The 144179-nt window shown below is 40.1% G+C and overlaps 2 protein-coding genes and 1 pseudogene across 3 annotated transcripts; 1 reads left to right on the forward strand and 2 right to left on the reverse strand.

Annotated features, from left to right (window-relative positions):
• Positions 1-4191: 4191 nt before the first annotated feature.
• adamts2 (ADAM metallopeptidase with thrombospondin type 1 motif, 2) lies at positions 4192-93627 on the reverse strand. 2 transcript variants are annotated; one of them, XM_017720281.2, is made up of 23 exons: positions 93434-93627; positions 88754-89145; positions 61953-62124; positions 41836-42038; positions 35006-35089; positions 34117-34273; positions 30510-30615; positions 29231-29374; positions 27544-27676; positions 26816-26845; positions 26209-26322; positions 25175-25320; positions 23547-23722; positions 20517-20650; positions 16674-16797; positions 15237-15317; positions 14718-14881; positions 13754-13913; positions 13533-13665; positions 13207-13414; positions 12616-12745; positions 11435-11509; positions 4192-6510 (listed from the first exon to the last, which is right to left on the reverse strand). In XM_017720281.2, the coding sequence occupies exons 1-23, from the start codon at positions 93516-93518 to the stop codon at positions 5630-5632; spliced, it is 4032 nt and encodes a 1343-aa protein (XP_017575770.2). In that variant the 5' UTR covers positions 93519-93627; the 3' UTR covers positions 4192-5629. The 2 variants fall into 2 exon arrangements, with proteins under 2 accessions (XP_017575770.2, XP_017575771.2); XM_017720282.2 differs by lacking the exon at positions 26816-26845.
• Positions 48729-48845, forward strand: LOC119265477 (annotated as a pseudogene).
• Positions 93628-124560: 30933 nt separating the features above from the next.
• cnot6a (CCR4-NOT transcription complex, subunit 6a) lies at positions 124561-136200 on the reverse strand. The gene is made up of 12 exons (XM_017720280.2): positions 136079-136200; positions 134365-134486; positions 133937-134123; positions 133095-133180; positions 132166-132267; positions 131776-131844; positions 131303-131460; positions 129734-129888; positions 129425-129579; positions 129055-129288; positions 128749-128951; positions 124561-126738 (listed from the first exon to the last, which is right to left on the reverse strand). Exons 2-12 carry the CDS (start codon positions 134474-134476, stop codon positions 126526-126528), a joined length of 1674 nt encoding a protein of 557 aa, XP_017575769.1. The 5' UTR covers positions 134477-134486; positions 136079-136200; the 3' UTR covers positions 124561-126525.
• Between the last annotated feature and the right edge of the window lie 7979 nt (positions 136201-144179).

The following is a 144179-nucleotide window of genomic DNA, read 5'->3' on the forward strand; positions in this document are numbered from 1 at the left end:
CAGATTATTTCAGCTTCCGGAATATAACAAAAACAGCACCACCTTCCAGATGATCAGTAAAGTATGTGTCAGGCATTTTTCTCGTGTTCACTGTTATTAAAAGAGACGTAGCTTTTGCACAAGTTGTGGTACTTTATTTTCCAGCTGTTGTTGGACATAGCTATTGATTACCTAAGTTGACTTTTCTTTCTCTGATAGCTTGTTTGCTTCCCAGCTCGTGTCTCTCGTCTTGATGCTCATGCACAGTCATGCAATATGACTCACCTCCGGCAGTTGCAACGCTCTTGAAGATGTATGTTGGAATCGTTCTTCTCTATGTTTACATAAACAGAGTGCTTCTTCCCCTGGTCAGAGCTATGTAGCTAAGCCAGGCTGCCAGCAGATGAACTGTGTGAATATCTCCTATTGAAGTGGAAACATGGGACAACAACATAACATATAAGGAGGGTAGACACTTCTAACCACTAGTTAAATGCAAAGCCCACCCTCAAAAAATCTAGTTAGTCTAAAAATCTATTAGTCTAATAATTCTATTTTATTGCTAGTGCCGTTCTCACTGCAGGTTTGTTTTAAGGAGTTCTGTGGAGTTTTTCCCATCACTTCACGGAGGCAGATATGCTTAAAGATGATCGTATTAGATGAGAGGCGTGTCAATCATGATTTTGCAAACATTCCATTGCGTAACGCAGTGAAGTCCATGCGAAATCAGTAGGCTAGTCCACTAGCAAGCTAAAACATTGATTTAGCAAAGTGAAAAGCCCTTTTTACCAGAAAAAAAGAAAATCCCTCACACAGAATACCTTCTCCAAAGAAAGCAGTCAAATCATTAGGAAGTTTTCCAAAGCTTTTAAAGGAAAAAAAAAAATCTCAGAGATCCCTAGCGAGTTCAAAACCTTTAGACAACCACACCCGTCAGCGGATTTCAGCAAATTGTATGGACTGTCACGTGACTATGGTTGCAGAAGAACTACTGCAGTTTCTGCAAAACAGGCTTCTGTGCATTCCATATCCATTACACCGAGATCAGGAGGATCTATTTTATTCATTGTGTAGCAGCTTAGCCCTGTGCTAGCCTGTCTGATTCATCAGCTAATTGTCATGACCTTGAGAACTGAAAACTCGGAACCGTTTAGAACATGAGGTTGTACTTAAGATGATGTAAGATGATGAGAAACTTAGATGATCTAATTTAAGCCACATCCATGTGACAATTATCATTGCTGGAATGAGTTGCCTTGACATTTACATATTAAGCACTATAAAAGCCAGGCAGAACTCTTAATTTAGAAGCTTAATTTAGAATTGTTTTTTTCTAATTTAGCAGTTGCTATGAAACTAAAGTCTGTAGCCAGATGCAGTTGATACAGCCTTATTCACTCTGACCAGGAGATCTGGTCTGTCCAAGCAGATAAGAAATCTAGTATATGTGTGTCATTAGGATGCAGACAGGTAAACATCAGTAGAGTCAGTAGTGGTTGTAGCCACAGCCCATAAATATTGGGCCATCTGTTCCAACAGAAACACAGATATAGGCAGTGCAATACAGTAAAGTAAATGATCAGGATGGACAGAGTATGAATGATCCACATTTGTCAGTCCTTTTACTTCAACATGTCGATCACTGGTGAAGATCAGTAAGGTAAAATGTACAGAGCCCACAGTACATGATAAAGAACTAGGCCACAGTGTTATTGCTATGAGGCTCACATCTGCTAGGCTTCAGTCAGATGGTGGTGAAGGGCACTGGAACTGTGAGAGCTGCAGATTGGAGACCTTGAGCTGCTATTGGCAACAGAAATAGGGCTCACACTGCCACACTGATAGAAGACTGCCATCTGTTGTTTATCGCATGTAGCACCGGGGTATGAGGTGTTTTCCTTTCCATTAGACAACACTGCCATCTTATGGCAGGATGGTGGAACAAGCTGTATAAAATTGTGCTGTTGTTCAGGGACCAAGGCCAACCTTATTTCTTAGTGTTTTCAAATGTATTGAATCATTTGTGGACTGTTGACAATCACTTAATATTCCAGTCACATCCAAGCTAGCCAGACTGGTCGAACAGTTTCCAGCCTAAATTAAAACAATAACTAAAAAAAAAAAAAAAAACACCCCAAAAATATATTAAACCCTAAGAATAAAGCAGAGCATTTACAAACATAGCCTCAGTAATAAACAATTCTATAGTTAAGCTACACTTATGGTCTCGATCACCCTATTGGGATTAATTGTCATCTATCATTCACTGTGTCACAAACAAGCTGAAACTGAACGCACATCCACCCTGCAGGTGAATGTGGCAACGCCCACTTCTCAACATGAGCTGTGATGAATAATGGGGTCTGAGGAAAAGTGGGCTATTCTAATTTCAGCTGTAAGATTAAGCAATGTATCCTATTCATTATTGACAGCCCAGTCAAAAGATCCACTTCTGATTGGAAGTGTTTTTCATAACCTTGAAGAAATTGTGATCTATTCAATCTCTTATGCTTGAAATATACTATACATATAGTGCAGGTCATGCATTGGCTTTATTTCCAAAATATAATTTTCAAGCAGTTTCCAGCAGCCAACAAGGTCTAGGCACTGTATCTACTTTGGTCCTGTAGTACAGTGTTCCAAATTACTCCTCGTGAAGCTGCTTGAGAGAACGCCAAGAGTGCATAAAGTTAGCAACAAGGCAAAAACAGCCAAGGTTTAGGAATCTAAATATAAGATCATTTTATTGCTCATAGTTTGATTCCTTCACTTATATTCACAAATAAGCAAAAAAGCTAACTGGCTTGTATTTTAGTTAGAGAACACCCATCATATATATATATATATATATATATATATATATATATATCCAAAAGTATTCTCTCACCCATTCAAATCATTGAATCCAGGTGTTCCAATCACTTCCATGGCCACAGGTGTATAAAACCAAGCCCCTAGTCCTGCAGACTGCTTCTACAGACATTAGTGAAAGAATGGGTCGCTCTCAGGAGCTCAGTGAATTCCAGCATGGTACCGTGATAGGATGCCACCTATGCAACAAGTCCAGTCGTGAAATTTCCTCACTACTAAATATTCCACAGTCAGCTGTCAGTGGTATTATAACAAAGTGGAAGCGATGGGGAACGACAGAAGCTCTGACAAGAAGTGGTAGGCCATGTAAAATGACAGAGAGGGGTCAGCAGATGCTGAGGCACATAGTGCGCAGAGGTCGCCAACTTTCTGCAGAGTCAATCGCTACAGACCTCCAAACTTCATGTGGCCTTCAGATTAGCTCAAGAACAGTGTGCAGAGAACTTCATGGAATGGGTTTCCATGGCCGAGCAGCTGCATCCTTACATCACAAAGCGTAATGCAGTTCAATGCAGTGGTTTAAAAATGCCACCACTGGAATCCTGAGCAGTGGAGACGTGTTCTCTGGAGTCCGATGGATGAGTCTGGGTACTTGTCTGACTGCATTGCGCCAAGTGTAAAGTTTGGTCGAGGGGGGATTATCGTGTGGAGTTGTTTTTCAGGAGTTGGGCTCAGCCCCTTAGTTCCAGTAAAAGGAACTCTTAATGCTTCAGCAGACCAAGAGATTTTGGACAAGTTCATGCTCCCAACTTTGTGGAAACAGTTTAGGGATAGCCCCTTCCTGTTCCAACATGACTGCACACCAGCGCACAAACCAAGGTCCATAAAGACATGACTGAGCGAATTTGGTGTGGAAGAACTTGCCTGGCCTGCACAGAGTCCTGACCTCAACCCGATAGAACACCTTTCAGATGAATTAGAGTGGAGACTGTGAGACAGACCTTCTCATCCAACATCAGTGTCTGACCTCACAAATGCGCTTCTGGAAGAATGGTCAAAAATTCCCATGAACACACTCCTAAACCTTGTGGAAAGCCTTTCCAGAAGAGTTGAAGCTGTTATAACTGCAAAGGGTGGGCCGACATCGTATTAAACCCTATGGATTAAGACTGTCACTCTAGTTCATATGCGTGTGAAGCCAGACGAGCAAATACTTTTGGAGATACAGTGTATATATATGTATATATATATGTGTGTGTGTGTGTGTGTGTGTGTGTCCACCAAAGCACATTTTTCCCATAAAGTTTAACCAGAAGCAGCCCAATGTGGTGGAAAAAGGCCCAATCTGGCAAGACTGTCTGGCTCTGAGAGTATCCTTCAAAAAAAGCTGGAAGGCAGTGATGCTTGACTTCACTTGCAGTTTTATTAAAATAATAAATGAAAGAATGCATATACCCACAGCATTCTTACATTTCGTCTTCAAGAGAATGAATGGCTTTAGACAGTGTGGACATCATGTCATAGTACCAGATGCTGATGGTGCTACAGGCGGCACACTGCTGCACATGCACTGGCTTCCATATAAGCTCGAAGCGGACTCATAAAACACTACTGTTTGACCAAAGGCACTTCAATAAATATAAAAAATAAAATTCTGATTCACATATACAACATTGACGAGGAGGTTCTTATTGTGCAGGTACTGAATGACAAATGCTAAAGCGTAGAATAGATGCAATACAATGAATACGAATGTGAACGCGAGGGATTTATATGGCGTTAAAAGACGACTCGAAAACTTGGCGAAAAAAGTTTTCATCGAAGAGATCTGTATCTGAAATATGAGATGAGTTTTGGCAAATCAAGCTCAAGTTGCAGGGACCTAGTCAACAGTTCCACAGGGAGAAAGAGTGGGTGGTTTATAATGAAGCACCAGCATCAAAACAACCTTAATATATATGAAAAAGACGACAAGTCTGTGATTCATAACATGAAAAAAAGGTCTCATGAGACCCTTAATGAATAGATACAACCATGAACCAACCATCAAGATACAAAAAAGATGTATATTTTTAAATGATGAAAATTATTGCCAATCCAGATTCACTACCAACAGTACGTTTCTGACTGTCATTTCCATATATATTAGTGCTGATATGAGGCTTATGTTTAGAATAGTGGAATGATTCTTTAAAGCAGAGAGGCTGCCAACACCTCCAACTTCAAATCAGTGGTTGGAAAAATCTGCCACAGACAAAACCACAAAACGTCTCTCAAGGTTAGATGTCTGATGTAAATCAACAATGGAAAATATTTAACAACGTGAGCTGAAGGAAAGTAGACCGTTCATATTTGTCAGCTTGCTTAATAATTCTACTGTTTGAAATGATCCTTAGAAGAAAATATTTAGATTTTTAATCTAGATGTATTGCTCCACTTAGTTGGACACCCACTGAAAGATGTACAAGTACAATTTCCATATGAGAGAAACAATAAATCTGCTTTAAAAATGATCCCTTTAAATGGCCACATCAGAGATGAAAGTGAAATTTGTACTTCATAAGCTTCCCTGATATCCTCTTATCTTAATCAACTGAAAAGCCTTTTTCCACTGTAAATGCATTTCTGTGAGTACATTTATTTCAGGACAGAGAGCGCTGGGACGGCTAAAAAAGAAACGTAAAGCTTTGATATAGAAACGAAGGCTAATAAGCAGATAAATGTTCAAAGACTTCCGGGCATGTCTCAGCATTGTGGAGGTGGATTTTACCAAAGATGTTAGAATACATCTGAGAGATTGAAGTGTTTTCCATGAGACAGGAAGAAAAGCGAAAATTGATCAGTCTCCAGGTTTTCTTTTCAGTCTTCTTAGAAGAAAGTCTTGCCTCATTTTCTCAGCAAGGAGCTCCTGAATCCTTTTATTGTGTGTTTTCTCTTGGAAGAGCACCCGCTTTCTGGATATAAAGTGGTTCTGGGCGACTTCATTAACATCCACAACCTTGTAGGACACATCAATGGAGTTATTTTCCTTCCTGTCCTCTGATCTGTGAAGGCTTACTATAGCTGGTGGGCTCGTTATAATAAACCTAGATTGCACTGCTGTTGTAACAGCTGGTGTTGTAACCGTTGGTGTTGTAACTGGAGGCATTGTAACTGTTTGAGTTGTAACTAATTTTTCAGCACCTACATATCTGGGTGTGGTTGAGGATTGAACAACAGTTGACGAGAAATCCTCAAACCAAGTAGTGGACCCTGAGACCTCGTTGCTTGTGATCACTGTCCATGACTCAGAGCTGTCTTCCTCGTCGAATGCTGTGCTTGGGCCATCGGTTTCCTCCAGGAAGGCACTGGTGGTGATGGGAAATGTAGTTCCTCTCCTCAGAGTGAGGGGGTTCAGAGTGGTGGTGTATCTCCAAGGCGTGGGGGTGCTTGTAGGTGATCCTTGCTTGCTGAGTGAAGATTTGATGGTGGTGTAGTAGCTGTGGGTGATGGGAACCTGGCGGAGGGTGTAGGGCTGTGTGACATTCCTAACCATAGGAATGATCGTGCCTGGAGCCACTGAAATGTAGGTCCAGGGCTTTGAGGTCAGGTTGAGGCTTGAGGTGTTGTTGCCCTCACTGCAGGACTTGCAGCACATCTGCCTGTAGCCAGAGTTGGAGCAGTACATGCTCAGCACCTCCATTCGACAGATGACTGACTTATCTCCTTTACAGCGTGTCCCTAGAACACAAAGAAATACACTGAGAGCCAGTTTCCCACATCCAGATTAAACTAATCCTACATTATAAGGCCTATTCAGTTGTGAATCATTGAAAAATAGCGCTTTCAATGATGAATCATCATTGGCGTCATCAATTACGTGGGAATGCACCAATATAAGAATTGTGGACCAATGCGTGGATATTATATCCAAAATACTGATGAAATACTGAACATTTTTAACATTAAATACTATATATAGCCTATATTATTCATTATTATTATATATTATTATATTATATATTATTATTATTATAGTCTTAGACCAACTGTGATGATTCTTTGTCCCTTCTTTAAAATTTATTCAGAATCACTAAGTCATCTTAATTATAAACCAAACAACATACATCCATTTTTATTATTACATGAAAACTGTAATATTAACTTCCTGATCTGTCCTCAGAGATTGTCTGAATTTTGGAACCAATGAACAATAACCGAAAAATAATACTGAGTTAAGCTGCCATAGAAACGATCAATTAGAACCTCAACTGGCAGCGAACAGATTTTATTTAAACGTATAGACAAATGACTGTTTTATTATGTTTAAAGGTACTGATATTCAATAATGATAGAAAGAAAATTGTAGGAAAAGAGACCCAGAAGGGACTCAAGTACTACAGCACTACAGGCTGGGAAAGCTGGGAAAACGCTGAACCCTGTTAACATATCTAAAATATAGAAACTGGGACTACATCTGTTTGGACTAGCATTATGAACACGTAACACTTATTTCTGCCGGGTTGCAGACGTGATATTATGAATAAAATCCAGATATTTTTTATGGGTGTATACATTCATTGTAGCTCTGTATTCCCTAAACATTCGGCTTTTCCAGAGCACAATGACCAGATCATCAAACATCAGTTTAAGATATCAGTCAAATCACTGATATAATTCCAATGTCTTTGTGCATTCCTACAGTTAAGTCTAGGCTTAATCTGTTTCCAGGAAACTGTCCAATAGATTGAAGCTCTGCTATTACGTAACAGCATAACAGCATCAAAACAACCTTAATATGTGAAAAAGGGACAAAGAATTGAGTTTCATCAGGAAAAAAGCAAGAAGAATAAGAAATATAAGAAAGCTGAAAGGTAAAAAAATGAAAGGAAAGCGACCCAGCAGAAGAAATACCACAACATCTTCTCATTATCGTTTTTCCAGTACTCACTGTCCACTGCCGAGGAGCATTTAAATCAGTATCAGAGTCCAACTTTACTCAACCTTTTATTCCTTAATCCTCGTAGACACAGCTGACAAGAAGCCATATAAATAACACTCACTTCTCGCCAGATATACACCATGTACTACACGACACGTTGACTGTTTTTTCTTCATAGGACAATATAAACTGTTTTAAATGTTATGTCATTCACAGTTTGGTAAACACTTTGGTTAAACACATTGTTCTTCTTGAGACCGTCCTATCCATCATAAGCATAACAAAACAAGCAATTCTGAGGAATGTAAACAAGACAACACCACTGCAAAAAAAAAAAGAAAAAGGGAAAAAAAAAAAAAACAAATAAAAAAAACACAATGGCACATCCTAAGCTGCATCTGAACAATTGTACCATGTAGTTGGAGCTACAGAAATGAGAGGTGCTACAGATCTGGGACAGTATGTTACAAGGTTCTCAGGCAAATAGAACTGACTTGGCATCAGCTCCCCCTGACCAGATAACAGACGGGCCAAAGCCCATACTGCAGAAGACATGTTGACCTCCATGAAGCTGGGATCCCATGTGATCATAAATAAAAGTACTGCTGTTTGTTTGTGCTGGTTTGTGCCATAGAAATCATTGTGCTGTCACTATTTTTGAGAAATGAAACAATACATTTTATTACCTGTAACGTCACCCATCAATGTCGAAATCACAAAAAACAACAACACCGTTTTGTTGCGATTTGGCTGCTGATGGGGGCTGAGTGACATCACTCAGTAAAATGGTATTGCTCAGTAACTTCCAAATTAAAATGGCACACATGTTTATTTTAAGCGCACAAACCAGCAAAACATAGTACAAACTAATCAGACTGTTCTGGCTAGATTTAGATATTAATAGGGGGCTGAGTGATGTCACTGATCCAAGTATAACTTTATAACTTGTTAATTTAGATAAACATTTCATTGAATAGCAAAAATGCAGCAGAAATTAATGAGAATGTTTTTTATGCAATTTAAATATTGATGAATGACATCACAGGTAATAAAATATGTTTAATTTCTTAAAAGTAGTATTTGTGCACTCTTACAAAAGATGGCTCTTTAAGGGTTCTTCAGTAAAGAAATTGGTTCTACACAGAACCAAAAACGCTCAAAGATTCTTTGCATTATGAACGGGTTCTTCAAATTGATGGAGAATGTGCTGTAAACAGTTCCATAGAGTACATTTTTGAAAAGGTTTCTGTATAGCACCAAATATAGATCTTCTATTGTTACAATGTCAAGCTTGACACAACTGAAGAACACTTTTTGGTGCTGTACAGAACCACCTACAGCACATACTCCATTAAGACGAACAACTCTTTCAAAATGCAAAGAACTTTTTAATCACGCAAAGGGTCCTTTGAGTGTTCATGGTTTATAGAACCATTTTCTTTAAGAACCCTTGAAGAACTATTATTCCATTTCTGATCATATGTAGTGACAGCTGCACACAGATTGTTACTGCAGTGAAATAATGACTGAAGTAGTAAAGATGGCAACGAGAGTAAGAGCAGAATACAAAAGTACAAGGTCAAAAAAATTTAGTTCTGAGTTTTCTGTAGAACTGCTGGGGACATCCAGCATCTATCAGCATAGGAACTGAAGTTTGTCTGGTTCTGTTTCTCTTTGTTTTGTCTAAAATAGAAAGCTAAAGCTCAAAAACAAGAGGTGAGACCAACAGCAAAGTCGGCGAGAAGCTGAACCAATGACCCATATTTGTCAAACCTCTCAGAACATGAAAGTTGATCTAGGGTCAGATTTTTACAGAACACTGAATATGGGTACCTATACTGATGAGACCTGATCTTAGATCAGTGTACTCACTCTGTGATGCTTAATAAATATGGGCCATTGTGAATGGAAAGGAGTAAAAGTAACTAGTTACTACCCACCTCCACCAGATAATGACATTCATTAGGCTGTGAAGGGAAGAAACTGATCCTAGATCAGTGCTATTAGTCTGAGAAGTTTCACACATAAATTAAAGTAAAGCCATCGACATTTAACGCTATATAGACTACAGTCGGCAATGCTGACTTTAGAAAGGAGTGTAGTCAAGAGTACATGGGGATAAACACCATTGAAAAACGTTTATCCCTGAATTGACCAATTTGGACCACAACAGTCACAGGAGGTCTATAAAGAACTGTCGTTAGCCATGTGGCTAACACCGCGCTAACTGCGAGGTGCTACTGACATACTGATAGTGTGTAGTAAAACAGTCGTAAAGCTACATAGGTGATGCTCTTGTATTGCCAGGTGTGTTTCTAAGCTGTGTGACGAGGCCTCTGTGGCCTGAGCCTTGACATTCTTGACCTTTCTTGCCCTGGGATACTGAATAGCAGCTGTCAAATAAAGAAATAAGAATTATCACCTCCAGACATTACCAAATAAGAGCTTTTTTTTTTAAACATCATCAACTCTTTTACCCTGAATAAGCCTCATTTCAATCTATAGTATCTTCTTAAAGTTATGTCACAAAATATATAGACATTAAGTACAATATAATCTTGTTATTAATGGCGTAAGACTAAAGTGATAACAGTCATTATAACATTATTGAATATATTTAACATCTGATATATACATGTACATATATAAACTCTGACTGTGTAGTATATAAAAGATTAATGTGCCATCCATAAGTTAAAGAATCTTGCATGTATTACAGGGCCACTATCAAGATGATAAGAGGGCGTAATCAAACTGAAAGAGCTGATGACATGCAGCCAGTGATTCCTTTAGCTGTAAACATCCGTTGTGGTCTTGGTTAAAATCCTTTTCTTCTAGCTGCCCCTTTTCTAGCAACCATGGACACACCCTGAAGAAACAGTGTCATTCCCGTGTCTCAGAAATCCAGGATAAGGCAAAGTTTCTTGATATTAATTAAAAAATGTTTTTGTTAAAGTAACCATGTAGAAGCATGAGGTATTTGATCATCTTGTAGACAAACGTCCAACATGGAGACCAGACAGAATGAAGAAAAGCAGACGTTTTCTTGGATGGTGTGTAAAATGGACTTCTTAAAGCACTGCCTCAGTTCCACTTGTATATATGTTGCCCAAAAGGCTTTCATCATTATTCAAGTAAATATGTACAAAAATACAGGATGTAACAGTCAACAACGGCCAGGCCTCCTGAGCCATACCTTATTTTCTGTGTAATATAGTGTTTATACTCATATACTGTATGTTTATATTACAATACAAATAATCAACACAAATGTCTCCTTCCTCTTGATCATAAAGGACCAACACCTTCAAAACAAATGACTTTTATTTCATCCTATACCTCTAGCATAAGCCTTCTCTGTACATCACACTTTAGTGACCAACCCACAATGCAGCTCTTTTAAACCGTGCCCCTACCTTCATCACTGCCCATTACCCCTTTCGTCCTGATCCTTAACAAGGAGCTCTACCACCCCATTGCCCTGATACTGAGCCAGCACAGGCTGCAAGAGGAGGAGAGGCAGATAAAAACAGCCCCCTAGACCCCCCTCAGAAGAGAGAGGAGAGAGAGAAGCAGCTGGGCTTCAGAGAGCAAGCGAGGGCAGCAGTTAGGGCAGAGTGTAGCACAGCCACAGAGCTAGAGAAAGAGCCAGCAGCCAGGCCAGAGCAGCCTGAGTGGGAAAGCAGAACGTGGCTGGCTGGCAGCTGGACAGAGGGCGAGTACTTGAGGATATCTTGGGGGCCGGGAACTCGGGGTCTGCCCTGGAGAGCCACTGGATCAGGAAATTCCCCTTATCACCTGGAGGAAGAAGGATTAGATATCTAAGAAGGAGGGATTATCATATGCAGGAGAGGATAAGCATTGTGAAATGTGAGATCTTGAGGTTAAGCTTTAAATGTCTGAAGTTATGATCGCATTGCTGTGCTATTTTGATGTATTGCTTACCAAATTGGAGGTAGACTTCAGGCGAAGTAACGACCAAAAACATGCGTGACCAAAAAAAGTGGAAGCATATGGTTCTAGCAAAAACAGGCTAACATTCTAGCATGAATAACATGAGGCTGCACTTATTGTCGAATGAACATATTCAGAGCACGCACATATTCGGAACAAAATGAAATCAAAATTAAATCAGCCTTGCTGAAAAACCAGCGTTGCTTATTATTGATGGGTTTATTCGAAATAAAGATATAAATTCACTGATGTGTGAAGTACATTCTTACTCATTTGGTAGTTTGTGATGAAAACCAAATCAAAATGTTTGAACTTTGTTCAATTATATTTTTACCATGTCAATTAATGTAACAACAGCATTAAGAAAACACATTATTAACAGAAAAAAGAGATTAACCAGCAGAAATAGTGTTATTTTTTGTGCTGATCTTGAAGTATAATTATATCGTTCTGTAAAGAATTGCATTTACATTTGATTTACATTCCATACCAACAGGTGTGAGTCTGCAGTTGTGACAATTGTGAGTCAAGAAGTGGCTAAACATGATAATTTTTCTCTATCTTCCAAATTAAACTGCATAAACAATGACGTTTTAGCATTCAAATCATAAAAAAACATCTTTGTATATCCACAAACTGAAATGTGGTACTGGTTAAAAGTTTAGAATATGCACAGAGACATCGCTGTAGTGAGGCTGACAACCATCAACTAACCTATTGCACTGTAGCTAAATGTCACGAGTGAATGGTTGAAGATGTAAAATGATGATATGTTAATAGATTTCACCTTTACATGGAAAAATCTGTTATTCCATGCCTTTTTGGATGTAAAACATGCAGCCATGTAAATTTTGTCAAGGTGATAGCATATGCTAAAAAATGTGATAAGATTATTACTATAAATGAGTTATAAGGTGGTGAGCAGATGGAAGATGTCCAGTGATACTCACCGGAACATGGCATTAGCTGACATTTCCTGATGTTCTCTGGTTTAGTGTCCAGACAGACACCAATAGCATTATCGGGAGTGCTGCACATAACCTGCCGCTCCTGAGTTCCGTTTCCACAAGTGACAGAGCACTGCAACCACACACAGTAATTAAAGTTAGCAAAAGCATGCTTTCTTTGTAGGACATGAATTGACAAGCCACCTGAGTCACACTGATACACATTGCATTTATATGTGAAATATAAACATATACCCCTCTGAAGGTCTAGTGCTATGTTATTGGGCAAAAATCTGAACTGCAAGCTAGCTCACCCTATAAAATAACAAAACCAACATTTGCTGGGTTTGCTAGTAGGCTTACTACTTTTCATGGCAAATCATTGGCAAATATCTGTTTTACACTTTCTAAGTATGTCAATATGTTAGCGTTACAGCATATAAAACAAAAAAAAGTTCTATTTACACCTTTTTGGTTTAATTGCACTATAACACTGCTCACTGCTTATGCAGGCTGTGTGAGCAATGTGCACAGTAAATTGTAAAGCTATGTTCAAGATATGTGGCTAGACAATATGCTATAGGTGGAGCTCACTTGGGACCAGGGTCCAGTTCTCCACTGGGCAGGACAGAGTTGCCGATTGCAGCTGCGGCGGCCCTCAGGTCGGTCATCGTTGCAGTATTTGGAGTTGATGGTTTTCTGTGTGCCGTCCGGCTGAGGCCTCACACAGCGCACAGGCCGAGTTTGAGTGCCCGTCTTACCGCATGACTTACTGCACTCCTCCCATTCTCCTGTCACCCAACTGCAGAACACACACACACCATCTATGCCACAACAAATCTGATGACACCCTTTGGTTTAAGCAATGGCTTGCTTTTTCAGTAAACTCTAGGTTTCCAAACTACCACTGCACTGCTTACACTGGCTCAGAGCACTGCTTCTGGTTGCAGGCTCGGCTGATGGCGCGGGGTTTGGCAATGTTGGCACAGAGTGTGCGGTGCACCATCTTACCATCTGACTTTCTGCGGCAGCCAAAGCGCGTGTACTGCTTCCCTGCAACACAGGAAAATATACCACCACATAAGCTATGGTCAACCACCAATGGTCACAGCACAGGGCCATGATTTGAGCGTAAGCGTACCTCCACCACATGGCTTGGAGCAGTGGGACCATTTCTTCAGAGCCCACTCGAAGTAGACTGTGTCGTCTTGCGGTAAGCTGTTCTCCATAGACGATGCAGGGTCTTCTGGCAAGATATACTTGTAGGACAGAGTGACTTTGGATGTGCTGTGAGATTGGACCTGGAGATGAAAAGACAACAGCAAATAACATTTCATAAATGAATATACTCTTTGGTCAGAACTGGTCAGAACTGAAATGAACATTGGACACAAGCATATTTTTACATTAAAGAAAATATAGAGATTAAATATCTAATTTTAGAAAAAATGAAAACATGTAAACAAAATGTAAACGAATTAACACAATTTTATCTCTTAACCCAAATGTAGTCGATCAGCCCAAACATGTTTTTCTCGAGAGCTACATGGCTAATGTATCTAAAAAGTAATGGAAGCTTCCAGTTACCAAGTTAGAGCTGTATTATGTTCAAATATTTTATGTTCAAAAATATATTATATTAAAATATTTTCCTCAAACCACTTCAAGTTCAAGTAAGCTCAAACAGACCTGCTCATCTCAAATGAACCTGCTTACTAAATGACATAGCTCAAGCTATAAATGCTCCTTGTCGCTGTCTCTGACTGTAAGCAAAATGCACATTTGCCACCTGAGGATGTGATACAGATAATAATAAAATCTGGAAAGATATTTCCATGGAACAAGCACTGGAAAATCATATCTGTTCTTCAGCTCAACCTTTGATGATTTGTGAGACCAAGGATCAGATTATTCACTGTTCATAAGTTAGAACTCCTGAATCCTTTTTCCAGCTCTCAGTCCCCATCCTGCTATTCTGTCCTGTTACTGATACAGAGCACAAGTACCACCCACAGTCAAACTGTTCTGATTTTCCATTGGTAATGAAGTCAAGGTAAGAAAATGAAAATTTTCCATCTGGACTGTGGCATGCTTATTCTCATTACCATGATGAGGACTCCGTATCCCAGTGGCCCTGTGGTCTGGACTGTCTCCATATCATCATCGTTGCTATACTCCCACAGTACGCCTTTCTCGATGACTGTTCTTGACTCAGGAAACTCACCCTCGTCGTTCAGGAACAGGTGGTCTGTGGCCTGGTTCTTCACCGCTAATGGGAAAAGTGTCAACTTTAGGATGACCACAACTCTCACAAGATATAACTCATGTTTACAAGAAATCAAACAAGGAGAAGCAAAGATCAGTCTTGGATAAGCTGTTACTGGAGAGGCTGGAGTAAAGGAGATAAATCAGCATGCTGGGAAGTGTTACTTCCCAGAGGTTCAAATGTTTCATGGGCAGTGAGGCGGTGAGCTGAAACCTTTGAAGTTCTCAGTGCCAAGAGGAGCCCAGACTGCTCCATCAACAACAAGCATTTGGTGGCCAAACACTTGCGCTTGAGTTATGAGCAGTAGATATTTTTTGTAACCATTGATACAGGCATTCAATCAGATTAAGGTCCTTACCCAGAATGTGTGGGGTTCCTTTAAACTCTCGAATAAAAACATGCCTTGCTCCTCGGGGAATTTCCAGGATCTTCAGGAAACCTGTGGGAATATTTTAGACAATGATTAAGAAACTACTTATGGAAGAAAAATAAAGTGAGTGTTTTGATGTACCAAATATGGAAGTGCACTGCAAAACTTAGAGGTAGTTTTTCCAAGATACAGATCTAGCTAAGGAAATTGGAACTATAGTGATAAAGGGGTTGCACCATTGAAAATCTTTATTAGCTTCAGACTTTGGATTCTGCATTTGTTTAAGAAACCAGTTCCAAAGTCATTACCTATGGTTCCATCCAAAACAAGTAAAATACATTTTAAAAAGCTTGATGACGTAAGCTATTGAAATGGAAACTGTCTGTAATATTTTATGAATGTTGACAAAATGTTAGCGGAAAGGTTGCTGATTGAAACCTGACATGTGAAAACCTACAATTTTTAGAGAATAAGAACACATTTATGCATAAATTTTGTATCATGTGACAGATTTCCCTCATGCGCCTCTTACATGTAACACAACATGTAACAGAAACTGCATAGCAGGGAGGTGTGGCTGGACTGAGTAGCAGAGGAGAGCACTTTTAAAAGGAATAAAGCCACATTTCAGCTCTTACAGAAAGAGATAAATGGAAAGTGCTCAAACAGCTCGATATGGCAGAGAAACGTTATCTCTCTTGTAATGGTTCCAATGAAGGAAAAATGTCATCAGGGGGTTATAGGGAAGTCAGGGAGGCCAAAGGTACAAGTACATATGCAGCATATATGAAATTAAAGATGGAAACTTCATTTTTTACTGACAAACCGAAAGCTATGTAATAACAGTTTTTTTTGCAGGAAATGGTATAATTATGTGAAGTATTTTAACACAAAAGTGAGACTGATGGAAACAAACTGCTGGGCAGCAAAAATCCCCCCCAAAATAACATTTTATTGCTTTATCAACTTAAACTGAATTAGTTTAGATCTCAAGCTTTTTAGAACTCCTGAGTGGCATAACTGTCTAAATCAGTGGGAGATGGTGAGTTTGATCTGCAGCAATGCCCCAGCCGTCTGTGGCTGGGTGTCCAAGAAAACATAACTGGCCTCTCTATCTCTTGGTATAATCAGTCTGCAAGCCAACACAGGCATCTGTTAGCTAACATAATTGGCAGTGATCTCCTCCAAGTGTGTTGAGCTGTCCAATAATAGTATTAGCACAAGTTCATAAAGACACCTTCCCAACTTGGTAGCATCGTGTGATGGGGTAGACCTAGCTAACTAACTTCTTTTGCATCTAATAAATAGGACAATAACTATGGTGCATTATCTAGCTTCAATAAGTGGGCACTAAAAGTAAACAATTGCTTATCACATCAACACACATTCATATAGTCATAGTAAGGAACAAAGCGCAGTGTTCACCTAGTTTCTTGGCACTTCGAGTGAAGTTTCCTTTGACGATCTTGCAGGTGGAGTTATCCCCTCCACATACGCCACACTTATCGTCCTCGAGCTCTGAGGCAATCACGTTATCACAGCCCACTTTCTACACACACAACAGTGGCAATGAGCTCACTCATAGTGAACGACATGTAATAATAATAATAATAATAATAATAATAATAATCTTTATTTATAGAACACATTTCATACTAGTTGCAGCTCTAAGTGATTTATAGACAAGTGACAACACTTAACAGTAACAGAAGAAACTATGATTATTCAATTAAATTCATATAATCATCAATAAGGCAGACAGATCAAACTGAAAAGATGAACACACAAAAAAGACATTTTTAAATTAAATGCTTAAAGAGATACACTTTTAAATGTTTCTTAAAAGTGAGCACTGAGCTTGACTGCCTGATAAATAGTGGAATTGAGTTCCACAGTTTAGAAGCATAATAACTGAAAGAGGCTTCTCCACATTTTCTTCACATTTGTATGGAAGGTGTTTGCAGAATTCCAGTATCTGCAGATCTAAGATAATGGGCTGAACATGAACAGACAGACATTCTGTGATGTAAGCGGTCCATTTAGAGCCTTAGTATTATAGAAGGCTATGCTAAACATGCAGTTCTTTCAAAACAGGGTGACATGAGCTCTCTTTTTTGTTTCTGTTAGAACTCGTTTTATAAAGCATTTCCATGCTGTCTGTGGAGAAGTTTGGCTGGGTTCCAAAAAATGACTGAGGCAAGAAGATGGAGGAAATTAACTGCAGATCAGTATGCAGTCATAGACTTTGTGAAGGTTCAGGTTTGGGTCAATCTCATTAGTGCTTTGTGTGTGTCCATTATTATCATCACTCAACTCCTGGAAATCCCATGTGATAACACACGCATGGCGATATTATATATTTTCACTTGGAACTCCTTAAAGCACATAGAGAAGTGTACAATTTGGTGAAATGTGGAAGATCTTTTACATTTTTGACACATATTTGTCAGTGTTTGACATCAAAACAAATAGAATAAGCAAAAAAGTGCAGACTTGAACTAACAATACTTAATGTGAATGTAAACATGATAAATTAAGAACTACGTAATTACTATGTAATAATGGTATAAGTACTATAGTACTACTACTACTACATGATAATTATTATGGTTAAATAGCATAACACAGAGACAGTAATAACTCTAGGCTTCTAAGAGTTAATAAGCAAAAACACAAAATCTACCCAGCCCTCCTCTAGGTAGGTTTTGCTGCCCCACCTATGGATGTTGCTTGGCTACAGTGTATCCTACACATGCACTCACCATCACAACACATTCCTGAATGCTTTAGCTTTTATTTTCTGTTATTCAACTTTTATTCATATCCAGATCTTTATTATTATTATTATTATTATTATAAATCTCTAATGTCATCAGAAAGGTTAACAGGCTAACATGCTGACCCTAACTACAAAAGCAAAATTACACAGGCAACACTCAACTAACTAGAAAAATGACACTGACTGTTCAACTGTCACTTCATTAAAATATCAATTAAAAACAGTGAAAGGCTTCCACTGAGGTATGATGAGTCTGCTGTCTGTGTAGGCAACTGTCTAATTTGCTTATATGGTAAAGTTGCCTTGTATCTCTGCTACCTTAGGACGTCTTTCCATTCTTGTGGGGAAACACACACAACTGTAAGCAAAAGTTTGGGCACTCCTAGCCAAATGAAATTAATTAGGTTGATTTTTTTAAGTAAAAAGACATAAACACATGCACTGTAGCAAAGTAACTTTTGTTTGCAAATGTTTGTACGATTACTTCACACTTGATTACCGTAAAAATAGAGAAAACAGTAATTGTGGCATGTGTAAAAGTTTGGAAACCAACCAATTGTTTATTAAACATTTAAACAGTTTGCTGCAGAGGTTGTGTGTTTCTCTAACACATTTCTAGCATACTAACTGAAAATGTGTTTATTAATTGTGATGTGCAAAAGTTTGGACACCCTATTAACTCAGTACCAGCTCCTCTGACAGACATTACAGCTTGCAAACACTTTTTGTAGCCAGCTAAGAGTTCCTTTGCTGTTTTTTTATTTTTATTTTCACCCTCTCTTCCTTGCAGAGCCCTTTCAGTTCTGCAATATTCTTGGGGCATCTTGCAGGTTTAAAATCTTCTCACATATGTTTAAGTTATGGAACTGTCAGGGGGCATTCCAAGAGCTTCGGCTTACGTTTCTTGAAGTAGTTTTTGATGGAATTTCTTAAATGTATCATAATTGCTTCCAGAATTTGCTAATACATCTTCCCTGTGCAATGTCTCCTGTGCCCCTCTCTACCATCCAACCCCAATGCACAATAGATCAACCCCCATGCTTAACTGTTGGCAAGGTGTTCTTTTCATCAAATGCTGCTCCTTTCTTATTTACTTCTTTCTCTTTATTCCTTTGGTGATAGTAGTTAAAGATCTCCATTTTTACCGCAATAGCACTTGTTTCCGAAATGCATGTCACATGTAGATGATTTTTGCAGACTTCAGACATTGACTTTGTTGTTGCTTAAGGTTTCTTTCTGATGACTAAGCAGCTCATGTTTGTGCAAGCAACCCAGCATAATGATGCACCACCACTTCTATGCCAGGTAAACCTTACTGCAGATCCTTTGCTGACATATGGGGGTTTTGCTTTGCGTTTCTGGCCAGCACATGACTTCCTCTTAATGCCTTTTCTTGACATATTGGTCAGAGGAAATTGCAAGCTGCAAGCATTTTGATATCGTTTTATAGCCTTCCTCTGTTTTGTAGGCATCAGTTAGCACCATTTGCAGATGCTCAGTCAGATGATTAGAGCAGCACATGGTAGTGGAGTGTTAGCACAAGGTTTGATGAATCAGCATTTCTTTTATAATCTAGAACTGTCATCAGCTGACAATTCCTACTGACATTTTATTTTCCGTCTTTTCTTGTCTAACCAGTATATTTAACCTGATGAGTTAAATCCTTTCTGAGACGTTACAACATGAAAGGTGTCTGAACGTTTGCACATCACTATTACTACTATACCTTTTCTGATTTTAAATAATCAAATATAAAGTAAATCTAGATTCGCAAAAAAAAATGTTGTTTTTTTTTAAACAGTTTGCTGCAGAGGTTGTATTTTCTTCTTTTCACTTAAGAAATCAAGAAAATATGTCATTTAGCCAGGGGTGTCCACACTATTACATATTATAGTGCACTTTATTTATTTTTATCTAGCCTGATTTGACCTGGAACATTCTTTTAGAAAGGCCACCTTAGCAGAAAGCAAGCAGCCACAGGATACAGAGCAGAGTGGTCCAGCAGCGGAGCTGGAGCATATGCGCTAGCTGCCCATTTGTGCAAATAAATGTGAAACTTGGCACAGCCGGATGGAAAAGGCTCATCCTCATGAATACAACAGAGGAAAGAGAAACCGAGAGAGAACCAGAGAGCAAAGCCCAGGATAACCAGCTGAGTTTTATCCGATTACACTTGACATTATTTGTTTGATTGGATAAAGGAATAGTTCAGTGAAAAATTGAATACACACAATTTTCCCCTTACCCCAAATGTACTCGATCAGCCAAGACATGTTTAGTGTCCAAATTTTGCCATGAGGTGAACAAGTAATGAAAGCTTACACCAAAAATGTGATGATTTAGGCATGTAGTTTGCACAATGTTAATTCAAGGGTTATAAGCTAGGGGTTACATAGACTAGTTGACTAATAAATCCACTAAATGGTGCTGTGGGCAGCAGGTCTATTATTTCAAAGAGGAAGCACTCCAGCGACAGACCCCCTTCTTACCTCACACTCTCCACGCACACACACACTGTGAGGGTCCTTATAGGAGCAGCGTGTGCCGTCATGCACCATCCTCTTCATGGACACCACGTCGCCCGTCTCTTTAGACTGGCAGTGCAGCTGGCATCTCTCCTCAGCTATCAGCCCCCACACAAAAACACAGAGAAGAAAGGACCTTAAAATACGGTGAAGTATCTTGTAGTTTAGCCAAGTAACTGTGGACAAAAATATAATATAATGATATTCTTGAACTTTTCATGTTATACAATGTCACAACATTTATTTTTTCTGACAACTGAAATGTCAGAACAGGCAAAAAAGAGCCAGTACTGCCACAATCGAAAAATAATTACAGATGACTTTTATTTACCATTCTACATACACATACTGAAAAACAATCCTTTTATTTGGAAAAGTCATTGAAATGGCAATGTAGAACAGAGTAGGGGTTAACTGGTGGAACGTAGTACAAATGCAGACTCAGCAAAGTATCCCAGCAGACCAAACCATGTTCTTGAAAACAATTCTATAGCAACCCTGATTGACGTATGTAAAAAAGCGGCCTGTTTTAATAACACACATACCGATCGACCAGTGCGCCTTTTTTGGAGAGAGTTCAAAACTAATGTGTCTCATATGTCCAGAGTGAGGGGTGCTGACAAATAAAACAAACGAAAGCTCAACCAGAGTGACTGTGCATTCCCAGAAGAGTGTGGAATCACATTAATAATAACTTTAATTATGTTTATGTTTAATTATGTTCTACATTTATTTTTTTTAATAATTTAATTTACCTTATGAAGTTTTTTTTGTTTTTTTCTTATCTTTTTTATTCTTTTTGCAAAATATAGCCAATAACCAATTAATTTAAGAATACTCATATATTATAAAATTATTATAAAAAGTGTGTTCAAAATAATGTAGTTTATCAAAATACATTTGGTACGTTTTACTTTATGCTATTGGGGGCCTAGACTAATCATTTATGGTTAAGCATTTAAAGGTAACCATTGTAGCCATTCTCTTATGTTAAGTCTGTTTATCCAGACTTTTGTAAGCAAGACAGCTGATGTAATTAATCAATTTGCAAATTTTAAGCACCCCTGGAATATGACATAAATCTAATGTAAACTGTAACTAATTATGCTTATATAACTATGTAATACAAATTGTAGGGAGACAACGTCACTCTTTGTCCACATACAATGGTCAGCAGACTCTAAAGAAAGATAATGACATCTTGTCCAGATTTCAAACAAGACACCAAATTAGCCTCATCTATATGAAGTCTATAGAGATGAAATTAGAAACCCTATTAAACTCAAATATACCACAAAATAGGCCATCTGAAAGAAAAATCATGACTATATTGAAGAAAATGACCTATGCCCCCATTTTCAGCAGTATCTGTGCAGTGAGAACAGCAGTGAGCAGCAGGAGTGAAAGGGTGTAAGCTATCCATGGGCTAATTGAAGTCCATCTAATGTAAGAGCAATATGTTTCTGGTGGAAAATTGGAGATGTCATTGCTGCATAATTGAATTTCCATGTGACTCTGCTCCCAAACACTGCAGCCCAGCATTCAGCTAATGCTTCCTATGTTCTCAAAGCTGGAGCCAAACGTTTTTCCAAGGTTCTACTCACTAGCTCCGCAAATCAGCTCCAAACCAATCACCCTCTCCTAAACTGGATTAACACTGACTCCACCAAATCAAACAATTATTAAAGTAATTACGCCATTGCCAGAGGGACAGAAAATCCAAGCACACATGGTCTCTATTCCAGCCATTTGTAGTGCTAGAACAGCAAAATATTGTTTTTTTTTCCTGCCAGAGTTCTCCTGCTTCTTTCCTCTTCTGGAATTCAGCTTCCATTGCCTTTGCCATTGCCCATATTATGTAACAAAGCAGTTATTACGGCTCAGTGTAAAAAAACTCACAGGAGGCCTCAAAGCGGATGCAGGAGGGAGCTGTAGCACCAGACCAGAATTTAAACCAAAAAGAGCCAACTGAGGTTGAAAATAACAGCTGTTGTGTGTGCCCCGAAAACCAGATACCTTAAACTGCGCTCTGACTTCTAGACTGCTGAGAACATATTCTCCAGAAAGGCATTCCAGTGCTGGAAAAAGACTGAAACCTGAAATGCTTCCAGCTGCAAAACTATTTCAAAAATAAAACTCATGATTTGTTTCTCAGCCCATACAGTACAATAAAAATATAAGAAGGTGCTGTAAATATGTCAACAGCAGACAAACAGCAAGCAGACTTCACTTCAGATCTACAGAAAGACATTCCATGGAGTTTATCTTATGTAGCAGTATCAGGCACAGCCTTATACTCCACTGATCTTCCATTTAAAATGCAACAGATCACACAGTACCATAGTCAAAATACAGTACTGTCAGAGACCACAGTTTCATTTATTTAACTTCCAAAAGAAAACAACAACAAAAAAACCCAAAAGACAGAAAACACAAAATAAAATTACACAGAAGCACCAACAACTTTCAGTCTTTCAGAGAAATCTGCAGGGATATTTCTCCACACCTACAAAGTTCAGTCTTAGAATTTGCATTTTCTGCTTCTCATGATCCAAGTAATCAAAAGACATTCACTGATGTTGAGATCTGGTCTCTGGAGTGGTCAGTCCATTGCTCTGAAAACACCAGCAGCTTATTTGTTTGTTTTGTTTTCTTTCGGCTTACTTTCTTTCAGATCTGAATTAATAGTAGAGCTTTTTATACTGTTTATCTGATGGTGACAGTATTGGTGCCTTCCCAGAACTTGCATCGTTGTTAGGATTCCCATTTTCTCTATATCTTTTAGTCAGTTTTTTAAATTCCAGTTTTGGCACTTTATTTTCTTTGACTTTCCCCTTATTCTACTTAAAGGCTTGATGGCAATTAAATAAATGAAGGATGGGTTAAAAAAACTTTTTATATGACAATATGCTAGCAATTTAATAGGCAGCGTATTACTTCAGAATGCAGTGTAATGTAAGGAAAACATATGAGTTCATTTGTATAATGACTCACGTTCAGGATGCTCATATGGCAGCCAGTGGTGCTTGGCCCCCTGGTGCTCGAAATGTGGGTCCCACATCTTGCACTGCTCCTCTCTGAAGTCTGCTTGGGCCTTGGCACACTCGTCAGTGTTACATAGCTGGAACTCATAGTTGTTTCCATAGCAGGTGCGCCCACCGTTGGCAGGGCTGAACAAGTGAAGGGTAAATTTTAAAACAGGTCAGGAAGAGGTAACATGTACAAAGTGCCCGGCTGTCAAAGAGGCTGTAATGTAAATAGGTGCTGCTCACTAGCAACCACTGACCCGGCAATGTTTTTAAGGTTTCAGTCTGTTAACTTCTGATCCTTCGTATCTTCATCACAACTATTACAATAAGTCACAATACACATTGAGTAGTAAGCTTAAACTGCTCCAAACTGCTTCACCTAGCTTTCAATAATATCTTTAATTAATGGGTCTGTTTACTTTCAACTTTGCATTAACTCAACATATTACAATAGAAAGCTGTTTTGCTAGTTTAGAGATGTAGAAATTGTTGGTTACATCTACCCTGGCCACCCAAGCTACACGTTGGGTTGGTGATAGCAGTTGGTACATTAAAACTAAACTAGTAAGGTTGGAGCTACTCCATTCTCTCTAACTTTAATTATTATTATTGTTAGCCTTTTGATCAAGTCTTACTGCGTCATACCTCTTACCAACAGTCTAATCCAAATTTCCCCCTATTTCAGTCACAATGATATGACAATATGACAATATTTAGCATTACCGCAATACATTACATAACAATGTGAGCAGTATGGGAAATGTTGAATAAAAAGTTTTTATAGTATTTTCTCAAATGTGGCAATAACAGGATTTGTGACCTACAGAAGATTTAATACTGTGATACATGTAGCGTATATTGTGAAAATGACTTAAATTATCGTGATATATGTTACCATATAATCCATTCCTAGTCAAAACGCACAATGAATAGATCAACTTTGGTAGCTTAAATACCTCTAAATTTAAAAATTAACAAGATGTCAATTTTGGTTACATTCACATTCAATTGTACTGTATGTAGCAATTGCAAGCTATCAACACCTGCCCACAGTGCGGCATTAAAACATGCTCATTTACTAAAAATATTCCTAAAAGCTTGGTGTAGCTTAGCTACACTTAGGTACTAATTGGGGCGGTTTACTCTACACTATTCATTATGTAGGTGTAGTAACTAGCAGGTTCTACATTTCTAAACTAGTAGTTTGAAGCTAAAACCTAAACATATTCAAAGTCAATAATATTTAATGTAACTGCTCGCTTCTATCTTCTATCAAAAGTATGACCTCATGTCTCTTTAGGCTGTTTATTTTGTTATTAAGATTTATTATTCCATAACTACTATGAATTATTCTGTAACTACTACCAAACAAATTTATATTTTTGTAGTTGTGAGAGTGAGGAATCAAACTATGGTTCCTTTTTCTAGCCCTTAGGTTTAAGTGGGACACCAACTTCCCAAACTTTCCTCTATTTTAGTTACAAAACACAGGGTTTAGTGTAGAGTAAGCTGCGCCAACAAATCCTGAGTGCTTCTTTGTGCAGGCTGAGTGCAAAAGCAGGTGACAGTATGGAAGAGTCCATTAAGGCTCACATGGGGTTGTCACATTGGCGGGTGCGGAAGCGGACACCTCCTCCGCAGGTGCGCGAGCAGGAGCCAAAATCAGTCCACTGGCCCCAGTGGCCATCCTGCCTCAGAATGTCTGGTGACAGCTTGATACAGTGACCCTTAAAGCAGTGCTGCAGGAGCAAGACAGAACGAGAGAGAGAGAGAGAGAGAGAGAGAGAGATGTACACTCCTATCTCTTATTGATGCGTAAGTATTGTAAGCATATGTGGCTACAAATACTGATTGTCAAAAGTGTGGGGACAAGCTGCCTTTCGAAACAGTAATGTTAGACTATCACTGATACTTTTCAGTTATGTAAGAAATATACCTGCAAATGTTTAGTTAAAGAGAAATTCCACTGATTTTTCATGAAGTCTGCATATGTCAATCATTATGATGTCTTCAAACTCATTCAGAATGGTTTGATGTCAAATGCGTTGTTCTAGAGAATCATAAGCAGGTGTTGTTCATAACGGAGGTGATATGAACCAGTGTCTGAAGAGTTTGATGCCTCTATAAACCACCTCGCAGAAAGGTATTATATGAAATGGTTATGAGTAAACTGCCTGATTACAGGGACATTATTTTAGCAGGTTCTGGCTTGAATCATAATTTTTCAGTAACTCTCGGTTATTTATATACTTACTTTGAATATATTTTGTAAGATAAAGTATCATCAAGGGGTCTTTCTTGGTATGAAGAGCCTAAATAATGATCTAACAGCTTTCTAATGGTTTTGAGTACTGATAAATGCTGACATCCCATCAAGGGATAAATATGGAGTATGGCTCTGTTCTGAAAATAGTGCTTTTGTCAGTTGATTCTTTACTTTTTGCAGTTTTTGGAAGGAACAAATACAGACTGCTATTCAATATATTAGGTTACTTTAAACTGACAAAGAACACTTGACAATGCTTTGAAAAGCTAGGTGTCCCCAGACATTTAACGGGCAGTAGAAAAAGTATAGCTGAAGAACAAGAACTTCAGTGGGTTTTATATTTTATTGCTGTGATTTGTACCTTTCCTGTGGCACATTTGGTGCCGTCAATTGGAGGGCCTTTCTTGGTCTTGCAGAAGAAAGGGTTCTCCGGGTGGCTGCACCACAGCTGCTTGCAGGGGTCGTAGGTGCTGTACTAAAAGAAACAGTCATGCTCGCATTCACACATGGCAGCTCACAGAGGCCAAGGCTACAGTATCACTAGTAAAGAAGAAAACAGAAATTTCCATGCAAACTGAAGGCAAGGCAAGTTTACACCCACGTTTCACATTCACTCACAGGGGGAGGAGGAGGATTACCTTCAGCCGGCTGAATAACTGACTGTTTGAAAACGACAATTAACCTTTATGAAAGGCTAGTAAGAAGTGACTTTGTCACTTTTTGAATTCCTGTGCTTGTGTACATGTTACTGAAGTACTGAAGAATGGTGGACAGAGGGGTGTAATGCTGTATGCTAACATAACAATATATGGCTATTTCAGTTGATACATATAAAGCACAGTTATTTCACATGGAGAACATAGAAAGAGTCAAAGGAATGATCATGAATACCAGAAAACATGACGAGTACTAGAAGAAGGTGCCGTACACATGAGGGACACCTCTCTGATCAAAGGCTGACCCCTTACCTGCTTCGCTGAGCGTGCCACCTTTTGCAGCTATGAAGACAGTTCGATAAGACAGTGAAGTCAAGTGTTCCAAAATCTCCACTTTACCAAGAAGCCTCAAACGAATGCTTCACTCAAAAAGTGCTAAAATTACTAACAATGAATCAGTCACACAAACAAAATAAAGCCAGAAATGATTCAAACAGCCATTCATTGTTAGCAATAGCAATTTTAGGTGAAGTATTCCTTTCAGGCAAACTCCACTTTTAGACTGGATTCAGTAATGAGCTGTGGAACATACTGCAGTAATACAGTTCCAGTCAAATGTTTAGACACATATACTCATGGACGTTTTCACATTTTAGAATGATGAAGAGCTGCCTGGGAAGCTTTTCCAACAACAAAATTGTTTTGAGGGATATAATTTGACCAGGTGTGCCCAAACATTTGCATACAATTAGTTTATTTATTTATTTTTTAGGGAAATGATTGAATACATAACCAACAACTTCTCTATTTATATTTATCTTACAAATAATGCATAAGCCTTTACATCAAACTGTATTTATGATTAGAAACTTGCTTTTGACTGCAACTGTACATCCATGCCACTATACAGCATAACTGCACGGTATGAGTGAATGATAAAAGGTGGTTATGACAAAATGAGATGGGGAGAGTTCAGTGTCTTAAAGTATGCAGATCAGTGTGTTCTGGCTGTTGGTCCCAGTGTGATGTGTTTCACTCACCGCCGTGCACATCATGTAGCCCATGCCAAAATCAAAGCGGCACTGCTCATTCATGGAGTAATGCAGGCCTGGCAGCTGTGGCAGAGACGGCCACTCATGGTCAAAGGGGTCATCACGAAGACAGTCGTAGGTGCTGCAGGAAAGATACCTTTAATTTGGGCTTTATAATGGATGAACAGGCCCCCAGGGTTTTACATGCTGTATCTGCCTTTAACAATAACAAAATGAATGTCTCATCCATGATACATTCACAAAACATGTCATCTGCGATACATGCAAATATTCATTAAATTAATCTTTAATTCGTTTACCTCTGCTATCAGAGGAGTTATGGGAGATTATTGCATCTTCATGTTGGCCAAAGTAAAATGTATAACCACGTAGAATCTGAGATTTCTGTGTGACACCATGTTTTCTACCACTGTATGAAAGATGCATGAGGCTTCCTTCATTGTGAGATGGACTAAGATGCTTTTAATGCAAACTTGCAAATATTTAAAGCACAATTCAAATAGGTCCTTATTATTGATTTAAAGATAAAACATGACTGATGTATAACTTATAAATCTGCCTGTTCAAAAAGACTGTTTGTGAGAACTAAATAAAATTGGTCAAGTTTTGTTAGATCACATTCTTTTCAACATATCAATAACAGAAAACGTAGATTAAACAGCAGAAAAAAACAAAAGCCACATTTTTGTTAACCGTTTTGCTAACCATATTTTCACATTAAATGTTTTCTTATTGTCAGAGATTCCCCAGTGTTCCCCAATGTGTGCCTGTTTCTGCCTCTGCATCAATGCTGTGTGTTTTTCTGCCATGTGCATCTGTGTATTTTTGTTTTGGTCCTTGTCTCTGCCCCGTTCCCACATTCCCATCAGTGTTCCCACCTGTGTGTGTTTTTACTTTCTCCTCCTTCTCCCAATCACCATTGTGTAATTTCCTTTTCTAGTCTTGCATATAGCCTGTGTTTGATTTCCCCTTTGTTAGTTTTGTGTAAGAGTCATGTAGTATGTTCTTCTGTATCCTCCTCAGTGTTTGTGCTTACATCCAGCCTTATCACTTGCCAAACATGACACTCACTAGTAGCGAGAATTCTAAATATTCAGTTGATACCACATTTATGCTTGTAAGTAAAAACTATTTTAATTATAATTCTGAATTTTGCTTTACAGAAAGAAATGTTATTTCCATTTCTGCCATGTTTTTGCCATTTTTTGACATGAAAAATTGTATAAAAATTGAAAAAAGATATAAGAACATTACAGTACAGAATAACAATAAAATATAAATGCATGTAACTGTGAAATTAAGAAATTATGTAATTACATTTAAATACATAGCTTCACTGTACAGCAGCACACCATTAATAACTTTAGACATCAATAATGCAATTCAAGAAAGTCAATAATTTACTCAAAGTCAAAGCGCTTGCTTTCTGGTCAAACTTTCTTTCATAAATCCTCATAAGAGAAGGTGATAAGTCTTTTTTATTGCCGTTTTCTCTATCCCCACCCATGTACTCAGACACGCCACCTGCTTTGTGGCTTCATAAAACTTAATAGTTACTTTGTAAAACTCCACTTAAGCTTTGACCATAATGCTGACACCTGGGAATTTTGCTCAGAGCTGTAAACTAATGGCAGTGCAGTGTGAACTTGGTGGGGGTGAAAGGAGGTCGGCTTACTTGAGATATCTACTGAGCTCCTGATGGCTGCAGCGGGACCAATGGAAGCGGTGGAAAGCCGCCTGCACAAGTGGAGCCATGATGCTGCCCATCGGGACCTCGTCACCACATTCGTTGCCCTGGCCATCGTGCTCCATCCCTAACCTGACCATTATACAACACACATAAATATGCATAGTTTGTACATGTTTACATACTCAACACACCTTTGCTCAGATTAAATTAAAGTAACAAAAAGCTTGATGAAAAATCGAATCCCAATTTTCTAAAAAACCTTTGCCTCAAACTAGATTGAGTGATCTCAAAAATGGGCAAAACTTCATTGGATAACGTCTGTTTGAGATGTGGAAATCTGAGGTAAAAGCATGAAAAATTTGTCATACAGTTTGCACAGTGGTAATTGCAAGGTGTAAGCTACATCAGCCTCATAGCTGCAATTTAAAACTAAAAAGTAGACTTCAGGAAACAAACTAAAGATAACAGGTATCAATATCAGGCTGATATCAGCAAAAAAAAACTGAAAAAATAAAACGAACCTGATCGAGAAAAAGCAAAGTGAAGTAAAGCAAATCACGCAGGGGTTCAACATAATCTTTTTCCCCCCACTTATCCAGTTGGGCAAGTTTGGATATGTAAGAGAAAGAAGTATCAAGTATGTAGTTCACCAAATCGATTGTCCACAGAAAAGTCAAAGCTTCAGTTTACCTGAACAAGCAAGTCATTTTAAATACTACTGACTTAGCATTTTACTTGTCCCAGGCAATCTTGCAATCGCTGGTTAAACTTACTTATAACATCAGTAACCATCTGATAATGTCACATGATAAGTGTAAGGGAGGAGTTGTAAGTCTGAGCATAGAATATAAACATTATATAAAAAAATTATGCTAAATAAATTTCATATTTTATCAGCTGATAATCAACGTTTAGAATTAGTATTGAAATAGAGGAAGTGGTATTGAATCACCTCTATGCAAAACATGTCTTGGCTGATTGTCTACACGTGGCGTCAGGAGAAAACTGTTTGCACTTAATTTTTTACTTTAAATTTACTAGGAGATGTTGATGGTTTACCACAGACTGATCTGCATGCTTTATATAATACTTGCATATTTGCAGAAATATTTGTATCTCCTGGAGCTTTCCTGAACTCACAAGCATAAAACGTTCTATCTGAAGCGGCATGCTGTTATGTTGTCTGCAGCTTCATGGTAAAAAGAATGGCTTTAAAGTGTGAGTTATATGTGTGGGTGGTCGGCTGGGATTTAGCATTTCTCACACATGTCCTGTCTCATGAGCCACCACAAAGGCAGAGGAGAAACCATCCTCATGATTCAGAGTGCAGCTCCTCACAGGATGACACATGCCAGTCACTGGAGCGTAACCTATACATACATACACGCAGACACAGACAACACAAACGCACAAAACAGACAAAACAATGGGAGAGAAAAAACCCAAAAACAGAGAGTGAGGAAAGTATTCACTACATACAGCTGTATACAGAAGTCTGAACAAACCCAGTTAAGTGAGAATAACTTGGAGAACTCATTTCATCTGTTAACATTCCAGGTTTATTTAATACAAAGGCTTATTATGAGCCTTATTATGTTTCCGGGGTCAACATTTCTGATTTGGGAAGTTCTGTGTAAAATTATTTCTGGTTTTGAGTTTTCATTCATTTCCATCTGATGATGAGCTCAGAAAGAAATGATTAATCATGATAAAAAGGAGCAAGGAGCCGACATTCAAAGTAATTTGAAACAGCACATATGTGTGCAACGCTCATTTTAACCCATCGGACATCTACGTTACACAGAAGGGAAAAACATGGGTGAAAAGGGGCCGCAGCACCATGTCGTCTCAGCTGGAGTCAACAAGCAAGGGAGTATGTGTATAGCAGACAGAGGGCTCGCCTCGGAGACTCTACTAATGAGGAGGATAGAGGATAGAGGAGGAAGAACAAGTCTATATATATATATATATGGTGGCTATGCAATTTGAGTTTGTCTCGGTGGCCGAGAGGGTCACCTCAATGTGAATTAAAATTGCAGAAAGGAAAACTCTGACTGTTGTGTGTGCTTATGTACCAAACAACAGGTCGGAGTAGTCAGCCTTCTTGGAGCAAGTGGGCGGGGTTCTGGAAAGGGTCCTGCAGACTCCATAGTCTTACTGGGAGACTTCAATGCTCATGTTGGCAGTGACTGGGAGACCTGAAGAGGCGTGACTGGGAAGAACGGCCTGCCTGATCTAAACCCAAATGGTGAATTGTTATTGGACTTCTGTGCCAGGCATGGATTGTCCATAACGAACACCAAGTTCGAACACAAGGATGTTCATAAGTGTACATGGTACCAGAGCTCCTTGGTCAATGATCGACTTTGTTGTTGTTTCATCTGACTTGGGATCATCATATGTTCTGGACACTCGGGTGAAGAGAGGTGCTGAGCTGTCAACTGATCACCATCTGGTGGTGAGTTAGATCAGATGCCAAGGAAGACTGATGGTCAGGCCTGGTAGGCCCAAGTGAATAGTGAGGGTGTTCTGGGAACAACTGTCGGAAGCCCCTCTTCTGACTTATTTTAACTCCCACCTCCGGCAGAGCTTTTCTCGTGTCCCAGAGGAGGTAGGGGATATGGAGTCTGAATGGATACTGTTCAAATCCTTCATCGTGGAAGCTGCCAGGTGTAGCTGTGGCCAAAAGCTTGTGGGAGACTGTCGGGTTGGTAACCCAAGAACCCCTTGGTGGAAACCAGTGGTGAGGGAGGCCATCAAGCTGAAGAAAGAGGCCTTTAGGGACTGGATGGCCCGAAGGACTCCTGACTAGACAGGTACCGACAGGCAAAAAAGGTGGCAGCCGTAACTGTGGCAGAAGCAAAATCCAGGGCATGGGAGGAGTTTGGTGACGCCATGGAAAAAAACTTTCGGTTGGCTTCAAGGAGGTTCTGGACAACTGTCCGGTGACTCAGGAGTGGTCGGTGTGGCTGCACCCAAGCTATATTCAGCAGGGGTTGAGAAACTCTGACTTCAAGTGAGGATATTGTCGGTTGGTGGAAGGAGCACTTTGAAGAACTCCTTAATCCAGCCTCCCTAGGAAAGTCTATCCCAAGGTGCTGGAAAGGAGACTTCGACCGATTGCTGAACCTCAGATTGAGGAGGAACAATGCGGATTACATCTCAGCCATGGAACAACAGACCAGCTTTTCACCCTCTCATGGATTGTTGAGGGGGTATGGGAGTTTGCCAACCCAGTCACTGTACTCCCAGAGTGAGAGCTGTGTTCGTATACTCGGCATTAATTCGGACCCTTTCAGTGTTAGTGTTAGACTCCAGCAGGGTTGTGCCCTGTCTCCTCTCCTGTTCGTGATTTTCATGGACAGGGTATCAAGGCATAGTTGGGTTGGGATAGTGTAGTGGGTAACACCTCTGCCTTCTATACTGTAGACTGGGGTTCAATCCTCACCTGGGTAAACTCCCTGCACTATACCAATAAGAGTCCTTGGGCAAGACTCCTAACACTGCCTTGGCCTCCCTGTGTAAAATGATGAAACTGTAAGTCGCTCTGGATAAGAGCGTCAGCCAAATGCTGTAAATGCATAGCTGAAGTCAGGAGGGCATTATGTGTGAAGACCAGAGGATGGCATCTCTGCTATTTGCAGACAATGTTGCTCTTTTGGCTGGATCACATGGATGCCTACAGTGCTCACTCGAGCAGTTTGCAGCGGATTGTGAAGCGGTTGGTATGCAGATCAGCACCTTCAAATCTGAGTCCATGGTCTTAGCATGGAAAAGGATGGCATGCCCACTCCAGGTAAGGGGAAAGGACTTGCCCCAGGTGGAGGAGTTTAAGTATCTCAGGGTCTTGTTCACGAGTGATGGGAAGAGGGATCGTGAGATCGGCCGCAGGCTGGGACAGGCAGCAGCAGTAATGCGGTCATTGCACTGGACTGTAGTCATGAAGAGGGAGCTGGGCCATAAGGCGAAGCTCTCTGTTTACCGGTCAGCCTACATCCCGACCCTTACCTATGGTCATGAGCTGTGGGTAATGACCGAAAGAATGAGATCATGAATACAAGTGGCGGAAATGAGCTTTCTTTACAGAGTGGCGGGCTATACTCTATTCGATAGGGTGAGGAGCTCAGACATCCGGGAGGAGCTCAGAGTAGAGCTGCTACTCCTCCGCATTGAGAGGAGGTGGTTCGGGCATTTAATCCGGATGCCCCCTGGACACTGTTTATTTACTTCTTAAACAGACACATATTTAAAGATCTCTAAATGCTGAAACTACCTAACATTACTCATCTGTCTCTGACATTAAGTAAGGTAGCTAGCATTAACTAGCTAACTACAACACTGGGAACCAGCTAAAGATTTACCTTCATAATCAAAAACAAACAGCTTAAAAAAGAATTTATATCCCTTATTGAGTTTTACATGTTTGGTGCTTGATAGCTCTTCCACAATTCTGACCACATTGCCCTGCCTAAAGCATGGGAGTTCAGCCAAAGATGATGAATAATGAAATGCAGCCGTATTCATAGCAGAGTGGCGCAGAAGCTGGAAACAGGTTTACACATAACCTCCACTAGAACTTGACCCCTCCTCTGTGCGTGAAAAAGGCCTATTGAGTAACCACAGGGACTTCAATGCAAACTAATGGAGCCCTTCATAGGTTATAAAAGTGTATAACAAAACTTTGATGTCTGACCTGATGTTTTTTACTTTTTTACACATTTTTACCCTTGATATTGTATGAACATTGCATTGACCAATAGAAATGGTTCAAAATGACCTGGAATGATAACAAGGTACAAGGTTTTATATAATAGTAACAATATGCTTATTATACTGTTAGACTGTGTGTTCTATATTAAGCAGTGCTGTACCCTGCATGCCAGTAGGCCCAAACTCTCGTCTTGTGAGGAAGATAGCATGATCGTGGTACTCTGCATCATTCTCGTCCTCTTTCTGCTGCAGGAAGGCCCATCGACAAACATTCTCCAGACTCTGAGAAGGGTTGCCCAGCTCAATCAGACCTATAGACTTACAAAACAAGAGATGAAAACAAATATAACCTAGATTAGAACCAGAGCATTACATTCACAGTTACCTCCTTTAACGACAGACATAGAGCTGGGCAATATGACAATATACATCGTTACAGTGATAACCTATGTCACAGCACAATATAACATGCTTTTTGTGAGCATATTGTGGATATCGTCAGTACTGAGAATGCTAACCAACTGCATGTTTCATTATAAAGAGTGCAAAATTAGTGCCATTTAACTGGATTTAGTGCAACACAGAATGCAAAATATTTTTGATAGTATTTTTCAAAATGTAGCAGTACTAGTTCTTTTTTCTCTGTTACAATTGATCAGATGTGTGACAAAATAAACACTGCATCATATTGTTTAACATGAACATTTTTGAAGTATTGCAATAGTATATTTTTGCCATATTGCTCACCCCTATGCAGATATTACTGACAACAACCTCACAAGAATTTTGTAGGAATAATGAGCCTATTTAGTTAGATTTCATGCAAATGAAGGGGTAAGAATGGCTATAACTGTAAAACAAGTCAACTCTTCTCCAGTTGACTTGTGCACTTGAGCAAATCCTTATATGCAACTGCTGAGCTTGATAGTGGCCTGTGATGTATGTCACTTTCTTATTTACATCTAAAACCGTTCTTCACTACAGGGAATGACTGCACTTGTATTGTGAAGATACTGTAAAAAGCTGACCATATTTTTAAAGTGGTGTTACCTTGGGAGAGCAAAGCATCATGATTCGCACCAATACTACGTTGATATGAGCGCCCAGTGAACCATCCTGATAGATCTCATTCACCTGTGGGCAAAGATATAGACAGCCTTAGTTTAGCAAAAGTCACATATTTCTCTCCCTTTCCAAGCAAAGCTGATTAGCTAGGAATTGCAATGGAGCTACAAGGCTAGGGAATGTTAAAAAACTTCTGCAGCACTGCTGTGTCTGATCCATTCATACCAGTGCAACACACTATGTTAAGTAGAGCTGATAAACTGGACAATGAATCTAGATACAAGGAGTGGTTTTAATGTTATGGCTGATTGGTGTATATGCATGTTCTCAGCAAAGCCATTTTAGATGGTGCTAGTATTGGCATTGATACTGATGCGCAATGACAAAACTATGGTGTAATTTTATATTATAATTATTTTTCACTCATAGCTTATTGAAACGAGAAATTCTGTTGATAGTGCAGAATTGAAACATACAATCTATACCACATTTGCGTTTGCATTACGACTGACCCCTCCCAGACATCCATATGCTTGTGTTTACTCCCCAGTCGTCTATGTGCTTCCTTGTTTTGAATTCTTTGTCATGCCCCCTTGTTTTCTTGAGTCCACCCCTGATTGGTTTCACCTGTTTTCCACCTGTGTCGTGTTTTCTGTCATTATCCCTGTTTGTATTTAAGCCCTGTGTTTGCCCCTATGTTTATTGGTCTTTGCATTATTTGTACTGTTCGAAGTGTATTGTTTGGATTTGGTGTTTGTTTCGTGATGTCCATCCCTCGTGCTCTCCATGTTGGCTCTCTGACCATGGACTGTTGTACCGTTTCGACCCTGATTGTGGATTTGCCCCAAATAATTCTTGCTTTTCTCAGGATGTGCATACACCTCATCGCTCCCTAATGTTACAGAAAGACCAAGGACGCAGCGAGAAAGCAAGGCTCCGGCATGTGGTTGTTCCGTTGGGACGAAACCCCAGCTGTTTCTGTTCAGCTCGAGTTAACTATGTCTCAACGCCACCAAGCCGGAAACAGCAAATCCCCTGGCGCTGAGGGTACATGAGCGTCTCGTCGTTCCTGTAAAAAGGCGATGGACCATCCCATCTTCTATATTGACGATGAGAGCTCAGGTAAGTGCCTTGGGTCTGCCCGTCTTGAGCAACGCTGCAGGGAGGAGCGACCTGTAGGGCAAGACGAGGCTAGACAGAGGGAACATTCAGAAAACCCTTGCTGGGCACTCGGCTCGCTCCTCATCCTCCCTTTCGGCCTTTGTTTCGTCCTCCGTCTGTTTCTGTGCCAGTGCCTTTGGTTCCTATTCCACGTTCTCCTGTGTCTGCTCCTGTTTCTGTGTCTGTGCCCTTGGCTTCTGTTCCCGTTCCTGCTTCTATTCCCATTTCTGTGCCTGTTCCGTCTTCTGTTCTTCCCGTGTCCCATGTCCTGTCCCTGCTCGTTTCGCCCCGGCTCCTGTCCCTGTTTAGTTTGGTTCTGTACCTGTTTTTGGTCCCTTGTGTCTGTTGCATGCCTTTGGGGGGCGGGGTGGGGTACTGTCACGATTGGCCCCTCCCAGACATCCATGTGCTTGTGTTTACTCCCCAGTCGTCCACGTGCTTCCTTGTTTTGAATTCTTTGTCATGCCCCCTTGTTTACTTGAGTCCACCCCTGATTGGTTTCACCTGTTTTCCACCTGTGTCGTGTTTTCTGTCATTATCCCTGTTTGTATTTAAGCCCTGTGTTTGCCCCTATGTTTATTGGTCTTTGCATTTTTTGTACTGTTCGAAGTGCATTGTTTGGATTCAGTGTTTGTTTCGTGATGTCCGTCCCTCGTGCTCTCCATGTTGGCTCTCTGACCCTGGACCATGGACGTGTTCGACCCTGATTGTGAATTTGCCCCAAATAATTGCTCACTTTTTCCAACCGTGCGTTCGCCTCATCGCTCCCCAACGTTACAGTTGTGAGTAGAAGATGAGACAGATCTTCAATCTGAAAAAGTTACGTTGTGCCTTTTGATGTAGAGAAAGAAACTGTGCCTGTTATAGTAAGACATAAAATTAAATAGAAAATCATCAGACAATTAAAATAATGAACTGTTTTGTGCAGTTAATCACAATTAATTACATCTGTCATATTTGCCTAACTGCGACCCTATCTGGACTAAGCGCTTAACAATGACAATGATGATGATGATATTTGCCCAAATTTAAGATTTTTATAAACTATGATAAAAGCAGCAGAATTTGTTTAGCTATATCAGTGAACAACTAATGGCTAAAGACTTTACCCCAAGAAACTGGCTGTTCCTTCTGTGCATTTCTAATGTTCACACCATAAGAACTTGGACTAACCTTAACTCAGACTGTGACTGAATACATTGCAGGAGATGAGGGAATGCCTGACTGATCCAACCAGGTAAAAGGAATTATGTTTTGCAAAGTTTGTGTGTTGTGTTATCTGGCTTTTTGTGGTACAACATTGTAACCAATACCTTAGGAAGAATTTCAACCAGTATATCATAAGCTACTAGTGCCTTCACATGGGAATACTGCTGATTTTGCAATGAGCATTTTTTCACTACTGCATGGCTCAAATATGAAATAATCCCACACCACTGATATGTTCCTTGCTTCAAATTAAGCTCCATCTACTGGCATGCATGTAGTGCACAGGTGCATCAGAAATTGCTTCAAGGTATCATGCCAGTATTGAACAATGGTGCTAGTATTGGCATTGATACTGATGCGCTATTGGCGCAAAACTAGATTACATTTAGTGAAAGAGGCATAATGGGACAAAGCATGAGAAGTCTCTACGTATGATAACCAATTTGAAAACATACATATAATTACAACTCCCCTGTAACAGGCCAACAGGCAGCACCCCTCTTGGGGTCTCAAGACAGCCATCTGTGCACAGTCCTCTGTGAACGTTTGCCTGTAGGAGAGATACCATTTCTGTCCCGCTCACACCTGACCCTGTCTCATTCCCCATTTACATAGCCCATGATGGGGAGGAAACCTGAGAAGGGAGCAGGACCTCTGCCAAAATGCCTGGTGTGTGTGTGCATGGGTGTGTATGTGAGAGAAAACTAACTGAAGCCCTATGAACACACACACAAACACATACACACACATAGACTGACAGATGGATGGCAGTTCAACCAGAGGCTGTTTAAGAATCCGAGTGCAAGCTGAAAGAGGGGAAAAAAGAGACAGACTGACAGAAGAAAGAAGGAAAAAAAGAGAAGATTGCAGAGTATAATAATGCAACACGGTGCATCTGTGTCCCTGAGAATCAAGCTGAGGTTAACTGACACCCTCCTTGGAGCTATATAGGAGCAATTAATTCACCTACGTAACAGTGATGGCAAATAGTAGCCTTTTTAGATTAAATTAGGCAGCTATAGGTAGACAGTTGAGTTGAGGCGGCACAATATATTGTTAATCATAATTGTGCCATCAGCCATTGCAATAGTGATACATGCGAAGATTGTGAGATGGAAATGAGCTTCTAACTAATCACTGAATGTTTTCTTTTGCGCAGTAACCATTCTGACGGATCACAAATGTTACGTGGATGGTGAGATGAATCAAGGCGTTCGCATAATCCAACAAACAACATTGTTGTCACAAGAAAACTAACACTTTACTTGATCTCTGCTACACAACATTGACACAACAATGTAAATAACACGTCATGGCAGAATTTCTAAGAGAAAGTAAGTTAACAAATCTTCTAGAGAGAACCAACATAAACACAGCATTTTTCTGCCAATTTTAGTTCTGTTTATTTGCTGGGGTAGAAAAAAAGAAATATAATAAAATATAAATAAATAATTCACAGATAAAATATAAAATGCTCCACAACTTTTGCACAGGACAAAATTTAAGATTATTTCCCCAATATGTTAAATTTGCAGATAAACAGTACACAGGCAAATTCTCTGTATGTGTTATTGTTATTTTCACTTCAAAAAACACATCATTTGCATACAACAATGACCAAAAGATGATTTTTACATGCTACATGTTTCACTGAGTTTACGTGGTCTGCTGTTTTGTGACTGAACTGTTGTTGCTTTTGGATGCAATTTCATAATTAGCACTTACAGTTGACCAGGGCAGATCTAGCAGGGCAGAAATCTTACAAGCTTGATTTGTGGCAAAGGTGATATCCTATGAAAGTACCATGTTTAAAGTCACTGAGCTCATCAGTATGACACATTTTACCACCAGCGCTTGTCGGTGGAGAACTGTGTGCTTGAATTTATACACCTGTTAGCAGTGGCTGTCCTAAAACACCTGAACTCAATGATCGGGGGTATGGAGGGGTGTCCACATACTTTTGGCTTTACAGCATATACTGTAATCTCAATATCGAGTAATACAATCATAAATACGTAATTTATCCATATTGTGCCATCTTAACCAGAATATTGAACTACTTCCCTCTAAGCACTCCCATTACATTGCTAGATTAATTTCCGTGTGAACTTTGAATAAATTTATTCAATATTTGGGAATACCCGGGTTTTATCTGAGTGAATGTTCGACTCATATTCGTTAATATTTATCAGAAAAAAATACTGCAATATGACTCTTCAGCAATATTGCTCAGCTCTACTGCAAATTGGACTAAATTAGTCAGCTGAATGCTATAATTAGTGCTAGCCCTCATTAGAGCAAACAGAGAGGTATTGGGTTGCAACTGTGGCGATTAGAGCTTGATGATGAGTCTAATAAGCAGGAGGATCACTCTTTCCTGTTTATCACCTTAGTTACTCACTCATTAAAGTTGCCTGGCAACCTTGAGAACGAGATGAGATGTCCATGAGAAAACCCTGCTGACCTCCGTCTGGACCATAAGGCCATCCATTACTGGCCTGCTATTGTCTCTCTCTCTCTCTTTTATACACACACACACACACACACACACACACACACACACACACGCACGCACACACACTCACACACACATACCCTGCAGGCCGTGTAACAGCTTCTTAACTTAACACATAAGTGAAAATTATCAGCAACGTTCCACACTCCCTCTCATTATTGCTGATTCTTCCTCTGTTCGTCCTCTCACGCTGTCTGTCTCTGACGTGGACACACACACACAGTGTTAACAACCAGAGCATAGGCCCCTCATTAGAGCAGGTCTGTGACTGGCCCTCTGCTGGACCCTGCCCGTGTTCTATTAGTCCAGTTCCCAGCGTGCTGCCGAGCAGGTAAGCTAATTGACGAGCGGGAGGCCAAAGTGCCAGAAAATCATTAGGATCAAATTAATAATGCACCAAGGTCTTCCACCGGAGCTTGTCTTCTGCTAGGCAACCAAACAGCAGCACAAACAAAAATGAGGCATGCGCGCCCCAGACGAGATAAAGAATGGACTGAGAAGGAAGGATGGGGAACAAGAAGGAAGACTGAAAAGGGGACTAAATGTACACATTTAAAAATCAAGTAGATCTGCAGGTAACCAAAAGTGTTTCCTCTGTGACTTTCCTCCATAGAATCCCTTTTAGGACCTTTATTTTTAAGACTGTAGGGTTTTTGGATGGAGAGATTGCAGGAAATAAACAAAAATCAAAGAAAAATGAGGCATGATTAGCAGAGACGATTCTCATGATGGACTGAGAAGAAAGGTAGAACCGAAGAACACAAAGATTAGTAAAAAGGGCTAAATGTCAGGTTTTTGGAGGTGGACAGGGCTGATGGGGTGAATGCAGAATGATCTGAACAGGACTTGAGCTTCTGCAAAGCTACAAAAAAAAAAAAATAAGGTTTTACCACAACAGCCTGGAAATGTAGACTGCTTCCTAGTTTAACTGAATGCATGGATAGTTCATCACAAGTCCAGTCTTGCCCATAGATCCAAAGGCACATCAATCCTTCAGGTGAAAAACCTTGTTAGGGACGCGGATGGAATTTCCACTTTGTGAGCAGCTGTCAGGGAGATGGATGGATATTTGACAACATTCTCTCTCATAGAGCTGTGAAAAAACACTGTCACACTCCAGCTGATCCCCCACATTTACCTCAGGTTACACAGAGGCCAAGTTCAATGCTAGATGTCAATCTTGAAATCCTATAACATCATGTGGTAGATTAAAGAGCATAAGATGTTGTAGCTAGTTTTCAATTGCTACAGTAGCTTGTTAAAACTTGCCCTGGGAGTCTTCTAGACCAGCAGGTGTGAAAGATAATTCTAGAACTCCTGCCCTGATATATTCCCTTCCAGAGTGAAATTCAGAGGTGGCAGAAAACAGCAAGTCATGAAGATGAAGAATATTGCTTGAAAACAGATCTGAGAAGAGGAACTTTGAGCCTATTGACACTTGTCATTTCAGGGATCCAGGATGTCCAGATCCATAGTCCACATACACCTTTTTACAAAAACGAAAAAAATCTGATTTGCATCAAAGCTGCAACACACATCAGAGCTACATACAAATCCAAGAAACTGTCTTCCAGAACTTTCTGAGACAATCCTGTGCCAGAATTTTGTTTTATGCAGTTATGCATTTCATAAGAACTAAAAGGAAGGAAACTTGCTTATGAAGCAAAAGGTGACAGTATACAGTTGCTTTTTTTTCATCTATGATTGATTTTCACTAAAAACGTAGTTCCGTCTCAGAGGAGTACAGATACATTTACACATAGCTCAGCTGTACCTCAAATCACCTCTTGAAGTTGTCAGAATGATCTGATATTTCTTTGTTGCATTTACACTATTTTAACAATCAGTTAACAATCCATGAGGTAGCTCAAAGTAAACAGGCTCAGGAACACAAAGCGTTTTTCTACATGTGGAGGTTTGGAGTACTTACTATGTTCATAAGTGTCAGCAGGTATTTCTGGATGTGCTCTCGGCCATGGAACTGAACCACTGAGCAGTCAACTCCCAGGAGCACTTCAATGTTGAAGATCTCGTCTTGGTGTGATTGTCTTTTGGAACGTCTGCTGCTGTTCACTTTCTGTTCAAACCCTCTGGAGAGAGCCTCCAATCCAGCCAGGCCACCCAGCGCTGAAACTGCAGAAACAACATTCACCATCTGAAACCATAACCTGGAATTTATGTATGAGGTAACATTCACATTACACATTACTTGGTTGAAGGTCTGCTGTGACAACGCAAAATATTAAAAAAATCAGATCTGAGCATCTTTATTAGGTGATATACCTAAAGAAAAATGAAATGGAAATTCATTTTATATATCACACCATCCACATATCACTGTCATCATCGTCCACTGTTGGCTAATGATGACATATTCCGTGTACTTGGGTCCTCAAATGTCAGAAGTCTGTTAAGGAGCTTGGAATGTTTGTCCAAACCCAGGTCAGGTTTAGATCATGTTGGAGTTCTCACAGGCCTTTCACGCTTAACAGATTTAACACTGCATTTCTCTTGCTAAAGCTTTCACCTTACCTTTTTCTTCCTAACTTTCACTAAAACATTTTTAATCTGGTACGCTGGAACCACTAACTCGCGTTTTTAACAGAATTATTAGCGTGGTGGGCCACGTGTCCTAGGCATATGAGAAAATAAAACAAAAAAAGAAACAGCCAATCAGATCAGGACAGTACAGCTCAGAGCACGAAATTTACTATTTATTTGTTTGGTGACTTTTATGCTATGTTTTCAATGTATCATACAGTCCTTTGCAAATACTTAGAACCCCTGGTCAAATTAGATGTGAAAATAAGACTCTTTTACACACCTACACATCTTTTATACGACTGTATGAAACATCCTATATGATGGAATAAAGCTTCAGCATTAAACAGGTGAATGCTCACATCAGAATAGTTTATCCAGACTAAAAAACATTTTATGTTTGAAAGCACTGTTTGATGAAAACATTCATTAGAATAGAATGGACTGCTGATTATATCATATTTTTATGACTTTTTAAAATACTGTAGTGTTGGTATCAAGGAAAACATAGTGGGGGGCATGATTCCACCACGAGAAGTGCTCTTTATTAAACTCCAGGACAGAATAACTCAGGAGGAGGTCACTAGCTATACACCCTTACGATGACCACCAACCAACACTAACCAAACTGACTCTCTGACACAGAACAACATAATAGATATCTTTAACTGATGTACAACAACAAAAACAACATTTAAGTCCCTATTCCAGAAGGCGCGCACTTCCCAAGAGACTCACAAGTGTCTAGCGGGCAGCAGGTCGCTACCATACACGATGCACTATTTTTGTCACTAATGTGCAATTTAACCAGCATTATCATTAGAAATATTAGGCTGAGGCTTTCAGAATTTTCTTGAGCTTGGGTCAGTTTTGGACTTCTGCTGCTGGGCTGTGTTCTGACACATTTGTTTCAGGCTCTGGCCAGGTTTAGACTCAAAATGTGAGGGTCAGCTGGTCAGAACGTTATCAGCCTACATCTTTAAATCAGGACAACTTAAAGCTCTGGTCTGTTTACACTAAATGGCGACAATGGAAACCACCAAGGGAGAAAGATCCGAGCAAAATATAACATTTATATAACAGGGTAACAGGTTGTGAAATGTGAACATAGCTTAAGAATGGTATTATATTCTATAGCAGCCATAAGTATACCTACAATCAAGTCAACTGTCACATGACCTGTATTTCACGAATGAGCAAAGCTATGGAATCAGAGAGCAAAGAAAAACAAGCTAATTTTGTACGTCAAATGTGTTAGACACAGTCTGTCAACTCCAAACACAAAGACCTTTGTAAGTCTCTTTTGTAATCTTGACCTCTGATGTTGCTGATATCTGATACAAACACAAACACTGTGTTGACACAGAAAAGCGTTCACATTCAGACACATTAGCACTGAGACATGGTGCTCAAAAAAGGGAAAAAGTACAAAAAAACAGATGGCAGACCGAGACACGGCGACGGTATCAGTTCACTGATATGACTGGCTGTGGACCAGCTACACGATATGTACTGAAGTCACTGATGAATGTGGGAGTGTATGAGAGAACCAGCTGTGATGCGGTTACCTGAGAGAGCTCACACAGGCTGAAACTCATTTAGCCCTGTTGTGAGAACTGAAAATAGTGGTTAAAAAAACCAAGGCATGCTGATGAAAGACGTTAAAAGACCTTACTGCATTTACAAGCTGTTGAACAACAGTTGAAAGACAAGCAGTTACAAGTGACACAAAATACCCATCATGAGATACACCACAGACTCAAGAGCACCGTACATTATGGAAAAAAAAAATCACAGGAATGCAAATACTGATATTATATAACCAATATGATCTACTAGTTGAAATGATACAACTAATATAATCTGATTTTGCAATATACAGTAATGTGCAAAAGTCAGAGACCCACCTCATCCCTCATTGATTTAATTTACAGTCAAAATGGCTATTAAGTAAAAGTTACTCATTTTTAGGAGATGTTTTAGATTTACCACATTCCACTTACACAAAGGACGGGAAACTCAAAGGAATAAAATGATTAAAAGATACAGAGAAGTACAGAAAACGGGACTCGCGGCAGACCACCAAATCTGTCTCCATCAGAGACACAGTACTTAAAGCTTTCATTCTGCTTCAGATCTGAAAAAGCCCTTAGGTGTTTCTGTTCACCTTCCACTGTAAGAAGGCAGCTCAATGTTAAGTGCAGCTGTCAAGAGGCTGTTATTGAGAAAAGTAAACAGACAAAAAAAGAAGAAAATTTATAGAACAAAGAAGCTGCTTGTGTTCACAGAACAATGGATTGACTACCCCGCAGCCCAGACCTCAACATTACTTAATATGGTTGGGATTAATTAATATGATCTTGGCGGTGTGTAAAAAGATTTGTTTGAAAGACTGTAAGCAAGTCTTCCAAAAAGAATGGAAGTTGGATTAAAGGGTGTAAAATTAAATACTGACATCATATGTAGTTATTAAGGTTATTATTCAGTGTAGTTTCTCTGTTAAACATATGTCCTGCGTTATTCCTGACACTGAAAAACAATAACTGGTACTGAATGGTCATTTTGGCAAGAAATGAAGTAAACAAAAGGTGGCCTGGTACGGGTCTGCTCAACCTCCAAGACAAGGAGACTGTATTAACAAGACAGTAAACAATATGATAATCAGGCTACCAACTCATGAATAAAAACGCAGTCAATGGAAAAGGCTATTTGGAAACTTTCTTAGATGAATCAGCACTCGGACTTTCACAATCTCTTCTCATACGTTTCTAAATCAGCTAGCTTATTAGCATATATGCTCAGAGTGCTTGTTTAGCCTAATTTAGACAAATGTTCAGACCTCTTCTGTAAGATTGCTTAAATGCTGTTAGGCTCATTTTGACAAATCTACAGTACCTCTGAAGTATAGGACATTTGGGGTCGTTTATGTAAATGTAGCCCATAAATGTGATTAAGAGTGAGATGATCTTCACTAATAACGCTAACTTAGGAAAAGGCAAGGCCCCATGATGCATGACAAAGGGCCTCAGCTCTGATATGATTTTGCTCCTATTTCAGCTCCATGGGTTCAGCAATAGATCAACCTCTTGCAACCTCTGATCAGTCTGATGTTGAAACAGTGTGGTTCAAATCAGGTCATCTCTTCCAGACAACACTGCTCTCAAGAATCTGTCAGCAAAGCAGCCTGGTTTCACATAAACAACTGGTTTGTTTCTTGAGTGGAATTGCCACAAAAAACACAGCGAAACCATGATTTAAGTATTAAAGGGAATAAGTGCAGTGTAAGCAGTGGGAACCCCACAGACAAAACAGGGCTTTTCCAGGTTACATGTCTCTATAATAGACATGAGTCATTTCTTTGCCTCTTTTTGAACTCTGAGCACTGGTAGAGCACTGGTAGATCTAAGAGAGCAAAAAGCAAAACCAGAACATCCCCTTATGACTCACTTTTTGTAGCTATAATCCTAATAATGGTCAAGGTATGAGTATTATGCTCAACTACAAAACCTCAAAACATCAGCAACAACAGGCCATCATGAATTTTAGCTTTGCTTCTAGTTCAGGGCAAAGACCATGAATCAAGGTATTCTCCAGGGCTTAAAAGCTTAAAGCCAAGACTTTAAACACCTGATGAAGTCAGCAGTTTATTGGCCCAGGCCTGCAAACTACAGGGAATACACAGCACAATAAGCGCTCCAATAGCAAGCCCCTGCATGCTAATGCGTCATGGCAATTGTGTGACCAATTCTGATATATGCTGAGTCTAAATAGCTCATAATCCTTAACTTATTTGCAATAAATAATCACCAAAATACTCTCTTTGGACACATTCTGAATTTGCCATCTATCCTCTTCAATCTCCATATCATAAACCATGGAAATCAGATTACAATCCAGGCAACCTGACCCTGATGCCACAATCTCAGGTTCCATCAAGTTTACGACCAGCTTCTACTACCATCAAATGTCCAGTTTAGCACACTCCTACTACACAATCACTGCCACAGTCAACCAGGTATCACAATATCAGCAGACGTCCACTTAAACACCACAGTCATCATATTTCAAGGGTAAAAGGCTTCAATGTACCAGTGTGTACCTGGCCAAAGCCTAAAAATAGAAAGCTACAGAAGGGCCATGTGTTTGTAGGTGCTGTGCTGAAAAAGGGGATGTGGCTCTTACTGTGTGAGTGTCATTAGAAGGCTTAGCTCATAAAGCAAGGGTTTCCAGTGCCACTGCAAGGCCCGACAGACCAGGGCTGATCACAACTAGAGTGCTTTACTACAAACCTGATCGATGGTATGGTGTTTGTCCACAGTTACACTGATCGAAAGTTGCTGACATTGCCACATGTCCTCCAGTCCAGCTTGTAAATGTTCAGGAATAATGCAAGATAAGCAACGTATCTGAGAGCTAATAGTGCAGTATGGCACAATACAAAACCAGAACTATGTATGGCTTGGTTGTGTCCCAGTTTCTGTGTCCCATCATATAAGGGTTCCCATCCACTTAGGAGGAGTTCTGTGACAGTTGCTGACCAATTAATGGTCTCATCATCTCTAGCGTCATCCAGGGGTCTCTGTTCAAGCACTCAAACATGCATTCTGACTAATCTGACTATTCAAGTACCCATATGAGTTAGTGAATGTATATTCTGATAACTATAGAAGGAAAAAAACCCTAACAAGCGTTTTACATGATAGCGCTGGTGTTAACAGTTTTAAAAAAATCAGCAGAATAAAAATGTTGCAGCATACAGACGAATACATTTGAAAACATGTCTGGAAAAATAGGCAAGGGAAAGTGGTAGGTATTTATGTCAAACAAGTTATTGAGGTTTATTCTCGATGAGGAGCAAATTTCTAGACCTAGGTACATAACCCATAGCAGGGGTATACGGTTTTATTTGCAAAGACTCTGTGTGGCTGTGGGTTTCCATTTCAATCAAGCAGGGGAACACCTTCTTCTGCTTGTTTAACCCCTCAGCAAGTTTTATTAAATCCTTCTATGACCTAAAAATAACCCCTTTAGTTTGCATTAAAGCCCCTGTAGTTACCGATTAATAAGCCTTTGTAGGAAAGAAACCTGGAATGTTAAGGGGTTAACCCTCAAAACTCCAAGACTTATTACATACTAGGGCTTATTATTCAGTAACTACAGGGACTTCAATGCAAACTGGCTGATCTATTCTTAGGTTATAGAAGTGTGTAATAAAATTTTGGGCCATGGACATCTAAGGGGTTAATCAGTTAGTCTCAGCCTTTGAACATCTAATCATGTGTGTTCTTGCTTTGTTAGAATGAAAACCTGCAGTCATACCGGTCCTTTGTTCATAAGACTGGACATCACTGACCTATAGTTAGTCTATTAGTGAAAATGCCACGCCAGCCACGCTACTTCTGACTTCTCCGTCAACAGCATTTCCTTGGCAACACACAGAAGTTCAGGCATTCAACTTGCAGTAGCAAAGTGTATTATATTATGCATAATATTATTACATCATGAGCACATAATACCAGCAAACCTGTCACATTTTACAGTCCTGCTAAAACAAAAACATAGGCCGTATATTTATATATTTACAAATATAGACCCAAACACCCAAACTTTGACTTCAGTATTCAAATTTTGGCACTCTGAATGGTTAACTGAGAACCCATAGCAGAAAAAACAAAGACAAAAAAACAAAGCATACACAACAAGAAGCAAACTATGCATATACAGACAGCCCAGAGGTCTCCAGGCAACACACATGGCTTTTAGAGTGGTCCAGCAAGATTACTGGCCAGATGGACGCACAGACACTGGCTTTAGGAGTCAAAACAAAATGCATAACTTGGCATTTTCAGCAGGGCTGGCAGATGTGACTGTTCAAGCAACAGCCTCTGAAAATAAACATGGAATAAATCTAAAAAAAATATGAACTGATGTTGGGTGTACAAACACAAGGGAAAAGCCATGAGGAGAGCATCAAATTACAGTCATAGTGAGACATACAACAGCTGAGTGCAGAAAGAGATTTATGTCTTGAAATCTACACTACAACAAATACCACTGCAAGACATCAGCACTGCATCCATTCTCCATGTGCTCCTTTGGCTTATATCAGCCATAAACAATGGTGTTCTATGCTAAGAAGCAAAGTTTATCAACACAACTCCCAACGTTAAAGGGCTCTTTGACAAAATTGCTGGTGGTATCGCTGATCACTACCACAGCTGCACTCTAAGAACAGCTTGTAAGAGCTGATCTATAATGGGGATGAACTAGAGGCCAGCTTTCGCTTATGGCCATACCACTGAGAACGCCTGATCTCATCCAATCTTGGAAGCTAAACAGGGTTGGGCCTGGCTAGTACTTGGATGGCAGGCTGCCTGGGAATACCAGGTGCTGCAAACTTTTCAGCTCAGCTATTAATTTAATAATCAATTGTAAAGAGCTTGAAAAGCTACTTCTGTCAAGGTTTGAAGAAGAAAACATCAATTAAAAAACTAAACAAAAATCTAATTAAATGATTTATAGAGTGAATAGGATCTATAATAGGGTTGTATTGGGTCAGCTTTCGTTTACAGCCAGACCGCTCTGAGAACGCCTGATCTTATCCAATCTCGGAAGCTAAGCAGGGTCAGGCCTGGTTAGTGCTTAGATGGGAGACTGCCTAGGAATACCTATCTATAATGGGGCTGTATTGGAGGCCAGCTTTTGCTTATGGCCATATCACTCTGAGAACGCCCGATCTTGGAAGCTAAGCAAGGTCGGGCCTGGTTAGTACTTGGATGGGAGACCGTGTGGGAATACCAGGTGCTGAAAAGTGAGGTAGGGAGGACTAGCATTACCTATAATCATGCTAGAAGCTGATGCTATGCTCTTCATCATTGTTAGGATTTTCTGACAATTAGTATTCCTTTAACAAGGCTATGATTGCTTCCAGAATCCTGCATATAATTCAACTTTTTATTAACAAAAACTGCCTGTGTTTCTGAACAACATAGGAAAGCAGCACTAGGATAATGAAAAACATCAAAATGTATTTTCACATAAAAGACAACAAATATAGATAAAAGCATCAAACCAAAACACAATATTTTTGTATTTTGACATGTCATTTTGTCATCTGTTATGAAATTTTTGTATTTCAACTACATGCATCAGAAATACTGCTTATCCGTGAGGCAATTTAGTCTATAAACTACATACATAGCGTCATCTTGCAGGTGCAAGTTTAGCTGTTTCTGAAATTGTGATTAACCCAATCGGACTGGTAGTCTCATCGGAGATCCATTTTGAGAATTTGCAGATGGCCCCTTGAACTTTAAATCTGCTGCCAGAGGAGTTACGACACGCCCATATCTGCCATAGAGAAAGCGTATAGAAAAGAAGCTTCTCTACCATGTTTTCTATCACTGTATAAAAGAAACACAAGACTTTCCTTATTGTTGTACATAGTGTGATTTTTTTTGAGTGCAACCTTATTCAGAGCGCAATTTGGATTAGTAATATATTATTTTGCTTATTCAGAGTAATGACAAAGCACATCTTTTGTTTTCTTGTTCATAAAAAAGCAGGTGGTGAGACTTTTGTGAGAATTTCCAGCTTTTATAGATCACACTATTTACACATTAAAAAAAACAAAATGCAACAACAGCACTTAGAAATCAGGTTATAAACAGAACAGCAGAAATAACCACATTTGCATCAGCCTTAAAGTGTTAACTATGAGTCTTATTATTACCTCAGCATCATGTTAAATGAGGCACTTCACAGTTAAGGAGAATAAGTCGAATGACTAAGTCATGGTATTTAATGAGCTATATCACACGCTTCCTTTCTTTTGAGCTTTGTTCTTTTAAGTCAGCATCTTTTCCCCTTCATCAAAAATAACAGCACTGGTAGAGAAAAAAAAGCTTATTGTGTCTGTATCTAGCCCATAGGGGTCCGTCAGTGGGGGTCTGAGTGGTAAACAATTGTGGATCTTATGCACATGGTTTCAAAGGTTCTACCCACAGTCAAAACGGTGGCAAGACAGAAAAAAATGGAACGTGAAAGAACAAGAATCCAAATATCAGTCCTAGTACTTGACAAAAATGACATGGTTGCACTGAGCTAAAGACTTTAATTCTCGTTTTACGTCTAACCAGAGCAGCGAAGAGCCGTATCTCTCTCCAGTCCAGGTTTTGTTCAAAGTTGTAGTAAAATACCTAATAGTAAATTCTGTATTAATGTGTTTTGAAATTCATCTCAAGCAAGTCACCTTCCTCTTTATGCACTCCTGTCCAAACTGATCAAAATTTGCACTTTATGGTGACTCAACAGAAAGACAGCATGTGCATAAATTGCTGATTTGGGTGCGCTAATAAACATAGCCGAAAACATGAAAAGATAATTCAGTTTTTCATTGGAGAAATTTACCAGTGAACTAGGTTAGGAGTCATGTTAGAACCCACTACTAACCAGTGTTGAGGCAGTTGCTCAAAATAAGTAATGCATAACATGGTACCAATCACTTCTCTCAAACTGTACTGAGATGACTTTACTCATTACTTTCTAGACAAACTAATCCCACCACTCATTACTTCACTTTTACATTACTCTCTGAAACCCACACACATACGTATAAAGATCATTTTTAATTTCAAAGCATTTCATTTATTTAGTTTTCGAAAGATGTGCAAATAATGCAGTTCACATTAAGCCAGTAGCTGTAATGTGATTACAAGAATTTAATCACATTATTTGCTTTGTAACAGGAAAAAGTCACATTACTCTAACACATTACTACGTGCTGCATTACATTACAGTGTTGGGTTAAAAAAAGAGTTGCAATATTTCACAGCATGCAAACAGTAAAAGAAACCAGTAACTGTCTTTAAAGTCAGCAGATATTATGAATATTCGGTGTGCCAGAGACACAAAGTTTTCTTATGGAAGCATCAACGTGAATGTACATAAGAGCAAGTTTCAAAATGATGCACATTGTGCTTCTCCATCAGCCAATAAACAATCTGACCTCATTTTCATAGCTGCCTCCTAACATTCTCCACGAGCACCATCCCACCACCAGAACCACACCTCACACAGACATCCCCCCCCATTGCTCTCAGTCAAAACACAGGTCCAAAAAATGAGCTTAATCACTGTCTTTTCCACACAGCACAGTAATTACAGTACAGAACTGCAGCCTAGCTCCCGAAACAGTTAGACCAACAGCAGTGGAAACAACAGCGCTGATCACCACTGAAGGAGCAAGCGGCAGGCCGCCATCTGCATAAGCCATTCTATATAGGAGTGTGTTACAGCGAGGGCTGAAGGGAAGGTGGATACGGAGCAGAGAGGCAGCACTGGAGGAAGTGAATTCTCATCCAAAACACTGGGCCAGGCCAAAGGCTATTAGTCAGTGGAACAACTGGAATGTTGTTATTTCAGGGCAGAGAGATATTTGAATGAAAAACATGTGTCACCCACACCCACATTAACACAGGAATCGCCATCATTTCAAGTATTTTGCTTCTGGACACAAGTATATGATTTTTCAGTACTTATTGTCATAACATATTTGACTAAGTATAATAATGTGCATGATATTTCTGATAAACATATACGGCAAAGTAATACGATTTTTGAAACCTCCAGCTAATCTGCTAAGCAACTAGTTTGATTATTTTGCTAAGCATAGGCCCATCACAATTATGGCATTGTCCCAAAGCAAGCATCTAAGCTGACCATGTTTTTTTTTTCCCCAAGTTGTCGGATGTCACAAAATCACATATATGATCATGTTGCAACAAGTAGAAAGTGAATTGGCTGTGTGTTTATCACTTCGATTGAGGCAACTGCAAATAAATAAAAGAAAAAGGCACAAAGTTCCTGAGACATGTCATCTTCTGTCTTTTGAAAACCAAAAAGTTCCAACTTCTCACTAGTGCTATAACACCTTTAGAGGGCAGCAGTGAGAACTCAGTTTTTTTTTAGCTCATGCTGTGTATATGTATATATTTACATAATATGTGTATGATGTACATATGTATATTGCCGCCGTTGGAACAAAACCTTGCATCTCCATTTTTGTCGTTTTTCAGTTTTTGACATAATTTGAAAACACCTGTGTCTGTGTGTAAATTCCATGATGAATGGACCAAATGTAAAGACCTAAAATTACTTGGAAAAAAGTCTGATTCCACTGACTTACATTAAAAGTAGAGGATGTTTTTTCCTTCTCCTGTAAAGTTATCATTTTGGAGATAACAGCAATATAATGTATTCAGGCTTGTACTTTTAATACTTGCATACAGTCAACAAAAAAAAAATTAAATAAATTCTTAATTACAGTTAATCGTATAGCAATTAATCGTCTTCTAAAATGTTATGATTGTGACAAGTCTAGCTTTGGGCTGCAAATCTGCACTTTTCAGTGTTTATGTTATTTTTCTACAATGTACTATTTGTGTTTGTATCATCTCATCATTAGACAATATTTCCTTCTGATACACTCAGCCAAATGGACTTGCATTGCAGGCACAGTGCAAAATGTGCCTTGAAGCCACCATAATATGCACCTACAATGCACCTCAAACACACAACTGCTTAGCACACAATTTACTTACTAGCACACAGGCCTATTAACTGCTTGAGACAAAAGAGAAAAGGAAAGTTCAGTGATGTTAAATGTAGGCTTTTTTTAAATGTCCTATTGGTTCTGTTAAGTATAGCCTGAAGTGTAGCCACAAGTGTGTTTAATGATTAATCTATGTAGTTATGTAAAAAATGTGAGCTACCAACTTTATGTTGACTGTTGTTTATACTATGGATATGAACTTCAAGCTAACCCCAGTCAGGCCAAATATCGCCACTGTCCAAAAAACTAAGTATCTCCAAAGTGGTAACTTCATAGGAGAACATTCTTAGAATGGTTAAACATTCTTTACTTTTGATGTCAGTGTAAAGAGTTTTTTCTTTGGTCAATTCCTATTGGTCCATTTTGTGCTGTGGACAAATGATGCAAATAAAAAAATGTAGATCCTTTTATTAGACAGCGGTGATATGTTTGTTAACCTGGGCTAATAATACGTGGTAAATGTACGCAATCAGACTACATTACATTACTTAACATATCTGTTCATTTTTTTATTTAATAAAGCCTGAAGCAGTGCACAGGTAACACAGTGCTGCTTTTGTTTTCATGGACTGTGATTTTACGTTTGTTGGTTAGTGATAAATACCACTACCAACAGTTGGTTATAAGTGAAACGAATTAGCCCAAATGCACACCCTAATTGCTCTCTAATGACATGATTTTATTACTGTATTTAGCTGTCTAAGTGATAGAATTACTAAAATGTCCCATGGTTTATTTATAGGGCAGGTTTGCTTACAACAAGGCTTTTTTTTTTGATGGTGCTTTTAATGTCCCAATATGATCTAGCTCTGAACATTCTGCTGCATTAGATATTCTGAGGCGTGTGTATGTGTGTATGGGAGGGTTAAGGCTGAGATGTCAGGGTGACTGAGGCACGGAGAGACATATACATATGCAGAAGAGCCACTCTGCTCAAACTCAAGGTGACAAGGCAGGCAAAAATTAGACTAATATTTTAAGCACCAGCCCAGCTGTGCACGGTCACCAACTTCATATTTAACCACAGTTCTCCTCTGTTTTTATTTTAATCTACACTATGGGTACAAGACCCAAATACCTAATATAGGATATCAGATGCGAAAGTTCAACAGATACAAAAGGCTGGATTCTCTATTGAATTTACTGCTCAATAAAATGCTAAAAAGGGACGCTACGAGAGAAAAACAGAAGCAGAAGTACTTATGATTCAGTGCCGCAGAGGCCAGACCCTCTGTCTCAGGTTTCAGGCCTGGTGGAAAAAAGAATTTTGTTGTGTGTGATTTTGCAAGTCATCAAAAAAACTATCCTTCATTGAGATCTTTTAAGGTTCACAGCGCACAGAATGCTTAATGGTGATTTAAGAAGGGTTTCAAGAAGGCAGTAAATTTTGCAAAATTATACATAATCATACAATCTGTGTCAGCATTCAACCTTTTTTTCCCCCTCAAATAATTAAATATAATTCAGTTATGGCTGCAAGTGCTTCCAAGTGTCAAAGAGTGACTCACGGTCGCGGCTGTAAACAGTACACTGGAAAATAAATACTCAACAAACAGCTCAGACAGAGAAACCTAAACATAGACAAAGCCAGTCTCTCTGGTTTGCCTTTAGTTTAGCTTATAATGGCTGCGTGGAGGCAGAACACAAAAGGCATTCTTAAAGCTTGACTTGTCACTGTTCTCTCGGCTTCATTCTTCCTCTGCACAAGTTTTACAGTAACTCCGAGTTTTGCCCTTTTCGTGTCTGCCAAGTGGAGCTTAAAATCCCATCAAGTCTGCCACGTAGACACAGGCTGCCTGAGTCCAGGCTTGGCTACAACATGTCTCTGCTGGATTTCAACATGAGCTTCAGCCTTTATACACACAACACACACACACAGCCAAGTCTGCCTTCATGGAAGCACATACATACACCGGCATTCAAAAGTTTGGAATCACTGTTCTGCATAACATACAGTGCTGGAGGAGTTACTCAAAAAAGTAATCCATTACAAATTATTGATAACTTTGCTCAAACTGTAATGGGAAGAATTTACTTATTATTCATTACTTTAGCTCTATGTTGCGTTCTAAACCTCATACATATCTATACCAGCTGTACAAACAAAAACCCAGTAGACCTCTCATTTATTTATTAACAAAGAAATAGTTATCATTTAAAAGTCACTTATCATTAAAAGTCATTATCATTACTGTCGTTATAACTCCCTTTGAACAAGACACAGACAGTTATGCCGATTATTATGATTGTGATTATTATCAGAAAAAAGTATAAAACATACCTTTTCTACAGGAGATAACACAGAAACCACAACAACCACACAGAATATCATTGTTTCAGTATTTATTGTATCCACGTTTTGCCCTCATTACAGCGTCTACACCAGGGGTCAGCTCTTTTACTGCCCTGTTGCGGCTCCACAGCAGAATTAGATTTCTAGGTAAAAAATAAAATAAAATAAATCCTTTGTAGTAAAATAAAACTCAGCTGCTCATTCTAACACAGTTCTAACCATAAATGGTCTTAAACGCTGGTGTTAATGTAGCCTTAATGTGTTAATTCAACAGCCTTTAACCTGGAAGGTTGGTGCACAGTCTGCTGGTTACCATAGCAGCGCAAAAAACAATCTTGCCTAGCTAGTAGCTAACAAAAAGGCAAAGAGAAAGATTTAAGACCAACATCAATAATCTAATGACGAACAGATTTCTAAATACTCCATCTGACCTCCTGATACGTTTAATCTGCCACGAGACACTGTCAAACACTAAAAAGTCACAAGCTAAAGTCCACTTCTCATTCGAATTTTCCTGTTCCACCTTAATTGGAGCCTGCAGTTATATTTTGGCACCTTAGGCACCATTTAAGGTGGAGAGGGAAAATTCAAACAAGAAGCTGGAGAATGAGAAGCTGACTTCAGCTTCATAAAAAGTCAAATGTTGAGAGACATTTTACAAGAAACTGTTCTACTATTGTGGAAAAGTTTCCTGCCAGAGATGTGAGAAAAGGGACTAGCTAACTAACAGTTGAGCTAAAGCTCAAAACAGAACAAAGTACGTATTTGTTTTCTTTTATATTTTTTAGTCTATAAGTACATTAGCATGTACTGAGACATATTTGCAGCCAAGATGGTTAAATGGACATAAAATTTTGTGGCTGCCAAGGTGGTTTGATTTTTATTGAAAGGACAAAATGGCTCTTCTTAACATTTGAGTTGCTGACCCCTGGTTAATACTCTTCAGAAGTTTTTCAAGGAAGTCTGCAGGGATATTTTTCTATGCCTCCAAAATTCAGTCTTAGAAGCAGGTTGCATTTTTTCTGCGTCGTACAATCCAAGCAGTCCCAAATTCAGTGACGTTGAGGTCTGGGCTCAAGGATGGACAGTCAATTCTTTGTTTGACATGATTTTTTTTTCTTTTTTCTTTACAGCTGCACATCCTTTAAGAACCAGAGTGTTGAGCATCCTCACAGTAGAAGGATGGACTGAAAAAACGGTTTTCTTCAGATCAGATTAAGATTGCAGCTTAATATTCACCTCTCTCTTAAAGATGAAAGCTTTAATACTGCTTATCTAATTGAGACCATTTTGGTGGTCTACCAGGTCTTGCTAAACAACTTTTTTTACTTTGACTTTCCTCTTTCTTATGTAAGAAATTTATATTAAATTTAATCTTATCAGAAATATCTTCTGAAAATATAATTTGCAGTTAATGGATGTTTGACTGGAAATTAAATAAAAGAAACTTGGTCTTTGCATAGTACACACATACCAAAACAGACACATATGCCTGCACGCACACACGCCAGCCAATGTTTCTGCACACGTCTTTACTGCACACAGCCAGTTGTTTTGTTATTGTTAGTTTTGGGCAATGTTATCTTTACTCTGCTAGGTTACAGATGTTGCAGTACACAAAACTATAATGCCACGCATGCACTGCTGTACATTCAGTAACTCTGCAGGGTCTGGGTCTATGATAACTGCACCCAAAATCTATTCAATGGAATCGTTACGTTTATATTAGCTTCTAAAACAACATACATTGATCCAAGGTAAATCTGAGATGCCACTGTGTCCCACTTCAAAGAGCAGGTGTGAACAATTACTCTAAAAGAAGCCCTCTGGGAGCAAAGATATGGCTCTAATTAAACAGCTATACACATCCTAAAAGCAAAACTCTATCAATGTTTAGCACAAATATACCACATAGTTTGAGATAAACTCAAAATAAAGCTTTCCTAACTGGTCAATGTCATTATATTATACACCATGTTTCCAGTTTATTAGTTATCTAACATTTAACTCCAGCAACATTGCTATGTATGGCTGTGCCATAACCATACTGGTATCTTTGCTGTGCTGGGAATTTCACATCATCCAAATAACATTTGATCAGCAGTGGTCCTAGGGTGGGCTTTCTGTTAATAGATGGGGTCAGTAATAGAGCTAAAGTCAGCAATTGTCTGCCTATAAAGTGCACCATAATAACGTCCTCAGAGCAAAGAATGTAATTCATCTGCCAATTGATTACTTGACTCACTTTGGTTTTTTTTTTTTATTGAAAACATTTGGTGCATAATGAAATGGAAAACACAACAAAGGAGAGCCCAACCTGTTGAGCAGCTGAAATCCTATGTTAAGCAAAAATGGGAAAATATTTCACTTTCAAAACTACAGCAGTCGGTCTCCTCTGTTCCCAAATGCTTATAGATTGTTGTTAAATAGATAGGAGATGCAACACAGGGGTAAACATGCCCTGTCCCAACTTTTTCTAAATGCATTACTGACATCAAATTCAAAACGGGCATATACTTTTCAAAAAACTATGTAAATACTCAGTTTCAACATCTGGTATGTTGTCATACTATTTTCAATAAAATAGAAATAACTGCAGACATGATTTGTACATTATTGCTTTCTGTTTTTATGTATATTTTGCACAGCATCCTAACTTTTTTGGAAATTGGGTTGTGAAAAGTGCTATAACAGCAAATTAGAATTGAGATTAAATAAACCTCTTTGATTAGCATATCTGATAAAATGGCCATTAATTGTAGGTACAAAATAGATGTATTTGGGGTGGAAATGGGCCGGAATGCACTACCTCATTTGAGTAGTATAAGTCAGGACAGAACGGCATTCCGGCTCAGGTCATTTCACAGTGCAAGCTTTCTCACTTACCTTAAGGCCAAAGACGATGACTGTCAAATATTGACAGCCCTTAGCTCTTTTCCTATTGGACAGGCTTGATTTTTAGCTAAAGTTCCCTGGCTAAATTGAGAAATCCTACTTTGTGAAATATGCCCCTGGTGTTCAATCAAAGCATTAATGATAATGATAATACCAAAGCTGTTTTATATGGAACAATCAGTTAAATCACTGTTGCTGGCAACATGCAGAAAAGGTATTTGTTCTTTCAGCTTTCACAAAAAAGGTCATCGACCCCTGATGTAAGGTAGTAATGTTAAGTTTCCATTAAAACCTTTCAGCTCTTAAAACACCTTAGTATTTCTCAAGAAATGCATTAGATTAAAGAATTTATTGGTTGAATATAAAAGAAACATGCATTTTAAGACGTGTTTCTGGCAACAACAAAAACAACAACAACTTGGCGCTCCCCCACTAAAACCTGCCCATTTCCACCCCATGTGTTTCTAATAAACTGACAACATTTATACGATATACCATTTTTTTGTGGAATGTATCTTCTGTAAATGTACAGAACTGCTCAACCAGTGAAGATAATTCACCATCAAACAAGTATGTACAGGTTCTTGAAACAATACTCTTGTAGGTGTATCTTGGGTGACTCAGTGTATATCATGTGTCTGTGTGTGCTTGATGTGGAATAACCCAGCCAGTGACACACACTTCAATAGACCTTCTTTCATTATTCATGATCCTTCGAAGTCCAACGACCCAAAAGGACTGGAGGCAAATGTGAAGTGACTTCAATGCAAACAGAGTCTACCTGTGTCCCCCCGGCTGAACCCAGCAGGCCAGAGGCTGAGTGACATGTGAAACCCTCTTAGAGAAGTTTATGACTTCATCCAGCCTGCCCTCCATTCACACCACTCCCACACAGTGCACCAGGGAGAGGGAGAAAGAAAAGAGGGAGAAAGAGGAAAAAGTGAAAGAGAGCAGGGAGGGATCAGAGAGTGCATATATAGAAAAGCTCAGAAGTTAAGTGCGAAAGCCCCAGACACCAGAGACCTGTGCTAAACTGGACCACGTTTCAAGGTCCTGATCCATTCTCAAAAAATCATGAAGATCAAGATTACCTGGTATTATATAGGAATATAGGTTATATAGCTTATATAGGAAATCAAACTCAATTGTTGCTGATATAACTATGAACTTGCCTGATTGTTAACAGATGTGAGCATCTAAACAAGTAAAATAGATTTGACAGAGATTTAAAAAAAGATTTAAAAAAGATTATTTAAAAAAGATAAAAAAAACAAAAAAAAAAAAAAAAAACAGTGTGCAGCCAAAGACAGTATGCAGTCGCTGACAAGGTGCTTCAAGGATAAGGTCTCAAAAGTACAAAAATGAATTTCCAAGGCAGTCTTCTGTAAATTAAAGGTCTTTTTAGCACATTTCCTTATTTTCTAGAAGAATTTCTTAGATATTAATTTTTGTACAAATTAAGAAACAGTTGAAATTCCAGGAGACTTTAGTGTATGAAAATGTTTCACAAGGTTTACAATGTAAAACTCTGCACCTATGACTGTAAACGCATTGCCAAACACAGGTATTCCTTCTAATGTACTTTGTGGATTCCCAACACTAGCCATCTAAGTAACACTACACAGCAGCAAGGTGGCTTCTTGGGCCAGTCGTCGAATCAGTGTTACATTACAGTTATGAGGATTTTTGGGCCAGCCACCTACACCGCAACTTTGAGGCTTCTCAGGCTGGCCACTTAAGCAACACATTGCAGTTATGAGGCTTAATGAGCTGGCCACCTGAGCAACATTACACTGCAGTTATGAGGCTTCTTTGGGCCGGCCACCTGAGTGATGTTACACTGTAGTTATGAGGCTTCTTGGGCCAGCCACCTGAGTGATGTTACACTGGAGTTATGAGGCTTCTTGGGCCAGCCACCTGAGTGATGTTACACTGGAGTTATGAGGCTTCTTGGAACGGCCACCTGAGTGATGTTACACTGTAGTTATGAGGCTTCTTGGGCCAGCCACCTGAGTAATGTTACACTGTAGTTATGAGGCTTCTTGGGCCAGCCACCTGAGTGATGTTACACTGGAGTTATGAGGCTTCTTGGAACGGCCACCTGAGTGATGTTACACTGTAGTTATGAGGCTTCTTGGGCCAGCCACCTGAGTGATGTTACACTGTAGTTATGAGGCTTCTTGGAACGCCCACCTGAGTGATGTTACACTGCAGTTATGAGGCTTCTTGGGCCAGCCACCTGAGTGATGTTACACTGTAGTTATGAGGCTTCTTGGGCCAGCCACCTGAGTGATGTTACACTGGAGTTATGAGGCTTCTTGGGCCAGCCACCTGAGTGATGTTACACTGTAGTTATGAGGCTTCTTGGAATGGCAACCTGAGTAATGTTACACTGTAGTTATGAGGCTTCTTTGGGCCGGCCACCTGAGCGATGTTACACTGCAGTTATGAGGCTTCTTGGGCCAGCCACCTGAGTGATGTTACACTGTAGTTATGAGGCTTCTTGGGCCAGCCACCTGAGTGATGTTACACTGCAGTTATGAGGCTTCTTGGGCCAGCCACCTGAGTGATGTTACACTGTAGTTATGAGGCTTCTTGGAATGGCCACCTGAGTAATGTTACACTGTAGTTATGAGGCTTCTTTGGGCCGGCCACCTGAGCGATGTTACATTGCAGTTATGAAGCTTCTTGGGCCGGCCACCTGAGCGATGTTACACTATAGTAATGAGGTTTCTTGGACTGGCTGCCTGAGGGATGCTCCACTGTAGTTATGAGGCTTCCCAGGCCAGCTATCTGGTAGATAGAAAAACTTCACAGACCACACAGACGGCTGACCCAAGAAGCCTCATAACTGCAGTTTAATGTTTGTTTATTGTTATTTTTGTTTCTATTGTTTCTGTTGTAAAGCATCCTTGTAAAGTATTTACTTGTATTCTCTGTGGCTCAGATCATGCTCCTCAACCAGTATGATATAAAGAGTTTATGTGGCAATGCTGACTGTTGGCTGTAAATTCTTGAGTTAATCACAATGCTAATGACTCCTTGCATTGACTTAAGATCATCCAAATGATTGCATATGGAACCTATTTTGCAATGCGTAAATTTCGTAGCCACTCCCATCTCTGCACTGAGGTTTCTTATCTTTGCAAATGGATCATAAATAGTACAGACGTTAATGTGGTAAAATTACATTACCCCATTACCCCAAAACTATACATATACAACCTCGTTTCCAGAAGAGCTGTGATGCTGTGAAAAAAACATGTACATAAAAACAGAAAGCAATGATGTGCAAATCATTTACACTTAATTATTTATACTTAACAACGTATCAAATGTTGAAACGGAGAATTTGGAAAAATATATCCCCATTTTGAATTTGATGCCAACAACACATTCCAAAAAGTGTTACATCACCTCTTCTTTTAAAAACGCGTTGTAGGTGTTTGAGAATAGCTGTTGTTATGAGAGTGAAATGTTTTCTTGTTCTTGGTTGATACTGGAATTCAGCTGCTATTCACTGGCCTTTAGCCAACATAGGAAATGTTTGGAAGAAGCTCCATACAGTGGCCTACATCAAGCTATTAGCCATGTTAAGGAGGTATAACCAATAATAACATGATTTCCATCCGTCAGTGTAGCACTAGGCATCAGGATGCAAGTGGAAGGCTGCTGTGTGGACAAGTACAGGAGTAGCAGTGCTGACCTCTGGGGGGAAAATCATCCGTGTGACTGATGGCCGGCTTCTTTATGGCGGAGGAGCGGTAGAGGATGTGATGTCGTCCGTCTCCTCCCTCCTCCTCTCCTGTCATGTCGCCTCCTCCTCTCTCCAGCGGCTCGATAAAGAACTCCTCCTGACCTGCGCGGATCATCCCCGCCTGACAGAGTGAGAGCAAGGGAGTGAGGGAGTGAGAAAGAGAAGAAAAAAAAGAGAGAGAGAGAGAGAGAGAGAGAGAGAGAGAGAGAGAGAGAGAGAGAGAGAGAGAGAGAGAGAGAGAGAGAGAGCAGGACCAGAGGAAGCAGAGAGAGAGGAAGAGAGAGAAAGCAAGACAGACAAACAGAGAACAGAAGGGTAAAAAGAGAAGAATGAACATTTCATTCACGGACAGGTACAAAAGCTTGCACGTCAAGTCCATTAAGCAAAGCGGCTCCAGGAGCTATTTCTGTATTCTCACTATATCATATTTTCAGCGGCTTTAGAAGAAACCCTCGGGCAACCTGATCTCTTGATCGATCCATCCTCCGTCTCCACCTAAATCATGTGCAGAGACAGCAGCCCTCATTAAAAAATACCCAGTGACCCTGCCGGCCGTGGCCAAAAACAGAAGCACGCTCATATTCCCCAAGAACCTGCCATTTTGTACCCAGAGCCAAAGGTAACCTCCTTATGTTTACACAATTTAACAGAATGAGTGGTCAAAAGAGATCAGAGGCGAAATAGAGAAATGGGAAATTCCCAGTGTAAAACTAGATCAATGCGAAAAATGTGTCTTCTGACTGAACTCCACTGGCAGGCTGATACGCTTGACAGTTCCCTGTTCAGTTCTCACTACGTCTGGTTAAAGGTTGTCTGTTTGAATGACAGGGTGCGCTCCAGTGCCTGAGGCACCGTGTGCATAATAAGCAGAAAGAGAGAGAGCAAACGGGGGTGGGAGGGGTTGCGGGACTGATCGATCGAAGGTGAGAGGCGGGACCCATCACGGTACCTACAACTTTACCTACAGCAGGAACCAAAAAATCAGGGTCTTTCCCCCACGCTTATGTTGCAAATAAGCCATAGGCCCAAATGAGGGTACCAATCCATGGCCTCATTAGTATCGTGCTATATTGTGCTATAATACTGGGGAATTATTTAATTCACTAAATTAATTAATGAATCCTTACACTTTCTCATCAAAATGTGTTAGCATTCACCAGGGACATAAACAAATTATAAGCTTAAGTGAGGCGGACCTTTTCATTCTTCTTATTTATTACTGCAGATGTTTGTGTAACCTTGGAAAATATAAAAACCCAACTTGGCTACAAATGTAATTCTTGGTCCGTATTGCAGTAACACACAACAGTTAACACTAAGCATTTTCTATACAACAAGCAATACATAGTACACGTGTTAGGGTCTTTGTTTTAAACTCTACAGTGCTGCCATTTCTTTACAGCCATGTTTTGTCAGATGGTAAAGACAGTCTAAAAAGCTTTGTTTACTGTTTGCTGTTCATTTTAGATAACATTCCTCTGTTTTTTAACAACAGAGCATTTTTGGGGCTGATGAAGTGATCTAAAGTGTTCATTAGAAATGACTAAAAACGAGCGCATCACTAGAAACAAGTGCATTGGTGTAAACTGTAGAGCCCTTGAAACCTCTCTGGAAGTCCAGACGTATGCAATAGTGCCCTAAACAGTAAAAAGTAGCTTTGCCCTGATTTCTGGCTAGCACTGAGGGAAAAGTGGCTGTGGCCCCACCCCATATTCCACCTAAAAACATAGCCCCACTCACATCTTCTTGCATCTATTCCAGCATCCTGTTTGACAGGTTAAATTCACTTGAATCGTGATGATTTAAGCTCCGCCCCTCAGCTGAGAGCCTTGGCAATGTCCGCTGAGCTATATGTTTAGCTTAGCCTCCCAGGACAAATTACACAAAAAGCTGTCCCTATATCCTCCCTCTCTCCCACATCCCCGGGGGGTTAATTACGGAAGAAATCGACACCGCCATACCCAGGGGTAGCCATCCCACTCAGTCACAGCTTCCTAGAAAGTGCTGACAGAAAAGCCAGGCACACACTTCTGCATTCTGTGGAAAATCTTGCAAATTCAAAGCTCTCAAGTCCTCTATACAGCGGCATGTTTGTAAAGGGCTGAAGCATTCTTATCAAATAGTCTACTTTAGTCATCAATGGATTTTTTTTGTGCTCACTGGGATCAAAATGTTGTAATTCCATTTAAAAACATCAATTTGTACATCAATTTGAGAATCTCAGCAGTTATTTATATTGTGCAGACATTCAAGGATGAATGGCCAGTAAAAAGGTCCACAGAATGGATTAATTTACATGTGCAGCCTTCTAGGCCTTCAAAAAAGGCCTAATGATGATTTCTGTGAATTAAAAAAAATGCATGCCTGTAATTTTCAGTTCATTTTTATAAAAAAAAAAAAAAAATCATTCTCCTCGGACTTAGTTAGGCAAAGCCAAGCTATCGCATGTTGGTCACATGGTTAGATCTTCAGGAGTTACACATTAGGCCTTACACATTAGATGAACTACCAACATAATTAGGAACCAGATACATTTTGATTCACTAAGGGTGGAACCAGAGGAGTCTAAAATAGCATCTCCTATGCCTTCTGGAAATCCTGTATATGTCACTGACTGTGAACACGAGCCATATCCTAACCAGGTTTCAGTCAGTTGTTAGAAATGGCAAACAGCAGCAGCAGCTCTATGACAGGGCTCTTTCTCACGGAGTCAAAGAAAACTGCTTTATAGAACATTCTACTTAAATTAGTTCCAACAACAAAAATAAAAAAAAATAATAAATACTGCAATGCTATGATCTATTTTACACCCAAGGAATGAACCGAGATAGATATAAACTAAATATATACAAAATCAACTACCAGTACCTTCTACTATGATGTCCCAAACTCTAACCGCTAAATGTAACTGGAGAAAATTGCTCTTTTTTTGCCAGCATTTTTAAATACCTTTTTGATGTGTGGCTATAGATAGATGTAGATTTAGAACTTAATGTTTAATTAAAAAAAAAACTTGATCAAAACGCATTTGTGAATTAATTTTTTTTAATGAAAGTCACACAGTTTTGGAAGTGCAATGATTGTTTTGGTAGTGATAAAACAGAATGTTTAATCACATATTTTCATAATACATCTCTTAAAAACAGTCCCTCAAGGGTTTTTTAGTAAAGAAAATGAACCATGAACACCCAAAGAACCCTTTGCATGATTACAACGTTCTTTGTATGCTGAAAGTAGTTCTTTAGACGGATGTAGAATGTGCTGTAGATGGTTCTATATAGACGCTTTTTAGAAAGGGTTTTACATATCACTAAAAAGGATTCTGCTATTGTTATGATACTATCTTGTTACAATACAAAAACCCTTTTTGGTGCTAAATAGGACATTTTTCAAAAAGAATGTGTAGGGTCCTTGAAAGCAAAATGATTGTAGTTTTTGTATAAAAGTCAGCTAAAAGTCCAAAATGTGAACTGATTTGGTAGAATAATCCATATACAAGGTCAGGTACTAACGCTAAGGCTCATGTCAGGTGTAAGCTCCAAACAAGATAACAGAATTTGGATTCAAGCTTAATCTAGAATGACCAAAACCATGTTTGTATACACTACTTTCACTCTAAAAAAATAAACTTACCTTAAATCTCACAGGGGTGCTAAAAGAAATTAGCATTATTTTCGATGTATTTTGTAAAGATGCACCACAATGTCAGAATCACAGCGGTATCGACAGAAATGTACATAAAACTAAATACTGGCATTGGACAGACATTTTAATCAATATTTCCAATCAATATTTGATAAACAACTTGTTGCACATTTTATAAATGTTTATGTATGTGTATGTACATTGCCAGATGTATATAAAAAATATGGGATAGCTGCCCATAATTCCCTAGTGCATAGTTAATGTTTGACATTTATGGCCAGAACTAAAGGCCAATGTATTGATAAAACTTGGTTTGGCAATATTCCGTTCTCTCTCCAAAGTTACACCAAATGGAATTTAACAAGATATTATAAACTTAAAATGTTTTATCATGTTTCACTGATCAAATTAAAATACATTGTGTGATACCAGTACTGGTATATCAGTACACTTAGCATGGCATACTGCTCGCTTTTAACATTTTCTTTCATAATACATTGTTTATTGAACAGGAAATATGTTTGGCTTTCTTCTGTTGTATCTTAATCTTTTGTGTCAAAACTCAATGAAATTATGTTGGGGGGGGGGGGGGGGGGGGGAGAGATACTTCTAGCTGGTCCTTTACTCGAACCATAACCCCAATCACATGTTAACACAGCAGTTAGTAGTAGTAGTAAACTGCAATGACACATAACTATTTTTTTCAGCACGCAGTCAAGCAGCCGATTGAAAATCCTATAATCTAAGTAGGTTTTTTGCAATGATTGCACAAATAAAATAAAAAACAAGCGCTTAAGATGGCTAATCTCTTCCATTTGGACTGCTTGGAGCAAATTCTGTCTGAAATCTAGCCCTATTAAAAAAAAGACTAATGGAAAAATATTCATCTGTTGGCTTCCAGAGTCCTTATAAAAAAGATCACGAAAGAATGGGATCATTAGTAAAAAGTTCCGTTTGTTGCACATTAGCAGCATGAAGAAACACAATGTAGGCTATCCATCAGAACAAGTTGAGCCTGCTGCTCCATCCAAAACACCAGGAATCTGGTCCAAATCCTCTTTATCAGAGAGACTGCTATTTAGCAAGCTCCGCTCAGTCAAAGAGTCACTTCCTGCCAACACTGAGGTGGGGGAGAGCGCATGAGAGAAGTCAGATGGATCTCTGACTCTGTTTGTGTGGGGGTATGTGTGTACGTGCATGTGTGTGTTGAAGATGGACAGAACAGCTCTGGGTAAAGACGGAGCCAACACAGAGACTGCCCCATCGTTATCCTTCTGGACACCTGCCACTTTCTCTGCCTCTAACAAGGAAGCCACAACAACTGTCCCTGCTACTGTGAGTCTGTGAGTGTGTATGTATGTATATATCTCTCAGTCTGTAGCGTTGGTGAAATGTCATCTAGCTTCCTTTGTATTGAAGATTCTAATGGTGATGTCAGCAGCTCCTTCCACGCTGCCTCAAGGTGTTTCACCCGAAAGTCTGGAAGCAGAGCGTTCCTCATTTGAGCTGAAGGCTCAAAATGCTTCTGTGAGTCACTTCTCAAAGAGCTGCTCAACTTAGGGATCAGGTCATCGCAACATTAGGTTATGACAGGATAATAAACAAGTCAAAACACTAGGATTGCATCATGGCACTATGTATGATTTTTTTGTTAAAACTGAAAGTAGCAGCATTGCTGTGACAGGAGAAAAAACCTATAAACAAAACTAAAATATAGTGTGTGCGCTGTTGCGAGTCACACTGTAAAGCCATAAAAAAAATATTTGAAAGTTAGAGGTGTGGGGTCGGATTTTGCAAAAGTTCTTTGGGCTATGTCATACATCTACTTATTTTCACGCACAGGCTCAAAAAAAACAAAAAAACAATCTGCCTCAATGCCCAGGTATCAAAAGCTAAATCACTGATAAATATACAATGACAAAGGCATATTATTCACTTCCATCCTCAGAAGATGCACCAGTCAGAAGTTGGAACTTTCGTTATTTGCATAAGACTCTAAGTATCTTGGTAAACGTGTTTCTGCCTTCTCTTATTTACTTGCATTTGCCTTAACCCAACAGATGAAAACACACCCAGTTCATATTCTGTCCTCAGTGATGTAAACATACGGCCGTGAAAGCTAGCAACTGTGCAAACTAACTGTGGTCAGTTTAATGCAGTAATTCTGATAGACCTACAGTGAAGTTCTGATAAAGAAGTACAATGATTTCAAATCATAATCCAAAGGCACACCAATGGACACGCTGATGCTCACACAACCGCAGGCGCAGTGTAAAATGTGCCTTTGCTTCAACCACAATATCCACTCACAATGCGTCTGAATTTCAAGCGCTAACAGCGGCATAGACTGGTTTGAGTTCCCAGGTCGAGGACACTGAGAAAGATGAAGACAGGAGAGAAACAGAGAGTAAGTGTCAGAGGGAAGGAGAGAAGGGGCTGTGAGTGAGAGGTGGAGTGGAGTGGGGGAGGAGCGAGAGATATGGAAGGAGAATTGCAGAATGGAGATCTCGGGAAAGTGCTGAGTCCTTTCCTGACAAGAGTCCTCTTACCTAACACATTAGGCTCTTTAAGGTCCGCTGTTTGAAAGATGAAGCTGACCTGATACTTCCAACTGATAAAACAGGGATTTATATAATGTACGTATATAATAATAAATCTAGGTGGGCAATTTTTAATATACACCTAGTGAAAGCATTCTCAAAAAGACATGGTATGTCATGGTATGTCATGGTATGTACTGATGAAGAGTGGAGTTATACACATGTGTATGGTGATACAGGGCTGTGGTCTTTAGAAAAATAGCTAAATACCACAGCTTGTATATTTAATACTAGCAATGTTAAAATAGTGGTAAATGTGGGGGAAAAAATGGCTTCTTGTATTTAAAAAAAAATATTTTAGAACACACCTTTAACTCAAAACAATCATAAAACAATGTGGCCAGGCAGTAGTATACAAAAAACTGTGCTAATTGTGGCCCGTCCACCTATTATTTTTTCTTCATAAGACTAAAAAGCGTTTAATAACCTTTAATCAAATTGCAGTCATACCTCACACTGTGTGTAAACGCAGCAAACGTTTACGTCTCAAATGAAACACATTTGTTTTGCGACCAGCAAGATTATTCAATTTGTGCCTTTGTCTTTAATCTAAAATGTCTGTCCGAACAGTCAGACATAAAAAATATAGGGGACTTTTGGCATCAGTCCAACTCACTTATATCAGTTGCACCTTAATGGGAATAAACAATATGTTTATGATTTAATTATCCATGTTTAAGGCACAGATACGATAAAACGTGAATATATTTCATCACTAGCTTGATACTAACATAATAATAAACCTCCATAAGGAAGACATGCTAGTGGACCTCAGCACTACTGCAGAGGTGCGTAGCAATTAAACAAATGTTAAAAAAAGAAACTAAGGAAAGGGTTTCCACATTATGTGTTGCAAAATAATGACCCACAAGGCAATGATTATACAGAAAATCATCATTAACATCTTGGCCCTCTATTGCCTCATTACCCTCATGAGGATTTGCGATTTGTCAGCCAGCAGCCAATAAACATTCACATCAACATTAAAGTTTAGTGAATTCCAGTATTAGCACAACAGAATGATCATTGGAGACTGTTGAACGCATGTGGTCATCAGGAGTGGGAATTGCCTGGCAGAGTATTGTTCATTTGGGATTGTTGCCTGTTCAGACTAATGTTGGATACAGGCCACATCGAAAGATAATGTTAACAGTCAAACAGAAAATCGCAGTAAATCACAATCAAGCTTGCAGGCTTGCAGTGTGAACATATCCTAAATGCTGTAGTGTCCAATAAAAGTTTTGAACATGGCCAATTTTAGTCATTTTCGAACACACAAGTATATTTCCACAACATTTCACCTGCTGAACACCAGACATTAGTGTTGATGATTTGGAACTGTAACCACAGCAACAACTTGGCACAAGTTATTATGTCGTCACGTGTCACTAGTTGGTGTTTTTCCATCTGGTCGACAGGCAACAATGTCTTGACTCGGACAGTCCAGGCCTCGATGTGACTGGCCAAATGAAGCACAGGTGGAATCACAATACACCCTTCTTGTCACTAAGTAACAACGAGGAGACTTAGCAACTACCAACATAGCAACAATTTGCTTCAAGCATGGAACGTCCTGCTGACTTTGACTAGATTCTCTTTGGTCCATCTTCACTAGGAGCAGAAACAAGCCTGTTGCTTTTATTAGGACAACAGTTTTTCCAAGGATATTTTTATGATCCGTTTAAAAAATTTACTATAGCGTTTGTCTCATGCTGTTAAGGTCATTGCGCTTGATAGCTTCAGCAGGTTTAAAATCCAGTTCAGCCATAGTGAAGTGTAGGTGATCCAGCTAAGCTAAGCATTCTCTCTGGTAAAATAACATATTAAGGACCAGTTTCATACTGCTGTGGACCTCTGGATTCCAGATGAGGACGTTTTTTCCATATTTCTCCATGATTGGGATTTAGAGCACGGAGCAAGAATGCTACGTTAAAACAAACTGTTTAAGGCCTCGTGGGGATTGATTGGATAGCACTGATGTTTTACTGTGTTGGCTGGAAAAGCATAGCCAGTTACTGAATTCTTCTGGGTTGGTTTGTCTATTTCTACATTACAAGTCTTCCTCAAACCACATCTTACAGCTACAGTAATATCAAGTTCAACACCAAGCATGTGGAAATAATTGTAGTGTTTTCCATATCAATATGAGTTTTATTATATTTTAATTATCTAATATACTTGTGATTTGTGGCTGTAAATTATGTCACTGTTTTATTGCTCTTACCATAAAACAAATGAATGACGTCAAAAGCGAATAACTGTGAAACCTCAGACTATTCTTTTTTTGCCTGCACGTGGGTCATGCCAGGCTTGGTTCATGTTACTGCTTGGGTGAATATTGTCAGCGTTCCATCAAATGACATTACTAGAGGATTACTGAATCCTGGATGAAGACGGGCCTTGATCTTGAGAAACATGAGCGTGCCTGAGTTGACACAGGCCCGGCGGATAGAGGTGTGGAGAGCATCCATCTTCAGTGTACTATCGGCCTTTCTGCAGGCTTATCCCTAGCTCTAGGCCTGGAGAATGGTGAGCTATGGGCCAAAGCAGCTGCTTCAAATCAGGCTGTCCAAAACACAGCCACAACCCACTCCACAAATCCCCATTCCTCTCTCCAAACAACAGATAGAGAGAAAGGGAATGTGATAAGCTTTGGGATGAGCTACATCGTCAGCTCAAAATGCTTGAAGCAGAATGAAGAGCTGCCAATTCTGTTACGTTAAATAAGAGACACCTGCCGTCAGCTGGCGCTGTGCTGAGTGATTGGGGTGGGATAAGGGAACATATACCCACCCAGACAGAGTGATACCAACTATACTTTCTGATAGATGGCTGTGGAATCACAGGGCTTTGAACTTGCGATTTCTAGAAGATAGGACCAATACTTGAAGGGCTGCAATTCGGGATGGGCGATATGGCGAAAATCATTGTTGGAACAGACAAAATGTAGTGTCACATATAAAAACTTTAAAAACTTTTAATAATAATAATAACACATTTTTCCTACGTTTCACAAAATTGCAAAGTACTAAATCCAATAAACAGGCCTAACTATGCTCACTTTGTATCAAAACATGCAGTTTATCAGTGTTCTTTAGATACTGATGATATCCATGATATGCTCACAAAACTATATTGTGACAACTTATCAAAATAACAATAAAATATCAATATACTTGCTACCCCCACAACTGATACATTTTCTGGTCATCTTCATAACCTAACACAACATCTACCAACATGAAATACACAAACACACACACACACACACTATATTGCCGAAAGTATTCACTCGTCTGCCTTCACACACATATGATCTTGAGTGCCATCCCAATCTTAATCCATAGGGTTTAATACGATGTCAGCCCACCCTTTGAAGCTATAACAGCTTCAACTCTTCTGGGAAGGCTTTCCAAAAGGTTTAGGAGTGTGTTTACGGAAATTTTCGACCATTCTTCCAGAAACACATTTGTGAGGTCAGACACTGATGTTGGACAAGAAGGCCTGGCTCACAGTCTCTGCTCTAATACATTGAGGTCAGGACTCGGGGCAGGTCAGTCAAGTTCTTCTACACTAAACTCGTTCATTCATGCCTTTATGGACCTTGCTTTGTGCACTGGTGCGCAGTCATGTTGGAACAGGAAGGGGCCATCCCAAAACTGTTCCCACAAAGTTGGGAACATGAAATTGTCCAAAATCTCTTGGTGCTGAAGCATTAAGAGTTCCTTTCAATGGAACTAAGGGGCCAAGCCCAACTCCTGAAAAACAACCCCACACCATAATCCCCCCTCCACCAAACTTTGGCACAATACAATCAGACAATTACCGTTCTCCTGGCAAACGGCAAACCCAAACTTCTCCATCGGATTGCCAGACGGAGAAGTGTGATTCATCAATTCAGAGAACACATCTCTATCTGCTCTAGAGTAGTGGTGGTGCTTTACACCACTGCATTCGATGCCTTGCAATGCGTTTGGTGATGTAAGGCTTGAATGCAGCTGCTCGGCCATGGAAACCCATTCCATGAAGTTCCCTACACGCTGTTCCTGAGCTAATTTGAAGGCCACATGAAGTTTGGAGCTCTGCAGCGACTGGCTGCAGAAAGATGGTGACCTCTGCACACTATGTGCCTCAGCTTCCGCAGCCCCTGCTCTGTCATTTTACATGGACTACCACTTTGTGGCTGAGCTGCTGTCATTCCCAATCACTTCTACTTTGTTATAATACCACTTACAGTTAACTGTGGAATATTTAGTAGCGAGGAAATTTCACGACTGGACTTGTTGCACAAGCGGCATCCTATCATGGTACCATCCTGGAATTCACTGAGCTCCTGAGAGAGGCCCATTCTTTCACTAATGTTTGTAGAAGCAGTCTGCATGCCTAGGAGCTTAGTTTTATACATCTGTGGCCAAGGAAGTGATTGGAATACCTGAATTCAATTATTTGAATGGGTGAGAGATTACTTTTGGGAACACACACACACACACACACACACACACACACACACACACACATATATATATATATATATATATATATATACTGCTCAAAAAATAAAGGGAACACTCAAATAACACATCCTAGATCTGAATGAATGAAATATTCTCATTGGATACTTTGTTCTGTACAAAGTTGAATGTGCTGACAACAAAATCACACAAAAATCATCAATGGAAATCAAATTTATTAACCAATGGAGGCCTGGATTTGGAGTCTCACACAAAGTGAAAGTGGAAAAACACACTACAGGCCAACTTTGATGTAATGTCCTTAAAACATGTCAAAATGAGGCTCGGTATTGTGTGTGGCCTCCACGTGCCTGTATGACCTCCCTACAACGCCTGGGCATGCTCCTGATGAGGTGACGGATGGTCTCCTGAGGGATCTCCTCCCAGACCTGGACTTAAAGCATCTGCCAACTCCTGGACAGTCTGTGGTGCAATGTGGCATTGGTGGATGGAGCGAGACATGATGTCCCAGATGTGCTCAATCGGATTCATCTCGGTACCTAATGGCAGTCAGGCTACCTCTGGTGAGCACATGGAGTGCAGCCCTCCAAAGAAATGCTACCCCATACCATTACTGACCCACTGCCAAACTGGTCATGCTGAAGGATGTTGCAGGCAGCAGATTGCTCTCCACGGTGTCTCCAGACTCTGTCACGTCTGTCACATGGGCTCAGTGTGAACCTGCTTTCATCTGTGAAGAGCACAGGGCGCCAGTGGTGAATTTGCCAATCCTGGTGCTCTCTGGCAAATGGCAAGCGTCCTGCATGGTGTTCGGCTGTGAGCACAACCCCCATCTGTGGACGTCGGGCCCTCATACCATCCTCATGGAGTTGGTTTCTAACCGTTTGTGCAGACACATGCACATTTGTGGCCTGCTGGAGGTCATTTTGCAGGGCTCCGACAGTGCTCCTCCTGTTCCTCCTTGCACAAAGGCAGACGTTGCGGTCCTGCTGCTGGGTTGTTGCCCTAATACGGCCTCCTCCACGTCTCCTGGTGTACTGGCCTGTCTCCTGGTAGTGCCTCCAGCCTCTGGACACTACGCTGACAGACACAGCAAACCTTCCTGCCACAGCTCGCATTGATGTGCCATTGAAAGTGACCAAAACATGAGCCAGAAAGCATCAGTACTGAGAAGTGGTCTGTGGTCCCCACCTGCAGAACCACTCCTTTATTGAGTGTGTCTTGCTAATTGCCAATAATTTCCACCTGTTGTCTATTCCATTTGCACAACAGCTGTGACATTGATTGTCAATCAGTGTTGCTTCCTAAGTGGACAGTTTGATTTCACAGAGGTTTGATTTACTTGGAGTTATATTGTGTTGTTTAAGTGTTCCTTTTATTTTTTTGAGCATGTTACTTTTTTTTTGTAATTTTTGAGCATTACTTAAATACTTAAAGTCTAACTTTAAATATTGCTGGAGCAGCATGTTAGCCTGTTAACTGTCTGCCAAACTAGTTGTTGAACTAAACCATGTTACATCAGCAATGTGTGATAACTTTTTGGGCCTTTTTTAATTATATACACTAAAACTAAAACTACTAACAAATGCCATCACTGCTGACCTACGTCCATGTTTCATTCTACACAAGCCTTTTTTTAAAACCCAGGAAAATAAACAAAGACTGAATTTAATCAATACAACCCCTTCAGGCCAGCTCTTGTGGAGCTCTCGTCTCACTAGCAGGTTGTGCGACATGGATATGGTCATCATTTCTCTTCATTGAACTTTTGTCGAAAAAATGGTGACAATATTAAAATCATGTCTACATTCGTGCTTGAAAAGCGAGGAATGGTCAAAAAGAAAAGCAAAAAGCCTGAAGAAGGAAAATTTAGTGAGAAATTGATAAAAGTTGCGTTCCATTTAGTGTACACGCACACATGCACGTGCATACTGAAAGTGGATCATCAGGTCAGACCTCACACACAGTGGTTTCTGTCACAAGTCTGGACAAACCGCTGTGGTTGACTATATGGAAAACTGCATGCTTAGAGATGGAACTGTTCCACCCAGTCTCCGCCATCGATACTCCTAACTCAGCCTCTCCATTTCATTTTCATTTATCTCCCTCAGTGCCTTCAATTCTTCACTCCTTAAGATTCCGACCCTAACTCACCATCCTCCAGCACTCAGAACTCAGAACTTTCTAGACAAAGTTCACATTTGAGCCAAAACTTTTCCTGAAGATGGTCCTCCTTTCTTTCAACTGTTATCTGAAAGCTATGATCTCATGTTACAATCTTTTCCTCCTCTCAGCAGCTGCCTGAGTTTTATAACTTTTTCTCTCTCTTTTTCCATCAAAAAAAGGCGTTCAGACTTCTAGACGTGCTCCAAGTTCCAAGAGACAGAAGACAAGGAATGGCAAACAGAAGGGGTGCTAAGAACAACTGTAGTGGGAGGTGTTGAGTGACATTCCCTCATGTTTTGAGGTTCAAAAGATTTAGCAGTGACAGTCCACTGCTTTCTTGTACGTCCTCTTGGGACCTGGAGAGTAAATTGCTTGTGTCTTTGAGTCCAAAGAGACTCTTAACACCCCGACTAAGCTAATTTACTAGAGCGGAAATCCAGACGAGAGCGTCAATATGTCACTTTCAAACGGTAACATAACACATTCTGTTAGACTGGGCCTTGGGCCAATGATAGAGAGTGAAAGAAAGATAGAGAGAGGGAGCGAGAGAGAGAGAGAGAGAGAGAAAGAGAGAGAGAGAGACAAGAATCTGAGGGAGTGCCATAGACATAGTGAGAGAGTAACAGAAGAACAAGAACTTAGATGGACTATTCAGATGTTTATATCTTAACTTCATCTCATTGTTTTTGGATATTTATTTGATGACATATTAATATGCATAGTGCTGGGAGCCGCTCGCTGTTAAGAATTTCCATACATGGTAGGGTTTTGTTTGGCAAGAAACTCAAACCAAACTGAACTGAGAATTGGTGCTCAGTAATTTTGCACAAAGTACTGTACAATGAGACAATGTAATCCATGGAAAATCATGCTTTTCCAAGGTACCTGGGAGTCTTTGGAAGCCTTAAAACTTAACACAGAACAAAGTGAGACTGGACAATATTTCACTTTAAGCCATGCTGGAAATATTTTGAAAGTAAACAAAATTTGCCTTAATTAATAACATGCAATACATGTTACACTGTGTGTAAGATTTGAATCATTATCATGTGAATGGCAACAAAAAACTGACAATAACCCATTAGTCTATGATGATCTAAAGCGTGAGGGGCCAGAGAGCAGATACTACTTCTTCATTTATTTATGTATGTAGTCATTGTTCATATTCAAGGGCTATTCGTTCATCTAACATTTACATCTGCAGTGGATTGTCCCAACTACTTGGGTAAAACTCAAGCCTTGTGGTCTAAGGACCCCCCACAGCCTTTGGCAGTCAGAGGCCCCTGGGCATTGGCCCCAATGGTCCAGGCAATAATCCATCCCTGATGTAATTTGTAAACTTTTAGTCTAAATGAAGGCCAGTCTTTAACCATGTCACAATTTTGATGGACCAATGTGTTTTTAATATATTGCAACGCAACTGCAATATGTATGAATTTAATATTCAACCATATAGGTTCTGTATGGCTATTACATTATCTATATGCATCTGTATCAGGCCAATATTAGCCGAAAATGCTGGACTAGATATTTGAGGGGAAAAAAAATAATTCTTTAACAAATCTATCCTGAAATAGCACAAGCTCACATTGTGTGATGTGATGTTAGCTGTGTAATTCTTCCTGTGTGGTAGCAGATCTCACTTTTTCTCATGAGAAATATCTGAGCAGCAGCAGACTTAAGCAGAAGTCTTCTTTATCTTTCTGTCTGATCTTATTGTTGTCTAGAACAAACTGCAGAGATATCAAGGAGAGCTCTTTTTTGATTGTTTCTTTCCTATGGGCCTAAAATAACACAGGCCAATATTTAACCGTGTCACAATATTACTGCTCTTGGAACAAACACTTGCATCCCCACTTTTGTGTTCTGCTGACATCATATATCATGTACACAGTGACGTCATGCAATTTTTGTTTTTATTCTTTGATAATTTACAATAAACATACAATAAACAAAGTGAGAGACAACAAGGCAATATTAACACATAGCCAACACGTCAACCCACTGCTCTCGTACTAGAAAAACTTTGTGGAAATGAGCAGAGCAGCAACAAATCAGATTGCTGATATGTTGTGCAGATTGTATTATGGCCATAGTCAAGCTACATGCTGAAGATGCAATGAGTACCAGACAGGAGGTATAATACTTGGGAAAAAATGGTTGGACATTATTATATTAATAGATAGATTTCAAGTTTAAAGTACACCATTATTCAATGATGGGTCTCTGCACACACTTGCTTATATCTGCTTATGTTTTAGCAATATGCTCCCAAGGCAACCAACAGTTAAGGGGAGTGAGGGAGGCAATTTAGCTCGAGGTAATAAAAATGCAGATTTAAACAGCGCAGATTTTGAAAATATATCAATAAAACATAAAATAATAATGAAAACAGCACCCCAAAACATCACCCTAATTATTTTTAGCAGTTACAGTCAAACAATTAGGAAAATTCGACAGGGGTGGAACCACATTTACAAAGGCGGTGAGGCAAAACTTGTTTCTGAGAGAAAAAAAAAAGGATCAATGAGCACTGAAATACAATTAGTTACAATTACAATTAGCTTTTTATACAAGAACAATAAGAGTGTAAAGAGTAAAACTGTAAAAAGTGAAAAAGGGCAGGTTATACAGATAATACAGCACCACCAGTGAACCGATCCAGGGTTCACTTAAAAGTGAGTTTTTACGCACCACAGTTAGCCTGAGCCAAAGAAAAGGTTTGATAGACACCAAACAGGCGTGAAAGCAACCTTCCTTTGGCAAGGCAGCAGGAAATATTCAAACTGACATTTAGTAAATTCCCACTGTGTAGTAACATAGACTGTGGCCAAGCCCATTAGTTAGTGTGTCGACATTAAACTTTTTACCAGATCAGTGACCTGCAGCTCCTTTCACTGCTGAGAGGAGCTGCATGACAACACAAACTCCTGTAGTTTTCAGATTTTCAGAAATTTCCACCCTCCTGGCTGAGAGGGAGATTTTGATGGATTCTGTCACTGGGTTTGATTGAGTGTTCATGCCTATAAGTTAGCAGTTTGTGCAGTTTCAAGAGAGAGGAGATTTTTTCTGATATAAGCGTCCTGAACTGAATCAAAAAGTAGTGGGTCGCCACCCCAGTACTGTGAAAAGTGATGGGTCGAATGCCCACTCGTCCCTGCAGTTTTGGCAGCCCTGAATCTGGGGGTGCTGAAGCTACTTCTGCACCCAAACCTCCAGAATTCCAGCAAACAGTCAAACAGAAAAGTCCCAGCAACTTACTTTGAAAGTTTAGAAAAGTTCTTCCTGTCTCCTGTAAAGTTACTTTTTGGGGGGTTTTGCTGTTACAGCAATGATATATTGCACTGCAAAGGCAAATCACAACTGCAATTTAACTGTTTTGTTCATATCATGCAACTCTAGTGCTCAGAGACCAGGAAGCACCTGCATTTTTTTCCAAGACAAATGGATGCCGTCTCTTTCTTGTGATAATAATCTTAGGAATTTCAGTACTGGCCATCCCAGAGTGAGCTCCACTCGGTCCAGGGTGAGGGAGGGAGGGAGGGGGGGACGAACTCCTCCCATTCTTTTTACTAAGATCCTCATGTGTTTGTGTTGCCCTAAAATCCTGCCGTCGTCCCTCCTCAGGAAGGAGAGGAGTGTATTCAAGGTATCAGGAGACTGATGCAGTGCAGGCCCCTCGCCCACTCTCCCTCTCCCTGTCTCTCTCTCTCTCGCTGCAGCTGCCACGTCACATGACCCTCAGGCTGGGGTTTCACAACATGCCCTGTAGAGGCCGAGCCAGAGGCTGAGCTAGCGATCATCCTTCACTGTGGGAGTTTTCCCACAATGCCTTTTATTCAGCGCTCATACAGATATTTGTACTGAATGAGTGAATTTTGTCCTCTTACCGAAACAACCGAAAACAGTCCCGATTCCCTGCCACCTCGTTCCGACGGCTATTTGAATGTGTTTTAGGTTTCCTCCCCCGTTGCTCTACGCTTCAGAGAGTGTCAGTGGTGAAAAAGTTAATGACATCATCAAAGGCGCTCCGAAGAGGCTCCCTGGCGACAGGTGCCAGGAGATTTTTGGAAACACCCCCACCTGACTAACGCTCCCCTTTCATCCGCCACTGCTGAAGAGCCATGCACACACACTTGCACACATCACAGAGTGCACGCCAAGGGCTCAATGCTTAGCTTTGCAGACGGTCCAAAACTGATTTTTTTAAGCAGAGATTCATGCCAAAAGTCATTAGAGGCATGGCACAAGAGCACGGAGCCACCCTAGCCCCGAGCTAGCAGTGAAGCACCATTAACATTAATAGAGCAAAAATTTAACCCTTACAAGTAGCAGTTATAGCTGCCGAGGAGCAAAGCATGGTGCAATTTTTCATAAATAATTCTTTACTCAAAGCTCATTCAAACATATTCAAACATTGAATAAACAAGTTAATTTCCTGGAATAAAATAAATAAGAATAGAAGGCAAAAGTGCAAGATGTATTACATAGTGCACATGTGTTTGACAAACACGTGTTATTATGGCTCTGATAATTACCAGTTCATTTACAACCTGATCTTGTCTTTATATATGTAGTGTGGTTCTTACTTTCTGACTGAATTGTGTGGGAGGGGATTTTCTAATGTGGTTCAGTCACTCCGATGAAACTGCGGAATTTCCCGACTCCACAACTGACTAAAGGCTCAAACTGAAAGCTACGCTGCAAAGAATGGTCTCTCGGCCAGTGACATTGTCTTAAATGTAAGCAGTATATCTAATATGTCTCAGAGAAGGCGACGGTGTTTCTGGATTCTGTTTATATATGGTTTCTCCTTTGCATGGTAGAGTTTTTACGTTGCATTTGTGTATACAGTGATGAACTGATTGTTCCTGAGCCCATGCAGTGATTTCCACTACAGAATCATGTCTGTTTTTAATGCAGTGCCACCCAAGGGCCCCAAAATCATAGCTAGTCAATATTGTTTTGGCCTTGTCCCTTGCATGCAGGGACTTCTCGAGATTCTCTAAATCTTCTAGTAAAATGTTGTACTGTAAATGATGAAATCCTATAGTCCTTTGTTATTTTAGACTGAGAAATGTTCTTGATTTAATTCACTTTTTGCTCATGTAGTCTTTCATAGAGTGGTTAACTCCTCCCCATTACTTCTGTAAGACTCCGCCTCTCTGGGATGCTCTTTTTATACCCAATCATGTTTCAAGCATTACACAACTTTACATGCCTTTTGTTGCCCCTGTCCCAACTGGTTTGAAACATGTTACTGGCATCAAATTCAAAATATTTTATATACTATATAAAACACTAAAACTGCTGTTTCAGCATTTTACATGTTGTCTTTTTACTATTTTCAATTAAACATGGGGTTTTAAAGATGTGCATAGATGAGATTGCTCTAACGCTCTGTACTGCAGGCAGACATTATGCCTGTACAAAAAGCCACCTCTATAGTATAGTGTCACACCACTGTCAAGTTTTAGACTAAGAAATGACTCCAATCTTGGGAAATGTGTCTTCTCCCGCATCTGCTTTACTGTAAGGAATCATCCAAAAATTTCCAGACAGCAAAGAATATACCCCTACATCCACATGCATTGTCCACATGGTTGCCTGAATAAGAGGACATTTTTGTCATTTCTCGACTATTAAAGGAATGTAAAGAGGTTGTGCAAGCTCTCAGGTGCAGACTTGAACTTGTTGATGCAGAATGTGAATTGAATGTTCATAATTTGTTATGTATCTATGAAACTAATTATGTAGGGCTAACCTGAATTTACACTGCATACTTAACTTTACTGTGTTGTATTCAACTCTCTATTTAGCATTCAGAACCATCATCTTTCTTTTAGCCACAGAAATTGTAGCATGAAATTATTTCATCAGCAAAGATCTTCAGACAGAACAGTTACTGTTAATATATGGACAATGTCAAAAATAATACTCAAAAATTATAGCTGGTTTAGTTATTCACATCATGGGTGCCAGGCAAACAAGCCACCTCAGCTCAGAGCACAACAAACTACATCCATTTTGATTTCAGGATTACAATTATGCCACTTTGAAAGGTTAAATGAGCACTGAACTTAGAACTCCACTCACAACGTTTTCGATACCACTGTATCCTTTAGACCAAAGATTGGGACAAAGCGAAGAAAGACCTCAGCTCTAAAAAGAAGCTCTTCATTCCTTTTTAATGAACAACTTTCCAGATGTTTGAATTTCTTCCTATGCAGAGCCACCGATGGACCTCTATCAAACACTGAAGGAAAACAGCTGATCAAACATCGGCAGGGGATTTTAATTTGTAAAATGAGTCGTCTCCACGGCAATCTGCACATGACAGGCACCAGGAGGAATGCACAGAGAACGCATTGGATGTGAGTTTCTCACATCCAAAACTTGGCACACACAAAGCTCATGGCTAGAAGAACTGGAATGAGCGACGTATGTTGAGCAGCTTCCTGCAAGGATGAAAAACCTGCACATACATATATGTCTTTTCAAGCAGTGACCACAGCTTGTGCCCCTACTGAACAACTGAAATACACACTAGGCATTTCATCCATGTTAGGGATATTACAGTGCCATACAGGCATTTGTGGATATGTTTTTCAACTGTTGTAAGGCGAGTATCTGCTAATATTATTTTAATTCTTTATTGTGTGGCCCTCTGGGAACTAATGGCCCTGGGAGGGCAGCGTGGACTGCTGGGAGTGAAAATCCCAATGTACCTGCACCTGCAGCCTACAAAGTGGTGTGTCCACTTTTCACAGCTGATGGTCAATAATGGATTGATTTGTCACCAGAAGCAGTGCAAAAGAACATGAGGCAAAGCCAAACGGTGCTCCTGACTAAGCATGTCCCTAAACTTTGGCCACTGAAAATCTTCAACTAATAAAAATGATCAAAAATGGCACTTGAAAAGGGAACAAAGATTTAATAGTACTACAATTAATTAACAAATAATTTAAAAAGGAATGAAAATTATTAAAACCATTTAAAAATATCGGCCATCTGGCTGGTTTCTCTGAGGGACATTTGACAAGGGATTCATAATGTCAAGCATCATGAGGGGATGCAAGACCCAAGAAATTCTCCACAAATGGTTTGTTACCACTAGAAAGGATGACGTCCTGCTCAATATGCAAAATAAAGCAAAATAAAAAGCAGAAACAAACAAATGCCATAATTAGCCACATTTTCTGAAATGTTGGAATTGCTTTGGATCATGTTGTTGAGAACATTGGATTCCATGGCACATACTGTAGCCTACATGCTGTCATTATTACAGGAAATTTATTTTTGTTAATACTGAATCGAGAGTAAAATGAATGAAATAAATGGTATCTGTGTTATGAGTCTCTGTAAAGTCTTAAATCACATTGGTTTTTGTGGGAGTTTTTCTTTATTACGCACACAACCCATGATACAAAATGTTCTTAAGCATTTCGTGTACACATTTCCACCAGAGAGGTCTCCAAATCCCCAACACTCACATAGTGCAGCTATGCATGCAAGTTGGAGTTTTTCTGGATTTTGGTTTCTGTTTCAGCCACTTCTTTCAGTCACAGTGGCTCTCTGCTAAAATTTAATGAAGAACACTGCATTAATTAAAATGTTTTGTTCAGCCCTCCATCTTCAATGTTTCTGCTAAATACATTTTTTTTTTTTTTATTCTGGACTAGACCTTTTATTCCACTCACGTGTTCAATCATTGAGATTCCATTCAGAGTTCATTTTCCAGTCCACTTTTCCACTCAGAGATATCCTAACATCAGTGGTAAAGTGTACAATGAGGAGCTTCCTATTCGAGCAAGCACTATAGAATGAAACAGAAGCGCATACATGCAGTCTCTTCTGTGTAGGAGGCGTATCCGTGTTAGCTCAAAGTTCCCCTACAGAAAAGTAGCTATAGTGGCGGCAACAGCTTGTGCCCCTGCTGGAGAAGCGAGGCACACACTTGCCGTGCTGCCTCCCACTCACTTCTCACTTAGCGGGGCTTCGGGCCTCCCAGCATGCATCTGCCCTCCCCAGCTCCCTCCGTGACAGGCTCTGGCGCTAGAGCTAGCCCCACTGCCACTGACAGAGCTGGAGACGAGTGGTGGGTGTATTCTGCAGAGGTTTGCAGGCTAAAGAAGCATACACTGCCAAAGGAGATGCAGTGCTGTTGAGAGGCACCATAAGGATTGTTGAAAAGAAAATAACTGCAGAGTGAAAGGCAAAGCTCACTGATTCTTTTACCTCTGATTTGATGGATATATGACACTGGCTAGTCAATGCAATACATGTCGTACTCAGTCACTGCACATTGTAGATACACTACATAGAGTACCAGGCTATTATAAGTTGACAGATGAAACCTAGCTTTGTTATTTTGTAGCATACAGATGAAATTACGTAAGAGTTATGTATGTGTGTGTCTATTAAATATGCATGAGACAGAAGATGCAATAACTCTGAGGTTGCACATGTTTTAAACATTTTTGTTCAGGAACAAAGGCGATTCACAATATCAGATGATTGACATGAAGCTTAATAAGAAAAGCGAAATCTGAGGGTACTTTCGTAAATTAATACACTGTATATATAAAGCCTTGAGTGTGTTTTAAAACACGCATTAAAATACTCATACGTGCAGACACACATGACACTGGTATTGCCATCTGGCACGCTATCAAGGTACTGCTGATATAGTTAACACAAAGTCTTCAAAATGATATACCAGGCAATTGCTTGCGCTTTGCATACTAAGCCAATGTGAGCCACAAATATGCAGTTGTAACACAAGAAGAGCCTTAACAGCCAGTGTGTAATTAAGATAAAGTCTGTACAACTCTGTGTAATGGGATACAGCATCATAATAAGGCTTTTCTTTTAATAGGTCAACAGTGGCCAGAAAAAGGTACTAAACTGTCACTGAGGCAGAACAGCTCTACTATAGTCCACTGCAATAATATTTCTTACTGACTCACCTCACATGCCATGTCTCTACACTTTTATATATATATATATAAAATTTTTTATGTACATAATGATTTATCCTATACAAATGGACCAACAGAAATCTCATTACAGAGAATATTTAAAATCTAGAGTGTTTTTCCATCTCCTAAACGTTATTATTTTGGTTTGGTTCTGTTTTGTCCTGCAAATTTTCACTAAAAACATGTGATTGGCCTTTGGCAATGTATTAATTTTATTTTGGCTGATCTGTGTTGCAATTTTATGATGTAAGGCTGCTGCTTCACCAATAACAAAATAATGTGACTCATTATCAGAATCAGAATCCTTTACTGATCCCAGAGGGAAATTGCAGTTATGTTTGCAAATTATAATTGCAAATTATGTTACATAGCCAGTTGCCTCTTACTTTCAGTGTAGCAATTTATTTGACATCATGCTATTTCATTAGACTAAAAAAACTATTTTAACTTTTAAATGCCATTTGGCCCATTAAAGAGTAAATAATGCTGTTTCTGTTACAAATAAAACATAAAATACTTGAAATGTGCTAGTCTGATTCTAGTCAACCAAAAAACACCTCATGCTTTCATTAAGGGCACCTCTAACGCACACCGATCAGGCATAACATTATGACCACCTCCTTGTTTCTGTGTTCATTGTCTATTTTATTAGCTCCACTTACTATATAGGCACACTTTGTGTTTCTTAATGCTTTAGCAGACCAAGAGATTTTGGACAATTTCATTCTCCCAACTTTGTGGGAACAGTTTGGGGATGGCACCTTCCTGTTCCAACATGACTGCGTACCAGTGCACAATGCAAGGTCCATAAAGACCTGAATAAGCAAGTTTGGTGTTGAAGAACTTTCTTCATTACTAAATATTCCACAATCAACTGTCAGTGGTATTATAACAAAGTGGAAGGGATTGGGAACAACAGCAACTCAGCCACAAAGTGGTAGGCCACGTAAAATGACAGAGCAGGGTCAGCGGATTCTAAGGCGCATAGTGTGCAGGGGTCTCCAACTTTCTGCAGAGTCAATCGCTACAAACTTCCAAATTTCATGTGGCCTTCAGATTAGCTCAAGAACAATGTAGAGAGCTTCATGGAATGGGTTTCCATGGCCGAGCAGCTGCATCCAAGCCTTACATCACCAAGTGCAATGCAAAGTGTCAAATGCAGTGGTGTAAAGTGCCGCCACTGCACTCTAAAGCAGTGGAGACGTGTTCTCTGGAGTAATGAATCACGCATCTCCATCTGGCAATCAGATAGATGAGTCTGGGTTTGGCGGTTGCCAGGAGAACGGTACTTGTCTGACTGCACTGTGCCAAGTGTAAAGTTTTGGTGAAGGAGGATTATGGATTTTGGACAATTTCATGCTCCCAACTTTTTGGGAACAGTTTAGGGATGACCCCGTCCTGTTCCAACATGACTTCGCACCAGTGCACAAACCAAGGTCCATAAAGACATGGATGAGCGAGTTTGGTGTACAAGAATTTGACTGGCCTGCACCTGCAAGAGTCCACACCTCAACCTGATAGAAAACCTTTGGGTTTATTAGAGTGGAGATTGCAATCCAGGCCTTCTCGTCCAACATCAGCTTCTGACCTCACAAATGGAAGAATGGTCAAAAATTCCCGTAAACACACTCAACCCTTGTGGAAATCCTTCCCAGAAAGGTTGAAGCTGCAAAGGGTGGGCCTACATCATAATAAACCCTATAGATTAAGAATGGGATGTCACTCAAGTTCATATGCGTGTGAAGGCAGATGAGCCAATACTTCTGGAAATATAGTGCACATCAGAATTGGCAGGTCCTCAAGAACTGAAAAAAAAAAAAACACTCTTGGCACAACCCTATAAACATACAGCTGGACTAAATGCGTATCCTAAACTGACTTTCAAACCTGGAGAGCAGCTCTCCACAAATGTAACTAAATTATAAAGCCTCTCACATCCGAACACTAAAAGACATTTTCCCTCTAGATTCCTCTACACGGGTAAAAGCACTGCAGGTCAGATGGAGTCATCTCGCTGCTCGGACTGCACAGACTCCAAGCCAGGCCTGCCATCTCCTGTGATGCCCCAAGTTTGTGCAAGTTCACTGGGGGGCTGGAGCACTAGCTCTGGCTGCAGTGAGAGAGGCCACCAAGAGGTGCTAACAGGAGCCGGCACATGTGAGGTCACGCCAAAGTGTTTCTGGGAGCAGTCTGGACACGCCTGCAAGTCAGTGTGTAAGCTGAAAAGGTAACTTGCTGCATGTCAGTGACAGTACTGCCAGGGTTCAAAGGGGTCTTGTGTGGCCCCTTAGTGGAAAGTCTGACTATGAGGTAACCTATGGATTGATGAGTCCTATTTTGGGTTGGATAATGTAGTGGTTAACACCTCTGCCTTCTATGCTGTAAACTGAGGTTCAATCCCCCACCAGGGCAAGCACCCAATACTATACCAATAAGAGTCCTTGGGCCAGACTCCTAACACTACCTTGGCCTACCTCTGTAAAAATGATCAAGTTGTAAGTCACTCTGGATAAGAGTGTCTGCCAAATGCCATAAATGTAAAGGTAAATGTGTTTTCACAATATGTTTTCGTGAGGTTTACTCCTGTAGTATTACTACACAGGAGTCGATTAGCTTCATATCTGCACTGATAGGAATTATTTTTTACACTTAGAAGCTAAGAAGATGACACAAGTAGGTCTAACAGGCTATTTTCCTCAGTTAATTCATTAACATATATTATTTAGTTAGTGAAACAATGTATTTAGTCACCAGCAGGCAGATCTGGTGGCTCCCATAAGAAGTAAAACCAAATGACAAGTTTGGTGGCAAATTGGTAAAGTAGCATGTCTTATTATCACCTGAAGTGAGAGGCTACTGTTAACATAACCACATGTGATGTAATATAACCACTATTGTCTCAGTTTACTTGCTTGCGATATTGCAATCTTGCTAACCATAAAAAGGTGAAGATGGCACACTAGAACCTTTGGAAGACACAGTAAAAACATTATAGCTGTTTTAATAGTCACCATAATAAAGCAAGGTGCTGTAAACAGTCAGTTCATGAAAGCTCTACTGGGTAAACCAGTCACCACTGTTGAACCGTGACTGTTAGAGCTAGGTCTTAAGTAAAAAAAACCCACCTCTTCAATGGTGCCCATTTCTGCTAGTGTAGGGGGTTTCTAATAGCACTAAAACAATGCTGGTGCACATCTTTTGACTGTTCTTGATTAAACACAGATATATAAAGACATTCTATACTGTTATTTGAATTTTGTAACAGACATTATTTTATGTACACATGTCCAAAAGTTCGGAGACAGTTGGACAGTAGGGAGTTTGTCCCTCTTCTTCAGGAACAGCCTGTATTCTTCTGGTTTATGACTCCCTCCCTAAACCAACTGATTAGACTAAAACTCATATTTGCAGGCAGTAACATTTCTAGGACTTTCTTACAGCATAGTTTACACCTTTATGGGGGAAAATTGTTCCCACTCATTGTAAATCCCATCCATTGTAAATCGCACTGTGACTCGTTCTTTTTGCTGTCAGTTCCTAATAACATACATAGTTAATCTAATATATAAGTACAGCTCGATGAAATACCTCAGGAAAAGATCCTGATTGGATCATTTTCCGTTTAAACTTCCAAGATTTTATTTCCATTCAACCCAAAGAAACTAGAGTGATTCTACTATACTTGAGGAGTACAAAGAAGAAGCATAACGATTGAAAAGAAACCACACACACAAATATAAATCATTAGGCCTTCTCTGAAAACCACTGCAAGCCACTTTATGCAACGATGATAGGTATGCATGATAAATTGAGTGAGATGTGAGAAGTGAGATGTTTTGTTTTACTCTGCAGTTTGAGTTCTTAGCCTTCTGTCTGTTAAATGAATGGCGTGATCTTTTATTCCACTCACATGTTCATTAGGATTGAGATTCCACTCAGAGTTCAATTCGTTTTACAGTCCACTTTTCCACTGAGGGTTAGCCCAGCGCTGGCGGTTAATTGATGTGGTAAAGTCCATGCTAGCCATGCTGCCTCTTGTAAGCAAGAAGCACTGAAGGGAAAACAGACAAGGACCAAAACACCAGCCGACCCACGTCATTTAATCGTGAAGTGTCTGCAGAGAAATGGCAGCCATCTTAACCATTAGCATGCGAGCCTCTAAGGACCAAAGCAGTTTGTGGTGTCCGAGTGGAACTGAGTCAGAATGCGTGACCTGACTGTGTTACGCTCAAATTCATATAAATAGGAATTTATACACATGCAAAAATATCTTTCGATTTCAAATATATTTCAGTTTCCAATTCATGGACATTTGCCAAGGCTGCAAAAAAAATACAATTCAGTTTCCACTAGTGCTGCGTGATGATGGGAAAAATCATTATCACAATTATTTTGGTCAATATTGAGACCAAGATTATTTTTACTTTTTTAAACTTTTTTAACAGTGGATTTCCTTGAACTTTAATTATAGTTCAAGTGAAAAACAGAAAAAAAAAAACAGAAGAAAGAAATAAAAATCAAATAATAAAATAAAAAAGAAAGGGGTGTGCTGGGCTCACCAGTTGGAAACGGAACGTGGCACAAACCAAAATTAAAATTCAATTTATCACTCAGCCCTAGTTTCCACTATAAGAACAGCTTTCCAAAAGAATCAGCCATCAAAGCCCTCAAAGGTCTCTCAGAACCATGCTGACCAAAATCTACCCAAATACAACCACATCATGTGAAGTATGCATGTCTTGCCGCACAACTGGATGGAACAATAACAGCTTAGCGTCCATTACAAAACAAGCCTACTTGAGGAAAATACTAGAGGAAAACCTTATTCATGGATTCCAATAAACCCAAGTCAAAAACAACTTTAGATAACAGAGAGGGCCACTTACCAGGCCATCACAGTTGCTGATGGCCACTGAGGTATCTGGTACATTAGTAACGTGGCCCACGTACAGACAGTCACTGGCCAGGAGCGGCTCTGAGTGGGTTTGGTTGTCCTCCTCAAGCCACTCTACCATTGCACCAGGTGCCACCAGGCGTGAATTACGCCGGAGATGAAGGTGGAACTCCTGCCCAAAAACAGTAACGTTGTAAAAGAGCGTCTCTCTGGTGCTCGCATGCTCCTGCACTCCGTTCAGGTGGGTGTCTCTCCGCTTGCGCCGGAGGGGCTGTTGCCTACTCAGCTGGCCGACGGAGACAGAGTGGGAGAGGAAGCGTCCATCCTCATCCACGCTCACCGGCTTCACCAGGCCGTACTCCCTCAGGACATGCTGCAGGGAATCTGCCGAAGGCACACACACAAACATGTTTGTTTTTATACAAAGTTTGGACATGGGGTCTACGGAGCCACGCTTATGACATCCTGGATAAATAAAAATAATGCGTGGCCACAACTTAGTAAGGTGTGGGAATGAGATGATTAAGTCACGGCCACAACTTAGTAAAGCACCTACGCCTTACTAAGTCATGGCCACGTATTAGGATCTCGTTCCCACCCGTTAATAAGGCGTGGCCACGCATGGCCTTCGTTTTGTGACCAGGGTCCTTTCTGTGTGGAGTTTGCCCAGTAACCACTAGGATAGGCTTCAGCAACCCAGCACAGCCCAGAAGAATAAGCGCTTTAGAAAATGTATGAGTGATCAGCCATACAAGGCAATTGATCCTAACCATGGGGCTTTGTCGAGGACAGCTTTCAAAGAATGGTTAAAGGGAATGGTTCAAAGAAAACCTTGAAATATGTAAAATTACTTCTTTCTTTATTAAATGTTACTAGCATTTATTCCAATGTTGGTGTTCTCTGAGCAAGTAAACACATACTACTCACATAAACAGCTTTTTCAACAGTATTTGCTCTGGTACGTAAGACTTTTGCATAGAACTGCAAGTCCCTTATGCATTATATATGTATATTATTGCTGTCAGAACAAAACTTCACATCTCCATTTTTTTGTCATTTTTAATTTTTTCACATGATTTTAAACTTCCTTAACAAATGACAAAGAACACTACTCAGTCAGTTTCCTTTCAAAGTGAAACTGCCTATTAGGGATATGCAATAAGTGTAATTTTGATATTTTTACATCAAAATTTTTATTGATATTTATACATTTTAGATAATGTGGCATGAACACTTTCCAGCACACAAAGGAAAACGTATACAAAAAGTCATAAGAAATCAGTAGGCTTTCCTGTTAGATAAGTAAGAGAAGCTGCTGAGAAAAGCTAATGAGGTAACAGTTAACCGGGCTGGATGCTGATGTAGCTCGTGTCTTCCTCAGGGGACAATGTGTCAACTGTAAATTATTCAGAGAAATCTATTTGTCTAATTTTATCGTCTTGTTAAAACATGAAATTGGTGTTTCATCGAATTACCAATCTGTATATTTTTTGTCTTCCCATGATGGAATGGAATGATTTACAGTATAAAAATATTTTTACAATGCTATCTGTAACCGTTCACTGCAGTGTAGTGACTTTCACCCACATCAACATGCACCAGTGGGCAGGAAAAATAATATCAACCAACTAACCTATATCATGTTTCACCTCCCTCTTCCACCATCCCCACCTATCCTAAAGGCGATTCACATTGATCCACCATCCCCACCTATCCTAAAGGCGATTCACATTGATCCACCATCCCCACCTATCCTAAAGGCGATTCACATTGATCCACCATCCCCACCTATCCTAAAGGCGATTCACATTGATCCACCATCCCCACCTATCCTAAAGCCGATTCACGTTGATCCACCATCCCCACCTATCCTAAAGGCGATTCACATTGATCCACCATCCCCACCTATCCTAAAGGCGATTCACATTGATCCACCATCCCCACCTATCCTAAAGCAGATTCACATTGATCCACCATCCCCACCTATCCTAAAGCCGATTCACGTTGATCCACCATCCCCACCTATCCTAAAGCCGATTCACATTGATCCACCATCCCCACCTATCCTAAAGGCGATTCACATTGATCCACCATCCCCACCTATCCTAAAGGCGATTCACATTGATCCACCATCCCCACCTATCCTAAAGCCGATTCACATTGATCCACCATCCCCACCTATCCTAAAGGCGATTCACATTGATCCACCATCCCCACCTATCCTAAAGGCGATTCACATTGATCCACCATCCCCACCTATCCTAAAGCAGATTCACATTGATCCACCATCCCCACCTATCCTAAAGCCGATTCACGTTGATCCACCATCCCCACCTATCCTAAAGCCGATTCACATTGATCCACCATCCCCACCTATCCTAAAGGCGATTCACATTGATCCACCATCCCCACCTATCCTAAAGCCGATTCACATTGATCCACCATCCCCACCTATCCTAAAGGCGATTCACATTGATCCACCATCCCCACCTATCCTAAAGCCGATTCACGTTGAAAGTCAACCTGTGAAAAATTAAGCATATAGCTTCACTAAGCACACTAGGACCTTTCAAGACCATTCTGTTGGTCCTGACAAAGTAGGCTGCCCCTCCGTAGTAGGCCTTCATAGTGTCCTGAAATTGCTCAGAAACAATTACCCGCACACTCAGAGTGAATACACATCCCATAGGTCTGCATGCATGTCTCATGTTCACCTACAGAGGAAAACATACAGATTCTCAGTCAGTCCAGAAATCAATAATCCTCATTAGTGACAGAAGGCAAATACATACTACTCTTCTTCAGCTCTAAGGGTTCACACACCGCTATTATCAACTTACAAAGACAATGTAGATGCACATTTTTGAATGCAAAAAGCAACTTCGCATTGCATTCCTGGCCACACTGATGAGAGGCACATTTACATCGACTTGCAGTGTGCAGGTCAGTGTGAAGAGTGCAGGGAGCGTCCTTATGCATATGCAAAGCCCTTCACCTCACTGATGGTGAGCCTGAAGGTCCAGCCACACACACAAGCACATACATACACACAATGAGTTCCTCAGCAATCTGCATAGTCATTTTCTATTGTACACTTCTCAGTGTACTCATGACAGTAATGCCTGCGTTTTATGCACAATATTAAAAACAGGCAAGAAACATTGCCGTCGTCAGCTGTTTTACTTCGAATGGCATCTCATGACGATTTCATGTGAGTTTGAAATATGACTAAGGCTTGGAGTGGATCCTAAAAAGAGTCGATTCTCCAATTTCAGAAATTAGGGAATCGAGACTTGACTTTGGACATGATTCCACGTGGTGATGCTCAAGTCTGCTCACACACGCAGTGTGAGATATTCTGCTGTCACTGTCTAGACAGCCAGTCTGAAAACTACATCCATTCACAACACATACATCAATAAACTGGCTGTGGTTTAGTATGGACAAAGTAGGCAATAAAATAGTGGACTGCAATCCAACAACACTGCCAGTGCTGAAAGCTTCATCCACTTCAAGGCGTTAACATAGGAATCAGGAAGGATTACACACTGAAAAAATGTGTTTCTGAGGGGTCTTTAGTAAAAGCAAGAATTATTTATAGAACAATTTAACGCTTAAATGCCTCTTTGCATGGTGAAATGGTTCTTCAGGTTGATGGCGACTGTTTTGTATAGAGACCTTTTTGAAAATAGTTCTATACAGCACCAAAAAGGGTTCTGTTATTGTTAAGATGTCACGTGTGTAACAACAGAAGAACCTTTTTGGTGCCACATTTTCAAAAAGGTTCTACATAGAACCCTACACAAGACATTCCTTTCACTCTGAAAACCATTTCACCACGCTGGGAACATGAAATGGTTCTATATAGAACTCACACAGAACAACTACCTTCGCCTTGAAGAACCGTATTTTTACAGTTTAGCTGTCCTCTGTTAGTCAGCTGAGTTCATTTAGCTAGCTAGCGTTAGCTCGCCGGATAATAAATAACATAAGCTAATAAACAAGCTGGCGCGCTCTGTCCCTAAAGAGCAACTAAGGCTGGACCGTGTGAATTCAGGATTACTTGTCCTTCATATCATAAATCATAACAGTGAACCTAATCAGTGCCGTACTTTTTTATTTTGCTGCATCTCCTTTCATTTTTGGAATCGAGAACTGAAGAAATGATCGCGTGGAATCGACTCTCAGGATCGACTCCACCGATTCTCCTCAGCTGGAAATTCTCCTCCAGAATTTCTAGAATCGAGCAGCCGTAACTGTCACTGAGCAACAAAAAGCCTAAAGTTAACAACAAGACACGCCGTGGAAGAAGAAAATCATTCTGATTTCGTTTTACCACAGTTTTTAAAAGTTAGTCTAAAAAGACACGGTCTGGTCACAATTCGGCGTCGGGAACGAAAGGATGAGTGGAAGAAAAGTTCGAGACACGCAAACGCAGGGAAAAGGTCGATGGCATTCAGGCCATTTCCCTCAGCTGGATGTCCCTCCAAACACCAAACGCGCAGACACTTTCTATGACTTATTTAAAAGTACTGTTTGGGCGAAAGCGTGGAGGAACTGAGTTTGTGCTGTAGCACGGCAGCTCTTCGCCGTTCGTTATCTCCCGGTAAAGTAGCCACACATCCACAGAGGAGCGACGCGGGGCTGAAGAAGGAGAAAGCTGTGCACATACCTGCGCTGTCGGCGATATAGAGCGCGCGGGCGAGCTGAAAGTGCAGCAGGAGAATGAAGAAGGCATATCCAGGCAGAACGGCCATGGCAGGTCTGGAGAGGCAGACGGCACTTTGAGCTGAGCTGGGAGGGAGAGAGAGAGAGAGAGAGAGAGAGAGAGAGAGGAGAGATCCGGCAGCCAGCCTGCTTCCCCCTCCCCTGCTACACGGACTGCAAAGTGCACTGTGCAAGCTCTTCCCCTCAATAACCCCCCCCCCCACCACCCCCCCCGCCCCCACCACCCCCCCCCGCCCCCCACCACCCCATCCCTCCATGTCTTCATCCCTCCCTGCCCAGTCCTCCTTCCCCTGGTCACTACAGAGATGAACAGAGCGACGGACGTGTTTCATTAGTTATGTCCCAAAATACATCTCATCTGTCTTTAGACTGAACAGCCATTGGCTCAGATCCATAAAAAATCCAGACAGCACAGCGACAGTAAAAAATGTTTTCATCAGAACATCTATTTTTATCTATACACTAAATTGATATATCTGTATAGCTATGTACTAGACACAGGGACTACATATATATATATATATATATATATATATATTTATTCACACTCAGATGAACTTGAGTGACATCCCAGTCTTAATCCATAGGGTTTAATGCAATGTCGGCCCACCCTTTGCTGCTATAACGGCTTCAACTCTTCTGGGAAGGCTTTCCGCAAGGTTTAGGAGTGCATTTATAGGAATTTTTGACCATTCTTCCAAAAGTACATTTGTGAGGTCAGACACTGATGTTGGACGAGAAGGCCTGGCTCACAGTCTCCAAGTCTCCACTCTAATTCATCCCAAAGTTGTTCTGTCCAGTTGAGGTCAGGACTCTGTGCAGGCCAATCAGGTTCTTCTACACCAAACTCGCTCAATCGTGTCTTTATGGACCTTGGTTTGTGCACTGGTGCGCAGTCATGTTGGAACAGAAAGAGGCCATCCCAAAACTGTTCCCACAAAGTTGGGAGCATGAAATTCTCCAAAATCTCTTGGTCAGCTGAAGCATTAAGAGTTCCCATCATAATCCCCCCTCCACCAAACTTTACACTTGGCACAATGCAGTCAGAGAAGTACCGTTCTCCTGGCAACCACCAAACCCAGACTTGTCCATCAGATTCCCAGATGGAGATGCATGATTCGACACTCCAGAGAACATGTCTTCACTGCTCTATAGTCCAGTGGCAGCACTTTACACCACTGCATTCAATGCTTTGAATCATACTTGGTGATGTAAGGCTTGGATGCAAGTGCTCGGCCATGGAAACCCATTGCATGAAGCTCTCTACACACTGTTGCTGAGCTAATCTGAAGGCCAAATGAAGTTTGAAGCTCTGGAAAGGGTTACAAAGCATTGAAACAGTAGTGAAACTTCCCAGGAGTGGCCGGCCTACCAAAAATTCACCATGAGCGCATCAACAACCCATTCAGGAGCTCATAAAAGAAACCAGATAAACATTGAAAGAACAGCAGACCTCACTTGCTTCAGTTAAGGTCAGTGTGGTAGTGTGACATTCCAGGGCTGCTTTACTTCCGCAGGACCTGGACAGGTTGTCATAATTGAAGGAACCGTTAATTCTGCTCTCTGTCAGAACATAATGTAGGAGAATGTCCACCCATCAGTTTGGGGCCTTAAAGCTCAAGTGCAGTTGGATTATGCAGCAGGACAATAATCCAAAACATGCAAGCAAGTCCAAATCTGAATGGCTGAAAAGATACAAAATTAAGATCTGGAGTGGCCGAGTCAAAGTCCTGACTTAAATCCTGTTGAGATGTTGTGGAAAAACTTTAAACGGGCAGTTCATGCTCCACTGTAGCTGATTTAAAACAATTCTGCAAAGAAGAGTGGACCAAATTACTTTTTCACCTGGGTTATATAGGTTTGGAGTAATGCTTTAACTTCAACAAATGGTGTGATTATTTAAAAGCTGCATATTAAAATGATTTACATGATCAGAAACATTTAAATGTTCAATTTAAATGGGGGCAAAAACTTTTTCACAGCACTATGTATGTATATACGTACCAATGAAACATAATTTATATTCAAACTTTTTCAAATGACCGGTTGTGTATGTTACCCAGCAATCTCTGGGACTCCTTAGCTCTATCTTATGTCTAACCTTCCAATGACCTCATAAAATTCCTATGCAAAGAAGACAGCATAACCAAATTTTAGAAATAAGAAAGAAATGGAAGAAAGACGAACGAACCAGTTTCCCTTGTTTTATTTTATGCTTTTGTCAGTGCTTATGTCAGACAGTGTCAGACGTTCCACTGTGGCAGGCATTCTTGTAGAATTGCATAATATATAAGGCCTCATACAGGCAGTTATACTCTGGGCCGGTTTCCCCTTAGAAGCTTCATTCACAATGCTGTGGACTAGGCTTAATCTCTGCCTGGAAACCTGTGATAGATGTCCAAACGTATCCAGACTCACCTTTTAATTAGTGAATTCAAGTATTTTTGCTGTCACAAGTGTTCAATTCTGCTAATAGAATGGCATGATCTGAAGCAGCGATGTATGAGGTCACCATACCCTGTGGAGCAGTGGCACTGCATTGTCTGGGTGATGGAGCTCCATTCAGTATATTTGGGATGAGTTGGAGAGGCGTTGTGATCCAGAATTAATCATCCAGCATCAGTACCTGACCTCACTAATGCTCTTGTGGCTGAATGCAATCAAATCCTCACAGCAATATACCAACATTTAGTGTAAAGCTTTTGCAGAAGAGCAGCAGGGGTGCAGCAAACTCCCTACTAATAATATTTATTTCAGAAGAAATGCCGGATGAGTGTCTATGGATTTTTGGACTTATAGCATGTACTGCCCAGCACTCTTGGTGAATCACAATTAGTTTTAGCACTGTCCTTCATCTTTTGCTGCTGAGCTGTGGTCTGCTCATATTCTGACATGTGGCGGTGTCATTAGGGAGCAAAGGTTTTGCCGAATAATCCCACTGTATTACCCAACCCCCCTCACCTGTTCCTATCCAGACAGATATTGGTGCCCCGATCTCTCTATCAATCATTCTGCCCAGCGGAGCCCCAGGAGAGGCCGGCTCTCTGCAGGTTCTCTTTCCTGCCAACTGCCTATCAGGGACATTAAAGTCTCAGAGCCTGATGCAATATGAGGGGCTGAATCACTAGTTGCTTGAACTAACAATGCAGTCTTTTAGGGTTGGGGCACTCAGCACTAGAACCAGGCCTTTAGAGTTCAACTATCTCCTCAAACAAATGATCTTGCTTCACTGCTGTGTTAGAAGAACCACCCCGCACGTAAGTGACAGCACAGAAGAAATTAAAGAATGTAATTTCATTTAGTGTAGCTCTCTCGACCCCAAAAACCAAAAAGGCGAGGATGAAAACCATCACCAATGCTTCGTATTTTCCAAAGCGTATTTTCATTAAGGCAAGATGAGATTCAGATTCCTCCTGTGATGTCATCTGCCATCATCTGTCACTCTCTCAGAAATGGGATTTGCTTGCACAACCATATTTCTTGGGCCTTTGGCTTTCTCTGAGCACTATCAATCTACGCATGTTTGGAAACGACAGGACTATCTCAATCATTTTGTCCATGTTTTCGACAGGATTAGTTTGCTGAGATGTGTTGTGCACAGTGTTTCATCTGTCCTCTTTCTAGTCTCATGGCCAAAAAATAAAACATGGCTTGAAAATGCATGCAATCTCGGAGCATGTGTAATGTCGCACCGTTCTTCTTAACCATTGTGAAATGGAAGGGAAATGCAGTGATTTGATCTGAAATAAGTGGATTATTGAAATAAATCACCTTGCCAGGATTGGTCGGTGGATTCTTGGAAGGGAAGGAAATCAGCTGAATGTCTAATGAATCTCTGGCCCAGGAGGAAGAAGAGCGCAGGCCATCTATCTGTCAGCATATCTTTCTCTCCACTCATCTCCGCTGAGCCATGCATCTGTAAGTACAATTACTGGTCCTCTTTGCATTTGAGGTCCACAACGGGTTGTGCAGGGATAAGCAATAACATGTAATAAAGCCGTAAGCCACAAGAAGCTGTACATGATCCTTATCATGGTTAAGGACCGTCAGATATGATGCAAAGTGGATCAAAATCATCTTAACTGAAATATAATTCTCGGTAACACATGGCCTTTACAGGTTAGTGAGAAATGTTCAATAAATAATATGCAGTTTATAGTAAACACAGTATGTTATTAACGTTTGGTGAGAGCACTAAGCTAAGGATACCAAGCAACACAATGGTTAAAAACAATTCCACACACAGCATAATGTTTTTAAACAATGTGGCACATTATTACAAAATTTGATTGATATGTGCGGTTTTATTCATGCGTATAGTGGCATCGTGCTTTTGTAAAATGACTGCAACATGAAATATGATCAAAAACAAATCTTTTCAACAACTTATTTAATAACAATTACAATACACAATTCTTCCATCAAGAAATGTAGTTTGTTTGGAGTTTGTATACTATTATTGGCATGGAACCATAATTGCAGGACTGCTGAAGGAGGACAAAAATGTCCAGTCATTTTATGAACTTTTTTGTGATATAATAATAAAAATATCATAATACAGCTGTGTTTAATGCAGAAACCTTCACGTTATGGTAGCGTCTGCTCACCAAATTAGTACTGCAACAATACTGCTAATTTCTGCTATTTCCTTTTGATAGCATTAAGCTAACATACCCAAACGTTTTCGACATTAGGTTTATTGCTATTTAAGGCAGATCTAAGCAAAAACAGAGATTTGAATCATGTACAACAAGTAACATACTCTTTTCATATTGCTGTTTTATAGAAAATCATTTAATAAGTACATCCACTGAAAGCCCAACACTGAAAACTGAGGGAGGAGCAGTTTAGCCTGTTAGCTAACTTTAGCCTGCTTAGCCTGTTACTCATCATTTTCCAACAGTCCATTCAAAAAACGAATGTGAGTATTTTACCATGGCTTTGGATGTGGCTGAGCCAGTCACATTTAAACATGTTCTGCTTTATATAAGTCTGTTGCTAGTTTTTGAGGTGAACAACAAGGCTTGAGGTGCTAGCTGGTTTAAAAAATGTCACTCAGAGAACACTAATGACTCATCTAAAGTGAAGGTCAGAACAGTAACATATCGTATGACATTCATTTGAAGCACCTCCACATGACCTCGTCCACTAGCTACGTAGACTCGGTGCTGAAAGTCACCACACTGTGGCTCTGTAAGAATGGCTGGAGGGAGCCAGAAGCTTTATGACATAATGGAGAGGAGAGCAAGCGCTGACCGGGGGAAGAGTAAGCACAAAGTAGACAGAGACCAGGCTTCCTGACAGGATGGCACCAGGACAGCTGAGAACCTGTGAATATGTTATGCTTTTCTAACGGAGGTAAAAGAGCTATAAAGGCGGACTGCGGTTTAACCTAAGTACTGCATGCATGCTTGTATGGCTAGCCAGACAAGGCACGCTAACTCTTTTATAAGAGATGATAGATTTACCATCCCCAGACTGCCCCAACCGTCCCATGGCTGGCACTGTGTTTGGGGTTTAATTTTTTTCACTTTTTAATAACCAGGGCCACCAAAATCCATAACTGACAAGACGACCACCTCCTTGAGAGCTGCATGTACACACATATTTATTTTCTGGGAACTCAATACGAGTAACGTTCTGTTCTACTATTCAGACATAACAATTATATAGGTATGGGCTTCATTTCCATAGCTAAAACAGTAGTAGCAGTTGTTTTGAGTCTTATTTTGTCCATTTATATAGCTAATAGTACATCATACTGTGTCAGAAACCAAGCAAATCTACTGGAAATTATTTACCAATCAAATACAGTTTTGAATTGATTTAATCTTTTGTAAAGCGCAGTGGTGGGGTATAAAATTGTTACATACAGCTTCATATCTCCAGTGCAAAAACTAAAGAAGCAAACTTCAGACATCAAACGTCACTAAACTTTTGCCAGAAAAAAATTTGCTAAAATGTGAGACCTTCTGCATTTCATCCTCAGATTTGATGTAAGCCATGATGTGTGATTGAGGATCAGTTCATATCCTGTGAAAAGCAGACAGTCTGTTTGAGTGTAGACGCAGGTGGACTGAATAAAATGAGGCGAGAGAGTGTGTTTTAAAGCAGATGGTCATGTGTATTAATCATAATCTTAGCAAGCCCAGGGGTACAAACCTCCTGAATGAAGCTCACGTACTTCTCTGCTAACCTGAATATGATAGCACATCATCTATTGGAAGCACATTTAGACATGCTTTAGATGTAAAGAAGCATTTTTGTAGCCTAGTTATGAAATGTAGCAGTTGTAGAATAGAACATTGAGTATTGAGTTCATGAGTTTCAAACCCATGAAGCAATAATTTGGCAAAATATCAAATTTAAATATTTTCTCCTTTTCGAAAATGTATATTTGTGATGTACTTGTTGTATGAAGTTTCTTTCATTAAAACAACTGTTTAGACCATAGTCTAAATTATTATTCAGTAAATGTGTTGCAATAGGTTTGGCCCCATCATTGCATCACAAGAGAAAATAAGAGGAGGGTTGGATCCTTATTGGCTTCTACTGCAGTGTCACCTTGTCATCTATACATACAAACAAAAGCAGACTTAAAACAGTAGCAGTGGTCATCTTAAAGCTCAAACTGTGTCAGTCTTTTTTGTCCAATTGTACAGATAACAGTCTGCCATACAGTCAGAAACATGGGCAAGTCTGTTTGAGATGTGTGAGCTTCCATTACTTGTTATGTACATTAGCCTTGGAGCTCTAACTGGTCAACTGGTCCTCTCGCCATTTGCAAAATTTACAAAAGCTGAAGCTGAATATTGTTATATAAATAACTTTGTAGACTTGTCTCATCCTCTGCTGTAGTGATATGGCTGGTTTTGATCATGGTTTGCTAATATATAAAAACATATGTAGAACACAAGCTTAACTTCCTTCCTGAGCCATCAGTGGTCCAGTCTGCCATATGTGTGTAATTCACTCACTCATATGAGATCACTATGTAAGGCTTCAGACTTCTCACGACAGAACACATCCACACTGACGCTCAGAACGCCTTGTTATCTTAGGTTAGTTCTCTGGCCTCGCTCTGATAGAGCTCAGAGCTATGTCAGTGCTAGAGAGAGAGAGAGAGAGAGAGAGAGAGAGAGAGAGAGAGAAATGGAAAGTCAGAAAGAAAGGAGATACACAGAGAGAGAGAGAACACAGGAGAGACAGAGAAAGAAAGAGAAAGGCAGAGGAAAACGAGAGTAAAGAGATCGTGAGAGAGAGAGAGAGAGAGAGAGAGTATAGGAGAGACAAAGAGAGAGAAGCAGAGATGGAAAGAAAAGAGAGCAAAGAGAGAGAGAAGACTTAGCAGCAGAAAAAAAGATAAAGAGAGAGAGATAGAGAGAGAAAGACAGGGAGAAAGAGAGAGAGAGAGAGAGAGAGAGAGAGAGAGAGAGAGAGAGCGAGAGAAAGACTGGGGAAAATGGAAAGTCAGAAAGTGAAGGAGAAACACAGAGCAAGTGAGACAGATAGACATTGAGAGAGAGAAATAGAGAGAGAGAGAGAGAGAGAGAGGGAGAGAGTGAGTGAGAGAGAGAGAGTGGAGCTTCTCTGGCGTCACTGCTGGCCCTTACTCAGAGCACGGCCGAGCCAGAGTGTCCCGCCAGGACGTGTGTTTCACATTTACTCCCCAACCCTCCTCCTCTTGCTCCCCACACACACACACACACACACACACAAACCCTCACACATCACATTAGCAGCTGAGCTCCAGCGCCTCTCGCAACACGCACGCATGCCTTAGCACAGTTTCATGCACACATAGTTTGCGATAACGTAAAGCAGAATGGCAATTTGTGGATGATGTCCGCATAATTAAATGGTTAAGATGTAAACAGAGTCATGCAGAGTGGTTTGCTGTGAAATGCTCTGTTCTACAGTCAGGATTGTTCACAATGCTGGGGTTAGGAGCTTCCTTACAGAACATTATTTCATGATGCATTGAACACATTATTACCATAATTGTAAGAAATAAGACTTACTAAGTTTCTCTACAATGAAGAATTTCACATCAAACCATTCTGAATGACTTTGATTACATCTCAGCAGTAAACCTATGTAGGAATTATATACAGAGATGTGATCAGAAATGATCAAAAATCAGTGGAATTCCTTTTTAAAGCTGATAAGATCTGACCATTTTCCTTTGCAAAAAAGAGAAAACACCTGAAATAACTGACAAAAACACCATTTTGGGAATAACTCCATACCACACATATTTAATCCCCTTCTTGTGATGTCATCACTCACCAGAATTTAAATACCACTTTGAGGCAAAAGAGCTGAAATACATGCTAGAAAATTGTATAAGTCATTATTTCGGCAAAACACGCTCTTCATTTCAAGGAAGACACTTTGACCTTGAAGCTGCAGAAAACATGCAAAATATAACAAAACAGTTCAAAGTAACTAACAAACTGAACACATAATCAACTAAGAAGAAATAGAAGTAATGGTGCTCAACCTAAAAAAACCATAAAGTCATAAAGCCATGGTCCGTGTCTAATTTAACTGTCTACCTACTGGGGCCTTTCTGCCTAATTTGAAAAAAGCTGCGTTATGTTAACCAAACTTTTGCATGCATTTTTTTCTTAGACAACAGAAAAGCAACAGTGAAAACCAAACATTAGAAATGCTCAAAAGAAGGCAATGTCCGCAATCTTTTGACAGCAGTCTACATCACAGAGATGCTGAAGTATAGCTAGTAAAATAAAACGACATTAAAGAGAGAAACTCTCTTTATCTCTTTGAATACAATGTGCATGCGTTTACGTCCAATGCCCAAGAAAGACATGCACGCTCCTGCTCTGTTCAGGCCCTCCTCTGGTTCCTCTGCTGAACCCCAACAACTGTGTGTCCATCTGAATATTAACGTGAATCTGGAACAGAGATTAAGTTAGCGAGCGTTTGGCGAATTCCTTCAGAGACCAATACATTTCAGCAGTATATTTTCATTGGCGAAAGCTGTTTTCCTTTCATTTCAGTAGTGTGAGTTTAAAACTTAACAGCTTAATAGAATGGAACAAGCTGCTAGCAAACAGTCATTTCAGAAGGCTTTCTGGTCAGTAGTGTTTTTCCAGAGAGCATTAAAGCGACTTTTCTGCATTGCTCACCCTGCAGCAACATTTACAGGACCTGAAAGGAAACAAAGGGCTAATAAAAAAAGAGAGGAGCCTGGCACTGTTACGAGAGACTTTCAGAACATGTGATTTATACATATACACAAGCGTGGGCACCTATGAACAAGCATGGACATATAATGACCCACCCAACATACAAATATGTGCATAAAGCCTCGGCCCATAAAGTACATATACTCACCCTCTTAGTAAGGAGGATTCTAAGGGTTTCTGGTTCTTGTAACAGTTAGTTGAACCCTTTTTAGTGCCATATAGAACCTTTTTAAAAAGAACTATATACTAGAAGTTTCCTTTCATAAAAAGAACCATTATATCATGTCAATTCATGTTCAATACATTTGCTAAATGTTTACATCATTGTTGACAAAAATGTACCTTCTGTGTGGATCTGCAGTGATTGGTCGGTTGTTTACATGATGACAATGCCTATTTTTCTGCCATACTGTACATACTTACATACAAGAATATGGTTCTTCAATGGATCTTTAGTAAAGAGAACAGTTCTATTTAGAACTATGAGTTCCATAAAGAAACATCTCCTGCTTAAACGATTCTTTGCTTGATGAAATGATTCTTTAGCTTGACATGGTAACAATGAAAGAACCCTTTTTGGTGAACCAAAAAAATGGTTCTCTATTGCACCAACAAGGGTTTCACTATTAAATAAAGGAACCTTTTTGGCACCATTTAGAACCCTTTTTGCTAAGAGTGTTTATTTTTAATGACATCTTTTTAAAGGAGATAACGTTTTCCCATGAACTATTCTGGAATTTTTGAAAGGCTATGCATGGTTTCTGATTGTTTGGCTTTTTTAATACCAGCTTAATTGTCATAATAATCAGGTGGGGAAAGGCAGTACAGTTTGTCCATTCCTCTCTAAATTATGGATGTTCATCTTAAATCTTTCTCTTTGCTTTTTCATTGGCTATTAGCTAGGCAAGATTGTTATCTGTGTTGCTATGGTGACCAGCAGTCTGCGTGCCAGCCTCCATGGTTAAAGAATGAATTACCGGTTATACATTAAATCCAGCATTTCATGCCATTTATTTTTAAAACTGTTAGAACGATCAGCAGAGCTTTATTATACTGGAATCTAGTACTAATACTTCTTCTCAATCTAATTCTGGTGGAGCTGCAACAGGGCAGTAAAAGAGCCGCGTGTTGCCAACCCCCGCACTAGCTACTCAGTCTGTCACAACCCCACCTATTTAACTGTCCACCTTATGGGGTCTTTCTTTTTAATTGTAAAAAGCTGTTTTATGTTAACTAAACTTTTGCATACATTTTTTTCACAATTAAAAAGTAACAGTTACATTAGAAATGTTTAAAAGAAGGCAACATCTCCAACATTGACAGCAGCCTACCTAAGAGATGCTGAGCTATAGCTAGTAAGATAAAACAAAGATCAAGGAAGGAGCTTTTTATCTGCATTTCTTTGAACTTACTGTGCAGACCTTTATATCCAGTACCAAAGGAAGACACGCAATTTTCGAACGTTCACCTGGTCCAAATAACCTGAAATTATATTGAATTACTTGTGCTTTGCACTGACTTACCATGATACTATGTAACAATTGTTACAACTAGCTCCTCGGTCTGTTACAGCTACTGCCACCTATGGAGTAAGATGTAATATTTACAGTTCTACTACTTTCGTTTTTTTGTTTTCTCTACAAACTGCAGGTGCTGAAAACCAAGTTCACATTTCATTTGTAGCAGAGATGCCTAGGTTGCTTGAATAATATAATTAATTCCTTAAATGCTTTAAAATGATCTAGTATGAAACAAAAGGTGTTATGTTGTGCCTCACTCTCCCGTATTAGTATTAGAATAGATAACTGAACTATCTATACATATTATGAGCCAAATGGGTTCTTTGGAGTGATGCCATATAGAAGAACAATGTCTGTTCCCTAAAGTAGCTTTCAAAGAATTCTTCTCTACAGAACCAAGATGCTTTTCCTAGAACCGTACATCTAAGAACCATTTAGGAACTCTTATTTTTAGGAGTGTATGAGAATGTATTCTTTTTGTGGATGCCTGGGCTGCATTAACAGGTACACGAGTCTGGCACTTCAGCGAGGAGGAGCTGCTTGATGCGATCTTGGCTAGGGTCAGCTGAAGGTCATCCTCCTCCGCTGCTTATTCGGCTGCTTAATGGGGGAAGATGAGGACAGCTCCCTGCCGTAGCACACAATAAATCCCACTGGGCAGCCATATGCCAGATCAGCACAGCTCCACTGTGGTCCAGGAGGACCACAAGGTCTTCTGGATCTGCTGCAGCAGTGAGTCAAGCCTATTAGAAAAGGCAACGTCTCAGAAAGGCAAGAGGCAAATGCGCAATTTGAGTGGACAGTTTAGAATGTTGTGACAGTAACAGGAGGAATCTGTGTCTAATGTGGACCAGAGAGACTGTCGCAGCGGTGCAGCACGCACCACCTTCAGAACACCTCATTAGAGCATGTCTCAGAGACAAGGTGCCTCCTTTAGAAGCGTCTGATGCTGCTCTGTTCACTTTCAATAATGTGGAATATGGAGTAAAGGGAAATGGGCATCTGTGGAAGAAGGTGAAGTAAGAAATGTGGCACGTGTAAAAACACCAGCAGCACATATAGGCTAAACAGTGAGCAAAAGAGCTGGAATTCTGAGAAGAACCAGGAGTGAAAGCCCCATGTTTGACTGATATACAGTATTCAGGAACAGAGGATGCGTAGAAATGATTTAGGTTAGTCATTCCCGGGAATTCCCATCTGAAGCAATAAATCTAACTGGAGACCTTTTGTTTACTTAACCCTTAGGAGTGTAGCATGAGAGTTTTTGCTTTGCTATACATTTGTATCACATCAGTTTTTAATGTTATTAAATAGTAACTTAATTAATTAGTCACTTAGTCAAACACATTCGAATCTGCCTTTCTGCCTTTCTCCTTTTGTTGTAGAAAAAAAGCACAAATGCAGAACAAGTTTGTTCTTTTGTGCAAGTTTTCCTCAAATTTAAATCATCATAAACAACCAAAACATGGCAAAAATGAAAACCGTGTTTTTCTTTCAACAAAAGCAAGACTCTATTCTCAACAACAACTTTTCATCAAATTCAAATCACAATACCACATCTCTGTTTCTACTTACAAGCTCAAATGTGGCATTTATTTCAGGTTTAGAATGCACACTTTCCACAGAATTACAATGAGCTTGTTCCAATGAGCTGCAGGACTGTACAAGTTATAGACCACCTTTCATTCATTTATTTTCCAGTCAAAACAGCCATCAAGTGCAAGTTATAATTTCTGACGAGATATTTCTGAGAAGTTTGGAGAAAAGATTTGCATAAACAGGAAAAGACAAAGTAAAATAAGTGAACAAACAAGCTCAAAAAGTGATTGAAAGATACAGAGAAAACAGGACCCCTAGAAATGATACAAGACTTGGTAGACCACCAAAACTCTGCCCATCACATAAACAGCCCTTACAGTGCTCACCTGTGAGAGAAAATGGAGCTCCACAGTTTTCATAGTCCCTAGGTTTTTCTGTCCATCCTTCCACTGTGAACACATCTCAACACCATGCATCTGAAAGGATGTGTAGCTGACAAGAAGCTCTTGCTGAGAAAAGGATTGACCACCCCAGAGTCTACACCTCAACATCAATGAATGTGTTTGAGATTACTTGGATTGTGTGAAGCAGGAAACTTCTGAGACTGAAATTTTGATGTGTGGAAAAAGATAACCTGCAGATTTCATTGAAAAATTGAAAGTAAGTTTCCTGAAAAAATAGAAACTATAATAAAGGCAAAGAGTGGACACAATAAATACTGAAAACTTTGATGTTATTTTGCAGAGGCTTGTGTGTAACAGTAATGTGTCTCTGATGTCGACTGAAGGAAGAATGAAGGGTGATGAGTAAGTCCTTACTTACCAATCACAACCAACCACTTACCACTTACACATGGTGAGAGGCAGATGGCGCGTATACCCATCTAGATGTGAAATCTCATGAAAAGATTGAAACGAAAGGGCGACTCTACAGATTCAAAAACTATTTGAGCTGTATTTATGCTCTGTATTATCGCAAAGACCGAGAAACATATAAAGAAACATTGCGTTTGCTGTGCGGGTGGTGAGTTCAAGGACCCCAGAGGGTTAAATAGAATGTAAGAAAAAGTGAGGGCCCATAGGATCTATGAGGGATAACCTCTCTGTCTCTCTGTCTATATGAACAGTGCAGCAGACATGGGCACTGTATTTGAATCAGAGAGAACTAAAGCAACCTTGCTGCTGGCCTCCGTCTGGCAGCAAGCATCGCATCTTCTGCTTCCAATTCCATGATCAAAGGCGTGGATGTGTTGGAGAGGAATGAAATAGAATGAAATGAGAGGGGAATGCTCCAATAAAAGGCCCAGAGGATTGAAGGAGCCCCTATGGACAGGTTTGTTTGTAACTGGTCGTTCTGACTCTGCAAATCAGGTACGTAAATCAGACAAGCCCCTGACACTGAGCAGTGCATAAACTACCCTCTGCTTTTTCCACTCTGGTAAAAGTAGCTGAATCCACATGTGCCATGATAAACCAGGAGGTCACATTTAAAACACTTCAGTGTCTGTGCAGACATTTAAAAGTAGACTCTGTTTTGCCTTCTTTGGTAAATATCACTGTTTGGCATCTGCACAATAACATCAAAGGCATCAGAGAAGGCACTGCGATCTGCATGGTGAATAATTAAAAAATAAGTTAATTTTCCCCTAAAATGTAGCAAATCGTCCACTTTTTTTAGGCGACTCAAAGTACAGAGCCTTGCAGAACAAAAGAATGCAAAATATTAATCCTTATCATCCTACATACATTCAAGTCTAAGAGAAACTCCTTAATGGAATGGTTTGGCGAAAAATCTAATTTACACAATTTTTCACTTACCCTTGATGTCATCAATCAGGCAGGACATGTTTTGTATCCAATTTATGCTTCTTTAGATTAGAACTGGAGCTACAAGGCTAGTTTTAGTAAACAATCACTAGATGTCAATAGTCACACAAATCTTTGCTGTAAATGCCTCCCAAAAACTTCACTCAACCCACTCAAACTACATCTTCACTAAGGTCTAGCAGACTTATTGATGTGGTTCAGATGACAGTATGACTTAGTGTTATCTATAAAAATCAGAAGAACTTTACTGTGTAGCTGAATGGCGTAGTCATTTTAAACAAGGGTATTGTACCAATTTCTGACTTGCCTGCCGAATCTGACTCCCCTTTATGTTGTGATGTAGGCATAAGGACTCTAGTCTGGCTTTGCAATTTCTGTTATTTCTGTTCTTCAAAAAAAATCAACATTAAAAGTTTGATATACAAAAAGAAAGAACAGAGGTCCAAATGGAGCATCCATATGCCTGTGTGAAATGTGTGCATACAACTGGCAACCGATTTTAGAAAACATCCACAAGTTTGAAGACACAGATGTGGTGTGAAGAGGTTGGGAGAGGTTTTAAGGATGTATTTAGGGAAACGATTTGGGTGACTACTGGCTTCCAGTGTTTGTTAGCAACATTAGGCTAAACTAAAGAAGCAAAATTTTTGTCTGGTGTAAGTAAAAAAGAAAAAAAAAGCCACAATCCTTTATTAAACTCCCTAAACTGCATATGCATCATTCTGCTAATTCTGATATTAATCATAAGTCTTACAATTAAGATAATACAACTATTCTAAAAGTAATATGAAATATATGGAGTGTACACTATATTGCCAAAAGGATTCACTCACTCATCCAAATCATTGAATTTAGGTGTTCCAATCACTTCCATGGCCACAGGTGTATAAAACCAAGCTCATAGTCCTGCAGACTGCATCCACACACTTTTGTGAAAGAATGAGTCGCTCTCATGAGCTCAGTGAATTCCAGCGTGGTACCGTGATAGGATGCCACCTGTGCAAGTCCAGATGTGAAATTTCCTCACTACTAAATATTCCACAGTCAACATTCCAGTGAAAGGAACTCTTAATGCTTCAGCAGACCAAGAGATTTTGGACAATTTAATTCTCCAAACTTTGTGGGAACAGTTTGGGGACGGCTCCTTCCTGTTCCAACATGACTGCGTACCAGTGCACAAAGCAAGGTCCATAAAGGCATGGATGACCGAGTTTGGTGTGGAAGAACTTTGACTGGCCTGCACAGAGTCCTGACCACAACCCGATAGAACACGTCTGGGATGAATTAGAGTGGAGACTGCGAGCCAGGCCTTCTCATCCAAAATCAGTGTCTGACCTCACAAATGTGCTTCTGGAAGAATGGTCAAAAATTCCCATAAACACACTCCTAAACCTTGTGGAAAACCTTCCCAGAGGAGTTGAAGCTGTTATAACTGCAAAGGGTGGGCCAACATCATATTAAACCGTAAGGATTAGGAATGGGATGTCATTCAAGTTCATATGTGTGTGAAGGCAGACGAGTGAATACTTTTGGCAGTATAGTATATACAGTCACCACCATTAACTGAACTATCAAAGTTAAATATGGCTCACTTTATCCTTTAGAAGTCTACAATTATTTCAGTCATTCTGATATACTGTTCATGCCCTGCGATGGACTGGCGACCTGTCCAGGGTGTATCCTGCCTTCCGCCCGAAGACTGCTAGGATAGGCTCCAGCACCCCCCCGCGACCCTGACTGAGAAGCGGCTTAGAAAATGGATGGATGGATGGATGATATACTGTTCAAATGCAATTGCACAATAACAGAATGTATTACATAGTTATTACATTTGAATTTGTTTACACTGTAACAAGAGAGTCAGCAGTTACTGCTTTGTCATTTGTTTTTGATGTCAATGTGGCAAAAATGTAAAGAATAGGTCTTTCTGCCAGACAACACACAATAACCTGAAATAAAGTTGATAAATAATTAGTATTGTTCTGGTGACTGTACTGCATAGCCACTCCCAGCTCTCCACTCCCCCCTCCCTAGTTCTGCAGTGGTCATTTTTCTACAGAGCTGGACAGCGTGGTCAATCAGGATGTCTTGTGGAGTGATAGCAGACTGAGACATACTTGAAATGTTCTTCCTTAGGTTCACTCCTTCATCATCTCTGAGGAGCTGTGAAGGACAGGTAGAACATATCTGACATATTGATCCATAGGAATTTCATGATACTACAACACTTCCCATGATGCCCTCTTATGATGAATGCTAAGCAAGTCTCATAGACGAATTAATCTCTCTGAGTTCATTCATGATCCACCTTTCCCTGTATTCGAGTGGATCATGCTGGATTTCATACTGTAAAAGATCAACTCATACTTCTGAATAAAAGGATCTGATTTGTTTTGAGCAGATTTTTGCGTGTCACTTTCCCTTTTCTGTACAGTTACATCAGAACACTTTTGCTTCCAGTCAAACAGAAGGCTTTAGCACTTTTCCACCACTGCCCATTCCACTGCAGTCAGATGAGTTGGACAGCTCATACAGGATTGTTCTTTACAAGCCCCAAATGGCCATTTAAGTGGACGTTCACACTCACTATTTCTGCAGATGGCTGAAAGAAAAGCCTTGAAAGGAAGCTCAAGGATCATTCAGTGTCTAAAAGCCCTGTTTCATCCAGATTTACGGAGAAAGAGTATGAAAATGTTGAATGCATTTGATGCTGTAACCATTCCTGAATTACTTCAATTAGATCTGGTCACTCCCAGCTAGGTGCAGCATCAGCAAACAGCCTCCAGCAATCAGCAGCAATCATGCATTCACCCTATCATGCAGCTCCTTGCATCCTTGAGCCACACATCTGAACTGCATTCTCTCAGTCACATGGATTAGCTGTGCTTTCACAATTGTTAAAGGCCCCATGTCATGAAAAATAAAGGAGTTTGAAGTGGTAGAGAAACACTTTGTACATTTCAAAACATGCCCCACGGTCCATATATCAAAGTTTTTGAAATAAAATCTTGTATCTCCATTTTGGATACAAATCCATTTTTGAATTCACTGTTTCTGTGATGTCACAAAAATCTATGCATTTACATAAATTTGTCTATTTAGTCTAAAGCAGTTTGGCTCCATCCATTCAAGTTGGAGTTACAAGTGTTTCAGTCTGGACTGCTTTCTGAATGAGGTACAATACAGGACAGCCAAGCAAAATAGAGGCCATCTACATCTTTCACAATGCATTTATGAGCCATTTTCAAATGTTACTTTAAAATTTGTACCTGGTTGTTGTCTGTTTTGGATTTCAGACATACGTCGGTTTCTTTTTTTGTTCGTTTCTGTTTTGGACAGCACATACACACTTAAAATAAAAGTGACTCTTGAAGGTACAAAACGGTCTCTGTGGCAGTGCCCCTCTTGTCACTGGGGTGACACTCTCGAGGGTACATCTCAGTACCTTTAGTCAGGGACCAGAATTGTATCATAATCCATTGAAATGATGTTTTCTCAGTTGTACTGACTCCACACTCTCCGTCTCGTCTACACGCTTTTTATTTTATTGTTCTGTTTTAAAACATTAGGTTATGAAAATATACCACATATTTTTCACCTGGAAAAACCTATTTAAGGTACACAATTTGACCCTAAAGCCACTGTTGCACCTTTACATTTACATTGTTTGTACCTTGATGCACAAGAAAAGGAACCAGAACAGTGCTTTTATTTCTAGCAGTATAAGAGTGTTACCATAGAAGAATCACTTTTGCTTCCCTAAAAACCTTTCATTAGATGGTTCTTTAAAAACTCTTTGTAAACGAGATGCATGACTGCGAAAACAAAAAGCTTAAGTTGAAACAACCTCAATATATGTGGATTTTATAGTAATTAAAGTTATAATGGGGATTTTATAGTAATTAAAGGTTTTGCCCTAGAACCGTACATCCAAGCCAAGAACACTTCTTTTTAAAGGTGCACATCCTGCTGAGTCATATCTTCAGCAGAGTAGATGTTGGTATTAGACGCATTACAACTACACCAAGTTAAAGTTTGCAAATTTCTCGCCCATATTTGAGAACAGAGTGCCTTCACAGCACTGATCTTGCAAAAGTATAGGTTTGGTGCCATCATGACGTCACCTGCAGTTGTTCTACCACATTTGTACTTTGTCTCCTTTCATCCGCACTCATGCTCGGGGTTTGAGGGAATTTGCCTGTGCTGGAAGCTTCCCTCCCGGCTGCTGAGCTCAGCAAATCCCCACAGAGTTCAGCAGTTGCAACAGTGTTAGCTACCTGCGCCTGCTGTCACTTAGCATCTCCTCATCCTACCTGCATCTCCAGCACAGCCTTGCTCCCCCGCTAACAAACATCAGTGTCCTTGATGTCCCGCCGGCGCTGTGGCAGAGACAAACGCCTCTATCCTCGGCACAGGCCCCCTCAATCTTTCGACTCAGCCTGGAAGCTCATCAACAACTCAATTTAGGAGCGCACCTAAACAACGCTCTGGCACTGCGCTGGCTCCTCCGAGGCTCAGATAGATGGGAGGAGGGATTCGGAGTGACAGAAGCGAGGAAGCAGCCCAGAGGGAGGGACAGGCAATCAATCGCCTTCTTTTTTGGGGTTGGGACTGAAGGCCCTCGCTGTAAAGATGAGTTGCTTGGTTTTCGCAACGCAGGCCACATTTACTGTGGAGCAGGGCTGATGAAAGTACGGACCATATATGGGAGCTGTCAGTAAGCATTTGCATCAAAAAGTCATCCCCACTGTGGCACTTTAGCCAGTGCAGCGATATTTACATTGGCACAGAAAATTTTGTTTCTCTTTTCTCCAAATTTGGAAGTCGGGACAGGAACACTCAGCAACGGTGGTTTCTGATTATGGGGTTCGAACTTTGAGCCCACCATGGCCACAGGACAGAATCCCTTTGAGTGATGCCAAGATGTTAACAGAATGTAGACATTCCACTACATAAGGGCCTGTGATAATTAGGTAAATGGGAACAGATGCATTTAATAGCCATGCAGGATCACACTTATAGTAAACAAACAACATTAGAAGTCCATAATAGGAATTCATTACACCGTACAATTATGCTTATGTGCTGCAGAGCCTCTTTCACATGTCAGGATGCTGAGGTCACTGTCAATGAAACTTTTAATTTGTGTAAATCCCAGAAAAAGGCCTAGAATAAAACCCAGCATCACATCTCATTAGCTTGCAACCCAACAGCCACTGACTTGTTTGTGAGCACTTTAGAATTCAGCCAAAAAAAGAACACAACAGTGAAATCTTGCACATTTTCCCTCAAAAAGTGTGAAAAAACCCTACATGGTACCAATAAAACCTTCTGGTGTAGACCCAATAAACAAAAACAACATGTTTCTCCAACTGCCTTTCAGAACGATCGGGTGTGTGTTTTCCATCCTCAGTTTGGGCCGAGAAGTTCCACGTGCTTCCTATTAGGGCCCATCGTGCTTGGTGTGCAGCCTGCAGACATAACTCCATCTCGTTCAGGCCAGGCTTACTAGAGCCAGGCCAGATGGTACCGCACCTCGAGCTGGCCTTAGCGGTCTGTAAGCTCTAAGCGGCTCCACTGCCCAGTGATCTGATCCAAAAGATCAATAATTGACCACCCAAGGCAGATCAGACGAGGATTGAAAAACCGGTATTGAAACAGCTTTGAAAAAACTGGAAATACCAGTGAAGGTTATTGCTAAGTGATGTATGGTTGTACGCTAAACACTACTATTGTTGCACATGTAGTGTATATTAAGCTTAATAGTGTAAGATGTTCGCAGACTAGTATGCAAAATATATTGTTGCTAAAGTGCAATTTTGTAGGCTACCTTGGAACTACACTCTTAAATAATCTACACTCTTACTACACTCTTAAATTAAATCCCCCTTCTCCAAGGGTTCCTTCCTTACTTTTGCAAAAAAGAAGCATATGTAAGCACATCAGAAAGGGTTTTGAGTATAGTTTGTGGTGCAACAATTGCCTAAATTTACTTTGTTTCAACGCAAGTTGCTTCAATGTAGAATAGAAGAGCACTTGTAGGCACTGAAGATGTGTTTCTGCATGATGTAAATATAATTTACTTTAATTGATATTAAATACACGATTGATTTATTTAATATGAATATACACTGCCTGGCCAAAAAAAGCTCATCACCTGGATTTAACTAGACAAAGCGATACGAGCCTCCCATTGGATAATTACTGCATGGGTGATTATGTTTCAGCTGGCAACAAGTTATTTAACTGATGCAGTGAGTAGCTTCTCATTTGTTTAACAACCATGCTGAAAGACGCATCCTGTGGTCAGGGAAAAGATGTTAATCTGTTTCAGAAAGGTCAAATTATTGGCATGCATCAAGCAGAGAAAACATCTAAGGAGATTGCTGAAACTACTAAAATCAAGTTAGGAACTGTCAAACGCATTATTAAAAAGTAGAAGGAAAGTGGGGAAACATCATCTTTGAGGAAGGAATGTGGCTGGAAAAAAATCTTGAATGATCGTGATCGGCGATCACTTAAGCAAAATCAAATCGTAGAAAAACAACAGTAGAACTCACAAGGAAAAAGCGAAGGAATTGGGACTAAACAACTGTGTAGCCTTAAGGAAACCACTTATCAGTGAGGCTAACTGGCAAAAACGGCTTCAATTTGCTAGGGAGCATAAAGATTGGACTCTGGAGCAATGGAAGAAGGTCATGTGGTCTGATGAGTCCAGATTCATCCTGTTCCAGAGTGATGGGCACATCAGGGTAAGAAGAGAGGCGGCTGAAGTGAAGCACCCAACATGCCTAGTGCCTACCGTACAAACCTGTGGGCACAGTGCTATGATCTGGGGTTGCTGCAGTTGGTCAGGTCTAGGTTCAGTAACGTTATGTGCCCAAAAAATGAGGTCAGCTGACTACCTGAATATACTGAACGATTAAGTTATTCCATCAATGGATTTTTTCTTCCCTGATGGCACGGGCATATTCCAAGATGACAATGTCAGGATTCATCGGGCTCAAATTGTGAAAGAGTGGTTCAGGGAGTGTGAGACATCATTTTCACACATGGATTGGCCACCACAGAGCCCAGACCTGAACCCCATTGAGAATCTTTGGAATATGCTGGAGAAGACTTTGCACAGTGGTCCAAATCTCCCATCATCAATACAAGATCTAGGGGAATAATTAATGCAACTCTGAACAGAAATAAATGTTATGACATTGCAGAAGCTTGTGGAAATGATGCCACAGTGAATGCGTGCCATATTCAAAGCTAAAGGGGATCCAACGAAATTTTAGAGTGTGACCTTTTTTTGACCAGGCAGTGTATATACTTCAGTGTATTTGGTGATATTGAAATAAAATTCAAACCAAAAAAGTGCATTTTAATTATAGTATAACTCATTAAGCAGCACTGAATTGTATCAGTACATGTTTTTTATTCCAAATGTAAAAAGAGACAGTCTACAAATCACATAATCACTCTCAAATTTACTTATGGACAACTTATGTCATTCAAAAGCACTCAAAAATACAAACAGGTCAAAAATAATACATATACATTGGATTAAAAGATATTTAAAGTGAAAATATTACACGTATGCACTTATTATATTAAATACACTTCTGAAAAGTATGCTTAAATCCATTTTTCTTTCCCAGAGGTAGCATAGGCTTCTTTAAGATGGCAGTCCTGTTTTATTTAATCACTCCATTTTCATTTTTCAATTTTTTGCATAACTTGAAAATGCCTGTTGCCTTTTATATTGTAAATTTCATGAAGAACGGACCAAAAGAAATTGGCCAAAAAGTCTGGTTCCACTGACTTACAGTAAAAGTAAAGTAGGCTTTTCTTCCAGCAACAGCGATATGTAAGTTCCTGACCTTGATGTTGTTCGCTAACTGGTGCTCAGCAACTGCCATACTTTGTAAATTTTCCAGCCATAAGTAGCTCCTCCCTTTTCCCGCTTCACATTGCACTGTGGGACGAAAGCGTCCATCAACACCATGCTCAAACATCGGCCGATTCTAAGTTTGCATGACATATTTATTGAGTATGCTCAATTTGGCACTTCCCTTCCATGACTGTGTCCTGTTTTGTTGATGTTTGCCTTCCTTATTGAAAGAACAAATGAAACTCCATATTGGTAACATTGGTTAAAGGTCTTTTCAGATTCTGTTCAACCAAATAAAGGCTGTGAAACATGGCAAAGGCGTATACAACAGTGAAGGATGATAGAGGATTTAACTTCCTGAAAGGCACATCTGCTCGGGCCTGATGTCTTCTATTGGTCATGGAAGAATGTGTTGCCTTTGAAATTGTATTACTGGTTACTGCCTTTATCTACAAAAGATACACAGCTGCTGACTCAAGGGGAACAAGGTGGCATTAAATTAAATTACAAACAAGCCTTGAACCCACACATTATTAAACAGTATGGAGCAAAACAATACACCTCCCTAAGCCCACAGCATAAGTAGGCCTATTGCACTGAGTCAATGGGCTGCTAACCAGAATGTTGTGTAGGCTCTATATAAAAGCCCTGGCTATGTCACGGAGTTTTATGTTAGGTGTACATGGGCAAAGGGAGAAACACAGGGCTTTTAGAACTAATACACACTAAGCCTGAGGAACATGTGACTAAAGAATTGGAACTTAACACCAGCAATCTGAACTGTTAGTGTTAGTAATACTATATATAGAGACTGCAAAGTCAGTGAGTCTTTCAGTTTCTAAGCTATACAAGATACATTATTAAGTAGCATAAGCGTCATTGAAGTTAGCAGTCATAAACAGGGTGGGACAGGCCAGTGCAGGCATGAACGCGTGTGTGGATGGAGTCTCTCCTCTGGCAGAAGGCCAGATGATGTATTAAGGGGCAGCCAAGACTGTGTGTAATTTTACAGCTCCCTCAGCAGCCAGTCGCTTCTTGCAGACACCATCTTTCCTCCCTAAAGCACAGCCTGAAACTACCTGCTGACCACACATCTGAGGCTTTTACTGTTTTTTAAGGCCAAGATGGTCATCTGGGGTTTGGTCGGAACTAGTGAGGTGCATCCCCAAACCACTCACCGTCTCTCTGTGGATCTCTGTGGCACTTTTCATTGAGACTGCCTTCTGTTGCCCAGCAACTTCGTACCTAGGTAATGTCACATGAAGTGTAATAGAATGTAGCTTGACAGCTGGACCAAATGGTAGGATAAGGGAAGGGTTCCCCCACTGTCTATATCTGGAAAGCATCTAAGCAGGTGGATAGAGAAGAGTTAGCCCCGCATAGTCCTAAATGACACATCTTTGGAAAATTAGTGGAGAAATTGACTCTAGAAGAGAGTAATGCTGTGTCCCAATTGTGTACTAAGCACTGATACTGCAAAGTTTACAGTACTGTGCAAAACAGCCTTTAAGTAGAAGTTATTACTTTGGAGGAGGAAAAAAGAACAGAACAGAAACACTAAAACCCCACCAGCACAGCAGTGTCACTGCAGTTCTGAGAATGATCCATCACCAAAATATTACCTTTTCTGTGGTGGTCCTGTGAGGGTCCTGACCATTGAAGAATGGGGTAAAGAAAAGTTAACAATGTATGCAGAAAAACAGATGAACTACAGTCTGTAATAGCAGAGATACCAAGTGCACCTATATATTAAGTGGAGCTGATGATACGGACAATGAGTGAAGATAAAAGACGAGGTAGGAGTACCTGATAAACACTGAGATGAGTCATTTTGTAGGTTAATATCACAAGATTAAAACAAAATCTTACGTCTCAGACTTTATTAGCTCCTTATTAGTGATTTCAATTTTACTTCTCTGAGATGGCAAAGACCTTTTCATAGAAACGTCCTGCTTACTTGCTAACCTTGTGAGTTCCATCTTGATCTTGTTAGCCAGCTTAGCTAGAGCTCAACTCTTTCATGTTTTCAAAATTATCCAGATGTGTAGCTCCTCCCTTTCCCCACTGCACTGCATTGTGGGTCAACAGTATTCATCATCATTATACTCAACAGTGTACACATTCTAAGTATGGATTTTGTGAGTATACTCAACTTTAGCACTTGCTAAATTGGTAATATGTAGGGATGGGAAAAGTGCCTAGAAACTCAGTTAGCAGAAGAGAAACTAAATGAACAGCTTTGCATATTTTAATTGTTCCTTTTTGTATATTTCAACATCCTAACAATCCAAGATCTATAGCTCTTCGACTGCATTTCATAGAAGCACCCAGAACATGCCTTGAGAGTCCACACATTCACTATGTAGTAGGATAGAATACTGTGTGTCCTCATTGAGAGGTCAAGCAGTGTGGTGTTTATTAGTGGCGAACGCTACATCATGTGTTCACAAGAAACACTTTCCACCTACACAGGAGATATTCAGATGGTTCAGTCGCTTTGAGTGAGGATGGAGCACTCTGTTTGTATGACAGTAGAGAAGGTCGATGGCAAGTATGCATCATCAAGAGTGTCACAACTGCCAGGGGTAAGTCGTACCACCCATGAGTGCTGTGAGAGAGCAGTGGTGGTGAAGGAAGAGCTGGGCTTGGAGGCATCTGCATGCTCTGATGCTAGCTGCCATCATGCACTGTTCCTGGCTCCCCTGATGTCAGCCAGAAATCTGTGGGCATAAGCCAGTGTCCATGAATTGCATGCAGTGGTAAGCATTAAGACTCCAAAATACTCTGGTAAATTGGAGTGGGAAGCTTTCCATACACTTAAACTTGTAGCCAAAATGTGATCTGCTGAACAGAAAGCCCTGCACCTGATGTTTTGTGTGACCAATGATGTTTTAGCTTGCCTGCTATTGCTAGACCCTAGTGAGAAATCTGATTACAATCCATTGGTCAGGGAACTACAGAAGTTTTGCACAGTGCTTGCAGCCCAAGCTCCTTTGGTTTGAATTGTGTAACTCCTAATGACAGGCAGGGGAAGCACTGGAGCCCTAGCTACTGATACTGAAACTTCAGCTAGATGGGCTCATGCTCACATGCTGCCTTCTGTACAGAGAGAGCTAGCCTGAGACCAGTTCAACATGTCACTGTCTCCTACTGAGTTGGATGCCCACACACAGCTGGCCCGCCCATGCAACTTGCCTGAGGCCCTTGGGTTGGCACTGGAGAGAGATAGTGTGGTCAGCAGTTTCATGGTGCACAGATGTTACAAGTCCTGCCATCAAAGCTGTGAAGTCAAGTGTGTCCCCAATGCCAGCATGGGTGGAGGAGGTGACAGAAGTAATCTGAAGGTTGGCCATACCCATGGCCATACAGCCAGGGGGATGGGGCTGCCGGTGTTGGACGTGCGGCCAGCTGGAATATCTGGCTAGGGCTTTTACATTAAGGGGTGAAGCAAGAAACTTTCTGTCAGTCACAATCTTGGCCAGAAATGGTTCTTGCAAGGTTCAAGCTAAAAGACCCAACGGTACACACATCTCCGCACAGTGAATTACACTTATGAGAGGGAGAGGATGGCTGACAATGACACTTGGGGGAAATATGTGCCACTTAGTCTGGATAGCTGATGTGCAAAATGAGCATTCTGGGCCGAGATTTTTAAAGGAATAACAGGTGCCATTTGGACCTAGAGAGTGCCACATTGAGTTTTAGAGGCAGCCATGTGGTGATGATGAAGCCACCAGAAGTTCAGTACATAGTCAAACACCCAGTGTCAGAGCCATTTGGAGCATCTCAAGGGGCACAGTACACTGTCAGATCATTGGCAGCACAGCCTGTTGTGGGTGAAGTCACTGGTGCCAGAGGAGCTGAACACGCAGCGCCAGTGCCAGTGGATGGTGCACATGAGCAGCACCCTCATCAGCATCGATGACGCAGTGGACGACGTTCAAAGCAGAAGGCAGCCGAGAGTTGTGCTGCTGCTGTAGTTGGGTAGGATGCAAAGCTTTCTTGAGCACACAGATAGCTGCAGGTGGGACATAACATGAGCCCACAGCTAAGGTGCTTTGTGCCTGGGACAGCCTCCAGATACATGATGAGACACTAAACCATGAGTAAGTGGAGCCAGTGCCTGGGAAGCAGCCTGAGGAAGCCAGCACTGGGTGCATTGCATGTGATGGCTGGCATGGGGCACTTCAGTGTGGGCAAGATTTTGAAGTGGTTCTACTGGCCACCACATGGATGTACAGCTGTATGAGCATTGCTGTGTCTAATGCATGGCAAAGAATCCTTTCTCAACAGGCACCCACCCCACTTCAGTCAACTCCATCTCACTGATGGCGATGATGCCACTGATACGGTGTCCAGCTTCCTGAAAAGTCCAGAAGAGGACAGTGCAACCATAGCAGGGTACACTGAGGAGTGAAGGACATGGCATTGAGAGATGACTGGGGTGCCCAAGATGGTGGACAGGCTGGGACTCTGTGTGCCCCAGAGACTTTGGGCTGTGTGGGTTGCCAGGACAGGTGACCTAGAGGATAAGCACACACAACTTCTAAGTTGCTTCTCTGTCTGGGTCGTGGGGGGTGCTGGAGTCTATCCCAGCTGTCATAGAACAAAAGGCCTGCTCAAACCAGATGTTTAACATAAAACCCTTTCTTTGAAATGTATTTCCTAATACAATGAAAATACATTTTAAGCATTTTTGGAGACATTGTAGTGTGATATTATCTCCATTGCATTGCACAGAATTATCACATTCACGTCACATCCAGCAGCAACACAGCACACCCGCCTCTCATCTGCCTTGGCAGTGCGGCCCACGAGTGTAGTGTTGTGAATAAAAGGCAGTGCTGTGTTTTGCACATTACTGACTTTTATCACTGCTTCATTTTACGCTAATATTATTGAATAATTTAATTGGATTATTAAATAATAACATGTGCAGAAGCACAACTGATTAGCATTAGAAAAAATGTCGTATGGAAACGTAATTGAGAAAGACTACATGGCTGTATGTAGTGCTGCTAAATTCACTTGCTTACTGTTCATGCTTGCTTAGATGTGCTGCCAGGTACGAGCGACATACTGAGTCTACTTCCAGTCTAGAAAATATCCACCCCCTCAAAACCTTAAGTCTCAGAGCAGAAATTTCCAGGTGGTCAGAAGCTTCTGGAGAGCACAGTACTATCCTGAAGCTTCTGCCTATACTTTCCACACTGAGCACATGGAATGTTTTGTGACTTTTGTTTGGATGTCTGCAATACAAATTCAGGGCACTCAAATATTTTATTGACAAGATGTTAACAAATGATGACTTGTATGATTTTTTTATTTTGAAGCAGTGCATGTTTGCTGCCAAGATTTTTGCCAGGAATGGGCTGCGTGGTAATTACTCTGCATCATTTGTGGTGCTGTGGAGGGAAAGTTTATCCATATATTCATGCAGATTGACAATTTGAGGGTTTTTACCTCAAATAACTGCATAAAACAGAAGACGATCTCAGAAGCAGAGCTTAACTCTTGGCTCATTCTTGTCAGTGGATTCCTTCAAAGTTCCATCACATGCAGAAAAGATTAACCGTTTATCTGACTATACCACAGGTAAACCATTCCCAGTCAAACTGAGTTTCTGCAGCACTGACCTCCGTTCTCTTCGACACAAAACAGAGACGACATGTCACGACTGAAGTGCAGACAACCAGTGCACTTCTACTGTCCAGTTTATCTTGTGATATTTACAGGCTTCTCAAGGAAAACTTCTGATTGTCAGCTCACCAGAAACAACAGTACAGTGGAACAGGAACTCCACCTGCTGGACGAGATGAACATCAGCAGCCAAGAAAACACTAATATATATATATATGTATATATACGCTCACACAGTGTATATTGGCAGACTACGTTCTATGACAGCGTGAAGAGTCATGCGAGTTGATGCACATCACTGTCTTAAAGTTCTTTCATAAAATGTATAGTTCTGTTTTTGTGCTATAACCATATAGAACCATATACAACACATTTTCCAACCATCCCAGGATGCAAAGAACAATTTAAGCATGAAACAGTTCTATATACAAGTTATAGTACTACACTGAACCATTCCTTTTACTAAAGAACCATCTTTTTTAAGTGTAGAGGACAGCTGTCTCAGAAATCTTGAAAACTCGACACCCTTTCAAATATAAAAAGGCACCACCTTTAGTTCCCTAAAGAACACTTCAAAGAGCGCTTTATGTAAATGAGATACAGGAAGATTTTTTTCCCGCAAAAGTTTAAAAAAAAAAAACAAAACCAAAACATTATCTAAAGGGCCTGTCCAATTAAACGGACACTCAGGCCAAAATAAAACACACAACCACTGCTACACCTGATGTAACCATTGTCTCTGTCAGTGGTAGTACAATAGGCACAAAATGAGATTTTCTGGTTTACTGCTACGTGATGTTGCTTGAAGGCAGGAGAAACAGTCAGTAAAACTATAAGCACTTTGAGGCAGATACTTGCGGGCTGGCTGTTTATTCCTCATTTTCCCCTGCTGGCAAACTCACTGGATCTTTTTAACCGCCTTTCAGGGGGATTCCTTCTTTATGTAATGCATGCTTGGATATTGTAGATGAAAACAGAGATTCACTAAATCACAAATTGCGCCAAACCAGTGCTGCACTACATAATGTTACATAAGTTTTAGGCCAAAACTCCTTTAGGCTATTCTTAGAACATTGCATCCAAGCCAAAAAGTATGCAGGGAGCTTTATTTTTAAGAGTGCACTCTGATCTCAACACATGTATGAATTAATGACTCGACCTTTGAGGTTCCCTTGACTATATTAAAGTTCCGACCTCAAAACAGCCTAGTGGTGAAAATGAACACAACACAAAGACTGAAACAGATATAGAATTTATTTGACCATGAGTAGGAAAAAATACAGAGGTGTAAAGGAAACAAGCTGACCCTGTTATAAACACATCACTACTCAGAAGAGGAAAAGAACCAAGAGAACTGGAGGAGAAACAGTAAAATCCAAAACGCCTTGTTTACCATTAGGCTTTTTTAAACACTTCCTAATATCAGAATAAAAACAGCTGCCATTATTTGTTTTTTTTATATCTATATCTTTTTCATATATATATTTATATATACGTAACATTCTTTTTAAAACATTGTGCAAGTGTTTTGCTGGTATTCCATAAATGGTAAACAAGAGTTGGTCCAGTGCATCATATAGTGACATTGCCTAAATACTTATTGACTTCCAGCTGAATCAACCACAATCCTGACCATTGCACAACTACCCCTACTGACAGAGCAAGAAAGGTAAAAACAGACCATGAAACGGCAAAAGGAAGCGAGGACGTCTATGACAAAGCCAGACATTTCTGCCTAATCAATGTGAACGGGTAAAATAAGGTCTGGAACTGCTGTGAAAAGTCATTATTGCCAAGTTTTGAGTAAGTTGATAGACATGATAGCATGACGCTAAAGTTTGCTTGTTGTTCACAAGACACCACCTGAACTAATTGTCTTTTTAATGAAGTTAAAAAAAAACAAACAAAAAAAAAAAAACAACTAACAACTACGACAGTGGCAATGACAGCTAAACATGCAGTTTATCAGAAGTGACTGGCTTTCCGAGCACTGAGGGAGAAGCAGGGAAACTGAGAAAGAGCAAAAGAGGACAGAGCACAGAGAGGGAAAAAAAAAAGAGGAGAGCGAGTTTTGATCCATGCCTGTAGATCCCCCCCCCCCCGCCCCCCTTCTCACAATACACCTCACTTCCCCACCCCAACGTGAGTGAGAAACGACCTCAGACAACAGTGAAACAGGACAGGAGGCAGAAAAAAGGCTGTATAGCCTGCTTCTCAGCTTCTTACCAGCCAAAACAACCACTGGGTTAGCATTCAGCTAATCAAACAAGCTCTCCAAGCCAGGTGAAAACACCACATAAAGCTTAAGGTCAAAGTTGAAGAAATCTCGTTTGGTGACAAGTGACAGCTCTTTATTTCTCTGTGACTTTTCTCTAAGTTTCATTGAAGTATTTTTCTTTTTCTTAAAAGTATCTTGAAGTGAAAGTTAGCAACCATATAAATCTATAATTCAGTGTGCCAACATCTTTACAAAAAATTTGGTTTTGAGTATTACAAAAAAGCAAAAAAATGAGCAAAACAAAAAGAATGACAAAAAAAACTATTAGATATCAATCATGATACACACATCAACAATTCATGTCAAAGAAAGGAAACGTGATACATAATTTATTCACACTTTACAAAAATCTCTTTTTAGCTACGACAACACCATCAGCAATCCAATATAATAACCAGACAAGTTGCTTTTGATTAAAAACAACCCAAACAAGGAGGGAGGGCTAGGGGACTGCAAGAAAGAGGAGAAAGGGGAACTAAAAGGGACATCAACAGTGAGACGGGGTGGACCGCCTTTTAATGCCTTTCCCCTGTTTGGTAAAAGTCATTAAAATTGACCTCTGCCTCATGGCAAAAGTTTCTTTTTATTTAAAAAAAAAAGAAAAAAAAAAGGAAATAAAGGGGGAGGGGGAAATGAGTAGCTGCACTAGTGATCTACAATAAGTGCTTGTCAATCCATTCCACTTTTAAAACATGACAAATTTAAAGAGGGAAAAGTACATTAACACAAAATGGGGGGGGGTTGGCCTTGTGAGCACATATCATTGACATGGTTTGTGTTTTGGTAGTGGCCGATTACAATGCCACTGGCCACTGTAGATAATAGAACCCAACAGGACTAGACCACGCTACACACACGCACTCCAGCCGAAAGCACATATAGCACAAACAAAGTCGAAACCAGGTTTGTGCTCCTCACAAAGAGTTTTACAGTAGTAGATGGACTAGGAGCTTTACACTTGGCCTTGCAGCAGAACACATTGGATGGCACAACACAGAACAGGAGACAGCTGTGGTCTAGCAGTAGTAAGAGAAGTTCAAGCTCTGAATGGACAAATATATATGTATGTGTGTGTATTTATATATATATATATATATATATATATATATATATATATATATATATATATATATATATATATATATATATATATATATATATATATATATATATATATAAAAAATGCAAACAATTAGAAAAAAAAATTCCACAAAAACACAAACGGTGAAAGAGAATCGCCTGAGTTGAGAGCGAGGATGTGGCAGTAAATTGAGAGCTGGGGGGGTTGGGTAAGGAGCTGTGGATGAAAAACTAGTCTACAGCCACTGTAAGGTAAGACTGATGGTGGAAAACTGGACTGAAAAAAAAATGGGAGAAAAAAGAAGCTCTGAAGAGAACCAATCAGCAAAGCAGCTACAGGGTAACAGCAGGTGAGCTAATATTTAAGATACTAGAACAGTGAGGGGAGGTGGTTTAGCTGGAGGCTGTTTTAGGTGTCCAGGAGAGCACTGGCAGTGTGCTTGGAGGAAGGAAGCAGTGAGGCACAACGCTGCATGTTTTCATGAAAACAGAAAAAAGGGGCACATAACCAGACACCAGGCTCTATGCAGCAATGCTTTTGGTTAAGAGGAAATAAAAGTGGTACTGGAAGGTAGAAATAATAAAAAAAAAAACAAAAAGGACCTGGACAAGTGCAAATTTACACAGCAAAAACCTGAAAATTGTCTTCTTCCTCTTGTATACATGCTGGTCATTTTGCATGTTCATTAGGTTCAAAACACCTTAAAACTGATAGAAATTTAGCTTTTCATTTACAATACAATCATTTTTTTATCCAAATCGAAATTTGAATATGTACACAAAAAAGAAATCAGGACTTCTGTGGTTTGTATACAATCATGTGGAGTCCCAAAAAATAATCACTCTGGGAGCAAAACAGAATATACAAAAAAAGAAACCAAAGAAACAAAAATAAAACAAAAAATAAATATAACCACAGCAAAAGAAAATGGGTGGGTGCCTTGGCTGAGCAAGGCAACATACTGGACAGAGAGAGGGAGGCTAGCCTAACTAGTTGAGAATGAGCATGCTTCACTTATGCCCTTGCTGCCATGTACCGCCCTGCTTGAGTTTTTGTGACTGTCTGCCAAACTCAACTGCCCTGGGGTCAGCAGCGCTCCAGGTGTATGAGCTGCAGTCTCTGACAAGCCAAAAACACAGCTGCCCATTCCAGAACGTTTCCCTTTTCCTGCCGCCCTCTGTTTTTGCTGCATACATCAAGGCTATAGACATGGGTTTGAAAACCATTATAAGCAAAAAGATTTAGATTAAAATAAACGGTACGAGTGACTAAGTGCATCTGTACTAAAACTCCTTCGGTCTACTGAGATGAGATGGACGCACTCGGGTGGACTGCAGCGTCTCTGAGGGCTGAAGCCTCAGTGTGGTGAATCACACACACACGGTTCAGGGTGTACAGCAGGAGGGCAGGGTTGTATTAGAAGACACCTCAGCACCATGTGGAGTGTAAAGGTGAGAGTGTGACCTGCTCTCACACACTGTACACACCAAAGAAGCCCTTTAGGTCAGAAGGGCATTATGGGAGAACAGACTATGTGATCATCTCTGAAAAGCTGGTGTGGTTAACGGTTCCTGTCTAATTTAGCTGCTTGCTCTGAACTGGCGTCAGAAAAAAGTGGCATGGTCCAAAATAGAAATCTGATGATGTACTTGCTTAATCTGGACTCCCTGCATGTGTCTGAAAAGGTATTGCCATATTTTATATAAAAGCGTTGACCACTGTCTTCAGGTAAAATTTACAAGAAATTCTCAGGAAAATCTGGGGTTGGGATACAGTGTGAAAATGAAGGTAACGTTAAACTTGTGCCCAGAAAAAAAACAAAGAAGGGGGGAGGAAAAAAAAAAATCAAAATCAAGAAAACTAAGAAAGGGGGAGGTGGTACAGATAAGACTGACAATAACCATCTGCTTCAGTTAAAATCCATTGGGAATAAAAGTTTAGCCATACCCCAGCTCCTCCTATCGGATTCTGATTTATACACAACAAGATTTACGCCTCTCTCCCTGAGCAGAGAGCAGGCGAGGCTTGGATGGGAGCTCCCCCTGCTGGCTCGGAGAACTACCTGCGGCCAGGCACGTGGATGCCGTTGACTGCGGGCGGGTAGGGCAGGACCAGCTCTAGTTGTGCAAACAGGGAGAAGTGGTCGGAGGGGATGTGGGGATGGGGGCAGCCGGTGATATTGTTCTCGTGAAGCCAGTGGGGGTCCAGCGGGCCCAGCACCCCCAGCACGTTAAGCAGGGGCTGAGAGTAGAAGATGTAGTCAATGATGCCCTGCAGAGGAAAGCAAATCAAACAAATCACAGAGGGATAAAGACCGACAAAGTTTGTCAGAGTATTAAAGTGTGGGCGATATATTCTCATTGACAATGGCACCACATTAAAAGAACCCACATCAGCTTCAGAGAAATCTTCCTTCTGTGGCTCCCTGTCCTGGTCCTGGGAGTACCCATACTAGACATAACACTTCTTTGAAAAATACGTGTATAACTTTGATATTCACAGTTGTGAAAATAAACACTACACATTTAGGGTCTTGCGTGCTGTATTAAACAGTTTGTTGACATGGTTGTTGGCTTCTAGCCAATGAGCATTTAGCTCTGTTATTGTCGTCGTCGTCTTAGCTTGTGCAATATTGCTGACAGTCACAATTTTCTAAATAGAAAATACCAAGCAATTTTTTTTAATATCGCCCAGGCTTGGTATGCATTGATTTGCATCAGAGAAAACACCTGCGTTCACAAATTTACAAAAACAGTAAAATGAATAAAACGCAGTGCTGCCTGCCTGTACTTCTCAAATATCTGTCAAATCTAAACTTTTTTTTTTCTCTTTTTTTTAACAATTTGCCTGCCTATACCGATATAAATTTAAAGTCATCCGGCAGCCCTAAAAACGGAAATCCCTGACCTCATTTTCTGCATGAAGATGTAAAGTCATTCCCAGTGGTTTAATGTGAAATATGCCATGCTAGAGAAAATTAGTCAGAGCTGTTCACAAAAGTGGTGATACCGACATCAGAAACATTCCATGCTGCCAAAAAAAACTACACAAGTAACATTTTCAAGACAAAATAGTTAGAAATCTGCTGCCTGATGCCCGAGACTCTCGCCTCTTCCAATGCAAGGCTAAATAGTTCTGAGCATGGAGGGTAACTGCTCCAGTGGCTTCTGCAGAAGGACATGGCTCAACATGGAACTCAACATGAAAAACCGGGCTCATCACGTTTTTTTTCAAGCCGGTTAGCTGATCGCATCCAGGGCAACAGAAGAACTTGGTGAAATGATGTAACAACGTAGCTACGTTTATATCAGTATTGTGGAACGGCATCCTGCTGCTTTATTTCAAGCCAAACAAGCTCCGTTCTCAAATTAATAAATTTAACAGCATCCACTATTCAATAAACATCAAAACTTTATGATACACCCATTTTTGACAGAACAAAAGAGTGCAGCTCATTAACATGAGCTTAGATAGCATGCTGCCACCTCAGCTCCCCACAGAACAGGTTCCAATTCTGACAAAACTTTACTGTTGGAGGTTTAGATGACAGCCAATAACTTAAATCTGTGGGAACGAAGTCAAGTGGCTGGTGTGGGAAAGACAAAAAGCTTAAAAGGAAACCTGTTCTGTGGTATTTGCAGCGGTAGCTTCTTAAGCTAATGCTAGCCAGGTCCTCGATAGGTTAGCTTAGTGAATAAGAAGCAAACAGCCCAGTTTACGTTTGATTCAACTAACTGGCACTCTGATATCACAAGTATAGATGATTTAAAAATTCACAGCAAAGCAAAGTCAAGTGACTGATGTTGGAAAGACAGACAGAGACAAACGTGTTGTAGCGTGTAGCTATTAGGCTGTGAGCACTTTGCCACTCGTTTGTGTGGTTTTCTTCATTATTTCCTGGTTCTGATTTAGTGGAAAATGGAGTTCACGAGTCCATAACGCACAGTAGAGCCACTAAAAACATTAAGTCATTACAGCATTTAAGCTTTTGGTTTAACATTTTTTTTAATAAATCATGACACAAAGGTAAATAAGGATCAAGGCAAAACGGTACCGAAAGTATTTACTACCCAATTTTACCACTATTTTACCTCTATCAATGTCACATTAAAACTCAGTACATGTAGGTTCACCACTTATTTTAGAAAGGAAATCATTTCTATATGCAACGTAGACAGTTCACCACTGTAAAGAAATTTTATATCAGAGGAATGAGATTTTTGGATTTTCACTAGACAAGAGATATCTGAATAAGTTAGACAAATAATGTGCAAGTGATACCTTGAAGTCAAAGGTGTAGTTTGTATAAGGCATCAGGCCATTCTCGTAGGCACTCTTTAGCTTGAAGCCGTGTGTGATCCTCGTGCTAGACGTGCCATTTTTGCCGTTGCAGTTAAAGTTGGTCAGGCAGTCGATGTAGCGCAGCTCCTTGAAATCCTTATGCGTGCTGTCCACACCACCTGTGCTCAGGTATTCCACGACACCTACACAGTTTTACAAACAAATGCTTTTAAAATGGTCAAATTTTCATTAACATTTAGGGGGTGGGGAGAAGAAAAAAAGAAGTCACGCATACACACAACCTACCTGAGTCAGGCAGTGAGTTGAGGTCAGCACACAGGACGAGCGGAATGGCATTGGTCTCTCCTGACACAGAAGAGAGCTTGAGGCTGCGTGTGGCCTTGTCCACAATGTTCTTCACCTCTGAGAGAAACATCATGGTCTGGACCAGCTTTACATCCGAGTATTCAGGGTCCCAGTGCATGTGGGCATTTGCCACCAACAGCAGCTGCTTCTCCATTCCATGCAAGGGTTTCCCTGCTAAAATACACCAAAACAACAAGTATTATTTATATTAAAAAAAAACAAAAAAAAAAAAAAACACACACACCTCAAAAACTATTATTAAAACAATGTAAGAAGAAAGCAAGGACGGTAGAATGAATTAGAGTCAGACCAGATTGCTCCATCATCTCTTTGCGTAGCTCAAGGAGCACGGCGACCCCAATGTTGTCCTTGGTCATCACCCTGTTCAACATAACCTCCGAGCCCTCCGAGTTAGCCATGGCCAGCTGGTTAAATTCCACTGTGTGTTTCTGCACTAAGCTGAATCTGTGTCCAAAACACATGCATACAGGGTTTAGTCAGAGAAGCAGACAGTGAATTCCACCTTTTGCTTCCAAGTCAGTAATTAGAAGAGATGATGGCTCTTGCATTTTTAGTGAGACCAGCAAGGCAGGACCATAATGATATATATGGCACTCACTTCTCAGTCTTGTAGAAGATGGCGCAGCCGTCCACATGTTTTCGGTCAGACTCAGACATGGTCCTGGCACGAGACTTGGGGCTGAAAAAACCCTCATAACCATGCTCCTTCAACTCTACCAGGAAGAAGTTGTAGTACTGCTCCGTCTCCACTTCCTACTCAAAGAGCACAAGACCTTGTTACTTCAAGTGCAATGAGAAGCAACTTCAAAACACTGCAAACGGGGACAAATTGAATCTATAAATACCAATATATTATTATAAACTACTAGTGAATTACAACAATAAACATATCTAGAACAAAGAGTTCACACAAACAGTTTTGACACAAATGGGGAGGGCGTGCAAGAAATGTCTCAGGCCAATTTTTTTAAGCATACACATTAACTTTTCTACTTTTCACTTCAGAGGTCATAGCTGCTTCTGTAGTTTATTCTGCTCTTTAGAAGCTCTAAGCTCAAACACAGGATCAAACTTAACCACAAATGTACGGAAGAACCTTGATATGCTCCTGATATTTCCAGAATGACTTCATTCTCTTTCCTTATGTCTGTGTCTTCAGTCACATTAGTTAAAAAATTTAAGCACAACTTTGGATGGAAGCGAGTCTTCTGCATTCACACGGTTTGTTAAACAGGTTTACAACTACAGCTGCCAGGCTACCTGTGCTAAAAACACACTGACCGTGTCACCAAAACTACTCAAATCTTTAGATATCTGCTTCAAATTATGTTGATAAGCTACACAGTTCAGGAAAAAATTGGCACCTTCAAACACTGGGGAGATGTAGTGCAAGAGTGTGTGGTAACACTCCTATATGCAGACACACATCATTAACACAGACCTGTTTATTGTAAGAGAATTCAGTATATAAGAACGAAATATACCATTTCCGCTGCCATTTAACCTTTGTGCTAGTGAGATTACAATGCATGACTAACTGGGAGCTCACTGTTGGTTAGATGGCTGGAGTTTTGGATAATGAATCGGAGGGCAGAGCGCTCAAATATACAAAAAAGAGGGAGGACAAATTTAATTATTAAAAACCTATTGATTTCATGGCTATTAGCAACAAATCACTAAGAGGAACTAGCCCTACTTGTTATGTGAGGTTTTTAAAATGGTAGAATTACTGTTGCCACAAAATCATAAACTTTCACAATAACTGGCATACTTTAGTAATACTTAAACTGGGCAAAGACATTCAAAAACAACAAAGCTTTCAAAAGCAAATAGTGGCAACTCTTTGCCAGGCATCTGAAACATCAACTTCGAACCCATCTAATGGTTTCTTTCCTTTTTCAGAAATAAACATCCTACATGTGTGTAAGGAGTATATCATCACTGTAAAGCATCTCCAAAATGATTGTTCTTTACTTTAAATGCAAGTTAATATAAAAATAAAAAAAATAAAATAAAATTTGGGAACATTTCTATTGTTCCATTCCTCATGAATGTTTTGTTTAAAGGACAGCTGCTGAGCTAAAATTATGCATATAAAAAGAACAAATACAATTGAGATACTCCTTTTCTTTTTTTTGGACAGCAATGGCATGTGTCATGGTCAGACCTGTAGGCTGATGATGTCTGCACTGCAAGTGAGGATCTCTTGCATGATGGACTTTTTCCTGTAGTCCCAGTTGAGGGCCCAGGAGGGGCAGTAGCCATAGAGCTGGCGCGTGGCATACTTATCACACAGCACATTGTAGCACATCACTGAGAAAAGGGCTGGTGTAGGCAGAGAAACAGAAGAATGGTATAAGCCAAACTGTTCAGATAATTTATGCATTACTATATGATCAGCGTTTTCATTTTCTCTCTCTGAGTCGGCAGGGTTTGAATTTAAAAAGGGTAGAAAAAGGGAGGAAAAAAAACAAAACAAACTCAAGTGATCTTAAATACTAAAGAACTACGAAAACCATTTGGAAAATGAAGAGAAGCGAAACAACCACTACTGCATGGTTACAGTGAGCTAGTTTCAGAATCCTAAAATCCATATAGTGAGCCACATACAGTCATCCTGCGAGTGTGTGAATTTCTCACCTGATGGTCGTGTCCTGTCAGGCTCCTGCAGAGGTACCCAGGAGCGAGAAGGGGGCTGCTCGGTGGAGACTAAAGCAGAGGTGGATCACACACACACACACACACACACACACACACACACACACTAGAACAAAAGATTCAACAAAAAGGGAAACAGACACACACACACACACTTCCCACTACATCACCGCTTGTGCACATTGTAATTATCCCCATAGCAATTCAAAAAAAGACTACAGGAAAGTGGCAAAAAGTCATGGAGTACAACAAATTGACTCATCTCACTGAAAGAAATTCATGTGCCTACTAAAACCAAGTTTTCCTACAAAGAAAAGCCAGGCTCTGCAAGAGGCCTGTTCCAGAACACGGCAAACAAAAACGCAAGCATACCGCGCTTAGTGCCTGCAAGATTGTCGAGCAGGTAGTTTAGGAGCCGGCGCGTCCCATCGGGTTCCTGGTAGAGGTTCATGATGTCTTGTGCAAGCGGGTTTCCTGCAGAAGCAAAGCAGAAGTTTTCATTTTACTCAAAAGAACCTCGTACCCAAACAAACACTAACAAGAAAACAATACAGATAATTATTTAATTTGCTAAAATTTAATGCACACGTCCATATTAAAAACAGAAGCAGTGAAGAGGTTCAATCAAGTTACTTAACAGTAGACAATTAGGCTACATTTACACAGCAGGTAAAAGTGGCCCAAATCTGAGTTTCTCACTAAATTTTTTTGTTTAGTTTCTATTCACATTATCTTTTAAATGTGTCCTGTATGTAACATCAAACTGAACAGATCACACCCCTAAACCGACCTGCATATGCAAAAAAAAAAAAAAAAAAAAACAAAAAAAAAAAAAAAAAAAAAAAAAAAACACAATGCTTCACGTGTTGTGCTGGTCCACAGGTAAACAAACATGACAGCTGGCGAACACCAGATGCTTTCAGTTTCATCTTCGCCAGCATCACAGGAGTGAACATAAAGTTCCAATGGTTGAGAACTGGACTCATCAACCAGAAGGTGTCCAAGTTCCCTGTAAAAAGGGCACGTTATTTGGCCACGGGCACTCCTATGGTTCATGTCCTCTGACTCTTTAAGCTGTTTTGGACGCTGCAGCCTTGTTCTCCTCTGGCTGCGTTTGAATACAGAGGGTTTTGCATGAGTCTCTTCTAATTGTTTATGAATCTCAGCAGCACGAAACTATGACAAATGTAGAGTTGAACTGACGTAAAAGACAAATTCCGATCTGGTGGCTCAGAGTCGCATTACTGCAGATCGGATTTGGGTCACTTTCACCTACTGGCTAAACGTAGCCTTAGACATACCTTTCAAACCCAGTGTTTGTAACTGAAACAGTTTTCCAAGCTCAAAAGGTAGAACTCGCAACTGGTTGTTATTTAAAAGCAGTTCCCTGAAAAGAAGGGGGGAAAAAAAAAAATAGGTACAACAGCAGATAACTAAACTATTCAGTAGACCATTTGAAATTTACATGCTGAAGGGTCTCATACACTTATGCACACAAACTTAAAAGAATACAAGACAGTTAAATTAGTAGCACATGTATATGTTACACAATGTGCTACTGTTTATACATGTATACTTTATATATAAATATATATGTAAAAAAAAACAAACAAAAAAAAAAAAACACAAAACATATTGCTGGTATAAATGGTGTAGTACAACAGACTTAACACTGGACTTGATCCAGGCCCCTTGGAACAGAACACTATGCCTTTTCAATTCCTTGCAGAAAATGATTTATAACCAGCCAGTGCAGCAGTAATCAAGCAGCAGAGAGGTGGATATATATTACAACCGGTGACATTAATGGAATTGATCCATCTAAGTAAAGCCCTATGGCAGACACACATGAGAACACCACTGATCTTAGCGAGCACAGGAGGGCAGTCATTAACATCCCCTCCAAACAAAAGGGAAACTAATTAGCAAGGTTCTGGGGCTATCCAGAATGACTCATATCATGTGTACAATGGAGTTAATAACAGCTAGCAGGAGAGCTCATCTGCAGAGCTAACAGCCAACATTTAATGCATTTTCATGAAAAATAAAAAAATGAAAAGCATTTTCATGATTTGATAAATTGATAGATTTACTATTAGATTTCTTGTGCAAAAAGAGCAAAACAATGTCACCAGATGCTGACCTGAGAGATACCATGTTGCCTAGCTCAGCGGGCAGGCTCCTGATCTTGTTGGACGAGAGGTCCAGGTACACCAGATTGTGTAGTTTGGCAATGTCAGGTGGGATGCGTGAGAGGGAGTTATCACTGATGTGCAGAGCAGTCAGGTGTGTGAGAGACCACAATGCTGTGCTCAGACTCCTTACTTTGCCTAAATACAAAATAAAAACAATGAGACATATTTAAGGACATTTTAAATAAAGAGTTTCAAAATTTCAACCTCACATTTCTTAACTTGGTCAACTAAATGCAAATATCTGCTTTAAGTGCAAATCACAAAATAAAACTAGCCCAAGACATCATTTCCACTTTGAGGGGTGAAGTTCTGTTGTAAGCGACAAAAACCGCAGAGCTCTACACAAAACGTCTTCTAGTTAAAACTCTAACATTACCACTGATCTCCAGCTCGGCCCAGTATGACTTCTTCCCGCTGGCGGCCTCCTCGCTCGACATTATTGTGTACATCCGCCTTGGGTCAGGCGGATCATATTTTTCCTTGGGCATCCCTGTAATACTGAAATAAGTGAAAGTTATTTCCACCAGTCGATTCAAAATGCTGTAAATGAGAGCTATTCTTCATGCCTTGCTGGACAGGAACAGTGGAGAGCACAGTTTAAAGGCAGCAGAGAGCAATAACAGCAGGTAATCTACCATTCTGAAATGAAGGACTTACAATATTACAAGTTCAAGAGGCTCTTAGATAAGAGAAAAAAAACAATCTAAGCCAAGATAGGTAGATTGTGCTCCTTAAAAAGGATATGCAGTTCAAAATCTAGCTCTTGAGAAGTACTAGAACCACAAAAGTCGATCAGGATACAGAAAACATGTGGTAAGTGTCATTTAAAAGATCAATAGTTGAGGATAATTTCCCCATTAGGCTGATTCGTTTTCAATGGGCTATTCCTGTGATTGAAAACGTCAATTTGCTCTCTGGTTTAAACGGATGCTTACAACTAGGTTAACAACTTAGCTAGGTGGTGTTCACTTTGTTGCAGGGAAGCCCTTGACCCTGACCCATCAAGTTCCTACAAAGTGGCTCACACCACAAATTTACAAAAGCCAAACACAATTAGCTAGCGAACAGAGTCGCAGTTAGAGAGCTGGTCAAACTCAAGCTGCTTTTAAGAAACTTACCAATATTTTTCATAGGCTACAACTACCTCGTAAGTTAACTACCAAGCTAATCAAAACACCACTGCCTCGTGTGTACAGCGCTTAGCTACCACGTAACACTAGCTAGCTAACTGCCTCCCACACAAATAATCAAATGTAAATTATGAGACAGCGTGTAAGTTACAACAACGCCACTTTACTAGCCATGAAGATAACTTGTACCTCACTTATGCCACAGGAGCACTACTTTTTGTAACGACAAACACATAATTAACGAGTTAATGTTCAGCCATAGATAGCATCCCAATTTAACCAACGTTACTACAGAAACAAGCGCGCGTGGAGCTTCATTAACTTAACGCAGGTGTGTTTCTCAACTAGTTCGCTATTTACTGTTAATGCTTTTATATAAATGAATGTGGTAATACGCGAATACCTAACGAAAAACACATTTCGAGGTACCAGCCGTGAAGTACCGTTAGCTAGCAAGCACATAAAGAGTGGCAGCAGCGGCTCGCGGCTGAGGCTGTTAACGTTAGCTTCTCGGGCATCGTTAGTTACTCAGGGAGCTAGCCGGCTGGCTAAGTGTATAAATAAATACAAATCGCTAGCCGAGCTCGGCGGCGCACGAACAGACCACAGCAACCAACTTACATAATAATGAACCTTGTTTCTACCGCTGCTGAGGAACACTATGAGGTCGAGACAGAACACAAACTAAAGCACCTTAAGTGAACACACACACAAAACAGGCCTCTGGGTAAACACACCGAGCACTCGTTGAGCTTATATCGCCCAGCCAACATCCCATTGTTAAGATTTGGGGAGTTAGCCAGTTAGCCGCTACCTAGCTCACTGGCTAACGTGCGATTTTTGTATTTTATAAACTAAAGACGAGCTGCGCTCATCAAAATGCGCCTGTATTAAAATGAACAGGTTGTCTCCTCGTAGCGAAACCAAGTGGATGGTGTTCCTCGCGTCTGCTCCGTTTACCTGTAAGCGCATTACCAGTTGACGAAGCTGAGTGCGCGTCTCCTTTGTTTCTGCTCCACTTTGTATCCGCTGCTCTTTCTCACCCAAAGCAAACAAGCATCATGGCGGCTCGGAGATTTTTCGGGCCACGAGAACAACGCGCGTCGCTATTGGCTGTCTCTCGAGAAGGCGCGCCCTGATTGGCCCGCGCTGTCGCGCGACGCCTCCGCCGTGTTTACGCCAGCAGTGTAACGAGAAGAGGAGCCGTGAAATGGGTCAGTGTGTGGAGCTGTAGGCTTAACAAAGCGCGATTAGTCGCTAAACCGGATCATTTAAACCGAAGGTGAAGACCCTCGACTAATAGTTCCCCTTAGCCCTTCTGTACAGACTTGATTTTGGACTCAAACCACGTGTAATAAGTGAGAAATCGCGCAAGGTGTTTCATAAAGCAGGATTTCTTACTTAGCTGGATAATTTAAGCCAGAAGTCAGGACTGCCCAGTGAGACCATCCGTGGTAGTCGCCTATTCGATGCTTTCAGACTTAAATCACCGGCCTCGCTGAGAAATCCTTAAAAAACAGGATTACTCATTTAACTGGAAAACTTACTCCCGAAGTGAGGATTGTCCTGTAGAAACGCTCGTCGGCGCTTCCATATGGATTATATAGGTTTAAAACATGTGACATGTATTAGCGTATATGGATTCCCCCTATATCCAACTTACATTTGTCACATATGAACATATACGTATGTAATATGCAACTTTTTATGCCGTAACTAAACTCTAAAAACGTGCACATTGTAAGCGATGCAATAAAATGATAACGAAATAAATTAAAATATTTAAATAATGTAGTATTTAAAATCAAACAGATAATAGTGACAGTTATAACTGTACTGGGATATATTCAACCATGTATCGGACATATATGTATGATTTATGTATTGTGCATATACTGTTAGTATTCACCCATCGATCAGACATATATATTATCCATATATAATGCAATGTTACATCTATTGTTTGATACCTACATACATGTATGCAAAATATAAGTAAACATATTTTAAAATCTACCTCCTGCCTCTCCCTTCATGGCTGTATATGAGATGTCCCCATGAGTTATACTGGACAATCCTGATTTTGCGCTTAAACTACCTGGTACTGGAGGGCCAGTGCTAAGCACAGTTTGGCGACCTCCTTGCACAAACAGCTGATTCTGCTCATCTGTTAACTGCCAGGTTTGGTGTTTTTAAGTAAGGGAATTACCAAACTGTGCTTTACACCAGTCCTCCAGGACCAAAGTTGAATACCACTGATTTAAGCCAACAATAAGAATTATCTAGCTGGAACATCCCTCAACCCTTGTTTTGTTGGACAAGCTTGACTTAAGTTATATGGCTAACTGAGAAATCCTGCTTTGTGAAGTACAATTCAGATTGTGATGACAGAGAAATTAGTTTGTGTTTTTATGACTAGGGGACTTTAATTTGACAGAAGGGGTGTCACTTGAAAATTCTTTTATTTGCATTTATTTTATAGTCCACATGTTTCTAGTTTTTAAAGATTGTAGGATTCAAGAGCTTAGAAGAAATCTGGCACCCATTAGTAGCGTTTCCATTTACAAACATTGCTACTATTATAACAGCAATTGTCACTTCAATTATACATTTTTTGTGCAATCTGTAGTTGGGGTGGTCAACATTTGCCCAAACTTTTCTTTAAAAAAAAAAAACATCAGATGTCAGTGCTACCGCTTACTGTAAATGACAGTGACGCCTTCCTTTTCTGTGATAAACTAAACTTGTATAACGTAATTCACATTTTCTTGGTCAGACTCCTTTCTGCACTGTATGTTCCTTAGTAATACATAAGGGGTATATAACCAAAATAGTATCTGGTGTATTGATATAGTGATTAGTTTAATTTGTCTTTGCACTGACTGACTCAAAAACTGACCTTCATGTAAGGTCTGATATATATGTGTCCACGATAGAGGTTAATACTGTTTCGCTCGTGCTTTTTTGAATAGGAGGTTCTGGTTGATTGAGAAGCTGTATTTTACACTGTGTTAGGCAAAATGTAATCATGAGCCACCTGGTTTGTTACCTGCTTACTTACTTACTTGTATTCAAACACTTGTAATACATTGAACTAACACGAGAGGGCAGTGCGTGCCTTTTTCTCAATTAATGCCAGGCGAGGGAAATTCCACCAATATTTCAAATTTTCTTAATAATTAAATGTTTGTGATATAAACAAAGTTATTCAGAGAGGTTTGGTGTGAGAAGCGTCATTGTAGACATTCTTTTTTTACAGTGATAGTGATAGGAACCAGGGGCTGTGATGTCTACAACAAAAATATAGACATATCATTTACTATCTAAAATCACCACTGATACTACATGTGTTTTCTGAGGTTTATTATGTAATGTTGATGATAGTAAAATAGGCATAAATAAAAAAATAAAAAAATAAATAAAAATTGGGGGGGGGGGTGGACTATTTTGTCTTAGAACACTCTTCATATACCCCTCTCTCATTATTGTATTAAAATAAATGGATTCAAATACATTATCACAAAAATCCTAAAATGATGTCTCAGACATCAGGCAGTGTATTCACAACCATTTCATGTAATAGCTTCCTGCATTCCACATTCTTTTAGAGGACGTCTGGTTCCTATCACCACCGCTGTGAACAAATCTGACTCTGTAAATTTCTCTAGAACTGAGGATTTCACACCAAACCACTCAGAATGAATCTGTTTACATCTTAACCATTTAATTATGCAGAAATTTAGAAAAATCGGTGGAGTTTCCCTTCTTGGTTATATCAAACTGCTGTATAATTTCAAGTATATATATTGTGCTTTAGTTAATCTTAGCAACTACACATAACCAAGCTGCTTTATAAATTGCACTGTTAGGCTTTTTTTGAGAGCACAGACGGCAGCCTATAGCATCAAATATCCTGAGGAACTATGGACTGGTTCCTTTGACAGCAAACTAACACTGATGTACAGCTTGTTGTACAGGCGCAGTGTTCTTTAGTCAGTATTGTGTGGAAGGCCATTTCTGCAACATAAATGCTATGTAAAAATTCATAGCTGTTTAGTAAGTGATAACAATGAGTAAGCTTTCCATAATTATGACTAAGTATCTCATAATAATGAGCCTTCCTCATAGATATGACTCAGTATTTCATAATTATGGCATAGAATCTTATACTTATGGCTTAGTATCCCATAATAATGAGAGTTTCTTAAAATTATGACATAATACCTCCAAATAATTACTTATTAGATTTAGACTTAGACAGACTTTGTCATTCAAATTTACACTGTACAGAATGAAATTACGTTGCATTTAGAGAGTAGATTAGGGAGAATGTAGTGCAAAGTGCAATGTAATGCAAAGTGTAGTGGATATGTAAACATATGTGCATCAACAGCTAAATACATTTATATATACAAGTACTGTATATATACAAGAGAGTATATTGCACTGGAGCTCCCAGGTATGGAGCAATCAAAAAAGAATTGGAGCAGCATTTTATTTAGAGTTCAGCAGTCTTATGGCATGTGGGATGAAGCTGTTTTTATGATCTTATAATAATAAGAAAGTTTTCTCATAAGATGCTAAGTCACAGGTATGAGATAATAAGTCATAGGTATGAGAACGTTAGTCATATTTATGAGAAAGTAAGTTATAATTATGAGATACTAAGCCATAATTATGACATAGTAAGTCATCATTATGAGAATGCAAGTCAAAAGTATGATATACTAAGTCATAGTTATGAGATAGAATCTAATTTCATGATTATGAGATATTGAGTCAAAACTCCCTTATTATCGTGACTTACTAAATGACTATATATTTTTCCAATGGTGGAAACAGGCTTCCATATTATAGACCCTTGTATCCAGTGTTAAACTTCTCCCAGATTCCTGTCAAGACAGTAAACTTGTAAGAAGGGTTCCCCGATGGCTGGGGGCTTATCATGACGTGTACACAGTTAAGAAAAATAACATAAGTGGGCTGTTGAATGTATTTTTAACTTGGTCAATTCCAAACAAATGCCACAGACCCTCTCCATGATCTAAAATGATGAAAGTTGCGTTTACTTATATGTATGGATCAACATTGCATGGTTGTTATTGAATATTCTGATTGCATGTAATTTTCCTTAATATATGGGTTTCTGAAAAATCAGTAGTCCCATTTGTCCACAAGACTAGATTTAATATGATAAATCAAATGATAAACACATATCATCACTGTCCAAAAACCAAGTATCTCTGAAATGGCAGCTTTTTGTTTAGGGAGAAACATTCTTTACAATCCTATTCGTCCAATCATCATGAAATTTTCAATGATGTAAAGGGCAGCTGCTGCATTCAAATGATGTCGAGAAATAAAATCTAAAAAAATACCTGTTTTTTCAGCATCTGTATAATAAATCACGTGATCAAAAACTTGATCGATTTCAACATTTTCCTCACAATTTGGGCGTAATTTAAAATTTTTATGGACATTAAAGGGTTAGACATATAACCACACAATTGTGTGAGCGTGTCTAAAGGGGTTCAAGCAAATGAAAACTGTCAGTTAATTGGTCAGCAGGGGCCAATTAGAACGCCCTGTAATGAGCTATTAATGAAAATTGAAATATTACAAATGAGTGGCTGCCATGGAGTGTTCGATGGTGATGAACAGTGAAGCCTCATTGATGGTCAGTTAGCAGGTCAGTTAACAGGCAAGTGAACAACAGAGAACCAGCTCAAAACAACTGACAGTGCTACTTACTGACCTTTTAATCATGAAAAGAAACAGAATGTTTTTTGGTGCAAAACGCCACTGGAGAACTGAAGTTTAATTACAGCCATGGCAGCTGTTATTAATGTTTATTGTTTACGTCTCGAAGGTGTAATAACCACAAATGAGAACTAGAATATTAGAGTACCCTCGTGAATGTGCAGTGCAGAGGGATTTGATAAAGCCCATTTATGTGATATAATGCAGTCACTTCAGTAGTTTGACGTAAATGTTAATGCAGAGTGGATGCTTTGCTGCTGTAACTTCAGGGCACACCATTTGCAACGTCAAATCCTGCACGTGAAGAAAAAATCTTTCTGCAACTCTCAAATTGCTGGAAGATAGAAGCTTCCGATGTATCTAATGGCTAATTAATTGCCGAATAATTATAGTGGCAAACTCCACGTGCAAATAAGCACAGCTGTCAAAAGATGATGGCCTGATGCTGCCACAACAACCTATGAGACCTATGTCAGATGTTCAGTGGGGGGAATACATTTTCTTGGAGAAACGCTTGAAATATTTCAAGTTATTGCATGAGATCAGAGATGGTCCTGGCGCTCTTTCTCTTTCTCTCTCTTGCTGGAGGGGCTACAGCACCGCGGTGTTCAAAACCATTCATACACATACAAAAGCCCCTTCACCACGGCCTTCCCAGAGCAGTAAAAAACTCACCCTAGACGTATCAACTGCATTTCATCTTGTAACTCTTTATGTAATACGGATTTGACTTGACATTTAAAAAGCAAAGTTTGCTTTTTCTCAGTAAACAGTGCCAGAGGTTTTGGGCATTAGCAGAGGTGCTAAAATTGCCAGAGGATAATCCACGAGTCATGACAGGACTGGCACAGCCACAAATGCACACAAAACACACGTGTGGAGCTTAACACTGCTTCTTCTTTCACACCACGGCTAACACTAAACCGATAGTAGATTCACACTCTATTTTAGGGGCAGGGGGAACATCAGAGAGGTAGAGCAGATGTGAGAAGTAAAGCTAACGCTAGTTTTGGTTAGCAGAAAGATAAAGAGCACTCTTTTTAATGATTTGATCCATGCAAATTGAAGGTCATGGTTATAATCGTGGCAGACACCACTGTCATAATTTTAGATTCTGAACTTGTCGCATTCGCAGCATACATTTTGTCAGCCTACATCTTAAGCGTGCTGATAAATCCCTCCTTGTGGCACCCACACAGCTTGTACCTTTTCACTCGACCCCCATTTAGCAGCATGTCTATTAAAATGCTACAGAAATGCATCTGCTGTATTTATAGAAGTATTTCTTTATCTGAGCACTGTAAGACTCTGAAACTCAAGAACCCCTCACTTTCTTCATTGGCAAGGCCTGTGCAGATGCATGCTTTCGAGCCGTCAATAGGGCTGAATTCATGCTTTGAGTTGTGAGCAGCGCTTCAATAGTTTAGCGAAAGGAAGCCCTGCCAGACTCGTGCTTTTAGTGCCACACTGAATGGCTTTAAATATCCTTCCAGCCTCTCCATCATTAGCAACATGGCATGCCAACTGCCAAAGTAATGCAAAACTCTTCCACTATGTTATTATGCCTGTAAGGTGAGAGAGACTTATAATGACGGGTGATTATAGGTCAATGGAAGAGGAGGAAACTGGAGTTATAAATGAAAGGATGTTGTAACTCTTCCCTCCTGCCCGTGATTGAGTCATTTGGCAACGTTTGGCTAAGGATGGCCACCAACTTGTAACAACAGCGTTTCTAGTGCGATTCTTAAATCATGTTCTTAGCGTATTGTAATTGTAGATCCAGATTCATTAACTTCCATTGAGAGTCACAGAACAGGCAAACACAGCAACATAAAATCCATAAGGACAAACTAACAAGGTCACTAGATATGGAAAGTAACACAACACAGAGCAGAGAATCAAACAGGAAAACCAAACACTAAAAACAAACATATAGTGTTGTGAAAAAGTTTGACGGAACTATGAATTCTGGAATGGTCAGTCCACTGTTCTGAGAACACCAGCAGCTTTTTTCTTTGACTTGCACAGTTTCTTCTTTTTTTGTCTATTTCCTGTTCTCAGGAAGCTTCTCAAGGGCTTGTTAAGAGCTACACATCTTTCCCAACCCATGGCATTAAGCTGTGTTCTCACAAAGAAAGGATAGACAGAAACACTTCTTGATTGTTTTTCAGATCTGAAGCAAAATGATCTCTCAAAGATGAAAGTAATGTTTATTTGATGGTGGCAGTTTTGGTGGTCAATCTGCTAGGAGTCCCAATTTCTCTGTATCTTTTAACAATGTTTTCCAGATTTGCTAAGCCCTGTATTTTCACTTTTCTTTGATTTTCCCCTTCCTTATTCAAGTGGATTATTTTATATCTAATCTGCTTATAAATATAACATGAAAATGAATAACATTAACCCAAGGGTTGTTTTGACTGGCAATTAAGAGTTTTGCACAGTACTCTACATTCACGTTGTAGTTTTCTTGTGTTGACAAAATAATATGTCTGACCTTTTTGGATTAAATGTCATTGCAATCAATATGCACCCTATGCAGCTACTTAGCTCTAGTTATTATTGTTGCATCCTCCTCACAACATTCAGTGTCTCATGGCCTCTCAGGCAATAAAACTGAAGACAGCATCCTCTCCACTTCTCCCCCTCTCTTAGTCTCTCTTTCGTAATCCTCCCACCCTCTCTTCTCTCTGTCTGCTCTCCTTCTTCCAGCCTGGAGGATCAAAGTAGAGTTCTGTTCTCTCCAGTCCAGCGGCGCAACTGCTGCAACACAGTATCAAGTCACAAGTAAGCTTCAGCCTGTCCTGCTGAACAAAGACACTGTTTGTGGATGCGAGTGGAAAACTGACAGGGTAAAGCCTACAGACTGAAAAATAAGGGTTCCTAAATAGTTCTTGACTTGGAACCAGTTCTTGAAAAATTATATTTGGGTGTTCTTCAGACTATAAAAGGTTTTTTACACTCGACATTGTATTCACAATCCTAGTTCTTTAACCCTTTTTTCAGGTGCCATAAAATATAATTGCTACTCGTTCCTGAGGTCCCTCAGTTTTTGCACTATGCATTTCTTTTCTTCAGTAACATTGATGGAATAGATTTGTGTGACTGATCTACAAAACACTAGATTTGTGTGTTTGGAGGCGATTAAGCAGGATTAAAAGTTTATATTGTGCTTATAACCAGCTTAACACAAAGAGAGCCAACAGTGTGCTAGTTAATCAGATAACACAGTTATGGGTGAAATTATTTAATTTGAGTTATTAAAAATATCTGAGATGATTTTCATTCTGCTGGCTGAATGGCC

The sequence above is a fragment of the Pygocentrus nattereri genome, chromosome 16, assembly GCF_015220715.1.
Source record: "Pygocentrus nattereri isolate fPygNat1 chromosome 16, fPygNat1.pri, whole genome shotgun sequence".
Taxonomy (NCBI): Eukaryota; Metazoa; Chordata; class Actinopteri; order Characiformes; family Serrasalmidae; genus Pygocentrus; species Pygocentrus nattereri.

Coding starts and splice junctions, on each gene's coding strand:
- cnot6a (XM_017720280.2), bottom strand. CDS start 134,476: ATGCCCAAGGAAAAATATGATCCGCCTGACCCAAGGCGGATGTACACA. Junction 132,268..133,094: donor ACAAACACTGGGTTTGAAAG/GTATGTCTAAGG, acceptor TTGCTTCTGCAG/GAAACCCGCTTGCACAAGAC. Junction 129,289..129,424: donor AGAGATGATGGAGCAATCTG/GTCTGACTCTAA, acceptor GGTGTATTTTAG/CAGGGAAACCCTTGCATGGA.
- adamts2 (XM_017720281.2), bottom strand. CDS start 93,518: ATGGCCGTTCTGCCTGGATATGCCTTCTTCATTCTCCTGCTGCACTTT. Junction 26,323..26,815: donor TGGCACGCTCAGCGAAGCAG/GTAAGGGGTCAG, acceptor TGTTTCTTTTAG/TACAGCACCTACGACCCCTG. Junction 14,882..15,236: donor AGGAACCCCACACATTCTGG/GTAAGGACCTTA, acceptor TTTTCCCATTAG/CGGTGAAGAACCAGGCCACA.